At 39.0% G+C, this 144,179-nt stretch overlaps 3 protein-coding genes across 4 annotated transcripts; all 3 read left to right on the top strand.

Moving 5' to 3' along the window:
- Positions 1–40,949: 40,949 nt before the first annotated feature.
- Positions 40,950–42,160, top strand: LOC149991077 (zinc finger protein 830-like). Its single transcript, XM_090265331.1, has one exon. It carries the CDS (start codon positions 40,964–40,966, stop codon positions 42,065–42,067), a length of 1,104 nt encoding a protein of 367 aa, XP_090121457.1. The 5' UTR covers positions 40,950–40,963; the 3' UTR covers positions 42,068–42,160.
- A 3,327-nt stretch (positions 42,161–45,487) lies between these two features.
- On the top strand, positions 45,488–99,369 carry ZMAT1 (zinc finger matrin-type 1). Of its 2 annotated transcripts, XM_090265316.1 has the most exons (7): positions 45,488–45,785; positions 80,648–80,754; positions 83,280–83,381; positions 83,458–83,632; positions 85,406–85,690; positions 96,603–96,702; positions 97,920–99,369. In XM_090265316.1, the coding sequence occupies exons 1-7, from the start codon at positions 45,488–45,490 to the stop codon at positions 99,241–99,243; spliced, it is 2,391 nt and encodes a 796-aa protein (XP_090121442.1). In that variant the 3' UTR covers positions 99,244–99,369. The 2 variants fall into 2 exon arrangements, with proteins under 2 accessions (XP_090121442.1, XP_090121443.1); XM_090265317.1 differs by lacking the exon at positions 85,406–85,690.
- Positions 99,370–124,445: 25,076 nt separating this feature from the next.
- On the top strand, positions 124,446–132,771 carry LOC149991079 (nuclear RNA export factor 2-like). The gene is given in 18 exon segments (XM_090264071.1): positions 124,446–124,542; positions 125,541–125,721; positions 125,926–126,079; positions 126,683–126,766; positions 126,875–126,979; positions 127,094–127,174; positions 127,289–127,358; positions 127,505–127,618; positions 127,710–127,816; positions 127,990–128,099; positions 129,934–129,970; positions 130,580–130,635; positions 130,777–130,877; positions 131,010–131,075; positions 131,173–131,296; positions 131,388–131,422; positions 132,004–132,076; positions 132,600–132,771. Coding segments are annotated over 18 exon segments (1,767 nt in total).
- Positions 132,772–144,179: the final 11,408 nt, after the last annotated feature.

The raw sequence follows: 144,179 nt of genomic DNA on the forward strand, positions 1-144,179 counted from the left end.
TTTTCTAATAAGGAAATATATTTTAGCTGCATTGACTAAAGATTTTCTTAGTTTTATTTTTATTGTTTATGCTGTTACATTTGTTTCTTTTTTTTCCCCACCTTTACTCAACCTCACCTTCTCCCCACCCTAAGCCAAACCCCATATTGTTGTCCACGTCCATGGGTTGTGCATAAATGTTCTTTGGTTAATCCCTTCACCATCTTTCATCCCATCCCCTTTACAGAATTAGTTAGGGGTAAATTCACATTTGAGTCTTCCTACCCAAGAAGGCTTGTTGATGACTACTCATACCTCACTTATGAAACTCAGTACAGATTTATGTTTATTTTAATATATTTCATACACATTTTTCATTAACTTCATTCCTGTTATTGTTAAAGGATAATTTCCAGAAAAAAGTAAAATTATAATTCTCATACACATAGAATGAACTCATATTAAGTATTTTGTCTTACAGTTTAAAAAATTGAGTAGATGTTATAACTTGTTCAAAGAAGAATCCAAAACACATATTTATGTATTAAGAGTATTGAAATAAATGTTTAAATGAGAAAGAAACAGCTTTTCTGCTGGATAGGAAGGTTGTTTTTCCCAAGCCAAAATTCATTTGCATGTCTATAGAGAAAACATACTGTATTTCCTTGCTTTATATTTACAGGGTTGTAAAATAACTCCCAACAAATCAGAATGAGCTAATGCAGAAGCTGTACTGCAGACAACACATAGTTTTCCTTCAAAACATATTTTTATTTTATTTTGAAATTTTTTTATTTTTTATTTTTTAACAAGGTTGCTTTATTTTTATTTTGTTATTTTTGTCTTTATTTTATTTTATTTATCTGTTTCTAGAGAGAGGGGAAAGGAGAAAGAGAGGGAGAGAACATCAATGTGCGGTTGCCTCTCACGGACCCCCAACTGGGGACCTGGCATGCAACCTAGTCATGTGCCCTGACTGGATATCGAACCAACAACACTTGGTTTGCAGGCCGATGCTTAATCCACTCAAGACATATTTTTAAAAATTTCCCCTTGTTGATAAAATTAATCTCAAAGGGAGATTATTCTTGATCACAAAATAAGACTAGCATCATTAGAATTGGTTTGATTATGTACATAACTGGAACAAGAAATTTAATTTACCAGATAGGTCTCATTTAATTTGCTTTGTGGGAGCTTCATAAGGATTCTCAGAATGCACTTTAAAAAATCTTTCATTATTTGCTTATCGAGGCTAGGAATCACAGCCAAGAACTTCTCTCTACCAGATTTACCTGAAGTACCAATAAATTGAGTGACTTCTTTTTTGAGCACACCAAAATATCCCAAGGTAAGGCTTTGGTTACATAAACAATTATTCCAATTATTTCCCAACAAAAGGAGGCGAGAGCCTTTCAGTGAGCCATTGTTATGTCCTCATTTTAAGCTGATTACCTCAGTAAAGTCCTTATTTCCAAATAAGGTCACATTCTAAGGTCCTGGGGGTTAGGACTCCACCACATATCTGAAGAGAGTACAAAACTCAACCCATAACAAAAATTGAGCATAAGATCTTAGATCATAAAATGTGAATGGGTAAAATAACCTGATGACACAAGCCATCTCCCTGATTTTTACATATGAGGAAAACAAAGCTCAGTAAAGGGAAAAAAATAACATAGACTTAGGTCTCTAGCAGCGGCTCTCAACCTGTGGGTCGCGACCCCTTTGGGGGTCGAATGACCCTTTCACAGGGTCGCCTAAGACCATCTGAAAACATATATATAATTACATATTGTTTTTGTGATTAATACCTATGCTTTAGTTATGTTTGGGGATAACCACAACATGAGAAACTGTATTAAAGGGTCGCGGCATTAGGAAGGTTGAGAACCACTGCTAGAGCTTAAAATGAATATTCAGGTGACATCATGCCATAGAATAATAGAATAACATCTCTCCTCCCTCTCCTAGACTTGTAATGGACAGCTAATGGGCCAAGCAGTGGAGACAAGGGCAGGGGATTTGGGATGGCAACCTTGGTACCAATCCCAGGTTTTCCACTGAAGGATCTTAGATAAGAGTTTCACAGCTTTGACTCTCAGAGAATGGAAATGATGCTTCTACATTCCAGATGACTGTGGTGAAGTATTCAAAGAAACCTACATCAGGCACACACTCAGAATTCCTAGGTTTCTGACAAGGTAGAAAGCTGGTAACCAGCCCCTGTTTTGAAGACATGCGTCAATGAACTTTTATTTAAGTAGTTGTGATAATAATATTGATTATGTTTTTTTATTATGGTGATTATTTAGCTAAAGTTTAACTTAACTTGTGTGATTAAAACTTTTAAACAATAATATCAGTATCAATAAGTAGTCATTCTCAATTTGCCAAAAGCAAGACCATAAAGATTTACCCTTATGTTTTTTCCTGATGGTTTTATAGTTTTAGCTCTTATATTTAGGTTGTTGATCCATTTTGAGCTAATATTCACATATGGTGCGAGATAAGGATCTGACTTCAGTAGTTTACATGTGGATATTCAGTGGTTCCAGTGCCATTTGTTGAAGAAAATACTCTTTCTTCATTGAATGATCTTAGCACGCTTACTGAAAATCAACTGGTCATAGGTATATGGATTTACTTCTGAAATTTCAATTCTATTCCATTGGTCTATATGTCTTTCCTTATGTTAATACCACATGGATTTGATTACTATACCTGTATAGTAAATATTGAAATTGGCAAGTGTGTGTCCTCCAACTTTATGCTTTTTCAAGACTGTTGCAATATCATATGAATTTCAGGATTAGCTCTTCCATTTCTACAAGTAAAGATAATTAGAATTTTGATAAGGATTTCATTGAATTTGCAGATTGCTTTGGTATTTTTATCTTAACAATATTGCTTCTTACCAATTAACATGGATGTCTATTCATTTATTTAGAGCTTTAATTTCATTTAACAATGTTTTATTAGTTTTTTCAGTGTACAAGTCTTTCACCTCTTTGGTTAAATTTATTCCTAAGTATTTTATTCTTTTGGATGTTATTATAAATAAGATTTTATTAATTTCCTTTTCAGATTGCTCATTATTGGTGTATAGAAACACAATGGATTTTTGAGTGTTGATTTTGTACCTTGAAATTTGATGGATTTCTTTATTAGCTCTAGGAAAATTTTTGTGGAGTCTTTTCAATTTTTTACAAATAAGATAATATCACCTGTGCATATTGATAATTTTATTTTTCCTTCCTAATTTGGATGTCTTTTATTTCTTTTTCTTATATAATTACTGTGTCTAGAACTTCTACTACAATATCAAATAGCAGTGGTGAAAGCAAGCATCCTTTCTTTTTCCTGATCTTAAGGGGAAAGCTTTCAGTATTATGATGTTAGCTATGTTATAAAATGTATTTAAATGTTATGAATGGTGTAAAGGAAGTATAGTCTTTCCCACACTGTTAGTGAGAATGTAAATTGATATAAATATTTAATGTTATTTACTGGCAAAATATCTTGAAATGTAAATAAATGCATATGCTTTGCCTTTAAAAATTAACTTTTAAGAGTGTGTCTTCAGGAAAAGGTGAAAATGAGTGCAAAGAATGTACTCATGATAATTTCCATAATGCTATATTTTTTCTTTCTTTGCAGATGTTAATGTGGTAGGATTATGAACCTTTTCCATTTTTACTATTATAAAATGCTGTTTTTAAATGAGCTTTTCAATATTGAAAGAAAAACACTACATAATAATAGTTCCTTCTTCCACAGGAGCTAAGTTTAATTTCACAAAGTCCCAAGGAATACAGAATTTATCCTTCTCAAAGCATGACTCTGATAAGCAGAAATCTTTGTTATCAACACACCATCCAGGCAGAGAAGTGCTATTTCAAGGACTTGCATTTTGCCTGGAAGGAAGAATCAATAACTCTTGGGCTGCCATCTCAGCAAGTTTTTCCTAATGCATTATTTAAACTAAGCAGTGGGTGTGAGGGATCATCTCTGGACAGGGAGTGAAGTGATGGTTTGCAAGTGTTGCTTAGGTCTCTGACTTGATATATAACATATCACTTTTCTCATCTGTGAAAAGCTTAGGTCTAAAATGGCTTTGGAAGGAATATAGAAAAGTAAAGATGGAAACAGGGACTTCCATATACTGCTGTACAAAATTGTACAGCCAATTGGGAAAACCGTTTGGCAGTTTCTTACAAAATTAAACATACTTTTACTATACAATTCAGCAATTATGCTCTTTGGCACTTACCCAGAGGAGCTTAAAACTTATATCCACACAAATAACTTCACAAGTATGCTTATAGAAGCTTTATTTATAATTGCCAAAATGTTAAAGCAACCAATGTGTCCTTTAGGAGGTAAATGGATGAATTGTGGTTTATTTATATCCAGGGAGTAGAGTACTGTTCAGCACTACAAGGAAATGAACTATTAGGCCAGGAAAAGACATGGAGGAACGTTAAATGCATATTACTAAGTGAAACAAAGACAATTTGAAAAGGCTACATACCACATTATTCCAACTATATGGAAAAGGAAGAACTGTGGAGATAATATAAAGTTCAGTAGTTGCCAGAGATGTGTGTGTGTGTGTGTGTGTGTGTGTGTGTGTGTGTGTGTGTGTGTGTGTGTGGCAGGGGGTAGCTGAATAGGTGGAAAACAGAGGAGTTTTAGGACAGTGTAAATACTCAGTATGATATTATTATGATAGATATATGTCATTATACATTTGTTCAAACCCATAGAATATACAACACCAAAAGTGAATTTTAAGGTAAGCTATTGACTTTGGGTAATTATGATGTGCCGATGTAGGTTCACACTTAGTAAAAATATATCATTCTGGTGAGTAATGTTGAAAATGGAAAAGACTATACATGCATGAGGATAAGGGGCACATGGGAAATCTTTATACCTCTCTAATAATTTTGTTGTAAAGTTAAAACTACTCCAAAAATTCTTTAAAAGAAGACAGATGTGGTCTGCAGTCATGCCTAAGAACCAATCTGTTCTGTTGGTTCAAATCAGAAGACACTGTTCTTGGTCCCTGTGGGGCACACTTGGGAAGTACCTATAATCATAATGAAAGCCTCTCTACTGCATTGTTTCCAACAGAATGTGCATGGCAGAATTGGAGGGGTTCTCAATCCTGTATAGCTTATTAAAATCATATTCCTCGGCCTCATTGCATACTCATTCTGACTCACTGAGGATTCTTCATAGAATTATGAATCATACCAAAGATTCCAAATGATTCTGATGTGGCAAGACTTTAAAAATCTGAGAACTATTTAAAACCACATATGTAGCTTGATTTTTTTCTTTTCCTCTTACCTTGCTCCAGAATTGAGTTCCAGGCCCTAGGCAAGACTAAAGAAGGAGAGAAAGCTGACAGTATATTATATCAATATCTTCAATGTCAGTTAAAAAGCAGTACTCAGAGGACTCTACATGTGAGCATTATCAGAAAGGACAACTTCCTGGGCATGAAAGATAACTCAAAGGTACACATACCCCTAGTACCTGTTCTTTTAAGCTATCATTTCTAGAAACAAGCCAATGGTGGATTTTACAGCTAACAATTTCTTCCATAATAATGCATTTCCAAAATAATCATTCTTTAATTCTTGGGGTAGTAGTATGGGATGATGGTCAGAGTCTCCAACCAGAGTTATTATTATTATTATTATTATTATTATTATTATTATTTTGCTCCAGAAAGACTCATGCTGTAGTTCTGAAGTTACTCAGTGTTATCACATATAAAATGGGAAATATGACATCTACTACACAGGATTGTTATGAGGATTAAACAAGATGATTTAGGTAAAGGTATTGGCACTTAGAAGACACACCAAAGATTAGTTTCCTTCCTCATATTGGCTCTTTACAGGTTAAAATAATGCTGAGAATTTCAGATATGATGGCTGGATATGGCAAATAAATTTGTCTACTTATCATAAAGTTACTACTGCTCATATGAAGATAGAACATATAGAGACTTGGCAATATTAAATGAGTTAATGTCATTAATAGTTCATTCAGTAGGTATTCACTGGTTGATGGTGAGATTATTTAGTAGTCTAGCTCCAAATATAAGGCTAACTGAACATTTCTATGTAACTGACAATCTTTACATGCCTACACTTAAGATACAAATATACTTTGTGACACACACAAGTATGCTTAGAAATTAACAATTTTTGTACACCATGTGTAAGTTAAGGCACCTTTTGTTGAAGATACTGTCTTTCCTCCATTGTATTGCCTTTAATCTTTTGTCAAAGATCAGTTGGCTATATTCATGTAAGTCTATTTCTGGGCTCTCTATTCTGTTCCACTGATCTATTTGTCTATTCTTTCACCAATACCACACTGTCTTGACAACTAGAGATTTATAGTAAGTCTTCAGAGAAGGAAAACTCTGACTCCAAAAAACCTCCGCTGCCTTGCGGCATACCTCTTCAGGGGAAAGGCTAAGGGAGTAAACCCCGACAGAAAATCCGGAGCCGGAGTCCCTAAGGCGGTTTGACGTTGTAGTCAACACCGGCAACTCCTGCGGCGCACCTGAAGCCAAGCTGTATTGACTCCGTCTTTCCCTTGGACCCTTCAGCTGCGAAGAGAGGGGGGGTCTGCTGCATGGGCAACAGCAGACCCTCCATATCACCCTGCCCAGGCTCTGTAGCTTCAGCTTCACTGGAGAGGACACTCCAGCGTCATCGCAAGATGTCGATTCAACACGGGAGGAGACAGATACCGTGTCACTCCCGAGTCGGACTGCACAGCCATTCTCGGCGGTGCAGATAGACTCTTAAGAAGCTACACCATCGTCTCTCGAGACGGACGGCTGCCGACGACGGATAGTAAGTCTTGAATTCAGGTAACATCAGTTCTCCAAATTTGTTCCCTTCTTTTAACGTTATTTTGACTATTCTGGTTTTTTTTGCTTCTCCATATAAACTTTAGAAAGTTTGTTGATATCCACGAAATAACTTGCTGGGATTTTGATTGGAATTGCACTGAATCTGTGGATCAGATTGGAAAGCACTGACATCTTCACAAGATTGAGTCTTCTTATCCAACCATGAACATACAATATCTCTTCATTTACTTAGTTCTTCTTTGATTTCATTAATCAGAATATCATAGTTTTCCTCATATAGATCTTGTACATATTTTTTTAGATTTATACTTTGAAATTTATTTTGGGGGCATTCATATAAACGATATTGTTTTTCACTTCAGATTCCACTTGTTCATTTTTCGTGTATAGGAAAACAATTGACTTTTGTATATTAACCTTGCATTCTGCAGTCTTGTTATATTTTCTTATTAGTTCTAAGAATTTTTCTTTTTCTTTTTTTCTTTCAGATTTTCTACATAGATGATTATTTCATCTTTGAACAGTTTTATGTCTTCCTTCCCAATGTGTATAACTTTTTTTTCTTGCCCTACTGTTTTAGCTATATTATTCTTTAGGTTACTCTTTCCTTTGTTTTTCCTACATAGAAGGGGTGGATCTCAACTGTTTCATTTTCAACCCCAGCTAACCTTGGTCTTTCAGTCAAGGTTTAATTTTTTCCTTCTGTTGGTATAGGAACAACATCTTTTTATAGAAACAAAGGTTATACATTCCAGAAAATATTTATAGGCATATGCCTCATGTAAGGCAGTGTAAGAATGGCAGAAAAGAATATGCTACTGAGATATCCTTACTCATACCCTTAGAGTGCACATCAGAAAACACATATGACATCTGCAGTGTAACCAGCCTTTCCTCTCCTCTCTAAGACCTGGATATTTGTTTCCACCCAGTTCTCACTGTCATCTTTTAAAAAGAGACCAGACCTCTTTTTTCTTTTCAAAATAAAGAAGAAGAAGAAAAAAAAAGAAATACAACAAACATTTAGTGGTTTCTCCAAATATTTTATTTTTTCTTTTTATTGAATTTATTGGAGGACATTGATTAACAAAATTACACAGGTTTCAGGAGCACAATTCCACAAAACATCATCTGTAAATAATATTGTGCATTCACCAACCCAAGTCTAAATATTTCCATGTTTAACTCAAAGTTTCTATTGATGAGAAGTTTATGTGTTTGCTTTAGCTTCTGTTCCTTCACTTTAAATATATCCTTAGTTGATGAGAGTATGGCCAAGTCTTTCAGTCTGAGCAACAATATGGGCATTCCTTCTGATATTAAAGATTGTTAACCTCTGCTTGAATTGTTCTATATTCAAAACCATGAAATTCTAGTCTTTTTTAAAATATAAAATGTATCGCTTTATTAAAATAGCAGAATCTGAAAATAAGCAGAAGAAATTGATAACTTTTATTTTTATTTTTAATTTTATTTTTTGGTTTTTCAATTACAGTTGTCCCATTTTTCCCTAATTGCTTCCCCCCAGCCCCCCTTCTCTCACAATCATATCCCTCCCCATTGTCCATGTCCATGAGTCATTTATACACGTTCTTTAACTAAACCCTTCCCTTACTTATCCCCCTTTTCTCCCTCCCCTCTCCTCCCTATTGACAGTTATTCTGCTCCTTGTCCTATTTAGTTCATTCGTTTATGTCGTTCTTTAGTTTCCTGTATTAGGTGATATCATATGGTATTTTTCTTTCTTTGTCTGGCTTATTTCACTAAGCATAATTCTCTCTAGTTCCATCCATGTTGTCGCAAATGGCAGGAGTTTCTTTTTTCTCTCTGCTGCATAGCATTCCATTGTGTAAATGTACCATGGTTTTTTGATCCACTCATCTACAGATGGGCACTTAGGCTGTTTTCAGCACGTAGCTATTGTAAACAGTGCTGCTATGAACATAGGGATGCATTACTTTTTTTGAATTAGGGTTTCAGGATTTTTTGGGTATAATCTTAGCAGTGGAATTGCTGGTTCAAAAGGCAGTTCCATTTTTAGTTTTTGGAGGTAATTCCATACTGTTCTCCATAGTGGCTGCACCAGTCTGCATTCCAACCAACAGTGCAGTAGGGTTCCCGTTTCTCCACATCCTCACCAGCACTTGTTGTTTGTTGATTTGTTGATGATGGCCATTCTGACTGGTGTAAAGTGGTATCTCATTGTGGTTTTTATTTGCATCTCTCTGATGGCTACTGATGTTGTGCAATTTTTCATGTGTCTATAGACCTTCTGTATGACCTCCTTGGAGAAATGTTTGTTCAGTTCCTTTGCGCATTTTTTATTGGGTTGTCGGTTTTCTTGATGTTGAGTTGTATAAGCTCTTTATGTGTTTTGAAGATCCGCTCCTGTCTGAGATATCATTGGCAAATATGTTTTCCCATATGGTTGGTTTCCTTTTCCTCTTGCTGATGATTTCTTTTGCTGAGCGGAAACTCTTTAGTTTAATGTAGTCCCATTTGTTTATTTTTTCCTTTATTTCTCTTGCCTTAGGAGATGTATCCATGAAAATATTGTTACGTGGGATATCTGAAATTTTCCTGCCTATGTTTTATTCTAAAACTTTTATGGTGTCACGGTTTACATTTAAGTCTTTGATCCATCTTGAGTTTATTCTTGTGTGTGGTGTAAGTTGGTGATCAAGTTTCATTTTTTTACATATCCCTGTCCAGTTCTCCCAGCATCATTTGTTGAAGAGGCTCTTCTCACTCCATTTTATGTTCCTTCTCCCTTTATCAAATATTAGTTGACTGTGTAGTCCTGGACTTATTTATGGACTCTCTGTTCTGTTCCATTGAGCTATATGTCTGTTCTTATGCCAGTACCAGACTGCTTTGATCACAGTGGCTTTGTAGTATTGTTTGATATCTGGTGTTGTGATTCTTCCTGCTGTGTTCTTCTGTTTCAAGATTGCTTTTGCTATTTGGGGTCTTTTTTGGTTCCATATGAATTTTTGGAGGATTTGTTCTAGGTCTGTGAAATATGTCATTGGTATTTTAATAAGGATTGCATTGAATCTGTAAATTGCTTTGGGTAGTATAGCCATTTTGATGATGTTGATTCTTCCCATCCAAGAGCATGGTATTTGCTTCCATTTATTTGTATCTTCCTTAATTTATCTCTTCAATGTTACATAATTTTCAGAGTACAGGTCTTTTATCACTTTGGTTAAGTTTATTCCTAAGTACTTTATTTTTCTTGTTGCGATAGTAAATGGCATATTTTTTTGTCTCTGTCTCTGATATATTATTGTTGGTGTACAGAAATGCCTTAGATTTCTGTATATTTATTTTGTACCCTGCTATTTTGCCAAATTCACTTATTATATCGAGTAGTCTTTTAGTGGAGTTTATAGGGTTTTCTAGGTATACTATCATGTCATATGCATATAATGATAGTTTTACTTCCTCTTTCCCTATTTGGATGCGTTTGATTTCTTTTTCTTGTCTGATTGCTGTGGCTAGGACTTCCAACACTATGTTGGATAAGAGTGGAGAGAGTGGACATCCTTGTCTTGTTCCTAATTACAGGGGGGGATGCTTTCAGTTTCTGTCCATTGAGTATGATTTTGGCTTCAGGTTTCTCATATATAGCCTTAATTATGTTAAGGTATGCTCCCTCTATTCCGATTTTGCTGAGTGTTTTCATCATAAATGGGTGTTGCACTTTATCAAATGCTTTTTCTGCATCTATTAATATGATCATGTGATTTTTGTCTTTCATTTTGTTTATTTGATGTGTTATATTTATTGACTTGAGAATATTAAACCATCCTTGCGTCCCTGGGATAAATCTTACTTGATCGTGGTGTATGATCTTTTTGATGTACTGCTGGATCCTGTTTGCCAATATTGTCTTGAGGATTTTAGCATCTATGTTCATCAGTGATATTGGCCTGTAATTGTCTTTCTTTGTTGTGTCTTGACCTGGTTTTGGAATTAGGGTAATACTGGCTTCATAGAAAGTGTTTGGGACTTTTCCCTCTTCTTGGATTTTTTGGAATAGTGTTGGAAGTGTAGGAGTTAGTTCTCCCCTAAATGTCTTGTAAAATTTGCCTGTGAAACCATCTGGTCCAGGGATTTTGTGTGCCAGGAGATTTTTGATTACCGTTTCAATTTCACTCTTTGTTATTCGTCTGTTGAGACTTTTTACTTCTTCTTGATTCAGTTTTGGAAGATTATTTGTTTCTAGAAATTTGTTCATTTCACCTAGGTTGTCAAGTTTCTTGCCATACAGTTGTTTGTAGAATATTCTTACAATCCTTTGTATTTCTGTGATATCGGTCGTGATTTCTCTTTATCATTTCTGATTTTGTTTATTTGGGTCCTCTCTCTTTTTCTTGATGAGCCTGGCTAACGGTTTGTGGATTTTGTTTATTTTTTCAAAGCACCAGCTCCTATTTTTGTTGATCTTTTGAATTGTTTGTTTAGTGTCTTTGTCACTTAATTGTTCTGTGATCTTGATTATTTTTTTCCTTCTATTTTCTTTGGGCTTTGTTGTTATTCTAGTTCTTGTAGTTGTAGGTGAGATATTTTTTATTTGAGATTCTTTTATCCTTTTCAGATAGGCCTGTATTGCTATGAACTTTCCTTTCAGGACTGCTTTTGCTGTGTCCCATTGGTTTTGGGTTGTTATATTTTCATTATTATTAGTTTCCAGAAACTTAATTTTTTCCTTGATTGTTAACCCATTCATTATTTAATATCATGTTATTCATCCTCCCTAAGTTTGGATGTCTTTGATTTTTCCCCTTGAGGTTGATTTCTAATTTCAAGGCATTGTAATCTGACAAGATGCTTGATATAATTTCAATTTTCTTGAATTTGTTGGGTCTTGTTTTGTGTCCTATCATGTGGTCTATATTGAAAATATCCCATGTGCATTAAAAATAATGTATATTTTGCCTCTTTGGTGTGAAAAATTCTATATATATCAGTTAAGTTCATTTGGTTTAGTGTGTTGTTCATTGCCTTAATATCCTTGGTGTTTCTTTGTTTCAAAGGTTTGTCTATTGTTAATAATGGGTGTTAAAGTCCCTTACAATGAGTGTGTTGCTTTTGATATCCTTCTTTTAGTCTTCTAGTAGTTTCCTTATATATTTCGGTGTTCCTAATTTGGGTGCATATGTGTTTACCAGGGTTACATCTTATTGGTGTATCGTTCCCTTAAATATTATGAAATTTCCTTCTTTGTCTCTTTTTATGGCCTTTGCTGTGAAATCTGGTTTTTCTTATATAAGTATTGCTACCCCAGCTTTTTTTTCATGTCTGTTTTCTTGGCATACGTTTTTCCACCCCCTCATTTTCAGTCTGTGTAAATCTTTTGCTTTGAGGTGTGTCTCTTGTAGACACTATATATGTGGGTCATGTTTTCATATCCATTCCACTACCCTATGTCTTTTAATTGGAGCATTAAATCAATTTACATTTTAGGTTATTCTTGACAGGTATTTATTCATTTTCCTTTGTACTTCTCTTCCTCTCCCTCTCTTTTTTTCTTATTTTTCTTAAAGCATTTCCTTTAGCATCTCTTGCAATGCTGGCTTGGCGGCGATTTATCATTTTAGTCTTCCTTTGTCTGAGGAACTCCTTACTTCAGCTTCTATTTTGAATGAGAGAGTTGCCGGTAGAGTAGTCTTGGCTGTAGGCCTTTTTTTTCATTGTTTGGAATATTTTTTGCTAGTCCCTTCTGGCTTATAGTGCTTCTGTGAGAAATCAGTTGATAGCCTTATCGGAGCTCCCTTGTATGTTATTTGCTGTTGTTCTCTTGCTGCTTTTAGGATTCTCACTTTGTCTTTGAATGTTGCCATTTTAATTATGATGTGACTTGGAGTGGGCCTTTTTGGGTTCATCTTCATTGGGACCTTCTGTACTTTCTGGAATTGTATGACCTTTTCTCTCATCAGGTTAGAAAAATTTTGTGTAATTACCTTTCTATTAGGTTTTCTATCCCTTGCTCCTCCTCTTCTCCTTCTTGTATCCTTATGATTCTAATGTTGTTTAGTCTCATGTTGTCCTGCAGTTCTCTTAAACCCTCTTCATTCATTTTCAATATTTTTAAATTTTATTGTATTATCTGGAAATTTTTTTCTAAATTGTCCTCTAACTTACTGATCTGATATCTTTCTTCATTTAGCCTGCATTTGATTGATTCTACTGTGTACTTCGGTTTGGAAATTTTAATCTTCATTTCTTCCTTGTTCTTATTGATAGTTTCTATGTTCTTTTTTATGCTGGTATAGTTCTCCTAAGTTTCTTGTAGCTTCCTTGGAGTTATTTGTAGTTCTTCTTGAGTTCATTGTAGTTTTCTTTGAGATTGTCAAGTACATTGAGCTTCTTTATAACCATTCTTTTGTATTTCATATCTGATAGTTGGCTTATGTCTATTCCCTCTATCTCTCTTTTTACGAATTCCTTCTTTCTTTTCATTGGGAGGTTTTTTCTTAGTCTCCCCACATTGGATACTCCTTCTTGTTTCTTAGATATTTTTTATTTGATTTCCCACCTTTGTGGTGTGAGATTTTGTATGGGAGACCTGAGGTATTCAGCGGTGCAGTGTCTTTATCACTTGAGCTTGATAATTTTGGGACTCCCTTTATACCGTTTGTTCAAGCTGTTTGTATTTCAGTTACTCTTTGCTGGAACCTTCCCTCTGGCTAGTTTGATGAGAGTCACTCTTCCCATCTTGTCTTGAGTTCTTTTGTGGAGATGCTGTTAAAACATAAACACACAACCCAGGCAAGAAACCCACACCCTCCAAATATCCCTCACCCACAATCACACTATCAGCAGAAAATGAGCCAGTATTAATATAGATGTAAGGAGGTTAAGACTATTATACTGTAGGAAAAACAGATAGGAGTTGTTTTAACTGAAAGAAGATGATTTTTGAGAGAGAAGATGGTAGAATAATAACAGTAGCAATTAGGGTCAAGGCTATGCAAGACAGTAAGTAATATTTACATTGTATGTTGAAAAAGGGAGGGAAGAATGCAGAATGAAGTGAGAAAATATAAGTGCATAGTATTAGGTTTATATAGCAGTTATATGTTATATATTTACTGCAAGAGGGAGGATAAACAAAACAGACAAAGTAAAAAATTGAAGAAGAAGAATAGGGGAGAGAGAAGATTAGAAACAGATTAAAGAAAGAGCTTTCCCCCAGTACAACCTTTGGGTGCTGTCTTATTTTTCTGTATCCACCCCTTGTCAAAATTCCATGGGTTTCAAATCTTCTTTTCTGGCTGTCTGTGAGGAGTTCTAGCTGGATCCTGATGTTGCTATTCTCTCACTCATGGGCCTGCTGCAGATCTCTATTGTATGCTGCGCTGAGTTGAGTCCCCCCACCGGTACTGTGGCACCCTCCAGCACTCCTCAGACTTGTCTAGCAAAGCTACTCTGCTGGTAAGCCAGTGCACATGCCCATAGTCCTTGCCCAGCCTCATGTCCTGTCTTCGTTCTTCCTCCAAAAAAATCTCTGTTGCCTCCAAGCTGCAGCACCAGCCTCCATCCCTGCCTGGCAGAGCCTTGTTGTGCACCTGCATGTAGAGAGTTGCCTGCCCGTGTCTCCACCAAGTCTGGGGTTTTCCGGCAGCTTTCCCACCTGGGCCCCTTTCTGCATTTCAGATCTGTGTTTTTGTTTGGTGGAACCTTGATGCAAGTGACCCTGGGCACAGGGTTGCCAGCCCAGGGGATCCTCACCAAGATTCAGTTCACACAGTTTCTCAAAGTCCAGGCTATTCTCTGTCTTCCCATGCCTCCAGCTGTTTCAACCAAACCTTCTCGCTAACTTCCTCTCGAACTTTGCTGGTCAGGGTGCCTATAGCAGGGGGAAGTTTCCAAGCAGACCCCAGCTAATAAGTCAGTCAGCAGCTGCCCCTTTTGGGTGTGGTGTGGCAGAAGTGCCAGGCTGGGAAGCCCAAATACTCTACTTGGAGATTGCGGGCTGAGCTTTCTGCCTTCTTTCACGTTGCTCCCACACTCCTGTCCCTGTTCACCCTATCTGAAATCTGCAATCACTCTCCACAGCTTTCTTATCCACTCATCTATTGATGGGCCATTACGCTGTTTTCTAATATTGGCTATTGTAAAAAAATGCTGTTATGGACATAATGGTGCATATATTGTTTTAAATTGGTGTTTTGTGATTCTTTGAATATTCCCAGAAGTGGAACCACTGAGTCAAGAAAGCCGTTCCATTTTTAATTTTGTGAGGAAACTCCATATTGTTTTCCAGAGTTCTTGGCCCAGTTTGCATTCCCACCAACAGTGCACTATATTTCCCTTTTCTCCACAGCCTCGCCAGCATTTGTTGTTTGTTCATTTGTTAATGATAGCCATTTTGGCAGTTGTGAGGTGGTATCTCATTGTGGTTTTAATTTGCACCTCTGTGATGGCTAGTGATGTTGAAATTTTTTCATATGTCTATGGACCATCAGTTTGTCCTCCTTGGAGAACTGTCTATTTAGGTCCTTTGCTCAGTTTTTAACTGAATTGTTTGTTTTCCTGGTGTTGAGTCATATGAGTTCTTTATATATTTTAGGGATTAAGCCTTACTCCAATGTATCATTGGCAAATATGTTTTCCATACAACGGATTCCTTTTTCATTTTGTTGATGTTTTCTTTAGCTGTACCGAAACTTTTTAATTTGATGTAGTCTCACTAGTTTCTTTTTTCCTTTGTTTCCCATGCCCTAGGAGATATATCAGCAAAAATATTGTTGTGTGATATATGTGGAATTTTATTGCCTCTGTTTTCCTCTAGAATTTTTTGTTATCATGACATATTTAAGTCTTTATCCATTTCGAGTTTATGGTGTAAGTTGGTGTTCTAGTTTAATTTTTTTTTGCAAGTACTAGTTTATTTCTCACAACACCATTTTTTAAAGAAACTGTTTTTTACTCCATTGTATGCTCTTTCCTTTTTTGTCAAATATTGGTTGACAATAGATGTATGGGTTTATTTCCAAGATCTCTATTCTGTTCCATTGATCTATGTGTCTGTTCTTATGCCAGTACTAGACTGGAGTGCTTGGTTACAGTGGCCTTATAGTATAGCTTGATATCAGGTATTGTGATCCTTCCAAATTTGTTTCTCTGTTTCAAGTTTGCTGAGGCTATGTAGGGTCTTTTTTGGTTCCATATAAAATTTTGAAGTATTTGTACTAGATCTGTGAAATATGACATTGGTATTTTAATAGGAATTGTGTTGAATCTATAGATTTCTTTGGGTAATATGGACACTTTAATGATGTTAATTCTTCCAATCCATGAACACAGTGTATTTTTCAATTAATTTGTATCTTCGTCCATTTCTTACCTCACTGTCCTATAGTTTTCTAATATAAGTCTTTTACCTCTTTGGTTAAACTTATTTCTAGGTACCTCATTTTATTGCAATAGTAAATAGGATTGGCTTCTTAGTTCCTTTTACTGATAATTCATAATTGGTGTATAGAAATGTCATCAATTTATGAACATTGATTTTATATCCTGCTACTTTGCCAAATTCATTTATTAGGTCTAGTAGTTTTTGGTGGAGCCTATAGGGTTTTCTATGTACCATGTTATGTAATCTGTGAATACTGACAGTTTTATTTCCTCCTTTCCAAAATGGATTTCTTTTTATTTCTTTTTTTTTCTGATTGCTGTGGCTAAGATTTCCAGTACTATGTTGAATAAGAATGGTGAAAGCAGATATTCCTGTCGTCTTTCTGATCTGAGAGGAAACACTTTTAGTTTTTGTCCATTGAGTATAATATTGGCTTTAGTTTTTTAAAATATACCTTTTATTATGTCAATGTATGATTCCCCTATTCCCACTTTTCTGAGAGTTTTTATCATAAATGGGTACTGGATTTTATTAAATGCATTTTCTGTATCTAACGATATGATCAAATGATTATTACCTTTAATTTTGCTTATGCAATGCCTCACATTTATTGATTTGTGAATAATGAACAAACCTTGCATCCCAGGGAAAAATACCACTTGATCATGGTATATAGTCTTTTCAATGCATTGCTGGATCCATTTTGATAATATTTTGTTGAGGATTTTAGCATCATTGTTCATCAGAGATATTGGCCTATAGTTTCCTTCATTGTGCTTTTATCTGGTTTTGGAATTAAGATAATATTGGCCTGTTAAAAAGAGCTTGGAAGCCTACTATCTTCTTGAATTTTTTGGAATAGTGTAAGGATAGGTGTTAGTTCTTTGAATGACCGATAAAATTAGCATGTGAGGCCATGTGGTCCAAGTCTTTTGTCTGCCAGTAGATTTAAAAAAAAACTTATTACTACTTCAATTTCATTAGTTGTTATCAGTCTGTTCACGTTTTCTGCTTTTTCCTGATTCAGTCTTGGGAGACTGTATGTTTCTAGAAATGTATGCATTTTGCCCATGTGGTCCAATTTGTTTGCTTATAGTTGTTAATAGAATTTTCTTTCAATCCTTCGCATTTTTGTGACATCCATTTGTCATTTTTCCTCTTTCATTTCTGATTTTATTATTTTTGGTCCTCTCTTTTTTTTCCCCTTGATGTATCTGTTTAAAGGTTCATCAATTTTGTTTATCTTTTCAAAGAACTAGCTCCTGGTTTCATTGATCTTTTGAACTGGTTTTTTTATTTTAGCCTCTTTGTCATTAATTTCTGCTCTGATCTTGATTAGATCTTGATTTGGGACTTGGTTGTTGTTGTTTTTCTAGATCTTTTCAGTATAGGGTTAGATTGTTTATTTGAGATCTATCTTGTTGAAGTATACCTGTAATGCCATAAACTTTCCTCCCAGGACTGCTCTCAATGTTTTCCATAAGTTTTGAGTTGTTGTGTGTTCATTTTTCACTTGTTTTCAACTACCTTTTGACTCATTCCTTGATTTCATTGATGGCCCATTCATTACTTAATAACATACTATTTAGTCTCCATGTATTTAAATGATTTTGAGGTTTTTTTTTTCTTTTTCTGAGGTTGATTTCTAGTTTCATGTTGGTGTGATTGGAGAAAAAACTTGATATATTTAAATTTTCTTACGCTTGTTAAGACTTCTTTTGTGTCCTACCATGTGACCTATTTTTGAGAGTGATCTATGTGCACTGGTGAATACTGTATATTCTAATGCTTTGGGGTAAAATGTTCTGTAGATATCAATTAAACCCATTTGATCTAGTGTGTAATTTAAGGTCACTGTTACCTTGTTCATTGTTTGTCTGGAAGATCTATCCAATGGTGACAATGAGATGTTAAAATCCCCTACAACTTTATTGCTATAAACTTCTCCTTAATGTCCACCAGTGTTTTCTTTATATATTTAGGTGTTCCTTATATTGGGCACATACATGTTTATAAGAGTTATATCCTCTTGAGAGAGAAGATGGTGGAGAAGTGAGAGGAGGCTGCACTTTCTGGGTCCCAAGACCCGTCTATAGTTTGGACTAATTGCAGACAGAACATCTCAGTGAGCAGCTGGACACTGGCAGGAATCGGGCCTTGGCACTGTTGGATTAGAGAAAAACATCTGGGAATGAACTGTTTGGTGAGGATAGCAGAGGAAAAAGGGACAAGACGGGATTTCTGACTGGGTTGGCTCCCCAAGCTGCGGCTGGAAGTACACAAAAACTTTTTGGTGACCACAAGCTTTCCCAGAAAGAAATCAGGAGGAGAGCAGATCTCTGCCTGCTGGCTGAGACAGGAGCGGGCCAGGTGGCATCTGGTGCTGAAAGACAAGAAACAGCATACTGCTGTGCATGTGAGAATGTGGTTTTCTTTTTATTTATCTCTTGTGTACTGTGGAGGGGGAGGAAAGGTTGGGGGTGATAGGACATTCTTGTGGAGCACAGGCGCAGAAGTGCATTGGCCCATTCCCCAATTCTGCCTTGGGTAACGCACGCATGCACAAGGAAGTGCCCTCATTTACTGGCCCAAGTGCGTGGTGTCGTGTGTCCAGGTGTCACTCGAACACACCCCAACAGACATAAGATCAGTGCCCCAATGGTTACAGGGAGGGCCCACTGGGCACACAGAAGACTGTGCACAGACACCCCTGGCCAGCCCCAGTGGGTGCCAGGCCGGAACACAGACCACTTGCGCGGGTTCTGCTCGCGCCCGCCCAGGCACATGCGGGAATGGCGGGTGGTTGTGGCATGGGAAGAGTGGGGGGCAGCAACTCACAGATGCTCACTTCCACCATGCACAAGTGTCCGGGCCCCGCCCCAAGGGGCAGGAGACTGACTCCCGGAGCCTGGCTCGGCAGGCCTGAGGCTAGCGCTAAGGCTTTCATGCACATGCATGTGCGCCCGCACACAAGCACCCTGACCAGCTCCAACAGGTGCCAAATGAACACCAGCCACCATGGGTGCACACTGCTGCTGCAAGGATCAGGAACCTCTGGCTTGCCTAATTAGACCAGCTGTGGATCCAGAAAAAGAAGACAACACACAAAAGATGAACTGAGTAAAAACTTTCCTTTTGCACTTTTTAAGTTTTTTATTTCTATTTTAGTCTTTTATTTGTATTTGTATTTTATTTTATTTTAATTTCTTATTTTTAATTTTAATTTAAATTTTTACTTTTATTTTTTTAAAATTTTTCAAAGAACTATCTCTTTAATTTGTTTCATACCATCTCTCCTTTTCATCCTTCTTCTTTAATTTTTGTTTATTTGTTTGTCTGTCTAGTTTAGCTTCACTTTCCCACTAAATAAATAGAATATAACTACTATATAAATCTAATACTATACAATTCCACTTTCCTACTATATTGTGCATTCCTCCCTCTTTTTCTTTTATGATTATTAACATACAATGTAAATATTACCTACTGTCTTGCATAGTCTCGACACTACTTGCTACTATTATTAATATATCATCCCTTTTCTCAAAAATCATATTTTTCCTCTTTAAAAACAACTCTTACCCATTCTTCTTATAGTATAAAAGCCGTAATCTCTCTACATTTATATTAATACTGGCTAATTGGCTGACGATATCGGGATAGAGGCTGGGGATTATTTTTGAGGGTGTTGGTTTCCTGCCTGGGCTGTCTGTTTATGTTTTTAACAGCATCTCCACAAAAGAACTCAAGACAAAGTGGACAGAGTGACATTCAATCAACTAGCCAGAGGGAAGATCCCACCAAAGAGCATCTGAAATATAACCAGACAGCATAAACAAACGACATAAAGGGTATCCCAAGAACATCTGGCTTAGAAGATCAAAGAGACTGCACCACTGAAACCCCCAGATCTCCTATAAAGAATCTCATACCACAAAGGTGGGATGTCAAAGAAGACAAATCCAAAGAACAAAAACAAACAAGAAGAATTCAACATGGTAAGATACAGAAACAACCTCTGAATGAAAAGAAAAGAGGAATCCCCAGAAAGAGAGGTAGATGGAACAGACATAGCCCAAATGTCAAAATGGAATTTAAAATAATGGTGGTGAAGAAGCTCAATATACTCAAAAAACTCAAAAACAACTACAACAACCTCCAAAGAAGTTACCAACAGCTCCAAGAAAATTACAGGGAACTTACTGAGAACTACACCAGCATAAAAAAAGGACATAGAAACTATTAACAAGAACCAGGAAGAAATAAAGAATACAATCTCTGAACTGAAAAACACAGTAGAATCAATAAAAGCAGGCTAAATGAAGCAGAGGATCAAATCAGTGAGTTAGAAGACAATGTAGAAAAAAATTCCCAGACAATACAACAAAACAAAAAAAGATTGAAAAAGTATGAAGAAGATGTAAGGGAATTACAGGATAGCATGAGAGAAAATAATATTCGGATCACTGGAATAAAAGAGAGAGAAGAAGGGACATGAGGAATCGAGAAGCTGATATGAGAAGTAATGATAGAAAATTTTCCCAACCTAATGGGAGAAAAAGTTATGCAAGTTCAGGAAGCACAGAGAGTCCCAATGAAGAGGAACCAAAAAAGAAAACCAACTCCAAGGCACATCATAATTAAAATGGCAACACTCAAAGACAAATACAGAATCCTAAAAGCAGCAAGAGAAAAACAGCAAATAACATACAAAGGAACTCCGATAAAACTATGGACTGATTTCTCAACAGAAACACTACATGCCAGAAGGGAATGGTCAAAAATATTTCAATCAGTGAAAAACAAAGGCCTGCAAACAAGACTACTCTACCCAGCAGGACTCTCTTTCAAAATGGAAGGTAAAATAAGGAGTTTCTCAGACAAAGGAAGACTAAAAGAATACATCTCCACCAAACCAGCATTGCAAGAGATGCTAAAGAGAATGTATTAAGAAAAAGAAGAAAAAAAGAGGAGAAGAACAAAGGTACAAAGGGAAATAAATAAATACATTTCAATAATAACTTTAAATGTAAGTGGCTTAAATTCTCCAATTAAAAGACATAGGGTAATGGAATGGATAAAAAAACAGGACCCACATATCAGCTGTCTACAAGAAACACAGATTAAAACAAAAGATTTACACAGACTAAAAGTAAATAGATATAAAAAATTATTCCAAGCAAATGGACATAAAAAAAAAAAAAAAGCTGGGGTAGCAGTACTCATATCACACAAAATAGATTTCAAAGCAAGGGCAATACAAAGACATAAAGAAGGAGATTTTATAATACTTAATAAACAATCCATCAAGAAGATATAACACTGATAAACATATATGCACCCAACATGGGAGCACCCAAATACATAACGAATATAATAGAAGGCCACAAGAAGGATACTAACAGCAACACACACCATAGTAGGGGACTTTAACACTCCATTATCAACAATAGACAGATCTTCGAAGCAAAGAAACACCAAGGATATCCAGGCATTGAACAACACACTAAATCACATGGACTTAACTGATATATATAGAACTTTTCACCCCAAAGAAGCAAAATATACATTCTTTTCAAATGCACATGGGACATTTTCAAAGATACACCACATGATAGGACACAACACAAGCCTCAACAAATTCAAGAAAATTGAAATCATATCAAGCATCTTTTCAGATCACAATGCCTTGAACTAAAAATCAACCTCAAGGGAAAAAAAATCAAAGACATCCAAACTCATGGAGAATGAATAACATGTTATTTAATAATAAATGGGTTAGCAATGAAATTAAAGAAGAAATCAAGAAATTTCTGGAACTAATGGTAATGAACAGCCCATAACCTATGGGACACAGCAAAAGCAGTCCTGAGAGGGAAGTTCATAGAAATACAGGCATGTCTGAAAAAAATAGAAGAATCTTAAATAAAAGATCTAACCCTAAAATTATAAGAACTGGAACAACAACAAACAAAGCCTAGGGCAAGACGAAGGAAGGAAATCATCAAGATCAAAGCAGAATTAAATGACATAGAGACCAAAGAAACAATTGAAAAGATCAACAAAACTAGGAGCTGGTTCTTTGAAAAAATAAACAAAATTGACAAGCCTCTAGCCAGGCTCATCAAGAAAAAAGAGAGAAGACCCCAAAAAAACAAAATCAGAAATGAAAAAGGAGAAATCACGACTGATACCACAGAAATACATATGATTGTGAGAAATTGCTACATACAGCTTTATGGCAAGATATTTGACAACTTAGATGAAATGGAAAAATTTCTAGAACATATAAACTTCCAAAACTGAATCAAGAAGAAGTAGAAAGTATCAACAGACCAATAAGAAAGAGTGAAATTGAAACAGTAATAAAAAAACTCCCAGGACACAAAAGCCCTGGACTTCATGGCTTCACAGGCAAATTTTACGAAACATTTAGGGAAGAACTAATTCCTACTCTACTCAAACTATTCCAAAAATTCCAAGAAGAAGGAAAAGTCCCAAGAAGAGGGAAATACCCCAAACTCTTTCTATGAAGCCAGTATTACCCTAATTCCAAAACCAGGTCAAGACACAACGAAGACAGAAAACTATAGGCCAATATCACTGATGAACATAGATGCTAAAATCCTCAACAGCATATTGGCAAACAGAATCCAGCAATGCATTAAAAAGATCATACACCGCGATCAAGTGGGATTCATCCCAGAGATGCAAGGATGGTTTAATATTTGCAAATCAATAAATGTAATACACCACCTAAACTAAATGAAAGACAAAAATCACATGATCATATCAATAGACACAGAAAAATCATTTGATAAAGTAGAACACTCATTTATGAGGAAAACACTCAGTAAAATAGGAATAGAGGGAGCATACCTTAACATAATTAAGACTATATATGAGAAACCTGAAGCCAACATCATACTCAATGGACAAAAACTGAAAAGATGCCGCCTGAAATCAGAAACAAGACAAGGATATCCACTATCTCCACCGCTATTCAGGATAGTGTTGGAAGTCCTAGCCACAGCAATCGGACTAGAAAAAGAAATAAAATGCATCCAAATTGGGAAAGAAGGAATAAAATTATCATTATATGCAGATGACATGATAGTATACATAGAAAACCCTATAAACTCCCCTAAAAGACTACTCAACATAATAAGCAAATTTGGGAAAACAGCACGGTACAAAATAAATGTACAGATATCTAAGGCATTTCTGTACACCAACAATAAAATATCAGAGACAGAGACAAAAAAGAAAATACCATTTACTATAGCAACAAGAAAAATAAAATACCTAGAAATAAAGTTAACCAAAGAGATAAAAGACCTGTACTCTGAAAATTACGTAACATTGAATAAAGAAATTAAGGAATATACAAATAAATGGAAGCAAATACTGTGTTCTTGCATAGAAAGAATCAACATCATCAAAATGGCCATATCACCCAAAGCAATTTACAGATTCAATGTAATCCCTATTAAAATACCAATGACATAGTTCACAGACCTAGAACAAATACTCCAAAAATTCATATGGAACCAAAAAAGACCCCGAATAGCAAAAGCAATCTTGAGACAGAAGAACACAGTAGGAGGAATCACAATATCAGACATCAAACAATACTACAAAGCCACTGTGATCAAAGCAGTTTGGTACTGGCATAATAACAGACGTATTGCTCAATGGAACAGAATAGAGAGTCCATAAATAAGTCCAGGACTACACGATCTACTAATATTTGATAAAGGAGGAAGGAACATAAAATGGAGAGAGAAGAGCCTCTTCAACAAATGGTGCTGGGAGAACGGGACAGGGATGTGCAAAAAAATGAAACTAGACCATCAACTTATACCACACACAAGAATAAACTCAAGATGGATCAAAGACTTAAACGTAAGCCGTGACACCATAAAAGTCCTAGAGGAAAACATAGGCAGAAAAATCTCAGATATTCCATGTAACAATATTTTCACGGATACATCTCCTAAGGCAAGAGAAATAAAGGAAGAAATAAACAAATGGGACTACATCAAACTAAAGAGTTTTTGCTCAGCAAAAGGAAACATCAGCAAGAAGAAAAGAAAACCAACCATATGGGGAAGCATATTTGCCAATGATATCCCAGACAGGGGACTCACCTCCAAAATATATAAAGAGCTTATATGACTCAACATCAAGAAAACAGACAACCCAATAAAAAATGGGCAAAGGACCTGAACAAATTCTTCTCCAAAGAGGACATACAGAGGGTCCATAGACACATGAAAAAATGCTCCGCATCACTAGCCATCAGAGAGATGCAAATAAAAACCACAATGAGATACCACTTTACACCAGTCAGAATGGCCATCATCAACAAATTAACAAACAACAAGTGCTGACGAGGATGTGGAGAAACAGGAACCCTACTGCACTGTTGGTGAGAATGCAGACTGGTGTATCCACTATGGAAAACAGTATGAAATTTCCTCAAAAAATGAAAAATGGAACTGCCTTTTGAACCAGCAATTCCACTGTTAGGATTATACCTGAAAAATCCTAAAACCCTAATTTAAAAGAACTTATACACCCCTATGTTCATAGCAGCACTGTTTACAATAGCTACATGCTAGAAACAGCCTAAGTGCCCATCTGTAGATGAGTGGATCAAAAAACTGTGGTACATTTACACAATGGAATACTATGCAGCAGAGAGAAAGAAGGAACTCCTGTCATTTGCGACAACATGGATGGAACTAGAGAGAATTATGCTTAGTGAAATAAGCCAGGCAAAGAAAGAAAAATACCATATGATATCACCTAATACATGAAACTAAAGAGCAACATAAACAAATTAACTAAATAGGACAAGGAGCAGAATAACAGTCAATAGGGGGCAGGGGGGATGGAGAGAAGGGAGATAAGTAAGAGAAGGGTTTAGTCAAAGAACATGTATAAATGACTCATGGACATGGACAACAGGGAGGGATATGATTGTGGGAGAAGGGTTGGGTTGAATGGGGGGAGCAATGGGTAAGAAATCAGACAACTTTAATTGAAAAAGCAAACAATAAAATTAAAAAATAAATAAATAAAAGGTGATGTTAGTTTTGAAAAAAAAAGGATATCCTGTTGTTGGATTGATTTCTTTTGTTTTATTAGTGACCTTGTTTGCTTCTTTTTATGGCCTTTGTCTTGAACTCAATTTTGTCAGATATAAGTATTGTTATCCCAGCTTTTTAAAAATCTCTATTTGCATGGAATATTTTTTTCCATCCCCTCACTTTCCACTTGTGTATATCGTTTGTTCTTAAGCATGTCTCTTGTATACAGCATATATGAGTCCTGTGTTTTTATCCATTCAGTTACCCTATGTCTCTTGATTAGAGCATTTAGTTCATTTACATTTAAGGTTATTATTTATTGGTACTTGTTCATTGTCATTTTATTCTTTTACACTTATGTTCTACCTCTATTACTTTTTATTCTTAAAGTAGTCCTTTTAATATCTCCTGCAGTTTGGTGTCAATGACTTCTTTAGCCTCCCCGTTTTTGGGGGGTATTTGGGAAGCTCTTTATTTCACCTTCAATTTTAAAGAATAGCCTTACTGGATAGAGTAGTCTTGGTTGCAGATCCTTGCTTTTTATTACTTTAAGTATTTTCTGCCAGTTCCTTCTGGCTTGAAGTGTTTCTATTGAGTAATCTATTGAGTCATTATTTCTTCAGGCAGATTTTCTATCCCTTTCTCAGATTCCTCTCCTTCTTGTATCCCTGTGATGCAGATATTGTTACATTTCATGTTGTCTCAAAGTTCCCTTAAATCATCCTCAATCTTTTTGTTCTGATTGGGTGGTTTGTTTGTTTTTTTATGTTGTCTTTCTCTGCTTCATATAACCTTTTAAATTCCTTCTAGTGTATTCTCCATTTCAGATATTGCATTTTTTATTTCCAATTGGTTCTCATTCAAAGTTTCTATTTCCTTTTTCATGCTGTTGTAGTTTCCACTAAGTTCTTTTAGTTCTCACTAAGTTCCTTGAGCATCCTTATAACCATTACTTGGAACTCTATATCTGAGAAATTTCTTGCCTCAATTTCAATTAGCTCTTTTTCTGGGTATTCCTCCTTTCCTTTCCTTTGGGGGTTGTTTCTTTGTCTTCCTATATTAGCTGATTTTTGTTTGTTTGTTTCTACATATCAAATAGATCTGATTTGACTTCCTGTCTTCATGTGGTGGCCTTATGTGGCAGGAGTCCTGTGGGACTCAGTGCTGCAGTATCCCAGTATCCTTGGTATTCTGAACTGGATGCTCTAGGAATTTCCCTTGTGTACTTTATGTGGGCTCCTATATTGTAATTTGGTCTTGATGGTTGTTGATCCCTTTGTTGATGGGTTGTCCCCCTCAGCTAGTTGACCGAGAGGCTCAACCCTCACCCCGTCTTGTATGCTATTCTATTGGGGCTGACAAAACAAAGCGAAATAACACAGAAAACAAAACTAACACAAGCAAACATCCCAACAACAGGAAAATCAACAATAAAAGAGCAAAGAATTATAATAGTGGAAAAAGAAATATAATAGTATAGGAAAAACAAGAATGTGCTAAGACCAAAAAAATGAAAAATTATTATGAGATGACAGAAGGAGGAGATATAATAAGAATAATGAATAGAAATAGGAAATCACCACCAAAGAACAAGAAAGGGAAAAAATTAAATATAAAAAGAAAGCAAAATGAAGTAATAAAAGAGAATAGTAAAATATGAGTTTTGAAAGACAAAAATGGAGAAAAATAAAGAGAAGAGAAGAAAAAAATTAAAATACTATGCAAAAGAAAAATAATGAGAAAAAATGGTGGTGGAGTAAACAGCAGTCTTGTTTGCTTGCTTCCATAGCAGAAGGACATGGAGTACAACCACTGAGCAGAGAGTGAGTGAGAGCGGCTTTCAGGTAGGGTGAACAAGGACGAGAGTGTGGGAGCAGCATAGAAGAGGGCTGAAACCACTTTCCAAATGAAGTCGCTGGGCTCCCCAACCCAGCGCCTCTGCAGCACCAGCTCATTAGCTGGGATCTGCTTGGAAACTGTGCTCCTGCCTCAGGTGCCCTGACCAGTGAAGTCCGAGAGGGAGTCAGCAAGATGGTTTGGTGAAACAGTCAGAGGTGCAGGAAGATAGAGACCAGCCCTAACTACAAGAAACTGTGTGAATTGAGATTTGGTGGGGATCCCTTGGGCTGGCAACCCTGTGCCTGCAGGCATGCACACCAAGGTTTGGCCAAACAAAAATGCAGAACTGAGCCACAGAGAGGGGCCCACATGGGGGGAAGCTGAGGGAGAACCCGAGACTTGGTGGGGAACTTGGGCAGGCAACCCTGCACCTGTGTGCACACGTGTGCATGCAGAAAAGCTCTGCTAGGCAGGAACGCTGGCCGGTGCTGCAATTTGGAGGCCACACAGACTTTTTTGGAGGAGTGAAGACAGGACCCGAGGCTGGGCAGGGACTATGGGAGTGCAAACTGGCTCACAAGCAGAGTACTGTTGCTAGACAAGTGCGAGGAGTGCTGGAGGGACCCAGCTCAATGTGGCTCACAGAGGAGAGCTGCGGCAGACCCATAATCGGAGAATAGCAGCCACAGAATCCAGCTAGATTTCCTTATAGACAGACAGCCAGAAAGAAAGATATAAAACCCATGGAACTTTGACCATGGGCAGATCCAGAAAGAGAAGAAAACAGTAAAAACCAGACATTACTGGGACAAATTCCACCATACTATTTTTCATGAGCTATTTTCTTGCCCTCCAAGTTTATGCATTTTAAGTCACTAGTAGTTATATTATAGTTTATTACAAATATCATATGTTACACTTCCCCTGTACTACGCCACCTTAACATGCAATCTCCTCTTCTTACTTTGGTCTTAAATTCTATCTTCTCTCCTACTACAACTAGTATCCATTCTTTCAGTTTAAATTAAAAAAATTTTTTTTCCTCTCTTATCCTGGTTTTCACTCCTCATTCCTAGTATAACTACCCACTTTGTCATCTCAAATTCACTTCTCTATCCTTAAGACATCTCTTAAACTTATCTTTCTTTCTTTTTTCCTCTTATTCACACCCCACCTATATCAATCATAGCCCAAACACTGTACTGGGGAAAAGCTCTTTCTTTAATCTGTTTCTTACCTTCTTTTCCTCTTCTTCAATTTTTTTGTTTTGTTTATGCTCCCTCTCGCACTAAATATATAACATATAACTTCTGTATAAACCTAATACTACATGCTTCCACTCTCTCACTTCATTCTGCTTTCTTCCCTCCCTTTTTCAGCATACAATGTAAATATTACTTACTGTCTCACATTGCCTTGTCCTCACTCGGTAGTATTATTACTCAAAAATCATCTTTCTTTCAGTTAGTCAACTTTTATTTGTTTTTCCTTTAGTATAATAGCCTTAATCTCTTTATATCTATATTAATACTGGTTCATTTGCTGCTGATAGTGTGGTTGTGGGATTGGGGATATTTTGGAGGGTGTGGGTTTCTTGCCTGGGTTGTGTGTTTATGTTTTAATAGCATCTCCACAAAAGAACTCAAGATGTGGTGGGGCGAATGACTCTCAATCAACTAGCCAGAGGGAAAGATCCACCAAACAGTAACTGAAATACAACCAGACAGCCTAAACAAAAGGGATAAAGGGCATCCCAAGAGCATCAAGTTCAGGAAATCAAAGAGACTGCACCACTGAATCCTGCAGGGCTCCTATTACAGAAAGTCACACCATGAAGGCGGGAAATCAAAGCAGACAAATCTAAGAAACAAAAACAAACAAGAAGAGGCACATAAAATGGGGAGACAAAGAAACAACACCCAAATGACAGGAAAAGAGGAATCCTCATAAAGAGTGCTAGATGAAACAGAGGCAAGTAAACTATCAGACATGGAATTCAAAATAATGGTTATAAGGAAGCTCAATGAACTCGACAAACTCATGGAAAACTATAATTAACTCCAGGGGAATTACAGATAACTCCAGGGAAACTACAGAGAACTCCAGGGGAGCTATGAAGAACTTACTGAGAACTACACTAGCATTAAAAATGACATAGAAACTATCAATAAGAGCCAGGAGGAAATGAAGAATACAATTTCTGAACTGAAGAACACAGTAGAAGGAATCCAAAGCAGGCTAGAAGCAGCAGAGGATTGGATCCACGAGCCGGAGGACAACGTAGAAAAAAATTCCCAGACAGTGCAATAAAATGAAAAAGGACTGAAAATGAAAGAAGAGAGTTTAAGAGAGCTGCAGGACAACACAAAACTTAACAATATCTGTATAAAAAAGATATCAGAGGGAGAAAAGGAGCAAGGGATAGAAAACCTGTTTAAAAAAGTAATGCCAGAGGAGAGAAAAAGTCACACAATTCCAAGAAGCACAGAGGGTCACCATGAAGATAAACCCAAAGAGGCCCACTCCAAGACACATCATAATTAAAATGGCAATAGTCAAAGACAAGGAAAAAAATCTTAAAGGTAGCAAGAGAGAAACAGCAAATAACATACAAGGGAGGCTTAATAAGACTATCAGTGGATTTCTCAATAGGAACACTACAAGCTAGAAGGGAATGGAAAAAATATTTCAAGGAATGAAAAACAAAAGCCTACAATAAAACTACTCTACCCAGCAAGGCTCTCATTCAAAATGGAAGGTGAAATAAATAATTTCTCAGACAAAAGAAAGTTAAAAGAATACATCTGCACTAAACCAGCATTGCAAGAGATGCTAAAAGGACTGCTTAATAAGAGGAAGAAAGAGAGAGAGAGAGAGAGAGAGAGAGAAGAACAGAGGTGCAAAGGGAAAAAATCACAATGAATAAGTACCTAACAATAATATCCTTAAATGTAAATGGATTAAATGCTCCAGTATAAAGTATAAGGTAGCTGAATATACACAAAAACATGACCCACATATATGCTGCTACAAGGGACCCACATCAGAATAAAAGATCTACACAGACTGAAAGTGAAGGGATGGAAAAAATTATTTCAAGCAAACATGTATGAAAAAAAGTGAGGTTTGCAACACTTATATCAGACAAAATACATTTCACAACAAAACTCACAAAAAGAGACCAAAAAGGGCACTTCATAATTTTTAAAGGAACAATCCATCAAGAAGATATAACCCTGGTAAACATATAATCACTCAACATAGGAGCACCCAAATATATAAGGAAAACCTTGGAAGACTACAGGGAGGATATCAACAGCAACACCATTAGTAGGGAAATTTAACACCCAATTATCAACAATGGACAGATCTTCAAAGCAAAGAAACACCGAGGATATTGAGGCAATGAACAATGCTCTAGGTCAAATGGACTTAATTGATATATATAGAACATTTTGCTCCAGAGCAACAAAATATACATTCTTTTCAAGTGCACATGGAATATTTTTAAAGATAGACCACATGATAGGACACAAAACAAGCCTCAACAAATTCAAGGAAATTGAAATTATATCAAGCATCTTCTCAGATCACAATGGCCTGAAACTGGAACCCAACCTCAAGGAAAAAACACAAAAAACATTCAAACTCATGGAGAATAAATAACCTGCTATTACTTAATGAATGGGTCAACAATAACCAAAAGAATGAAATAAAAATGTTTCTGGAAATAAATGATAATGAACACACAACATCCCAAAACCTAAAGGACACAGAGAAGGCAGTCCTGAAATAGAAGTTCATAGTAATACATGCCTACCTAAAAAGGATAGAAGAATCTTAAATAAAAAAATCTAATCCAATAGCTATAAGAACTAGAGGAACAACAACAAACAAAGCCCAGAACAAGAAGAAGGAAGGAAATCATCAAGATCAGAGAAGAATTAAATAACATAAAGACTAAACAAACAATTCAAAATATCAATAAAACCAGGACATGGTTCTTTGAAAAGATAAACTAAATTGACAAGCCTTTAACAAGGCTCATCAAGAAAAGAAGAGAGAAGACCCAAATACAGATAATCAGAAATAAAAGAGGAGAAATCATGACCGATACCACAAAAATACAAAGGATTGTAAGAAATTGCTACCAACAGCTATTGAGAAGACATTTGACAATCTGGATGGAATGGGCAAATTACTGGAAACATATATTCTAAAATGGAATCAAGCAGAAGCAGAAAACCTGAATAGACCAATAACCACTAGTGAAATTGAAGCAGTAATCAAAAAACTCCTGGCACACAAAAGCCCTGGACCAGATGGCTTCATAGGCAAATTTTACAAAACATTTAGGAAAGAACTAACTCCTATCCTTCTCAAAGTATTCCAAAAACTCCAATAAGAAGGAAGACTTCTAAACTCTTTTTGTTAGGCCCATATTACCCTAAACCCAAAACCAGGTTAAGACACAACAAAGAAAGAAAACTATAGGCAAACACCGCTAATGAACATAAATGTTAAAATCCTCAACAAAATATTAGCAAACCGGATCCAGCAACACATTAAAAAGATCATACACCACGATCAATTGGAATTCATCCCAGGGATGCAAGGATGGCATAATATTCACAAATCAATAAACATAATACACCACATAAACAAAACAAAAGACAAAAGGCTCATGATCATATCAAATGCAGAAAAAGCATTTGATAAAGGACAACACCCATTTATCATGAAAATGCTCAGCAAAATGGGAGTAGAGAGAGCATACCTCAACTAATAAAGACCATATATGAGAAACCTGCAGCCAACATCATACTCAATGAACAAAAAACTGAAAGTATTCCCCTTGAGATCAGAAGCAAGACAAGGATATCCACTCTCTCCACTTCTAATCCACATAGTCTTGGAAGTTCTAGCCACAGCAATTAGAAAAGAAAAAGAAATAAAAGGCAATCAAATTAGAAAAGAGGAAGTAAAACCATCATTATTTGCAGATGACATGATAGTGTACGTGGAATACCCTATAGATTCCACCAAAAAGTTATTCAACATAAGAAATGATTTGGCAAAATAACAAGGTACAAAGTCAATATCCAGAAATTGAAGGCATTTTTTTACACCAACAATAAAATATCAGAGATAGAAACTAGAAAAAAATTCCATTCACTAAGCAACAAGAAAAGTAAAGTACTTTGGAACAAACTTTTACCAAGCAGGTAAAAGACCTGTACTCGGAAAACCACATAATATTGAAAAAATTAATTAAGGAACATACAAATAAATGGAAGTATATACCATGTTCATGGATGGGAAGAATCAACATCATTAAAATGCCCATACTACCCAAAGCAATTTATAGATTTAATGCAATCTTTATTAAAATACCAATAGCATATTTCACAGACCTAGAAAAAATACTTCAAAAACTTGTATGGAACCAGAAAAGACCCTGAATAGACACAGCAATCTTGAGGAAGAAGAACACAGTAGGAAGAATCACAATACCTGATATCAAACTATACTACAAGGCTACTGTAATCAAAACAGTCTAGTATTGGCATGAGAACAGAGATATAGTTCAATGGAACAGAATAGAGAACCCTGAAATAAATCCAGGTTTATATGGACAACTAATATTTGACAAAGGGGGAAGGAGCATAAAATGGAGTGAAATGAATGGTGTAAGTTGCTGGTGTATAGTTACACCATACAATAGAATAAACTGAAGATGGCTCAAAGACTTAAATATAAGCCGTGACACCATAAAAGTCCTAGAGGAAAACATAGGCAGAAAAATCTCAGATATCCCACATAGCAATATTTTTGCTGATATATCTCCTAAGGCAAGGGAAATGAAGGAAATAATAAACAAATGGGACTACATGAAACTAAAGAGTTTCTACTCAGCAAAAGAAAACATCAGCAAGATGAAAAGGGAACCAACAGTATGGGAAAATATATTTTCCAATTATACCTCAGACAAGGGTCTGATCTCCAAAATATATAAAGAACTTATATGTCTCAGCACCAAGAAGACAGACAATCCAATTAAAGAATGAGCAAAGGACCTGAACTAACACCTCACTGAAGAAGACATACAGAGGGTCCAAAAGCATATGAAAGAATGACCAACATCACTAGCCATAAGAGAGATGCAAATTAAAGTCACAATGAGATACCACCTCACACCTGTCAGAATGGCCATCATCAACAAATCAACAAACAACAAGTGCTGGCAAGGATGTGAAGAAAAGAGATCCCTAGTGCACTGTTGGTGGGAACGCAGACTGCTGAAGCCACTATGAAAACAGTATGGAATTTCCTCAAAAAACTAAAAGTGTAACTGCCTTTTGATTCAGCAATTCTATTGCTTGGATTATACCTGAAGAATCCTGAAACACCAGTTCAAAACAACCTATGCACCCGTATGTCCTTTGCAGCACTATTCACAATGCCAAGTGTTGGAAACAGCCTAAGTGCACATGTGTAGATGAGTGGATTAAAAAACTGTAGTACATTTACACAATAGAATAGTATGCAGCAGGAAGAAAGAAGGAACTCCTAACATTTGTGACAACATGAATGGAACTGGAGAGTACAATGCTTAGCGAAATAAGCCAGGCAGCAAAAGACAAATACCATATGATACCACTTAACACAGGATACTAATGAACAACACAGACAAATGAGCAAAATTGAACCAAAGGATAGTAAACAAAGAGCAGTGTAACTATGACTGGGGGGAGGGGTTGTGGAGAAGGGGAGAAAAAAGGAGAAGGCTCTAGTCAAGGAACTAGTGTAAATGACCCATGGACATGGAAAACGGGGTAACAAGGTGGGGATGGACTGTGGGCGAAGGCGTGGATGTGGTGAGTGGGAGCAATGGGGGAAAAAGTGGGACAAACTGTAATAGAAAAAAATAAATTTAAAAAAAATAAGAAAAATAATGAAAATAATGACAAGAATGATGTTGTATTCCTCTCAGCAGAGTTTAGTGCTTGCCTGTTGGGCCCCCCCCCTCTGGATACAACTCTGATGTTGTCTAAGCCTGGTGCAAGCCAATGTCAGATGCTGTCCAGTCTAGGTCTAGGTAGCCTGTTCAAGGCTACAAGCAATCACAATTTGTGGCTGTCTCCTTTACAGTTGGATGCTTCGTGGATGGGCCTTACTGCTCTGCATGGCTGGCTTTTTATCAGCACAGGGCCTAGGGATGGGTCAACTAACAACCAAAGGCATAGCTGGTCCAGCCTCTACCTGCCTCTGGTTCTGGTCCTGACATTAGTCTTAGTCTAGCCATTGGCCCATTTGTTTCTGAGAGGGCTTCTGGTGGAATTGGCAGGATGGGACCCTTGAATCTCCTGTGGGAAGTGCTATTCAGCTTTAAAGAAATATGGTGGGTGTGTTCCCCTGTGTTTGCACCAGATGTGTGAGTCTGTCCCAGATTATTTCCTTGAACTAGTCAGGGTGAATCCCCAAGTTTGGTTGTAGGTGGGGCATCCAGAACCCAGAGTTTGCGTCTGCCAGAAACCAAGAGGGTGTTCCTAGGTTTTCCTGTGAGGGGGAAGTGTCAGTCTGGTTCCCAGGAAAGTGTATGAAATGGCCATGCCCTAAAGCCAATCTCTAACACCCCTGAGTCCACCTATGTTGCTGTCTCCTCAGCACAGGATAAGATACTGGTTGGGGGAAAGTAAAAAAGAATGGAAAAAATAAAAATATAGAGAAGGAAAAAAATGCAGGGTGGGGCAAGCAGAATTCCAGAGGGTGAGGTGAGCAGGATTCCAGAGAATGGGGTTAGAAGGCTTCTAGAGGGTGGGGGCGAGTGGTTTTCCAGAATGGGGTAATTGTTTTTCCCCTGGGTGGGGGCTTGCTCTTCTCAAGAAACATTGATGCTGCAGTATGATCTTATATCCTAGCACCAGAAATCCAGCATCCATTTCCCTACATCTCAAACCTCCCACTCAAGACTCTCTTCACACAACTGCAGACTGTGCTACCCTCCTTTCTCCTGAGCCAAAGTCAGTGGCTGAGAGTTCATAACCGTTTAATTGGACCCTTAGAACAAAAGAAAGGGAAAAAAGAAAAAGAAAAAAATTGGCTTTGTCTCCAGTGGGATCCATCTTTCCCCAATGGGCAAAAAAAACATGGTCTTTCACCACTGGATGTTGCATGGGCAGGTGATCCTGGCACTGGTGTTCTGTGCTTGGAATCCCAGTCTGTGATACAGGTTTCACTTCTTTCTGGGGGAAGCTCCCACAGCCATGTGGCAACCCTGGACAACTCCCTGTAAATGTGGTGCCAGTCCCTTTTACAGGTCCTGCCTTTTCTACAGGTCTTGAGGTAGTTTCTGCTTGTCCGTGGTTAAGTATCTCCTCCTCCGGTAGTCTTCAGTTGTTTATTTTACATGTATGTTCCCATCTTTATTTTTATTTTCAGTTTGGTTCTGGGAGACAGTGTGAGATAAATTGTCCTACTCTGCCACCATCTTGCCACTCCAATCATTTTCATTTAAAAAAATTTAAATAACAAGGTTATACATTTTTCTTCTCTGTGTGTTTCTCTTTAAGCCTTTTATGTTATAGATTCTTCATTAATGAGTATTTGTGCCTATCATTAAACTACACTGCCCACAAGTAAGGAAAACCACTGCAGATACATTCCTGAGGGTGACACACTCTGATCTCTGTCACTTCAGCCTGGTAAAAACTAAGCAATATAAACATCCTCTAGGACTATACGGTCAACTAATATTTGATAAAGGAGGAAGGAACATAAAATGGAGTGAGAAGAGCCTCTTTAATAAATGGTGCTGGGAGAACTGGAGAGGGACATGCAAAAAAATGAAACTAGACCACCAACTTACACCACACACAAGAATAAACTCAAGATGGATCAAAGACTTAAATGTAAGCTGTGACACCATAAAAGTCCTAGAGAAAAACATAGGCAGGAAAATTTCAGATATTGCACGTAACAATATTTTCATGGATACATCTCCTAAGGCAAGAGAAATAAAGGAAAAAATAAACAAATGGGACTACATCAAACTAAAGAGTTTCTGCTCAGCAAAAGAAATCATCAGCAAGAGGAAAAGGAAACCAACCATATGGGAAAACATACTTGCCAATGATATCCCAAACAGGGAACTCACCTCCAAAATATATAAAGAGCTTATATGACTCAACATCAAGAAAACAGACAACCCAATAAAAAATGGGCAAAGGACCTGAACAAATTCTTCTCCGAAGAGGACATACAGAAGGTCCATGGACACATGAAAAAATGCTCCACATCACTAGCCATCAGAGAGATGCAAATAAAAACCACAATGAGATACCACTTTACACCAGTCAGAATGGCCATCATCAACAAATCAACAAACAACAAGTGCTGGCGAGGATGTGGAGAAACGGGATCCCTACTGCACTATTGGTGGGAATACAGACTGGTGCAGCCACTATGGAAAACAGTATGGAATTACCTCCAAAAACTAAAAATGGAACTGCCTTTTGAACCAGCGATTCCACTGTTGGGATTATACCCAAAAAATCCTAAAACCCTAATTTAAAAGAACTTATACACCCCTTGCATGCAAGGGGTTCGGACTAGCCATCAGCCTGACGAAGACGAATGTTATGGCTCAAGGCACGGGGACTCCCCCATGCATCACCATCGACGGATATACCCTGGAGGTTGTCAACGACTTCACTTACCTCGGGTCCACCATCTCGAGCTCTCTGTCAGTCGATTTGGAGGTCAACCAGAGAATCGCCAGGGCAGCCACAGTTATGGCCAGACTGAACCGGCGAGCGTGGAACAATTCCAGCCTCACTGAGAAAACCAGACTGCGCATCTACCAAGCCTGCGTACTCAGCACTCTCCTCTATGGCAGCGAGACGTGGACCACCTACGCAAGGCACGAAAGGAAACTCAACAGCTTCCACATGAGGTGCCTGCGACGCATCCTGCATGTCGCCTGGCAGGATAAGGTCCCCAACACCGAGGTGCTGAAGCAAGCCAATATGAGCAGTTTGCATGCAGTTCTTAGCGAGAGACGCCTCAGGTGGCTCGGCCATGTCAAAAGAATGGATGCAGGCCGTATCCCCAAAGACCTCCTCTACGGCGAGCTAGCAGAAGGCAAGAGGATGACAGGGCGCCCAAAACTGCGGTTCAAAGACATCTGCAAAAAGGACATGACACAATGCTCCATCAATCTCAACACATGGGAAGTTCAAGCAGACGACCGCCTAGCCTGGAGGCTCGCGGTCAGGCAAGGTACGTCACGCGCGGAGGCTGCGCGCAACGAGGAGGCGGTCCAGAAAAGATCGAGGCGGAAGCAGCGTCAGCAGCAGCAACAACAGCCATCTGCCTTCACCTGTACCAAGTGCGGCAGGGATTGTCACTCCCGAGTCGGACTGCACAGCCATTTTCGGCGGTGCAGATAGACTCTCAGGAAGCTACGCCATCGTCTCTCGAGACGGACGGCTGCCGACGACGACGATATACCTCTATGTTCATAGCAGCACTGTTTACAATAGTTACATGCCGGAAACAGCCTAAGTGCCCATCTGTAGATGAGTGGATCAAAAAACTGTGGTACATTTACAGAATGGAATACTATGCAGCAGAGAGAAAGAAGGAACTCCTGTCATTTACGACAACATGGATGGAACTAGAGAGAATTATGTTTAGTGAAATAAGTCAGGCAAAGAAAGAAAAATACCATATGGCATCACCTAATACAAGAAACTAAAAACAACATAAACAAATGAACTAAATAGGACAAGGAGCAGAATAACAGTCAATAGGGAGGAGGGGGGAGGGAGAGAAGGGGGATAAGTAAGGGAAAGGTTTAGTCAAGGAATGTGTATAAATGACTCATGGACATGGAAAATGGGGAGGAATATGATTGTGGGAGAAAGGGTGGGCTGGGTGGGGAGGGAGCAATGGGGAAAAATGGGACAACTGTAACTGAAAAATCAAAAAAAAAGAAAACACAAAAAAACACCCTCCAATCAGTTCCCACAGTTTCATTAATTTTCATTCTTCTAGAAAGTAATAATGAAAGTGTTAATTTTCTAGCAGCATTCAAGCTTGCAGCATATCAATCATGATGGATGAGAAGGAAAACACAGGCTTTGCCTGGATAGAATCTTCTTTTATTCAGAAACCCCCTAAAACCCATTCAGCTTAAGCAATGGTTTTTACTGAAATATTTATCAGATTAAATAGTGTTGAAAGAATGGGTGGTCTTTTGGTTGGGCATTTTAGAAGAGATTGAAGTGTGGAGGTTATGGTTGGGAAAATACAAGTGAAGACACATTCCCTAAGAGGAGTCATTTCACTGAAGATTGGAGGCAGATCCATGGCCCCTGACTTGGGAATGAAATCTGAGGAAAGACTCCAGCAGACCCTTGACTTGCTCCTGGGCTCATTTGATCTCATCCACCTTTTTCTGCTCAGTGAGGAGTGTTGACTTCATTCACATGAAATTCTGGCAACCTGGAGTTTTTTCTCTTAAAGTTAATTGATCAGAAGTCCAACACCATGTGTTCCCTTTGGTCCAAGTTCTCCTTCATCTCCTAAGCATCCTTGTGCTGCCTTGCCAGGACCTTCTTTTTGTTGTTGAGAGAGCTTCTTTCTTCATTACTAGCATTTCACCAAGGCCACTAAGGACATTCTCCACTGGGCTAAGTGCCCCAACACAGAGAGCACCAGGTTTACAACCATGTCCAGGTCCCCAATGAACATCTTGTACTTGTCAAACTCATTGGGCTTGCAGAGCTCACTGATGAAAGCCTCCACCTCTTCTCCTAAAGTGTTATTGAGCTTGAAGTTCATTATCAGACTTCCCTTTGTAAGAGAACACCTGGGCTCTCCAATTGAAACAGAACCCACAGGCTGTTTTGTTAGGGGCCCGATTGCCCACACCAGCATTATAACTCTCAATACCAGAGTTTAGTGAAAAGAAAAAGAATTGTTTATTTAATAGTTATATAGATTTAGATTATTTGCAGATTTCTGTTGTTAAGTCTTATTTTCTTTAAAACACCCACAAACACATAATTCAACCTCCCCTTACCAAATCAGGCTAGTTTTAGAAAAGTTAAAGATACCATTTCCCTACTTCCTAGACACAGTTCAGCTTTACCGGTAGCCGCCAATCATTCGATTCTGACTGGGGAGGCCTTGTCTGTGTTATGGTGCCCACCAGCTTTTAATCCAGAACCACGTGGATTCTCCAACCTCCTTGTAAACTGCATGGAGTTATCCCTTCTCAAAACAGCATTGTGTTCCCAATTAAAATGTCTGCCATTTATTTTTAAATCCCTGACTGTGTCCTTTGACTCAGTGGGCATGGTACCCAGTTCTGATCATTCACAGAACCTCACATAGGCTCTGTGTGCTCTTTTCATACCATCCCACAGTCCAAGACCCCTCCCATCTTCTGGAGGCCTTGGAAGCATCAAAGTCATTTGTGTAACAAAGACACCAGCCACTAGCCCCAGGCATGCAAAGGCATCCTGAAAGCTGCTTCCTTTTCCCCATGCCCCAGCCTGCAGGCTCTGGGGACCCCTGGACACCCTCATTCTGTAACACTCTTCTTGGAGTGCCTCAAGGTTGTGGGTGAGGATTATCATCAACTTGGCCTTCTTTCTGTTGACATCTGCCTGCTCCTCTTCCTCCTTGACCCCTTATGCACTGGGAACAGATGTACTGTAACAGGCAGGACTGTTAACCAACATGTCCAATGCTTTCTTGTACTCACCCCACATGCCTTCCTATCCTTGGCAGCTGACAGTTCTCTGCATGGCCTTCTTCTTTACCCTGTTTTCCTGCAGCAAGTTAACATCTCGAGGAAACAAAATTTTCATCAGATCCACAGTTGTCTTCATTCTGGAATTTGTATCCAAAATATCTGCCAGAAATTTGTCTTGGTGGACAGTTTTCTTGGCCAGAGCATTTGTTATGATGTCTTCTGAGACCAAAACTGACATAGAACAAAGCTATTTTAAAATAAAAATAATTAAATTTTATTTACTTTACTTTTAGAGAGAAGGGAAGGGAAGGAGAAAAAGAGGGAGAAAAACATCAACATGTGGTTGCCTGTCATATGCCCCCAACTGGAGACCTGGCCCACAACTCAGGCATGTACCCTGGCTGGGAGTTGAACAGGCTACCCTTTGGTATTCAGGCTGGAGTTCAATCCACTAAGCAACACCAGGCAGGGCTCCATTTTGAAAAAAAATTTTTTTGAAGAAAAAGTTGTGGTGAGTGGTTATGTTCAAGAGGAGTTCAAAGACCTGGATCTGGGCTACTCAGTACACACACACACACACACACACACACACACACACACATCATTAAGCTAATAGACCCCTCTTATAGCATAATATCTTGCATTCTACAATTCTGTGCTAAGTATTTTTTTTTTAATGCCCATGTGAAATACACCCTTTAGCAATAATAAAAAATGGCTTCAGTGATATTTTTCTGGTATTATTTGCATCCAGAAAATAATTATTAGCTTGGAGATAAGATTACTTCTAACTTTTAAAAAATATTCTACTACACACTATTTATGCAATTACTTTTATTTAACTTCATTATCACTTGAATGCAGATAATAGTATCTAGCAGAACAACCTTAGACAGGACAAAGATAGCAGCTTATGTCTCTTAAAGCAAGAGCTGCATGGTCATGTAAAGAGGATGAATAACATAAAAATGCAAAACCACCAGAAGCGCCGTGGGGAAGGCGCAGAGATGGCGTCCTCCGCTTCGGCTCGGTCTTCGGCCGGGAAGCGAGTGGTGAGTCAGGACGAGCTGCGGCGGTTGATGAAGGAGAAGCAGCGTCTGAGCACCAACAGGAAACGTATAGAATCTCCACTTGCCAAGTACAACCGTTTGGGGCAGCTGAGCTGTGCCCTGTGTAACACCCCTATTAAGAGCGAGCTGCTGTGGCAGACTCACGTCCTGGGAAAGCAGCACCGAGAAAAAGTGGCCGAGCTGAAAGGCGCGAAGGAAGCCACCCCGGGGCCGTCCGCCAGCGCAGTGCCTCAACCCGCCAAGAGGAAGGCGCTGGACGCCGATAGCCAAGATGCTAAACGAGCGAAGGCCTCCGAGGTGCCTCAGGTACAGCCCTCCACGTCCGCTTTGCTCACCAGCGTTGACAAAGCAGGAAAGGAGTCCGCTAGAGCGACCCTCGGTAAGGCTTCGGGACTTGGTTTACTCCCTGATTATGAAGATGAGGAGGAAGAGGAGGGAGGAGAAAGACGAGAGGGGGACGCCGGCAAGCAGCCGCCCGAAGTACAGGGCAAGGAACACTTACTTTCCTCCCCGCGGGAGGCAACAAGTAGTGTGCTGCCAGGCGATTTCTCGAATACAAATCCTCCCAAGGCCCCTTTAATTCCTCATTCAGGGTCCATTGAGAAAGCAGAAATACATGAAAAAGTAGTGGAAAGGAAAGAAAACACTGCGGAAGCATTACCAGAAGGTTTTTTTGACGACCCTGAGATAGATGCCAGGGTACGAAAGGTTGATGCCCCAAAGGATCAGATGGACAAAGAGTGGGACGAATTTCAAAAAGCCATGCGACAGGTCAACACTATTTCCGAAGCTATAGTTGCTGAAGAGGATGAGGAGGGACGGCTGGACCGGCAGATTGGGGAGATCGATGAGCAGATAGAATGTTACCGTCGGGTGGAAAACCTGCGGAATCGCCAGGATGAATTAAAAAATAAGCTGAAAGAGGTCCTGACCATAAAAGAACTGCAGAAAAAGGACGAGGAGAATGTTGACAGCGACGATGAGGGAGAACTACAGGATTTGTTGTCTCAGGATTGGAGGGTGAAAGGGGCTTTATTATAAGTTTTCAAGTACCGTGTTTCTAACACTGCGATTGTATAACGTGCTGTCACTCCGGAAGATATCGGTTACTCCATACCTGGACTCGGTTGTTGTGGTACAGTATAAGCCTGTGAAAATAGCACTTTGGTGTAAAATATTTTTGAGGTAAAGTTATTTTGAAGTTTTGTAAAAAAAAAAAAAAAAAAAAAAAAAATGCAAAACCAGAGGTCAGATGTGCACAGGAACCAAGAGGAATTAGGGTGCTGAAATGGTTTCCTGACTCCAAACTGCATTGAGTGATTAAGTGATCAGTACTTAAATGTGTTCTTCCCTTAACCAATCATAGAGGATAACTTTAGGTTAGGGAAAGTTATTTACTATAGTTCTCAAACAATGAGAACTTTCTGGGTGTTTATGTAGCATAGGGAACATTTAAAGTGATTCTGGCAGAGATCTGGATTATAAATCACTTGGTAGGATGCCCCCTTCAGATCCTTTCTAGGCTGATAAAAAAGTTCTGTAACTGTGTGATGGGGGTGGGGAGAAGAGAACAAAAATGAGAATATACTGTGAGACAAATATGTTAGGCATACACAGATATATTTTCTGTAAAAGTTCTGTATAACCTCCTTTTCATAAAAAATATATGTATGGCAACTTTTCATATCAATAAAAATATACTTCTATAACATCAGTTTCCACACTCCTCAGAGATTCTGACTGAATATTCTTTTACAAGTGGACTGTGTTTCACATTTTGAGAATCAATGTTTTTGAAAGATCCTCCACCCCCATATTGGAAGGAATGAAATTAAGCTCCCTTTTAATGTTTACCTTGTTCTACTGGCTATTTTGCCCTGGCTGGTTTAGCTCAGTGGGTTGAGCGTCGGCCTGCGAGCTAAGTGTCGCTGGTTCGATCTTCCAGTCAGGGTACATCAGAGAAGGAAAACTCTGACTCCAAAAAACCTCCGCTGCCTTGCGGCATACCTCTTCAGGGGAAAGGCTAAGGGAGTAAACCCCGACAGAAAATCCGGAGCCAGAGTCCCTAAGGCGGTTTGACGTTGTAGTCAACACCGGCAACTCCTGCGGCGCACCTGAAGCCAAGCTGTATTGACTCCGTCTTTCCCTTGGACCCTTCAGCTGCGAAGAGAGGGGGGGTCTGCTGCATGGGCAACAGCAGACCCTCCATATCACCCTGCCCAGGCTCTGTAGCTTCAGCGTCATCACAAGATGTCGATTCAACACGGGAGGAGACAGATACCATGTCACTCCCGAGTCGAACTGCACAGCCATTCTCAGCGGTGCAGATAGACTCTTAAGAAGCTACACCATCGTCTCTCGAGACGGACGGCTGCCGACGACGACTGGCTATTTCAATGGACTAATGACTTATCCAGCAATTTCTTTGATGAGTAAATGTTGCACTAATTTACAGAAAGACATGATAGAAGATTAGAGAAACAACACTAAAGACTCAGATAATATTGGGCAAGTTACTGAACCACAAAAACAACCTAAATATATGTTCTTAAGAGCCTGTCACTCCAAGTCTCTGAATTTGCTATTCAGTTCCAGTGTACAGCCACTACTGCCAACCTACAAATGCTTTTAAGAGACTTTCTTTTTGCATGAGATGCTCCTTTCAAATGTTTATAAGGAATTAAATAAACAATTATTCAGTTAAACAAAACATATCTGTGGGCCAGATTGAGGGACTTAAGGACCTAGGCCTAAGGTCTACTCGTTTGAGAACTTTGCCCTAGGACTTCACTGTTCTGGAGAATGGTGCCTCAAAACAAACAAACAAGCAAACAAATAAACAAACAAACTATCTTTTGTCTTAAAATAGTACCAAGCTATTAAGAAGAGAGGTACACAATACAAATATGCATAAGGTATAGGTGTAGAACAGATACAGGGTGGAATTTAGTCTAAGTAGAGATAGAGAAGGTTGCCTGGAAGAAGTGATGTATTTTCTGAGTTTCAAGGGGGTAAAGGGCTTTGTTAGGCAAGGTACCTAATGTGAGGAAATGGGCATCTTAGAAAGTGAAACAAATACATTTACATTACATCGTGACAAAAACATAATCTTCATGAGGATCTACAAGATTTAATGTTGCTGAATCAAAAAGCAAAAGAGTGGTTATGGTGGGTGCAGCAGAAGATGATGAGATTAGGGATGTAATAGTAGGAAGCCATGACCTTTGGCATCCAACAAGCAGTGGGAAGCTAGTGATAAACGACAGCAATACTGAAATATATTGGAGGGATTGAGATCAGAGGGAAAAAGACCAGAAGGACAAATGTGATAATTCTTAAAAGAGATAACAAGGACTTGAAATAGGGCAATGAAAGTGAGTCTGGAAAACAGGGAATACTTAAAAAATACTTTTGCACAGATGCACCAGGACACATACCCATCAAGAGGAAATGAATGGGATATTGTACAGCATTCATAATGAATCAACTACAGCTACATGGATAAATCTTAGGAACAATATATTTAGTGAAAGAAACAAGTCCCAAAATGCTACCTACAGAAGATATAAATTTTTGTGAAATTTGAAAACAATAAAAAGTAAACAGTATTGTTTAGGTATTCATGTATGTGATAAGAATATATGTAAGCTCTGGCTGTTTTGGCTCAGTGGATTGAGCGTTGGCTTACGAGCCAAGTGTCGCTGGTTCAATTCCCAGTCAGGGCACATTACTAGGTTGCACGTCAGGTCCCCAGTTGGGGGCGTGAGTGAGAGGCAACCACACAGTGATGTTTCTCTTCCTCTCCTTCTCCTTTCCCCTCTCTCTAAAATAAAATAAATAAATAATTAAAAAAAAGAATATATGTAAAAAGAACATGGAAATAATGAATGTAAATCAGGATATTGGTTTCTCTGGGAGGGAAGTTAGGAAAAAAGGTGGTGAGGAGATTTAAATTATCAGCATTATTCTAGTTCTTCGGTTGGGTACCCGGTACACAGATTTTTTATTTAGATGGGTAGTTTGATGGACAAGCAATTGTTTATGCGGACATGATGAAAATATGGCATGATGCTTTCTGTACTCTGTACTGACAGCTATAAAGAAAGACAGGAGGTGCATTTTAGAGATATTTTGGAAGTGGAATCAATTGGTTTTTCCAGATATTTTTTTTTTCCTTTGAATTGGTTTTAGATGAGTTCCTCCAAGCGAAGAACTTCACTCTAAGGCCCATGTGCTTTTACATCTCGCGCATTTTGCCCTTTGCCATCTTCACAATCCCTCAGAAGGATGACCGGTGATGCCAAGCTGTGGGGGTAGCGGAGAGGCGGCCCACGGGAGCAAGAACGAGGCTGGAGCTGAAGCTAGAGCAAGAGGGGCAAAGGGGGCAAGGCTAAGCGGGAGGCGGAGCTATGAGATTTAACTGGAGAGGGGCGCTAGTGTAATTGTCTGTCCCTCGCTGCGATGGCGGCAGCACCGAGGACAGTCACACCGCTGGCGGCAGATTCTTCCCCTCAAGAAGCTACCGTCTTTGTCGCCCCCTCCTCCTCCTCCTCCTACACCGCCTGCGCAGCGGCGGCGGCGGTGGCTGTGGCGACGGCAGCGGCAGTGATTGAGCCTGCCTCCTCCGCCACCTCCACCCCTGCCAGCTCGCTTGCTGGTGGCTGTGGTGACGGCGGCGGCTTTGGCGGCTCCACTATGGCGGCGGCGGGGAGGGGGGACAGTAGTTTTAAAGTAGACACTCGCCCTTGCCTCAGAGAAGGTGAGTTCCCGTCCTGGGGTGTGGGGGCGGCCCTAGGTCCTTTGCTGCCTCTCTTCAGCCGGTCTGAGATCGGAATGGGCGCGGTTCGCCACCTCCCCACCCCCCACCTGCTGTGGCGCAGTAAAGGCCAATCTCACCTCGCCCCGCCCCGCAGTAGTAGCCCCGAGTGTGCAAAATGGATTGAAGTAGAGAGGGTCTTACCTACTTCTATACTCTCCCAAAAAGGATGGGGGCGCCCAGGAAAAGGAACCGCAGGTATTCTCAAGGCAGGAATTTGAAGGGGGAAAAAAAAATCTCTCCCAGCCAGGGCACCTTAGTATGGGCTAGGAATCTGAGGTGTGATTTGATAAAAGTAGGAGGCAAGGTGTTAGTGCTGTGAAACTAGAGGATCAGGGAAGGAAGAGAGACTGAGGAAGAAAGGGTACAGAGATTAAAAGAGAAAACGCCAAAGAAATCAGAGGGAGAAAACCCCCCTTTGGTGAAATTAAGCATTCTGCAGTGTAGAAACTTGTAGTAGGATATTTAAGAGAGATAAAGTTAGGAATTTGGGGATGTTAGAGTGTATACTTGAGCTTTCAAGTAGGATCTATTGGATTTTAAAATCCTAGGGTCTGGTGGAGGAGGGAATTGTATTGAGGAAAGAAGAGAGGAAGAAACTGGCAGAAGCACCGATTTCAGCAATCACTTTGGAGAGGCGTCTTTGGCTATCGGAGGGTCTAACATTGTACAGTAAGGTTTTGGGGCCCATTTTTAAGGTGGGTTTGGTTTTAATAAGTGCTGTTGTACCTACAATACATAATACTCCTAACAGAAAAATGTATTTCTTGACTATATCAGTATAAGTGGTATTTAGTTCACACAAAGTACTATATACTTGTAAACAGCCCACTAATAAGCAAACTAAAATTTGCCATTGTGCTTTAAAGCATCTTTGGGAATACTTCGTAGATGGTTGAAACTGATTGCACTGGAGATCTTTAAAGCATTTTGCCATCATAAATATTGTATTAATTTACAGTATTCACCGTGTTACCTTATGTTGCTAACTTGCCTCTAAAGTGAAAGACCATGGATTCCAAAATAGAGTAGAATAATATAAATTCTTTTTTCTTAGGAGGATACCCCATTAAAATTACCACATAAAATGATTTTTCTCTTCACATTCTTAAGTGATATATCTCTGTGTGCTATTTCATATTCTTTCACACCTTTCACTTTGGAGGAAAGTCAAAGCCATAAAAAAACAAAACCCAAAAACCAATACTTGTCATAGGCACATTGCATAAATGCTACTTACTAAATATAGAAGTTAGAAATACAGTGTAATATGATGATTTAAAAAAATCAGCTTCCTTACTGAAGGCAACCTTTGAAATCCTGTTTAATTCTTCAGTCAGCTTGGATTTGTAAAGTTGTTCTGGGATGAAAATATGAAATCTCCTGGATTTTTTGTTACTATACCAAACTTTCTGTCTATAACCAGCAAGGAGGAGAGAGCAGATGGTCAAGATCACAATTCAGTTTGGCTGCCATGGCCTTTTCACAATAAGGTTTAGAACTAGTATTTCATGGATAAAATGGCATTTTGCCTGGCTTGGCTGTAGTATCTTTTAATATATGTAGGTATTAACAACTTTAAGAGATAAAAATTCATAAATTAGCAGCAATACCCTGTCTATTCTATTGCTACCTGGAAAAATGAGGAGAGCCCTAGTGTATGAGCCTGGCACAGTAAACCTAGGTTCGTTGCTAATCTAAATTTTGTGACCCTGAACAGATCCCAAGCTTCCTGGATTTGGGTTTTGTCATTTGTGAAATAGAAACTAGCCAGATTCCGAGGTGGATTTCAGATATGAATCCATGAACCATAATTTTGCAGTTCTGCATTATTATTATTTCAATGACATTTCCATGGCTGTGCACTAGAATAGTGATTTATAATCCATAAGAAACCTTGCCCAAATGCTTATTACCTGATATTCAGTGAGTAATAAAATCTGTGTTGTTAGTGATGAAACAATATACTAGAATATGAAAAACCAAATGTAATTGCTACCTAAAACTAAAATTTCATTTTAGGTAAATATCTTTAATTAACTGCTCAGAACAAACAAAACTCTCTTACCTTTTCACTTAACAAATGATAAATATTTGATACAGTACACTGCCTAAAACACTATTACGTTTCAAAATATTTTTGTTTAGATGCGTATAAAGGCCATAAATGGTTGCTGTTTATGATAATGGGTAAAGGAGATGAGAGAAAAATGTTGCTTGGTGGTGTGCCAATATCTCTTGTTTGTTTATTTTAAGTTCTAGTTAGGAGATACTCTAAAAGGTGGTAAAGAATTGTCAGAGATTCCAATTATTACAAGTCTACTGTAAATAGGACCAGTAAAAATAGCTTGCTATAAAGCATTGGCTGATTCATTTTCAAGGATAGCTATAACATTCCTGAGGATCTCATCTGTCTTGGGATGGTAATGAGCAAATGTCAGTGGAGATTAGAAATTGCAAAGCAGGGAAGATTAGAAGCTTTCAAAGGTTACAAATTGGAAATTAGTCAATTAGCCTTAAAACAAAACAACAAGCAAAGGAAGTGCCCTGTGACCAGACATGTGAAAAGACACATACCCAGAATTCATGGTAAATGGACTATTGAGATATTTTAGAGCACTTAATATTTCATTCAGTGAAGTTTTTAAAAAATGTTCAATGGCTGGGAAATGAATTGTCTCCCAGTATTGATATCCCTGATGTAATCATAGCAAAAATCAAAACAAATATAAACAAAAAACCTTTGTTTACCTCTTTAAGAAAGATACTTTATTAAATGGCTTCTGTTTTAGAATGAAGGGCATTCTGGTTTTTATTTAATTAATAATTCATTTGCATAGCAATACCTAGCAAGGCTTTCCTTTTGTCTCCATATTATTCAGTCAAGTTTCAGATTCACCATAAGAAGTTTAGTTAATGTCCTTTCCTTTATTTATTCAGGAATCATTTATTGAACACCTGTATGTGTGTGCATGCCATACACTGTTGAGGGGTAAGAATATACATATGAATTAGACACAACTATATTAAAGAGCTCAAAGCAGTGCTTGATAGTAAAATTATAAAATGAATAAATATGATCATTGAGGAAATGCAGCTTTAACTCAAACTAGTCAAACTCCATCACTACTATTCCATTTTTTATTATAAATCTGTACTCTTCCCATGGTGGTTTATATACTATAAGCACACTGAAACACATTGTATTGTAAATCTAACAATATCTAGAAAGAATAATTAGCAGATGGTTAGAATTAATCTTTAGTTCTCTGCATTTGGCAGTGTAGGGAATGTCTGGAGAAAGGTTAATGACCATTTGTTAGTTTCTGACCCTCTGTCTTTATTAGGTGTCAATATGTGAAAATATTAACTAAGCACGCCCCTTTCTACATTCATCACCTGTCTGTTAGGATCTATTCACATTTACTAACTTGCTGCAGTGAAGGGAATGGTAGCTTTCTCATGCAAAGTAGCTATCATGGGATCAAGTAAATTAATGGATTTAAATAGGATTTGAACTCACTTTTTTTTTAACTTCCCAAGCAAGTCTTCTCAGCTAGCAAGCCACAAGTGCTTATGATTATAAAGTTCAAAGACTTAGTAAACATTAAACATATAACCAGTACTCTTAATTAATTTTGTTAATTTCATTGTATTTGTAACTGCTAATATGCCATGGGAAAACCTTTATAATTTTTCGATTGTAATATTCTGCCCCAAAATAGCCAAACTCATAAATCAGGTACTAATATTATAACCTGATAAAGTAAGGATACTAGGTAGCATTATAGCTATGAGTGTTCATAATGGGGAGGTAAAGGATGTAGGGATGGGGGTGGACAAAGCATCTGATGCCCAGTCAAGAGGAGCAGAAGAGCACTTCCCTTTAAGGAAACAGGAAAGCCTAGAGGAGATGGCATTTGTGAAGTACTTGGAAGGATGAGAACAGTTATGATGGACAGAGATTAGAAATGGCCATAGAAATGAGCAATGGTCCTGAGATAGGAAATATGAGGCTCTTAGCAAAATTATCTGAGAATGGTTTTGTTGGAGCTTAGTTTATGAGTTGAGGTAGGAAACAAGACTTTTAGGGGAAAAAGAAAGTTAAAATATCTTGGCAAGAATAGCACAGGCAGTTCCTTGGTCTCCTATAACTTAGTGTTGAGCTCTGCTCATTTTTTCCTAAGATGACAATGGTATAAAATATTGCAAAGGTCAAGTCAACTATTAAAAAAAAATCCTTTTCATCAAAAATGTTTCAGGGAGGTTATCTCTAAAGGTGTAATCAAGGAGACTATATAGCACATATGCTCCTTGCAGAATTAATATGATTATTTCTTATATTTTTAATGCCTGATTTTAAATCTGTGACTAAGAATAAGATTACGTTTATAGTATTGCAGCCAACTCTTCTGAGGTTTGCTCCATTCTTGTCACTATATTAAAATAGGATATGCAGAGTTCTTTACAATGTTAGATTTTTTTTTCTTTAAGATCATTTGGACTATGAAAGTCCAACTTCAGCAAAACTTAAAACAATTAATAGCTATTCTTGCTATAAACACCTGATAGGTTGTCTTAAGGAAGAAGTTTGGGGTTTTGTACAACTAAATCTAATTGTCATTAAACAAATGCAAGTCATATTCAATTTATTAACTATAGCCAATTATATATAGATTTACCAAATTTGAATAAGCTTAAATTTCTTAGGGTAACTGGGAGAACATTTAACTGGAATGAACAGAGAACGTACTCTTACCTAGAACTGATGAGATGTGATAATCTGGTTTCTTCTTCAGAGATCTTCTATGGTTTTTAATTCTATTTGTGAGAGTGAGCTAAATTGTAGGGGCACAGATTTACTATTTTTCTCTGACTCAAGCCATATATGTTATTCTTTTGTCACAAAATCTATTTTACATTAAATTGGTGTTATATAGCAGTATTTTTTTTTATATATTCATCTGTATTTCCTTTTTTTTTTTTTAATTTTTTTATTTTGGTTTTTCAATTACAGTTGTCCCCTTTCCCCCTAATTTCTCTCCCCCACCCAACCCACCCCCTCTCCCACAATCATATCCCTCCCCGTTGTCCATGTCCATGAGTCTTTCATACAGGCTCTTTAATTAAACCCTTCCCTTACTTATCCCCCTTCTCTCCCTCTCCCCTCCCCCCTATTGACTGCTATTCTGCTCTTTGTTCTATTTAGTTCCTTTGTTTGTGTTGTTCTTTAGTTTCCTGTATTAGGTGATATCATATGGTATTTTTCTTTCTTTGCCTGGCTTATTTCACTAAGCATAATTCTCTCTAGTTCCATCCATGTTGTTGCAAATGGCAGGAGTTCCTTATATATATATATATATATATATATAGCAGTATTAATTAGAAGAACGTTTCAATTATGTTACTCTAGATTTCACACCCAATTGCAGTTTTGGATACGAAAGTTAAAGGTATTGATATTTTACTCTAGCATAATAATAAAACTATTTGGAGTAGGCACAATCCAACAAAGGTCCCTAAAAAAGGGAGTTTCTGGCAAGTGAATCCTCTTTGCTTTTTATATCATCAAAGGCAGACATTCTGGTACAAGCTGATTTGCATATTTTTACATCAACATAGGGGATTTTAGTAATGCCCAAGTCCATAGAATGTGAATTATTAATACTTACATTTGTATTTCACTGACTTAAGAACCTCCCTCTGCTAATACTAATGTCTCCCCCAGACTACTGGAATTTTTTTTTATGGTTCAAACCCACCTGAATACAGAATCATATCTCTTAAATTTTAGCTTCCCCAGTCATTTATTTCCTCTAATCTCTCTGGGCCTTAGCTTTCTCATTTTGAAATGAGGACTTTAGGCTTAATCATTTATAAACTGGAGACATTTTTGCCTCACAAGAGACATGTGTCAATGTCTAGAGACATTTTTGGTTGTCACACCTGGGGAATGCTACCAACTTCTAGTTATTAGAGGCTGGGATATCTTACGATGCACAGAACAGCCCCTCTTAAAAACAAATTATCTGGCCCAAAATAACAGTATTACTAGCATTGAGACACCCTGGACTAGGTGATCTCTAAAGGTATTCTGATCTGAAATAAAATGATTATGTATGATATTAATTAAAAGTGCAAAGTTTCTGGATTAGCAAACAAGCATATTTTACCAAGTGCCTACCATATATTAATCATTTTTACAATTTGTATTTCATTTAATATTCACCATGTCCTAAGACAGACATTGTAGTTCTGTACTCTTTAGATGAAAAACTGGCTCAAAATTGTTAAGAAATTTGCTCAGAGTTATATAGTTATAGATAGAGATAGGTATGAATCTGTCTGACCAACTTAAAAGTTTATTTTTGTCTCTGATGCTTAGTGCTATAGGTCATAATTTTCTCCCATTTCAAATTATTATGAAAGTTTTATTTTCTCAAGTCATATAAACAATTCCTCGTAGGAAGGAAATAAAGAGACTAAATAGTTTCATTAATGCAAAATTGGTTGATTTACTTTCTTACCAAAGGCTAAAGCCACACATAAATATAATCAAATTATAGGAGCATTGATTTTATAAACTTTCTTATCATATCCCATTTATGATTTGTTACCAACCATTCTTTCATTTGCAATTTCCCTCATAACTGGTGTTCCAGAGAGGATCTTTATGTCATGGTAGTAAAACAAAGGTTTATTACTTGTTCGTGCAGTTTCCTCTGTGTGGCAGATTGTTGTGGGGCAACTGCCCTTCATGCCATGGTTCAGGGAGAAGGTGCTTTTGTCTCTTTCCCAATGTATTTTTAATTGTGGTAGAAAATACATAATAAAAATTGCCATTTTAAGCATTTTTAAGCATACAATTAAGTACATTCAATTCAGCACTAAGTACATTCATGTTATGCAACAGCCATCACCACTCTCCATCTCCAGAAATTTTTCATCATTTAAAACTGAAACTCTGTACCTATAGGTCATAGTTTTATTATATGGTCATATTCCTCCACTCTAAAGAACTGTCTGATGTGTCTAATTTCTGGAGAATAACATATTTTTAAAAATATTTTATTTATTTATTTATTTATTTTTAGAGAGAGGAGAAGAGAGGGAGAGAGAGAGAGAAAGAAACATCAATGTGTGGCTGCTTCTCATGTGCCCCTAGCTGGGGACCTGGCCTGCAACCCAGGCATGTGCCCTGATTGGGAATCGAATTGTGTGACTCTTTGGTTCGCAGGTCAGCACTCAATCCACTGAGCCACACCAGCCAGGGCTTGGAGAATAATAGATGTTTAAATGTTATAATTTGTTAATATTTGACAACCTTAGGAAGTAAAGTTTATTGTGACCACAGATCACAGCATTGCAAAGCAATTTTACCATCTTATACTTTGAGTGTAAATAGTACCATGCATTAAATACTGTTTTATCTTTTTCAGATACTATTAGTTTAAGTCCTTATTCCATAATAAGACTTAGACTTTCTTCCCATTTTGAACCTAGTTTGTTACAGTATTTTCTTGTTCCCCACTGCTATGGTTTTATGTTAAAACACGAAGTAATGGTATCAGCATCAGAAACTCCCAGTTCGTATTTGAGAGCTCAGTGTTGTGTGATTAAGATCTCACTACCAGGCTACACTAAACTGGGCTTTGACTCTGAGTATAAAATCTTGCTCCCCATCCATATCTTTTTTCCAAGTTCATGATAGCATACAAAATTCAAATATGTCAGGGAATGAAGACCAGTTGAGAAGTGCTCTGTGCTAGGAATAGTAAAACACCATTTCTGAGATTAACCAGCAGATAATTAACCTTCCCGTGTTCAAAGAAGTTTTATTTGCTGCAGATGAGTAATGAAGACACTTCACAACATTTAGCATTTTTTCATTGGATATTCCTTTTTATATTTCTTTTTTAACTTAATTCATTTTCAATTACAGTTGATATTCAATATTTTATATTAGTTTCTGGTGTACAACATAGTGGTTAGACATTTATATAACTTATGAAGGGATCCTCCAATAAGTTTACTACCTACTTGGTACCATACACAGTTATTATAACATTATTGACTACAATTCCTATGCTGTACTTTACATCTCCATAACTATTCTAATGTGTAATCTATTTATATGTTTTAACCCTGGCTCTCCTAACTTCTAACCAAATTAGACTGATAGATACAGAACCATCTGCCAGGAACTTGGTATTCATTGCCAAGGAAGAAAACTGAAGCACTTATACCTAAATTATAACCAAAATAATACTTTTTTTTTTCCTTTTTGACACTACTTATAATGACCAAAACATTGTACTTGGTAAGAGAAATGCTGTGTGTGTTTTTGCAAAGAAATATTTTGGAGAGAACCAGCTTTAGGTTTAGGACATAGATGATGAAAACAGACAATGGAGAAGTAGGGGGGCGATATTGGGATCTTTTTTATTTTAGGCCCTTCAAGTCTGTATGAACTGTATAGCTGCTTAAAACTTCAAATCATCTTTTGTGTTTTCTGATAGATTTATTATTTGGAAACAGGTAAGATATTTGTGTCCTTCTATAAAGACACCACCAAAATTTTACTTCTGTGTATGTATTTCCTATTGATGATGATCAACCTATATATAGTCAAGTACAAAAGAAACTTAAGAAATGGAAATCTGAAAGGTTGTGATATGTTCTTAGTCATACAGCTAGTTAATAACAGGGTAAAGACTATAATGTAGTCCCACTGTGCTTTTTACAACTCTTTAGTGCTTTCAGAATTAAGAATCAGTATAAACCCATATTTAACAGTCATGTAATAAAAATACATACATTTGTTTAACATTTAAGCCAGATAAAAAAAGGACATGAAGAGTGTATAAATAAAAAAAGGAAAGAGAGAAAGATACAAATCCCCAAGATTCTTCAGCTATTCCTTGGTCCCATGCCTACCAAAATGAGCTCCTAAGCCTCAGTTCTTTGCAAGAATACTTAGTATATAGTTCCTGGCATGTAGTGAGTACTCAGTAAACATTAGTTCCTATCCTAACCATCTTCCTCACAACCAATGGCATTTGCTCACCTGACTCCTAATTTAACATCTACTCCCTGAGGTTGACCTGCTCTCTAAACACCTATACTATCACCAGTTTCCTCTCCCAGTTTCAGAATTGGCTATAGTCTATTTATTTCTGGGAATCCAAACTTCATGTCTCAAATAGTGGTGATGGGGGTAGAGTAGGGTCTTATTTAGCATCTGTTGTGAAGCAGACATGTTTCTTACATATGCTAAACCTAGAGAGTAAGTTTTGCATACAAAACTTTTTCCTTTTTTAAAAAAAGAAAACATTTTATTTATTACTTAGAGGAGAAGGGAAGGAGAAAGAGAGGGAGAGAAACATTGATGTGCCAGAGAAACATAGACTTGTTGCCTCTCACATGCCCCCAGCTGGGGACCTGGCCTGAAAGCCAGACATGTGTCCTGATCAGAATGCAATAGCAACCTTTTGGTTCAGAGGCCGGTGCTTAACCCAAGAGCCACATCAACCAGGGCAACTTTCGCCTTTTTTTTTTTTTTTTTGGCTTAAACAACTGACACTTATTTCTCACATTTCTGAAGCCTTGGAAGTCCAAGACCAAGATGCTGGGCAATTCAGTTCCTGGTGCAGGCTCTCTTCTTGGCTTAACGTGGCTTCCTTCTGACTGTGTTCTCACATAGAGGAGAGATTGTGCACTTTAATGACTCTTATCTTTTTTTTTTTTTTGGTTTGTTTGTTTTTTAATATGTTTTATTGATTATGCTGTTACAGTTGTCCCAATTTCTTTTTCCTCTGCTCCCCTACACCCAGTGACACCCCACCCTTCAGTTGTCCCCCCCAGCTTAGTCCATGCCAATTGGTTGTGCATATATTTCTTCCAAACATCTTCCTGTCTTTTGTACTCCGTCCTACTATGCTTCTTAATTCCTGCATCATCTCCCTCTCGTTCACCCCTTTCCCCTCCCCACTGACCTCCCCCCTATATGTTCCCCATATCTATAATTGTTTTTCCACGCTCGTTGCCTACCTAGTTTGCATCTGTTTTGATTCCCTAGCTTCTGTTGTTGGTTGTTGTGATACAGTGTTCATTTTAATGTTCATAGTTTTGATCCCCCTTCTTCTAAACAAGTCCCTGTAACATGTCATATAACAGTGGTTTGGATCTAATGAACTCCTTCAATTTTACTTTGTCCTGGAAGCACTTTCTCTGCCCTTCTATTCTGAATGACAGCTTTGCTGGATAGAGTAATCGTGGCTGTTGGTTTTTGCTTTTCATCCCTTTGAATATTTCTTGCCAGTCCCTTTTTGCCTGCAGAGTCTCCTTTGAGAAATCAGCTGATTGTCTAATTGGGACCCCTTTGTACATAATTCTCTTCTCTCTTGCTGCTTTTAAGATGTTCTCTTTATCTTTAAATTTTGACATTTTGATTCTAATGTGTCTTGGTGTGGTTCTCCCTGGGTCCAGTTTTTGTGGAACTCTCTGTGCTTCCTGGACCTGTAAGTCTATTTCCTTCCCCAAGTTAGGGAAGTTCTGCTTCTTTAATTTTTCACATAATTTTTCAATTTCTAAGTCTTCTTCACCTTTTGGCAACCCTATAATTCGGATGTTCACTCTCTTATAGTTGTCCCATAGGTTTCTGAGCTTCTCCTCATTTTCCTCACTTTTTGTTTCCTCTTTCTGCATTGGTTGACTGTTTCCTTCCTGTGTTCTGATTTGTTGATTTGATCCCTGGTTTTCCTTCCCTCACCACTTGTTTTGTGTGTGTTTTTGTTCATTTCAGCAGGACTAGCCTTCATTCCATCCCCATCTTGATTAAGTCCTGCTGTTATATCTGTAAGCTGTCCTATAACTATAGCTCTGAACTGGGTCTCAGAAAGGTTATCTATCTGTTCATCTGTTAATTCATGTATTTGCTTTCTAGTCAGCTGTGTGTTTGGGATCTCTATCATTATTCCTGCCATTCTGGCAGTTTTTTGCTTCCTGGGCAGGGCTGTCACACCTCCTACGCTATCGGGGGCGGAGCCCCGTGCACTCGTCACTGCCGGGTGACCCTTCTCACCACACTGCGGTGCTTTGTGTGGGGGCGGGGGTCCAAGATTCCACCCCCTCCAGCCTTCCCAGTCTGAGGCAATGGGTGTCTGCTTTCCCCAGTGCTGGCCTCCAGAGCTGACGGGCTTGGTCTGTAGCTGGGGGTGCTCCCCAGGCGCTTCTCACCTCTCCGTAAATACAGGTGCCTGTGCTTACTGCTGTCCCACTGCCATCGCCACAGCTGCCACCACCAGCACAGTTTGACCTCTCCAGCCCGGCTTCACCCCTCTTACCCGTCTTGATGAGCACCACTTGTTTATAACTTCATATGTTGGACTTCCATGTAGCTTTATTTTCTGGAACTTCCGGTTATTTCTGGTTTTGCAGTAGTTGTATTCCTTCTTGGTTGTGGAGGGAGATGGCCTCCATCTTGGCCGTAAGTCTCTCCCTCTGTTGAATATTAATTGAACATAAACATGTGTGTATGTTTCTGGCTTCTGTATTCTGTTCCATTGTACTATATATCTGTTTTTATGCTAGTATCATGCTGTTTTGATTACTATGGCCTTATAGTATAGTTTGATATTAGGTAGCATTATTACTCCAAGTTTGTTCATTTTTCTCAGGATCACTGTTGCTATGCAGGGATTTTTGTGGTTCCATATAAATTTTTGAAATATTTGTTCTAATTCTGTGAAATATGTCATTGAAATCTTGATAGGAATTGTGTTGAATCTATAGATTGTTTTGGGTAGCATCAACATTTTTTAAAATTATTTATTTATTGTTTGTTTATTTATTTATAGAGAGAGGGGAAAGGAGAAAGAGAGAGAGAGAAATATCACTGTGTGGTTGTCTCTCACTCATGCTTCCAATTGGGGACCTGACATGCAACCTAGTCATGTGTGCTGACTGGGAATTGAACCAGTGACACTTGGCTCGCAGACCGATGCTCAGTCCACTGAGCCACAGAAGCCAGGGCTGCATCGACATTTTAATGATGTTAACTCTTCCTATCCATGAACACAGAATGAGCTTCCACTTATTTTTATCGTCTTCAATTTTTTTCTTCAGTCTTATCGTTTTACCAATACAGGTCTTTTACATCGTCGGTTAGATTTATTCCTAAGTATTTTATTCTTTTTTGAAGCAATCATGAATGGGATTGTTTTATTAATTTCCCTTTCTGATATTTCATTTGGCATATAAAAATGCAACTGATTTCTGGATACTAATTTTCTATCCTGCTACTTTGCTGAATTCATTTATCAGTTCTAGTCAATTCTTTGTGAATTCTTTAGGGTTCTCTATGTACAGTATCATGTCATCTGCAAATAAAGACAGTTTTATTTCTTCCTTTCCAATTTGGAGGCCTTTTTTTTTTTTTTTCATTTTCGCCCCATTGCTCTCCCCAGCCCACCCCCCTCCCACAGTCAATCCCCACCCCATTGTCTATGTCCACGGGTCATTTATACTACTTCTTTAACTAGACCCTTCCCTTTCTTTCCCCCCTTTTTGCCTCCCCACTCCCCCCTTGTCACTGTTACTCTGTTCCTTGTTTCCATGCCTCTGGTTCTATTTTACTCATTTGTTTGTTTTGTTCATCAGTTTCCTGTATTAGGTGAGATCATATGGTACTTGTCTTTCACTGCCTGGCTTACTTCACTAAGCATAATACTCTCCAGTTCCATCCATGTTCTCGTAAAATGTAGGAATTCCTTCTTTCTTTCTGCTGCATAGTATTCCATTGTGTAAATGTACCACAGTTTTTTGATCCACTCATCTACTGATGGGCTCTTATTCTGTGTCCAGTGCTTGGCTATTTTAAATAGTGCTGCTATGAACATAGGGGTGCTTAGGTTCTTTTGAATTGGTGTTTCAAGATTCTTCGGGTATAATCTTAACAATGGAATTGTTGGATCAAAAGGCAGTTCCATTTTTAGTTTTTTGAGGAAATTCCATATTGTTTTCTGTAGTGACTGCACTAGTCTGCATTTACCACCCTTTTATTTCTTCTTCTTGCCTGACTGCTATGACAAGGTCTTCTAATACTATGTTGAATGAGAGAGGTGAAAGCAGATATCCCTGTCTTGCTCTTGATCTTATGGGAATGCTTGTAGTTTTTGCACATTGAGCATGATGTTGGCTGTGAGTTTGTCATGTATGGCCTTGATTATGTTTAGGTATATTCCCTCTATTCCCACATTGCTGAGAGTTTTTATCATAAATGGGTGCTGGATTTTATCAAATACTCTCTGCATCTATTGATATGATCATGTGGTTTTTTACCTTTCATTTTGTTTATGTGGTATGTCACAGTTTTTGATTTGTGGATATTGTATCAGCCTTGCATTCACATAATACACCCAGTTGATCATGTTGTAGTATCTTTTTGATGCATTGCTATATTTGATTTGCTAATATTTTGTTGAATTTTACTATCTGATTTCATCAGGGATTTTGGCTTATAATTTTCTTTCTTTGTAGTGTCTTTATCTAGTTTTGGAATTAGGATAATGCTGGCTTCATAAAATGAGCTTGGGAATCTTCCCCCCTCCTGAATTTTTTGAAATAGTTTGAGAAGGACAGGTGTTAGTTCCTGGAATGTTTGGTAAAATTCCCCTGTGAAGCCATCCAGTCCAGCGCTTTTGTTTGTTGGGAATTTTTTCATTACTGCTTCAATTTCACTAGGTGTAATCTGTCTATTCAGATTTTCTGATTCTTCCTTATTTAGTCTGGGAAGATTGTAGATTTCTAGGAATTTATCCATTTCATCCAGGTTGTCCACTTTGTTGGCATATAGTTGTTCATAACATTTTCTTACGATCCTTTGTGTTTCATTGGTGTAAGTCATTATTTCTCTTCTTTCATTTCTGATTTTATTTATTTGGGTTCTCTCTTTTTCTTGATGAGTCTGGTTAAAGGTTTGTCCATCTTGTTTATCTTTTCAAAGAACCAGCTCTTGGATTCATTGATCTTTTGTATCATTTTTAGACTCTATTTCATTTATTTCTGCTCTGATATTTATTATTTCTTTACTTCTGCTTACTTTGGGCTTTGTTTATTGTTCTTTTTCAAGTTCACTTGTGTAATGTTAGATTGTTTATTCAAGCTTTTTCTCATTTCTTGAGATAAGCCTGTAATGCTATGGATTTCTCTCTTAGGATTGCTTTCCATGCATCACACAGATTTGGGGTTCTTGTGTGTTCTCATTTTCATTTGTTTCAAGGTATATTTGATTCTTTCTTGATTTCGTTGTTTACCCATTCAGTGTTTAATAATAAGTCATTTTGCTTCCACGTATTTGTATATTTTTCAGTTTTCTTCTTGTCATTGATATCTAGTTTCATAGCATTGTAGTCAGATATGATTTCAGTCTTCTTAAATTTATTGAGACTTGTTTTTTGTCCTAAATATTTTGCTTTTTCTTGTCTTGGAAATTCTTTATTTCTTCTTCAATTTAAAATGATTTTGAAAAGCTGTGCATGTGAATCTGATATGAAACTCTGGGTAAGAATGACGTTTATATGGAGATTTGTTCGTGAAATTTTAAATGTAAATTTAATCATATTTTAATTGATTAAGAAAGCATGCTATTTAAAGAATTTTAAGGTAAGTGGGAGAGGGCAGATGGCGGAGGAGTGAGGAGAGGCTGAGGTTTCAGGCTCCCGAGACTCTTCTGCAGTTTGGGCTAACTGCAGACAGAACATCTCAGTGAGCAGCTGGACACTGGCAGGAGTCGAGCCAAGGCACTGCTGGATTAGAGAAAAGCCATCTGGGAACAATATGTTTAGTGAGGATTGCGGAGAAAAAGGGGACGAAACGGGATTCCTGACTGGGGCGGCTGCCGGAGCTGCGGCTGGAAGGACACAAAGGATTTTGGGGGACCACAGGCTGCCCTGGGAGTTGGGAGGAGAGCAGATCTCTGCCCTCTGGCAGAGATCGGACTCGACCAAGTGGCATTGGTGCTGAGGGACAGGAGACAGCGTGCTGCTGGGCAAGTGAGAACATAATTCTCCTTTATATTTTTCTCTAGTGGAGGGTGGAGAGGGGAGGAAAGTTTGGGGATGGTAGGCCATTCTTGAGGAGCGCAGGCGCAGTTGTGCGCTCATCCACCCCCCACCCTCCCCTTGGGTCACGGGGGTGCGCATAGTGAAGTGCCCTCATTCACTGGCCCAAGTGTGCAGGGTTGCATGTCCAGGTGCCCCTCAGACACACGCCAACAGACATAAAATCAGTGACCCAACGGGCGCAGGGAGGGCCCACTGGACACGCAGAAGACTGTGTGCAAATGCCCCTGGCCAGCCCAGTGGGCGCCAGGCTGAAGTACCAGGCCGGAATCCGGAGTGCAGAGCACTTGCCCAGGCTCTGCGCGTGCGCTCTCAGGAGGTGCAGGAACGGTGGGCAGCAGGACTCACAGACACTCACTTCTACTGAGCACAAGTGTCTGCAGCCCTGCCCTAAGAGGCAAAAGACCAACGCCCAGAACAGGGCGCTGCAGGCCTGAGGCTAGCACCCCAGCCGCTTGGGTGCACACCTGCACTCGAGCCAAAAAACACCTCAAGGCTTTCCTGGAGCGCAGCGCGGCTGGCTTCCTCGGAGCGCGGCCGAAGCCAGCTTTCTAGGAGCGCGGCGCGGCAGGCCGGAGCTTAGTTCCCCGTACACCTTGGGCGCGCACTGGTGCTCTAGCAAAAAAAAAAAACAAAAAAAAAAACACCTGGAGGGCTTTCCTGGAGCTTGGTGCGGCCTGCTTTCTGGGAGCGCATGCGGCAGGCCTGAACTTAGTTCCCTGGACACCTTGGGCACGCACAGGTGCTTGAGCGAAAAAAACACCTGGAGGGCTTTCCCGGAGCTTGGTGCGGCCTGCTTTCTAGGAGCATGGCGCGGCAGGCCTGAGCTTAGATCCCCAGCTGCCTTGGGCACTAAACCGGTGTTCAAGCCAAAAAAACACCTGGAGGGCTTTCCTGGAGCTTGGCGAGGCCTGCTTTCTGGGAGCGCATAACGGCAGGCCTGAGCTTAGTCCCCCAGCTGCCTTGGGCGTGCACTGATGCCTGAGGGAAAAAAAAAACAAAACAAAACAAAACACCTTGCCAGCTTCCCCAAAGTGCGGCGTGGCCTGCTTTCCTGGAGCGCAGCGTGGCAGACCTGAAATGGGCTCTTGGCTGCCTTGCATTGTGCCTTGCCGGCCACCTCGCGCACACCACTGCTACAAGGAATAGGAATCTCTGACCCATCACATTAGACCAGCTGTGGATGCAGAAAAAGAAGACGACACAAGAAGGCTGAACTGACATCTCCACAAAAGAATTCAAGATAAAGTGGATAGAGTGACTCCCATCAACAAGCCAGAAGGAATATCCTAACAACAACAACAACAACAAAATCTGAAATATAACCAGACAGCATAAACAAACAATATAAAAGGTACCCCAAGAACATTAGGCTCAGGAGATCAAAGAGATTGCACCACTGAATCCCCCAGATCTACCATAAAAAATCTCACACCACAGAGGTTGGAAGGCAAAGCAGACAAATCTAAATAACAAAAACAAACAAGAAGAATCCAGCATGATAAGACGCAGAAACAACCTCTCAATGAAAAGAAAAGAGGAATCCCCAGAAAGAGAGGTAGATGGAATAGACATAGCCCAAATGTCAGACATGGAATTCAAAACTATGGTGGTGAAGAAGCTCAATATGCTCGAAAACCTCAAAAACAACTATGACAACCTCCAAGGAAGTTACCAACAGCTCCAAGAAAATTACAGGGAACTTGCAGAGAACTACACCAGCATAAAAAAAGACATAGAAACTATCAACAGGAACCAGGAAGAAATGAAGAATGCAATCTCTGAACTGAGAAACACAGTACAATCATTCAAAAGCAGACTAAATGAGGCAGAGGATCGGATTAGTGAGTTAGAGGATAATGTAGGTAATAATTCTCAAATGATACAGCAAAATGAAAAAAGATTGAAAAAATATGAACAAGATGTAAGAGAATTACAGGATAGCATTAGAAAAAAAATTTAAGGATCATCGGAATACGAGAGGGGGAAGAAAAGGAGCATGGAATTGAAAATCTGATAGGAGAAATAGTGACAGAAAATTTTCCGAACCTGATGAGAGAAAAAGCTATGCAAGTCCAAGAAGCACTGAGAATTCCAATCAAGAGGAACCCCGAAAAACCCACTCCAAAGCACATCATAGTTAAAATGGCAACATTCCAAGACAAAGAGAGAATCCTCAAAGCAGCAAGAGAAAAACAACAAATAACTTACAAGGGAGCTCCAATAAGGCTATCGACCGATTTCTCAACAGAAACATTACAAGCCAGAAGGGAATGGTCAAAAATATTTCAAGCAATGAAAAAAAAAGGCCTACAACCAAGAATATTCTACCCAGCAAGGCTCTCATTCAAAATAGAAGGTGAAATAAGAAGTTTCTCAGACAAAGGAAGACTAAAAGAATACATCTCCACAAAACCAGCGTTGCAAGAGATGCTAAAGGGAATATTCTAAGAAAAAAGGAGGAAGAGAAAAAACAAAAAAAGAGTAGAGGAACAGAGATACAAAAGGGAAATGAATAAATACATGTCAATAATAACCTTAAATGTAAATGGATTTAATGCTCCCATTAAAAGACATAGGGTAACGGAATGGATAAGAAAACAGGACCTACATATCAGCTGTCTACAAGAAACACACCTCAAAACAAAAGATTTACATAGACTGAAAGTAAAGGGATATAAAAAAATATTCCAAGCAAATGGACCTGAAAAAAAAGCTGGGGTAGCAGTCCTCATATCAGACAAAATGGATTTCATAGCAAGGGCAATAAAAAGAGACAAAGAAGGACATTTCATAATACTTAAAGGAACGATTCATCAAGAAGATATAACACTGATAAACATATATGCACTCAACATAGGAGCACCCAAATACATAAAGCAAATACTAGAAGACCACAAGAAGGATATTAACAACAACACACTCATAGTAGGGGACTTCAGCACTCCATTATCAACAATAGACAGATCTTCAAAGCAAAGAAACACCAAAGATATGCAGGCATTGAACAACACATTAAACCACATGGACTTAACTGATATATATAGAACTTTTCACCCCAAAGAAGCAAAATATACATTCTTTTCAAAGGCACATGGGACATTTTCAAAGATAGACCACATGATAGGACACAAAACAAGCCTCAACAAATTCAAGAAAATTGAAATCATATCAAGCATCTTTTCAGACCACAATGCCTTGAAACTAAAAATCAACCTCAGGGAAAAAAATCAAAGAAACCCAAACTAATGGAGAATGAATAACATGCTCTTAAATAACGAATGGGTTAACAATGACATCAAAGAGGAAATCAAGAAATTTCTAGAAACTAATAACAATAAACACACAACAGCCCAAAACCTATGGGACACAGCAAAAGCAGTCCTAAGAGGGAAGTTCATAGCACTACAGGCATATCTGAAAAGGCTAGAAGAATCTCAAATAAAAAACCTAACCATAAAGCTACAAGAACTAGAACAGCAACAACAAACAAAGCCTAGGGCAAAAACAAGAAAAGAAATCATCAAGATCATAGCAGAATTAAACGACATAGAAACGAAATGAACAATCCAAAAAATCAACAAAACTAGGAGCTGGTTCTTTGAAAAAATAAACAAAATTGACAAACCTCTAGCCAGGCTCATTAAGAAAAAAAGAGAGAAGACCCAAATAAACAAAATCAGAAATGAAAGAGGAGAAATCACGACTGATACCTCAGAAATACAAACAATTATAAGAAATTACTACAAAGAACTCTATGGCAAGAAATTTGACAACCTAGTAGAAATGGACAGATTTCTAGAAACATATAACCTTCCAAAACTGAATCAAGAAGAAGCAGAAAGTCTCAACAGACCAATAACAAAGAAGGAAATTGAAACAGTAATCCAAAATCACCCTGCACACAAAAGCCCTGGACCAGATGGTTTCACAGGCGAATTTTACAAAACATTTAGGGAAGAACTAACTCCTACCCTTCTCAAACTATTCCAGAAAATCCAAGAAGAGGGAAAAATCCCAAACTCTTTCTATGAAGCCAGTATTACCCTAATCCCAAAACCAGGTCAGGACACAGCAAAGAAAGAAAACTACAGGCCAATATCACTGATGAACATAGATGCAAAAATCCTCAATAAAATTTTGGCAAACAGGATCCAACAATACATCAAAAAGATCATACACCATGATCAAGTGGGATTCATCCCAGGGATGCAAAGATGGTTTAATATTCGCAAATCAATAAATATAATACATCACCTAAACAAAATGAAAGACAAAAATCACATGATCATATCAATAGATGCAGAAAAAGCATTTGATAAAGTACAACACCCATTTATGATGAAAACACTCAGCAAAATGGGAATAGAGGGAGCATACCTTAACATAATTAAGGCTATATATGAGAAGCCTGAAGCCAACATCATACTCAATGGACAAAAACTGAAAAGATGCCGCCTGAAATCAGGAACTAGACAAGGCTGTCCACTCTCCCCACTTCTATTCAACATAGTGTTGGAAGTCCTAGCCACAGCAATCAGACAAGAAAAAGAAATAAAATGCATCCAAATTGGGAAAGAAGAATTAAAACTATCACTATTTGCAGACGACATGATAGTATACCTAGAAAACCCTATAAAATCCACTAAAAGACTACTTGATATAATAAGTGGATTTGGCAAAATAGCAGGGTACAAAATAAATATACAGAAATCTAAGGCATTTCTGTACACCAACAATAAAATCTCAGAGACAGAGACAAAAAAGAAAATACCATTTACTATAGCAACAAGAAAAATAAAGTACCTAGGAATAAACTTAACCAAAGAGATAAAAGACCTGTACACTGAAAATTATGCAACATTAGAGAAAGAAATTTAAAAAGATACAAATAAATGGAAGCAAATACCATGTTCTTGGATGGGAAGAATCAACATCATCAAAATGGCCATACTACCCAAAGCAATTTACAGATTCAATGCAATCCCTATTAAAATACCAATGACATATTTCACTGACATAGAACAAATCCTCCAAAAATTCATATGGAACCAAAAAAGACCCCAAATAGCAAAAGCAATCTTGAGACAGAAGAACACAGCAGGAGGAATCACGATACCAGACATCAAACAATACTACAAAGCCACTGTGATCAAAACAGCCTGGTACTGGCATAAGAACAGACATATAGATCAGTGGAACAGAATTGAAAGCCCAGAAATAAACCCAGGCCTCTATGGTCAACTAATCTTTGATAAAGGAGGAAAGAACATAAAATGGAGTTAGAAGAGCCTCTTTAACAAATGGTGCTGGGAGAACTGGACAGGGACGTGCAAAAAAATGAAACTAGACCACCAACTTACACCACACACAAGAATAAACTCAAGATGGATTAAAGACTTAAATGTAAGCCGTGATACCATAAAAGTCCTAGAGGAAAACATAGGCAGGCAAATTTCAGATATCACACGTAACAATATCTTCACCGATACATCTCCCAAGGCAAGAGAAATAAAGGAAAAAATAAACAAATGGGATTACATCAAACTAAAAAGTTTCTGCTCAGCAAAAGAAAACATCAGCAAGATGAAAAGGAAACCAACCATATGGGAAAACATATTTGCCAATGATATCACAGACAGGGGACTGATCTCCAAAATATATAAAGAGCTTATACGACTCAACATCAAGAAAACAAATAACCCAATTAAAAAATGGGCAAAGGACCTGAACAAACACTTCTCCGAAGAGGACATACGGAAGGTCCATAGACACATGACAAAATGCTCAACATCATTGGCCATCAGAGAGATGCAAGTAAAAACCACAATGAGATACCACCTTACACCTGTCAGAATTGCCATCATCAACAAATCAACAAACAACAAATGCTGGCGAGGATGTGGAGAAACAGGAACCCTACTGCACTGTTGGTGGGAATGCAGACTGGTGTAGCCACTATGGAAAACAGTATGGAATTACCTCAAAAAACTAAAAATGGAACTGATATTTGAACCAGTGATTCCACCGCTAGGATTAAACCTGAAAAATCCTGAAACCCTAATTCAAGAGAACTTATGCACCCCTATGTTCATAGCAGCCCTGTTTACAATAGCTAAGTGCTGGAAACAGCCTAGGTGCCCGTCTGTGAATGAGTGGATCGAAAAACTGTGGTACACCTACACAATGGAATACTATGTAGCAGAAAGAAAGAAGGAACTCCTGCCGTTTGCAACAACATGGATGGAATTAGAGAGAATTATGCTTAGTGAAATAAGCCAGGCAAAGAAAGCAAAATACCATATGATATCACCCAATACAGGAAACTAAAGAGTAACACAAACAAACGAACTAAATAGGCAAAGACTAGAATAGTAGTCAGTAGGGGGGAGGGGGGAGGGAGAGAAGGGGGATAAGTAAGGGAAGGGTCAGGTCAAGGAACGTATATGAATGACTCATGGACATGGACAACGGGGAGGGATATAATTGTGGGAGAAAGGATGGGCTGGGAGGGGGGAGCAATGGGGGAAAAATGGCACAACTGTAATTGAATAACAAAAAATAAATTAAAAAAATAAAAATAAAAAAATAAAAAAAAATAAAGAATTTTAAGGTAAGTCATTTTAAAGTACATTTTAATATGAGTCATCACTCTGATATTTTCTTTCTTGATTTTAGATTTTTGTGTATTTTAATTTTTGATACACTGAAGTTGAATATCAACACGTTCATTATATTACACCCGAAAACAATTTTCCATTGACAAACTATTGTACGTGAATTTATTGTATATAAGGTTACAGCTTCACTTCTTTCATCATGAACAACACTGGTTAAGGTTAAATGTAATAGTTCTAAAAGCTTATTGTATGAATAGCAAGTTCTAGTCTCAGGCTTTAATATCATCTAGTTTTGATGGATACGCTTCTTATATTTGCTCCTTCCTTTTTGTGCCTTCAGCCCTCTTTCAGTTCAAATCTCATGACCTCTTTCCTGCAACTGATTCCTAACTCATATTCCCATTTTAAGTCATTTGTGTTTCCTGTTGAACGCAGAATTAAATCCAGATGCCCTAATGAAGCCAATTTTGGTTTGGTCTCATTTAAAGCTTTCAGTTATTGTCCTTCATACTGTTGTTTCCCCCTCAAAATAACTTTATTCTTCCACTATTTTATCTGAATTTTACACATCTTTTAAAACTTACTTCCAAACCTGTTCTACTCTAGAAAAGTTTTCCCAAACTCCTCAGCAGGAATACATGTGCTTTATGTTTTATAGAACTTAGATAATTTTGATCTTGGGATTATAGTTCTTTCTATACACATCTTCCTTACGAAATTGTAAATTCCTTGAGATTAGGAAATATTTCTTGCTTTATTATTTACAACATGTGGAACAGTAATGTACATATAATGGAAAAGTCAAGATAAACCAAGTTTAGGTTCCAGTTCCACCAAATAATACATGTGACAAATTATTTTTATTTCACTGGATCCCAATTTCCTAACTTTCACAATGTTGGAAATGCCACTGACCTTGCAGATTTGTTTTAAGAACTAAAGTTGTAACAGTTACCTTGTTTGACATAAAGAAGGCCTTCAGTAAGAGCTGATTCTTCTTTCTTATCTCTTTCCAAAATGTTTACCATAATATTATTTATTTATTTTTTTGTGGGGGAATAGAACTTATCCTTTATTTTGAACACTTTTAATTTACTTTTATTGTTCACACTCTTATGGATATCCCTATTTTATGCCCCTTTACCCACCTCCACCCAGCTGCTGTCCGCTCTCCCCCATGGCCATCGCCATACTGTTGTCTGTGTCTATGGGTTATGCATATATGTTCTTTGGCTAATTCCTTCACCTTCATTCATCCAGTTGCCACCTCCCCACTCCCCTCTTACAGATGTCTGTTTCATGTATACATTCTTTTGTTTATATTTTGTTCATCAATTATCTTGTTCAATAGATTTCATATATAAGTGAGATTATATGGTATTTGTTTTTCTCTGAATGGCTCATTTCACGTAGAATAATAATCTCCAGGTCCATCCATGCTGTCACGAAAGGTACGACTTCCTTTTTGTTTATGTCTGCATAGTATTCCATTGTGTAAATGTAGCACAACTTTTTTTATCCACTCATCTACTGCTGAGCACTTCAGCTATTTGAGAGCTCATTGATTTTAAACAATGCTGCTATGAACATGGGGGTACATATATCTTTCGAACTACTGTTTTGGCATTCTTAGGATATATTCCCAGGAATGGGATCACTGGGTCAAAAGACAGTTCCATGGGGAAAAAAAGTGAAAGAAGGGGAAGGGTCTAGTCAAGGAACTAGTATGAATGACCCATGGACATGGACAACAGGGTGGGTATTGAAGGTGGTAGGTTAGAGGGGAGCAATGGGGGGAAAATGGGACAATTGTAATAGAAAAACAATTTAAAAAAACTTTTAAAAAGTGAAATAAATGAGTGTGGTTAAGTAGTGACCAAAGGCAATTAACATTATGACAAAAGTTAATTTTTTAGTAGACTTATGTTCATTTTTTAAAAAACAAATCTTGTTGTCTGTTGTATTCTTATTTATTAAAGTGTTAGGGTAAATAAAATATGCTAATATCCTTAACAAATACAGTTCTATATATAATTTTTGAGAAACTTTCATGCTGTTTTCCGCAGTGGCTGCACCAGTCTGCATTCCCACCAAAAGTGCACGAGGGTTCCCTTTTCTACACATCCTCACCAGCACTTGTTGTTAGTTGATTTATTGATGATAGCCATTCTGACGGAAATGAGGTGATAACTCATTGTGGTTTTAACTTGCCTTTCTCTGCTGATTAGTGACATTGAACATCTTTTCATATTTCTATCAGCCTTCTGTATGTCCTCTTTGGAGAACTGTCTATGCAGGGGCTTTGCCTATTTTTTTAATTGGGTTGTTTGTCTTCTTGGTCATGAGTTGTATAAGTTCTTTATATATCTAAGAAATTAACACCTTATCAGATGTGTCATTGGCAAATATGTTCTCCCATGTAGTGGGTTGCCTTTTTATTTTGTTGATGGTTTCTTTAGCTCTGCTAAAGCTTTTTAGTTTTATGTAGTCTCATTTTTTAAATTTTTTCTTGTTTCCCTTGTCCTAGGAGACAGATATTACTATGAGAAATGTGCGATATTTTACTGCCTGTGTTTTCTTCTAGAATTTTAATAGTTCCATGACTTACATTTAGTCTTTTGTCCATTTTGTTTATTCTTCTGTATGATATAAGTTGGTGACCTAGTTTCATTTTTTTTTTTGCATGTACCTGTCCAATTTCCCAGCACCATTTATTGAAGAGATTGGCTTTAACCTATTGTATGTTCTTGCCTACTTTGTCAAATATTAATTGACCTTAAAAGTGTGGGTTTATTTCTGGGCCCTTTGTTGTCTCCCATATGCCAGTATCAGGCTGTTTTGTTTACAATTGCCTTGCAGTATAGTTGATATGAAGTATTGTGATCCCTCCAACTTTGTTCTTCTTTCTCAAGATTGCTGAGGCTATTCAGCATCTTTTTGGTTCCATATAAATTTTTTCAATATTTTTTCTAAATCTGTAAAATACACCATTGGTATTTTTTATTATTTTTTATTGTTATTCTATTACAGTTGTCCCAATTTTACCCCCTCTGCCTTCCTCCAGCCGTCCAAACCCCTGCTCCCGCAGTCAATTCCCACACTGTTGTCCATGTCCATGGGTCATTCATGTATGTTCTTTTTTCTAGTCCCTTCCCCTTCTTTCCACCATTATCCCCCTCCTCCTTCCCTTCTGGTCACTTTCAGTCTGTTCCTTGTTTCCACACTTGTGGTTCTATTTTGTTCATTACTTTATTTTGTTCATTAGATTCCTCTTATAGGTGAGATCATATGGTATTTGTCTTTACTGACTGGCTTATTTCACTTAGCATCATATTCTCCAGTTCCATCCACGCCGAGGAATTGTGTTGAATCTATAGATTGCTTTGGGTAGTGTGGACATTTTAATGATGTTAATTCTTACAATCCATGAACACAGTATATGCTTCCACTTATTTGTATCTTCTTCAATTTTTTTCTTCAGTGTCCTATAGTTTTTCAAGTACAGGTCTTTTACCTCCTTGGTTAAATTTATTTTTAAGTACCTATTATTATTTTGTTGTTGCAATAGTAAATGGGGTTGTTTTCTTAGTTTCTCTTTATGGTAGTTAATTATTAGTGTACAGAAATGCCACCAATCACTGACTGGGTTGCTCAGTTTGTTGGAGTGTCATTTTGTACACCAAAAGATTGCAGGATTGATTCCAAGTCAGGGCACATACCTAGGCTTCAGATTCAGTTCCTGGTTGGGACGTATACAGGAGGCAACTGATCAATGTTTGTGTTTCACATCTTCCCCCCTCCTCTTTCCTCTCTCTGTAAAATCAATAAACATATCCTTGGGTGAGGGTAAAAAGCAAAAAGCAATAAAGAAATTCTACTGATTTCTGGATATTAATTTCGTATCCTGAACTTCACTGAATTTCTCTATTAGATCTAGTAGATTTTTGATGGAGATTTTTGGGTTTTCTCTGTACGATAGCATGTCAACTACAGATGACAGTTTTACTTCTTCCTTTCCAATTTAGATGCCCTTTATTTCTTCTTCCTGTTGGATGCTGTGGCCAGGACTTCTAGTACTACATTGAATAAGAATAGTGAAAGCAGACATTTCTGTCTTGTCCCTAATATTAAGGAAAACGTTTTAGTTTTTGTCCATTGAGTATGATGTGTCCTGTGGGTTTCTTTTATATGGCCTCTTTATGTTGATGTATGTTCCCTCTATTCCCACTTAACTGAGAGCATTTTTTTTATCATAAATGGGTGCTGGGTTTTATCAGATGCTTTTTCTGCATCTATTGATATGACCATGTGGTTTTTATACTTTATTTTGTTTATGTGGTTTATCACATTTATTGATTTGCAGATATTGTACCAACTTTCTTCGCTGGAATAAATCCCATTTGATCATGCTGTATGATCTTTACTACTTTTAAACTTACCTCAATACATATCAATAAAGTTAAGTGATGCCCAAAGACATGGAGGGCCTGAACTAGGGTAGTGTTATGGGAAACGCAAAGGTAGGTAATGATATGAAATAACATTATACCCTGGATTTTACATAAAACTGATTTGTAGGGGAGAAGAATGGCTATGATTTTGAGCCTGGAATATTATGCAATTTAATAAAGAAAAAGAGACCAAGAACTTGTTTGAAGAAATTAGTCAAAAGCAGTAAGTCTAGGCAACTCCATTTTAAATGAAAAATTACGGGCACAACAGTAACTTCATGGGCTTCATGGAAATGACCTGTGGCATCAGTAATGAAAGGCTGGGTTAAAATATTCAGCCTTGTGACTTCCGGCCAAGATGGAGGAATAGACATACATGCTGCATCTCCCTCCACAACTAAGAAGGGATACGACTACCTCAAAACTAGAAACAACCAGAAGTTCCAGAAAATCAAACTGCACGGAAGTCCAATAAACAAAGATATAAAGGAGAAATACTCAGCCAGACAGGTAGGAGGGGCGGAGCCAGAGCAGAGAGGACATGGTGTGGTGGTGGCAGCAGTGGCAGCAGCAGCAGGCCAACAGAAAACACAGTTACACATTTAAAAAGTCAAGAGGGACACCTGGGGAGCATTTCCAGCTCCTCACCAGACCGCGCAGCTCACAGTCCCAGCACTGGGGAAAATCAAGCCTCATTGCTTTTGACTGTGCACACCAGTGGAGGTTGGGGAAGAGGTAGAAACTGCTGGTTTCTCAGCAGAGTCTGTTTATTTAAAGGGCCCCCATGGTCCTAGAACATCCACAGACCCACCCACTCTGGGAACGATGGCCAGGGCAACAGCTAGAGTGGTGCCAGTCTCATACAAAAGTGGGAGAAGTGCCTGGAAAAGTGGCAAGTGCTGAGAAAGCGTCACTGTTCCCTCTCTTACCCTTCCCCCACATACAGCACCAAAAATACAGTATTCCCTTACTAATCATGGGTATTACGTTCCAGACCCCCCACGAAGTAGGAACCTTACATTTATTCTACACTCTTAAACCAATGTAACTTTTAACAAGTTACGTATACAGTACTTCAAAATCCCATGATATAATGAAAGATCCATGATAAATAATTAAATATGATATTTTTTAAAATCCTGCAAAACAGTGAGGCTGTGATAAGTGAACTGCGATATAGTGAGGGACTACTGAAACCAGAAGTTCCAGAAAATAAATGGAAGTCCAACATATGAAGTTATAAAGAAGTGGTTCTCGTCTGGACGGGTACGAGGGGCAAAGCTGGGGCAGATAAGTCAAGCTGTGCTGGCGGCAGCAGCTGTGGCGATGGCGGCAGGATGGTGGTAAGCACAGACACCCGTATTTAAGGGGAGGTGAGAAGCACCTGGGGAGCACTCCCCAGTGCAGACCAGGCCTGTAAGCTTGCAATTTCAATGCCAGAGAAGTCAGACCCCCATTGCCTTGGACTGTTAGGCCTGGAGGGGGTGGGGATGGAGGAGGTGGATCCCAGTCTCTCAGCGGAGAGTGAACAGCAGGAATCCGTCTTTGACCCCCACCCCCACAGAAAATGCCACAGCATGGTGAGAAGAATCGCCCAGTTGTGAGGAGTGCACCGGGCTCTGCCCCCTATAGCGTAGGAGGTGTGACAGCCTTACCCAGGAAGCAAAGGTAAACACAAAACTGTCAGGATGACACAGATCGTGATAGAGATCCCGGTGACACAGCTGACCAGATAGCAACTATCTAATCTAATGAAGCAGCAGATAGGAAATCTTTCTGAGGCACAGTTCAGAGCTTTGGTTATAAAAATGTTTACAGACCTAGCAGCAGATCTTAAACAGGACGGGGAAGGAATGAAGGCTAGTCATGCCGAAATGAACAAAAACACATACGAAACTAGTGGTGAGGAAAAGAAAACTAGAGATCAAATCAACAAATCAGAACATAGGAAGGAACAAACAGTCAACCAGTGCAGAAAGAGGAAACAAAAAGGAAAATGAGGAGAAGCTCAGAAACCTATGGGACAGCTATAAGCAGGCCAATATCCAAATCATAGGGTTGCCAGAAGGTGAAGAAGAAGAGCTAGAAATTGAAAAATTATGTGAAAAGATAATGAAGCAGAACTTCCCTAACTTGGGTAAGGAAATAGACTTACAGGTCCAAGAAGCACAGAAAGTTCCACAAAAACTGGACCCAGGGAGAACCACACCAAGGCACATTATAATCAAAATGTCAAAAATTAAGAATAAAGAGAACATCTTAAAAGCAGCAAGAGAGAAGAAGAGAATTACATACAAAGGGGTCCCAATAAGACTATCAGCTGATTTCTCAAAAGAAAATCTGCAGGCAAGAAGGGACTAGCAAGAAATACTCAAATAAATTAAAGGAAAACCTACAACCACTATTACTCTATCCAGCGAAGCTACCATTCAGAATAGAAGGGCAAAGAAAGTGCTTCCAGGACAAAGTAACACCGAAGGAGTTCATCAGCTCCAAACCACTGTTATATGAAATGTTAAAGGGACTTGTTGAGGAGAAAGAGGATCAAAACTATGAACATTAAAATGAACACTGAATCACAACAACCAACAACAGAAACTAGGGAACCAAAACAAAGGCAAACTAGGCAACGAGAGTGGGAAGAGAAATATAGGTATGGGGAACATTATTGGGGGAGGTCAGCAGGGAGAGGGGAGGGGGGAAAGGAAGAGAGATGGTACAGGAATTAAGAAGCATAGTAAGAGGGAGTGGAGTAGACAGGAAGATGGTGAGAAGAACTGTATGCACAACCAGTGGGCATGGACTAAGGTGGGGGCAACAAGAGGGAGGAAGCTCACTGGGTGGAGGGAAACAAAGGGGAAAAGAAATTGGGATAACTGTAAAAGCATAATAAATAAAGCATATTAATGAATAAATAAATATATAAAAATTCAACCTTGGTATTTCCGAACTCAAGTGTCAGTTTCAAACTTTGATTATTTTAAGAGGGGGAATCTGGAATGAAATGTTGATGTATAAAAGAAATGAGTGTTAATTTTTAGGAATTCATGAACGTCTATGTTAGTAGTTTTCTTTTGTCTCCTTAAAGGAAACTGGCCTCTCTAGTAAGTTATATTGCCATCAACTGATAATATTTACTTATTATTAAAGATTTAATAGTAAGTTCATGATCTTATCACTATGTTTTGATTGCATATGGTAGATAATTCTGAAATAAGGGAAGTCCTGAAACACTGTTTAAACTCTTTACCTTGCTGATTTTTACAGAGTTAGATCAATCATTCATATATTTTTAAACAATTTAAAATGTAATTTAGAAGAGATATTGTATATTATAGGGGTAAATTTTAAACTGTTCATCAAGTTGTTTCTAACATGTTCCTAATTTTAATTATTGAACATTGAAATTTTTAAAGGCTTTTCTTAGTCCATAGGGTGGTACTGAAATTTAAGATTAGTTGATATCTAACATAACTTTTAAAATAAATATCTTTAAAGGTTTTAAAATAGAAAGTTCTACATCCTTTTTGCAAAAAATTAAAACACAATTATACAAAAAATACAATGTTAAATTTTATCCCTTATTTATGGCTCCACTTTTCAAAGTTAACTACTTTTAAATTTAATTTATGTTTTTCCATATTTTTATATGTAGTGTATATATAACTTTTAGTGTTTGGAATTGAATGTATTATATTTATTGTGCTATAACTTTTTACCTATTTAATATGTCATTGGCATTTTTCCATAAAATTGTATGTGGTATAAGCTTTCTCATTTAAATAACCGAATAGGATACAATTTTGTTGTTTTGTGATTTATACAATATAGGTAAACTAATAAACTTTGGCAGAATACATTTCAGCTGTTAAGAACTATAGATATTCCACTCCTATTTAACATAGTCTTTGAAGTTCTAGCCACAGCAATCAGACAAGAAAAAGAAATAAAAGGTATCCAAATTGGAAAAGAGGAAGTAAAACTGTCATTATTTGCAGAACATGAGAGAATACATAGAAAACCCTATAGGCTCCATGAAAAATCTACTAAACCTAATAAGTGAATATGGCAAAATAGCAGGGTACAAAATCAATATTCAGAAGTCAAAAGCATTTCTGTAAACCAACAATAAAATATCAGATAGAAACTAGAAAAAAATCCCATTTACTATACAAACAAGAAAAATAGACTTCTGGGCAAGATGGAGGCATAGAAAGACACACTGGGTCTCCCTCCACAACTAAGAAGGAATACAACTACCTCAAAACTAGAGACAACCAGAAGTTCCAGAAAGTCAAGCTGCATGGAAGTCCAACAAACAAAGATATGAAGAAGAAATACTCATCCAGAGAGGTAAGAGGGGTGGAGTCAGGGTGGAAAGGATGCAGTGTGGTGGTGGTGGCAGTGGCAGGCTGGAGGAAAGCACGTTTTGAAAAGTGGGGAGCAAACCTGGGGAATGTTTCCAGCTCCTGACCAGACCATGCAGCTTACGGTCCCTACACCAGGGAAAATCAAGCCTCATTGCTTCTGACTGTGCAAACCAGTGGAGTTTGGGGCAGAGGAAAAACTGCCAGTCTCTCAGCAGAGTCCGCTTGTTTATAGGTCCACGATGGTACTAGAATGTCCATAGATGCACGCACTCTGGGAAAGATGGCCAAGGCAACAGCTTGAGAAGCTCCAGTTCCATACAGAAGTGGGAGAAGTGCCTGGAAAAGGGGCAAGTGCTGAGCAAGAGGCATTGTTTCTTCTCTGACCCCCCCGCCACATACAGTGCCACAATGTGGTGAAACGAGTTGCCCTGTACTGACAAATACCTAAGGCTCCACCCCTTACAGCGTAACAGGAGCAACAGCTCTACCTAAGATACAGAGGCAAGCAAACACAGTAGCCTGGCAAGATGAGGAAACAGAGAAGTATAGCCAAAAGAGGGAACAGATCAAAGTTCCAGTGGGAGAACTAAGCAACAAGGTGATAGCCAACCTAACAGAGGAGGAGTTAGCCAACCTAACAGATGAAGAATTCAAAACACTGGTGAAAAAGATGCTCACAGGCTTGACAGATATGCTTGAGTATGACAAATGTATAAGGGAAGAAGTGAAATCTATGATATATGAAATGAAGGAAAATCCACACAAAACCGATGGTGAAGGGAAAGAAACCAGGGTTCAGATCAATTATTTGAAACGTAAGGAAGAAAAAAACAGTCAACCAGCACAGAATGAGGAAACAAGAATTGAAAAAAAAAATGAGGAGAGGCTTAGGAATCTCTGGGACAACTTTAAATGTGCCAACATCCAAATCATATGGGTGCCAGAAGGAGAAGAGGAGGAGCAAGAAATTGAAAGCTTATGTGAAAAAATAATGAAGGAAAACTTCCCAAATTTGGTGAAGGAAATAGACATACAAGTCCAGGAAGCACAGAGAGTCCCAAACAAGCTAGACCCAAGGAGGACCACACAAAGGCACATCATAATTAAAATACCAAAGGTGAGAGATAAAGAGAGAATCTTAAAAGCAGTGAGAGAAAAGCAGAGAGTTACCTACAAAAAGGTGCCTATAAGACTAGCAGCTTATCTCTCAAAAGAAAGATTGCAGGCAAGAAGGGACTGGCAAGAAGTATTCAATGTGATGAAAAGCAAGGACCTACAACCAAGATTACTCTATCCCAACAGCTATCATTTAAAATGGAAGGGCAGGTTAAGTGCTTCCCAGACAAGATAAAGCTAAAAGAGTTTATTATCACCAAGGCATTATTGTATGAATTTTAAAGGGACTTATTTAAGAAAAAGAAGGTCAAAACTATGAACATGAAAATGACAATAAACTCACAACTATCAACAACTGAATCTAAAAAATAGAAACAAAATCCAACTAAGCAAACCAGAATAGGAACAGAATCATACGTATGGGGACCATTTGAAGGGTTATCATCTGGGAGGGGCAATGGGGAGAAATGGGGAAATGGTGAAGGGATCAAGAAGCATAATTGATTGGTACAAAATAGACAGGGGGAAGTTAAGAATAATATAGCAAAGGGTGAAGCCAAAGAACTTACAGGCATGACCCATGGACATGAACTAAGGGGGGTGGGATTGCTGGGGAAGAAGGATACTGGCCCAAGAGAAGCAAAGAGGAAAAAATTGGTACTACTGTAAAAACATAATCAATAAAATATACTTAAAAGGAGAAAAAGAAAAAGAAAGTACCTAGGAATAAACTTAACTAAGGAGGTAAAAGACCTGCATTCAGAAAACTACATAATACTGAAGAAAGAAATTAAGGAAGATACAAATAAATGGAAGCATATACCATGTTCATGGTTGGAAATAATATCATTAAATTGTCCATACTAACCAAAGAAATTTATAGATTCAATGCAATCCCTATTAAAATACCAATGACATATTTCACAGACCTAGAACAAATACTTCAAAAATTTATATGGAAACAAAAAAGACCCTGAATAGCCACAGCAATCTTGAGGAAGAACACAGTAGGAGGAGTCACAATACCTAATATCAAACTATAGTACAAAGCCACTGTAATCAAATCAGTCTGGTACTGGCATAAGAAAAGACATATAGATCAATGGAATGGAATAGAGAGCCCAGAAATAAACCCAGGTCTATATTGTCACCTAATATTTGACAAAGGGGAAAGGAATATAAAATGGAGTGAAGGTAGCCTCTTCAACAAATTGTGTTGGGTGAACTGGACAGAGACATGTAAAGAAATGAAACTAGACTACCAACTTACACCATACAACAGAATAAACTCAAGATGCACCAAAGACTTAAATGTAATATGTGACACCATAAAAGTCCTAGGAGAAAACATAGCCATGGAAATTTCAGATATCCCCTGTAGCAATATTTTCACCAATATATCCCCGAAGGCAAGAGAAGTAAAGGAAAGAATAAACAAATGGGACTACATCAAACTAAAGATTTTCTGCTCAGCAGAAGAAAACGTCAGCAAGATGAAAAGGGAACCAACCATAAAGGAAAACATATTTATCAGTGATACCTCAGGCAAGGGATTGATCTCCAAAATATATAAAGAACTTACGTGACTCAACAGCAAGAAGACCAGCGACCCAATTAAAAAATGGGCAAAGGACCTGAACAAACACTTCTCCAAGGAAAACATCCAGAGGGTCCATAGGCATACTCAACATCACTAACCATCAGATAGATGGAAATAAATACCACAATGAGATACCTCTTCAGACCTGTCAGAATAGCCGTCATCAACAAATCGGTAAACAAGTGCTGGCAAGGATGTGGAGAAAAGACATCCCTAGTGCATTGTTGATGGAAATGAGAATGGTGCAACCACCATGGAAAGCAGTATGGAATTTCCTCAAAAAAACTAAAAATGGAACTGCCTTTTGATCCAGCAATTTTATTGCTGGGATTATGTCCAAGGAATCCTGAAACCCCAATTCAAAAGAACCTATGCACCCCTATGTTCATAGCAGCTCTATTTACAATAGCTAAGTGCTGGAAACAGTGCCCATCTGTAGATGAGTGGATCAAAAAAACTGTGGTATACTTACACAATGAAATACTATGCAGCAGAACGAGAGAAGGAACTCCTACCATTTGCAATAACATGGATGAAACTAGAGAGAATTATGCTTAGTGAAATAAGCCAAGCAATGAAAGACAAAGACTTATGATATCACCTTGTACAGGAAACCAACGAACAACACAAACAAACAAGCAAAATTGAACCAGAGATATGTAAACAAAGAGCAGAGGAACAGTGACCAGGGGGTGCAGGAGGAGGAGAAGGGACTAAGAAGGGAAAGGGTCAAGTCAGGGAACTAGTATAGATGACACATGGACATGGACATGGACAACGGGTTGCGGATTGACTGTGGGAGAAGGGTTGGACATGGTGGTGGAGGAGCAATGGGAGAAAAACTGGGACAACTGTAATAGAAAAATAATAAATAAATCAAAATTTAAAAAAAAAACTTCAGAAAAATATATGAACTTCAAGTGTAAGTTGAGCAAGTTTTGGTAGGTATTACAGTGAGAAACACAATAGCATAACATCTAGATGTTGGTAGGTGAACATTATTTTATAGCTTTGAGTGGCTGTGTGAGGCTTGTTTGACCAGATAGTTTGCTAGTGTTTGTCCACCATGGGCACAGTTTATATGTGGTTCCAGGTGATTTTTAGATAATACGGGAGCAATAAGTCCAGATAAGTGACAGTCTTAAAATAATGCCTTTCTTAGGATTGTCTGCTGTAAACACAAAATTCCAAGGCTAGGCATTTTAATCCTGCCTGTCATTATTGGTGCCCAAATCATTTTATGAAGTTCTTGAAGTCACTGGCACCCCTATAACTTTTTCTTTGGAATGGTATTGCCTAGACTTATCATACTAAATAAATAACTCTTGCCATATGAGACATTAGAGGAAGACTTAAAATGGCATATTAAATCACATACTTGATAAGCAAAAAGCTATTATCATAGCCCATAAGCACTCAGATTTGAGATGATATATGAAATAATATATAGTTGAAGGATGAAAATGGTACCTCTAAATATTCACTAAGGGATAATATAGTCTCACCTCCCTTTATTTTATTCATAGATACAACTTGGAATGAACAAGAAAAGGCTGTACTCTTTACAGATAACTTTTGTAATGTATGTGGAGTAGTGCTACAGTTTGAATCACAAAGGATTTCACATTATGAGGTAGGTTAAAAAGAATGGAAATAGAGTCTAAAGTAGGTTTTTAAATGTAGCAGGTAAACTTCCTATGTATTTTTTTTTTTTGATTCTGTGAAGCAGGTGATATTATTTCCCTTTGATGAATAAAGAGACTGGCTCAGAGAGGTACAGTAGCTTACTAGCATAAGTTTGCGGAATTAGAGTTTAAACTCAGTGTTGTTTTACTACAAAGATTTTCTTATTTTCTTCACATCATTTTTACTTATTAATTTATTTTTTAATTTCTTTTTTTATTGTTGTTCTATTACAGTTGTCCCATTTCCCCTGCTATTGCTCTCCTTGCCCCAATGATTTGAAGTGACACCTCTACATGTACTAATTTTCATATATATAATATATATGAGTGTGTGTTTTGAGTCTATTAATTCTGTTTTTGTATATCTCTGTTTGCCTGTCTCTACATTAACTTCAGATTATTAGGTTTAAAATAAGTCATGATATCTGGTAGGAAAAACTTACGACAAAAACATCATCATAGAAGTTAAGAGACAAACCACATGCTGAGTGATATTTATAACTTATATAACTAACAAAGGATTAGTGTCTAGAATACATGTGTATAAGGGACTATACATCAATTAGAACAAGAAACAACCCAATAGAAAAGTGGAAGAGGAAGAGTAATATGAACAGGTTATATATATATATATATATATTCGTATAGATTAGATCTTCAACTTCACTAGTAATCATAATATGCAAGTTAAAGTGATAATTAGCTATCTTATCAAAACCATATGCTGAAAAAATTAATATCTAATAGCACTTAACATTTAAGGAGTATATAAGAAGACAGAAACACTCATATACTCTGCGTTTGGTGTTGATATCTGCTTCAATATCTTTGGAGAGAAATTTTATACTTCTTATTGAAAGTTGAAAAATCCTTATACCATGTAAACCAAGAATTCCTCTTCTAGGTATCTACTTAGAAGGAACTCTTTGACATGTATACTAGGAGATAAATTTACATATGTTCATTGCAGAAATGCTTGCAATAACAAAATAAATAGAAACATAACTGCCTTCAGTAGCATATGGAATGGGCTGTTATGCAACATGTAACATGAATTCACTACAGCTGTATGGATTAATACGGGCAAATATTAGAAATGTAATATAAAAAACAAGCTGAAAAAGATGAATAGAATGATTCCCCATATTCATAAATATTTTAAAGTGACAGCAGTATGTAAAACTGTTTATGGGTACATGCATATGTAGTAAAAGAGTAAAAGCATGAAAGGAAATGATACAGACCAACTTTAAGATAATGGTTACCTATGGGGAGAGAGCAAGGAGGAAAGGATTATGGGCATGAGGAGATAGAACTGTATAGGTAAAATTTTACCTCTTTTAAAAAGGAGAGCTGAAAGAAATATAGCAAAATGTTAAAACTAGATGGTCGGTATGGGCTTCTGCTATATTATTTCTTGTGCTTTTCTATATGATGAATATAGTTTACAATTTAAAATTCTGTAGAGAGAGAGAGTGATTGCCTCACAGTATGTGCTCAGGAATGTTAGTTTCCCTTCTACCTACACCAATATTTTGGTGGTTTTTGTGTATTTTGTTATACATTTGTTCAGAGATTTTTCTAAAGTGCTTAACCTGCAAGAGTTAATTTCCCCCTGGCTGCTGTGGCTCAGTGGATTGAGCATCGGCCTGCGAACCAAGTGTTGCTGGTTCAATTCCCAGTCAGGGCACATAACTAGGTTGCACGTCAGGTCCCCAGTTGGGGGCACGAGTGAGAGGCAAGTGATGTTTCTCTCCCTCTCTTTCTCCTTTCCCCTCTTTCTAAAAATAAATAATAAATAAATAAGCAAATAAATAAATATATATATATATATTTTTAAAGAGTTAATTTCCTTACAAAAAGAGAATTTGAGAAGTAGGACATGCAGGGCTGATACTACAGATCCATGACATCATTAGGGACCCAGGCATTTTCTATCTTTCTGCTCTGGTGAATTAGTTTCTATCCTCAAGATCCCCCATAGTCCCAGATGACTGTTAGAACTCTGACCTTTACATCTTGATTCCAGAAATAGGAGTAAAGAAGGTTAGAAAAAGGGCTCATCCCCTAGCTTGTTAAGGAAGCTTCCCAGAAGTTCTACCCAACACTTCGTGTTACAACTTATTGGCCAGAATCTAGTCACATGGTTATATATTGCTGAAAGGGAGGCTGGAATGTGCAGTTTTTCAACTGGTTATATTGACTAAGATTTGTAATTAAGGAAGAAGAAGAAAATTGATATTAGGCAACAACTAGGAGTCCCTGTCAAAAATAAGATCCTAAATGGTATTGGCCTCTAACTTATAGCATTATTTTCACTTTCACTGAGATTTAGATTTTAAAGCATGTGAAACTCTTTCATAAAGTTGGTACCTACCAAATATATTACGACTCACTAGTGCTGCCCTCAAATTCAAAGAGGTGTAAATTTGCGGTGCCTCTGATATTGAAGAACAATCATATCTTTTTTCAGAGTGAAAAACATGCTCAAAATGTTAGGTTTTATTTTCAAATGTATGGAGAAGACAATGAAGTGCCTAGTAAAAAAGTGAAGATGGATGTTATAAATTTCCAAGTGAGTGTCCTATGTGATGTTGTAATTCTAAATTTTGAGTTACTGTATCTTTCTAACAAGATTGTGCTTATTTCAGGTGCATAAGAGTGAAGTAGGGAGCAGACACAAATTTTGTGATCTCTGCAGCATGATGTTTAGCTCTCCAGTTGTTGCTCAGTCTCACTATATGGGGAAAGTCCATGCTAAAAAATTGAAGCAATTAATGGAAAAGCATGCTCAGGTATCTCCATCAGGATTTCAGCCAGAGATGGGTAAGATTACATTTACTTCTTTTGCTTCAATATAGGGTCTTTATTACCATTTCATCCCCAATTCTGCCATCCGTTTTTTCTCAGACTTACACTCTGAGAAAGTTTATTGATTTATATTGATTCTTCTTCTTCCCAGTGAATCTCTTTCTGTGTTCTTGTCATTTACTGTGGAGATTATAATCATTAGCTGGATTTTAAGAAATGTCACAACCTCTTCTTTTCAGCTTATCAAATCCATATAAAAGCAAGTGATTCTCGCCCTGGCTGGAGTGGCTCAGTGGATTGAGCGCCAGCCTGAGAATCAAAGGGTGCCTGCTCGATTCCCATTCAGGGCACATGCCTGGGTTGTGGGCCAGGTCCCCAGTTGGGGGCGCCCCAGAGACAAGCACACATTGATGTTTCTCTCCCTTTCTTCCTTCCTCTCTCTCTAAAAATAAAAAATAAAATATTTTTTAAAAAAAGCAAATGATTATGCTGCTATAAAAAAATAAACAATAACCAGCTCAAGCTCTTTGGTTTCTAATCAAATCATAAAATCTTAGCTCCTTACTTCTTCCCCTTAACATTTATCTCATTCTTGTTTTGCTTTAGTACTTTCCAGAACATTATCTTATATGTGGGTTCAGACCCCAAAATATAGTTATGATGCAGCATTTCCTGACTATAACTGTAGGCAAAAAAATAAGTAAGTTATGAAATTTCCTTTTACCATGATGGCTCATTTCTTTCTTCCTATGAACATAAAAAAAGTATGACCAGCATCATCAGTCAGTAGTTATTGAGTACTTATTTTATACTAGATCCCAAAGATACAGTGAACTATAAAGCATTGCCTCTTTCCTCCTTCCAGTGATGTTGGGCCACAAGTACATGAGAGATTTGACCCAAAAATCTCACTTCTGCCCTGATGTGGCAGAATATACCAGGGAAACATAACTTGTACTTTGAAAAATTTGTATGATAGCACAAAAGAATAAGATAATTAATCCTCTGGAAGAAATTATTTACCACATTTTCACTAGCTTTAGCACTTTAGGAATACAGTATGTCTGGCATGGAAAATTTACCAACATTAATTTCCAACTGATAGTGTAGGCCTCATCCAAACATTAAAACATATTGTCTTAATAAATGAAACCAGAATTATTTTAAAATTTAGTTTAGTCTCTCTAATTGTTATGTTTTGTTTTTCTGCCTATTGGTCTAAAAAGGGCCAGAATCAGTGTGCCTTACAAAAGAAAGCATCTTGTAAAGCCTTATCTTCAGTCACCCAAATACATCAACTTGGGCTCAGAGAGGAGACTCAGTGAAAGAGCTCTGAAATAACTGTACCTGTGAAAATGTATACAATTGCATACATTTTATTTTGATACAGACAATAAATCTGGACTAGATAGATGACTTACTGTGCCACTCAAGGACACCAGCTTAGTATTTGGTACCATCTGTTTTACCCTCAGTAATTTCAAGAACCATCCTAAGACAGCTCTCATGCTTTCATTAATTTTCCCAATTAATATAATTAGTGAATTCCTGATGCTGAACATTCCTTCCTGTCTTTGTTGGAGAAACTTGGTGATAGATTTGCATTCAAACTTCCTTTCTCACAGAAGGCAGTTCTTTTTAACTTGAGTACCTTTATCTAACAGCTGTGTGGGAAAAGTCCAAAGATAGTGGGTTTTAAAAGAATTCTAAATTTCCCTAATACTTGATAATCAATGAAGCTCTAATAGCTGAACACATGTTAATCACTTCTCATTATGACTTTTTCAGCAGGTCTGCCTATTACTACTTCTGCAGAGTCAACTTTTCTGAAATCCCTGGCAGTCAAGCCTCCTCCAGGTGGGATTAAAGACAAGACTATGCCTTCCTCTCCCAGCACTGCTTTGGATTTGAATAATCCAAACAAGTATTGCAAGCCCTGCTCTGCTTCCTTTAATAGTCCATTAATGGCCCAACAACATTATACTGGGGAAAAACACAAAAGAAATGAAGCTAGAAAGAAGTTTGTAGACAAGATAAGAGAGAAACCTCTTCTAGCAAAATCAAATGCAAATGGTAAACAGTAAAATATCACAAAACTCTGTCATAGCAAGTTTATTTTTTGAAATACATACTTGCTTATGTATATACAATTTTACTCTTTTTGAGTAGGGTGTTCATAGTACTCATGGGATTGTAGAATTTTACATAAGTAAGGACTTATAGTCTATCTGGTTCTATCTGTTGGTTTTCTAGAGCACGAGACCCAGAAAGCTTTATATCACTCTTATTAATCACAGAATAAAATACAGATATTTCCATGGTTCCTTGTTATATCATATGTACATAAGGAAATATTTTAGATTAGTATCGTGTGGTTATACCATTCATTCATTAGGTACAGGTTATGTGTCTCTTGGGTGCTAGGATAGTCATTCTTGGGAATAAAAATGAGGATGGATACACCATTTTCCCAGAGCAAGTATATAAACTAGTTGGGTTACTAATACTTCATTGCAAGTGGCTACAGGCATGGATTCTTGTGTACATATTTATGGTACCCCGAGGAGTAAAACACCATGGTTCAAAACAATCTTCTTATAGGAAATACATGATTTGGATTGGTAGGAGTGGGAAAGAGAGGATGAACAAAGGTGCTAAGAAGGAGTGACAAGAATTCAGGCACAATAAAGATTCTTATCCTAATTGGAGTGATCCACTTCCTCTTCTAACAATTTTTTTTTCATTTTTCCCCCCACAGGCACCTTCTCACTACTAGTGTATTTTATTTCTTTTTCATGTTCTTTCTCCCACCCACTTCTTTCCCTTCATTCACTGTTATTTTTTAATTCTTTCCTTTCTATCCCTTTTCTGCTTCGTGTGAAAGTATTCATTACTTCCTTCTTCTTGAAGCTCGGTTTTGTCATATTTAACTCCTTATGCTCTGGTTCTTCTTCTGTGATTACATGTCTTATCTTTTTTCTTTGGGGGCTCTTTTTAAAGCAATTACCTAAATATAGATATTCCCATGGTTCCATTCTTGACCTTACTATACAAACATGATATAATCTACCCCTTGATTTCACCTCTCCTCTGTAAGCTTATGACCTTTCTGTCTAGCTTTAGACTCATATATCTATCCAAACAGCAGCTGTTACTTCCCCTGGATACCTCATAGCTATTTCAAATACACATAGTCACTCAATGTAGAAACCTGTAATTAACTGTGAGTCTTTCAAAACCACCTTCTTAACTTTCTATATCTAATGAAGCACCAAGCCATGACTGTTTTACCTCCAAATTATTTCTTATACCTTATCTCCAGCCTGCTCTTCTGACACTAGTTCAGGCACTCAATATCTTTCCTAGAACCTTGCTACTCAAAGTATGGTTTTTGGCCAGCATCATTAACATCACTTGATAGCTTATTAGAAAAAAGAATTTCAGGCCTCCCTGAAGACCTACTGAATCAAAATCTGCATTTTAACAAGATCCTTCAGTGATTTGTACTCAATACATTTTGAGAAGCATTGTCCTAGAATATTTCCACAACCTCCTAACTTCTTTCTGCCATCAATTTTGTCTCTACAAATCTGCCCTCAATTTAAGCACTAGAATGTTTCACCTAAAGTGCACATTTTCCCATGTCATTCCCCTCTCTTCTTAAAAACTGTTAATTATTTATCCATTTTCTAAGGATAAAATTTAAGCTAGATAGCTCTTTACCATCTTGTCTCCGCCTACCTTCTCCAGGCTTATCCTCTGCTACTTCCTGCCATGGTCGGCATAGGTCAGAACCTACAAACTCTTTATGGTTTCCAAAAATCATTACTCTGTTTTTTATCTCTGTGGCCTTGTTCATGTTGCCATGTTGCCTAGAACATCTCCATGTCCCTCTTATCTTGTCTAACATCTACTCATTCTTTAACAGGCTACTTTCTTGGAAGCCTTTTCACTTCTGTCGAGGCTTATCTTTGGTGCTTCCTTAACCTGCATTTCTAATGATCTCTCCATGTATCTTTATCTTCCATTAGAATGTATGGACTTTGGGGGAAGAAACTTCACTTACCTCTTCTCTAGTTCCAGTGCTAGGGATAGAAACTTGGAGAGCATACTTACCTCAATAAAGATTAGCCTAATACATAAATCAGTGAAGTATTAATTTCTATATACTGAGAGCCAACCTTGTGATTGTACTACTTAAGTTTCCGACTTAATGTGATTCAACATATCACCAAAAGTTACACAGAGATATGTGTTTCTATCTAGGATTTTAAAGAACATTTATTTAAGCAGTGTAGAAATAGAAGTTGTAGGGCTTCTGGAAGTAGTAGATGTTTGGAGAAATGAAAAACTTGCATTTAATAGAGGTTTTTAAAATTGTTTGGCTGAAGGTGTCTGAAATAAGTGGCTTCTAGTTTAGTGACATTAGGTAAAGTTGAAACTGAGTCAGTTATAAGAAGTGTTTGCACTCTAAACAGAAGGTCATTTTAGTAACCTGAAGTTTCAGGGTTATTAAAATAGAAGAAAGAGGATTTGGGTGATATTTTCATGTGGCTGGGGAGAAGATGCTGATCCTCAGCATAATCTAATCCAGTCAGTGAAGTCATTTTACCTGAGCCTCTGAAGCTAGAGCTCAAAGAGATTTTCAAACTTGCTTTGACTATTTCCTTTTTGAAAACAGCAACTGAGGATTAAAAAGGAGCTGGAGAATTTAAATTAGCTAATGAGAATTTCAAAGAATAGTAACAGCAGAAGCCCATATTATAAGTGAGCAAGTGGTAAGACAAAAAACAATTTAACATGTGCCACCTTGACTATTTTACACTCCAGCCATTTTCTCCCTTCTTACTGTCTCTGCCATCTTTTCCATTTGCTATTATTTATATATTTCTACTATATATGTTCTTTTTCTATCTTCATCACTCTCACTGTTTCCTCATGTCCCTCATCTAGCCCAGATCTTATTAGCACAGGAATGACTACCATAATGATATGGAACTAAAGTATGTATGTATTTTTTTATTTATTGTATTTGTTTTGCTTATCTTACTGATTTCTAGGCCTATTATCATGCTTAGAAGTCTCATCTCCACCTGTAACTCAACATATCTAAAATTGAATTAATAATCTCCTATAAAACCAGCTTAAATTTCCCAAGTTTTCTGTCTTTGCCAATAGTATTATTTGTCATCTACACTAGAATCTTTGAGGGCATTTTTTACTTCATAATTCCCTATATCCTGTCCAGAAGCTAATCTTACCGAGTTTTCTTAGAACTATTTCTTCATCCTGTACCCTTCCATTACATTCCCTTTACAATCATCTCACACTTTAATGCTGCAACAACCTTCTGAAAAGCTTTACTTATACCTCATTGTTATTTTCTTATTCTCTAATAGCAAGATTTTAACGCTGGATCAGTTTCACAGTCCAACTTTTCTACTTTTATATTCAGGATACTGAGTGATGCTATGGGAAATTATGTAAGGCAAATTGGGTACCTCTACAGAGTCTTGGTATCCAACCTCTATGGACTTTTGGTCCTACTTAATCCTTTCACTTTTCCTTTACTTTTCTTTCAGCAATGGTTTTTAACTCTACACCACTCTCTAAGACACCCTTCCATGGTTCTACTCTCCTCCTCCTCACACCTGTAAGGCAAGCTTATTCCTTATTTCATCAATCAATAAATAAATTGGCCATCAAATGTGGATTACCAAGTCTCTTACCTTAACCAAATTATCCCTTAAAGATGCTCTTTAACTGCTACACTTTACCCTTCCCTTCATAGCCAAGTGTTTGTTGTTGTTTTTTTTTTTCAAATATGTTTGTCTTCACTGTCACTCCTCAACTCACTGCCATTTGTTGACACACATTTCCCTAGCTCTCCAAGTCACTATCCCACCACTCCACTGAAACTATTCCTCACAGGGTCATGGTGACCTCTAAATTTCTAAATTCAATGGACATCTTTACTCCATTCATTAATCATTCCTTTTTAAAAATCTCTACTTCCTTATCTTCTTTGACATCACTCTCTCATGTTCATTCTTATAACTCTGCCTTTTACTATGTGACCTTTACATGGTCCCCTCCTTCTCTTTCATCTTAGTTTAAAGAGTGACACTTCCCAGAATTTTATCATTATGTTGCTATTCCAATGCCCACCCATTCATTGTCCTCAGGAAATCTCATCCACTCTGATTATGTAACTACTCCCATGCTCTGACTTCTCCAAGATCACTCTGACTTATGTTCTACCTTTCAAACTCTTATATCTAACTACCTGTTGGACACCTTTACATGGAAATATAACAGATATCTCAGATTCTGTGTATTCAAACTCAAACTCACCATTGCTTTTTCTCCCATCTTTTAAAACATTTCCTTCTGACGTTTCAATTTCAGTTAACAGGATCACCATCCACTCAAGTGCCAAACTAAGATGCTGAGAGTTATTTTAGACTCCTTAATATTTCTCCTTTCCCCTTATCTCCCACATTCAATTAGTCACTAAGTTTTGCCAATTTTAATGCTAAATATTTCATTAATCTCCCTGTTCCACTCTGCCCCGACTGTGACCTTTCTTGCCTATTCCAATCTCTTGCCTGGTCTAGTATATTTACATAACTGTGGTTTCCTTATTTCCAGGCTTGCTTCTGTCAAATTCATCTTTCATACTGCAGCTAGAGGAGATTTCTCTAAAACACACAGATAACTATGTTATTTAATGCTTAAACAACTTCAAGGTTCCCAATGCACAAAATAAAGTCTAAGCTCTTTAGCATAACATATAAGTCTCTCTTTAATCTGACTGACACCCTTTTGTCTCTCCCATCTCATTCCCTTATATTTAATTCTACAATTCTAAATTTTAAGAAGTTGCTGCAGACACTTCTGTGCTTTTGTTCTTTTTTATGAGATTTATTGTGTTGACATTGGTTTCAAGTGTACAATTCTATGATACATTATCGATGTATTGCATGTGTTTCCACCACCCAAATTCAAATCTCCTTCTGTCACCATATATTTAACCCCCTTTACCCTTTACTTCTCTCGTCTCCTCTTTCCTCTGGTAACCACCATACTGTTGTCTGTGTTTATGAGTTTTTGTTTGTCTTGTTTGTTCATTTGTTGCTTTCAGTTTTATATTCCACATATGAGTGAAATCATATGTTTTTTTAAATATATATTATTTTATTTTATTCTTCATTTTTTCTCTCTGATTTCTCTTACATGATATTCTCACAGTCCATCTATACTGTCACAAATGGCAGTATTTCATTTTTTCTTATGGCTGAGTAGTATACCATTATGTACATATATGTGTCACATCTGCTTTTTTAATGCTATTTACTCTGCCTGCAATATTCTTCTCAACTCTTTTCATCAAATTATTTTTAATCCTCCTAAGTTTAACTAAGGCATCATTTCTTCCAGTATCCCTCTCCAGACTCCCATAATGTTTTCACTGCCTTTGCTTCTTTGAGCTCCCATATACATATTAAGCACACCTCTTGTACCTTTTAGCAAACGAGATTGAAATCCCTATTCACGTATCTGTTTATCACTTGGATTTGTGAACAATCTGCCCATTTTATTCATCTTGTACCCTTAAGATCTAGCATGTTGCTTGGTGCCACACTGGTGCTCAGTGTTTGTTGAACAGATTATTTGAATTCAACACATCATGCCCATTTCTGTCTCTGCTATACCTGATATTGATTTCACCCCCTGAAATGTCCTTATCTGCTTTCCTTATAGTTCAAATCCTTCTTGTCCTCCAAGATATATCATGACTTCCCTCACTACTGTAGCTCTTGGTATCATCCCCTTCCTCTGATTTCTCATGGACTTTACTGTTGTTCATTGACACTTGTGTTACTTGTAGCTCCTTAATTGAAATAGCCTCCTTGAGACAAAGGATTATATTTTATTCTTCAATTTTCTTCTCATTGCTTTATATGGTAATGACTATATGGTTTTTTTCAAGTCATATTTGCTAATTGTTTATTGAGAGCAGTGTTGTGTAGAGGGATAAACATAGATTCAGAGGCATTTGAACTCATTTGCTTAGTTGCACCTCAGATTCTTTGGGTATAAAGTGAAAATAAGACTACTCCATGCATGGAAAAAAGATGAAATGAAGCACTATATATGGTATCCATCACAGAATAGGTCATCAACAAATGTTAATTAAAAAAATATTTTGTCCTCCTGTCATATAATTAAAAACAGGTAAATTAGATACCTTTTATTTTTCTTCATAAACTGAATCCCATATTAATTGTATTTTTTGCTTATACATTTCTCTCAATTTATTTTTCTCTATTGAAGACATTAGACATATGGTTTTCATTTTTTACTATGTATTAGAATAATGCAGGCAGCTTTTAGACATTGCAGTGCTCAGGCTATGTCTCAGATCAATTAAAGTAGAATCCCTGGGACCTGCACATTACTGTTTTGTTTTCTCTTTTTTAACTCTCTAAGTGATTCCAATATAGAGCCAGGATTGCAAACCACAATGTTAGACTATAAAGACAAACCACAGATAGCACTTCCCATATCTATGCTTTGAAAACAAAGATCTTTATCAAGGGAGTTATGAGATTGAACTGTGACTAAGAGAAATGTGGGCCCCACAAATGGTTATGAAAGATTCTGAAAGGTACAAGATGCAAAGAAGCTTGAGTTCTGGATGAAGTCAGAAACAAGGAATCCTGCCAGGGCTGAGGGCAACAAAGCTGGACAAGGTCAAGCGGCACATTCAGATGGGGGGCGGGGTTTAAGAGTTTAATTAACATATGGTTGAAAAAAAAACACATGGAGGCAGATTATAGGAGGGTTAGACCAGTAATTTTGATATTGGGACCAACAAATAGGCTTTACATCTTCACAGAAAGGTTTACACCATTTTTAAATATTTTTTTCTGATATGCTGATATCTTAGAAAAAGATGAGGTGTGTGAAAAAGACAATGGCTAAGTTAATAGTAATGAGAACTGCCTTTGGATCTTTCATGTGCAACCTACATCTCCTCTAAACTCTTGTTTTATCTATATTATAATCTTCTGATGTAATTTTTAAGAAACAAAGGAGGAACTGAGAAGAACACTATATACCATATACTTAATAAGCTCTAAACAAATATGTAAAACCTCTGAAATATAATCTGAGTTCAAAATTATAATGAACATCATTGGCTTGATAATTTAGGGCAGTGGTACTCAACAATGGCTGCACAGAAAAATCACCTGGAATGCTTTCAAAAAGTAAGAAAGCCTGGTTCCACTACTAGAGACTGTGATTTAATGGGTCTGATGTGGACTGCAACATGAAAAGTATTAAAGTTCTCCATGTGGTTTTAATGTGTAACTCACATTGAGAAACACTAATTTAGATGAAACCAGGACTTCTGCTTATCTTGCATATATTGGATGCCCTCAAAGTGTATGGTTTTGGCCAAGTGAATCTGAGCCTTAATTTTCACACCTGTTAAGTAAGTATAGTAATAATTTCTTGAAAAGTGTTGTTGTGAACATGCAGAGTCCTAAATTTAGTCCTTAGCTTTGCAAGAAGTCGAGAATCTTCAGAGTTGATCACCTTCAAATTAGAGTCTCACCAAACCACAGACAAAGTTGGAAGATGCTGATAAATAACTAAGAAACTGGAAAGTATCCCCTTAGTGCATTTCTCACACATTCACTGATAACCATAACAAGGGATATCATTAAAATACAAATTCCCTGCCCCAGAGATAGCCAGTTATGTTCTCTAGGGCAAGGGCCCCAGTAATCTGTATTTTAAACTAACACTCCAGGTTGTTCTTATCAGAGAAGCCTGGGAAACATTGTAGTATAAGTTAACACACTGTCATTCTGGTATTGATTTACAATAGGAGGACACACACACATACACACACACAGGATGGGACAAAAGTAGGTTTAGAGTTTGTATGGAAAATAATACAATAATTAATAATAATGCAAGAATAAACTCTGTTTCATGTACTCACAACTGTAAACTACTTTTGCCCCACCCTATATATTTTCAGTTCTCAGGGTTTTAAAAAAATCTATTATCTAAGGTATCCTCTTTTTGATATCAAAGAATATGGGAAATCAGACTTCCGGCCAAGATGGAGGCTTAGACGGACATGCTCGGTCTCCCTCTACAACTAGAGAGGAATACAACTACTTCAAAACAAAAGATAACTAGAAATTCCAGAAAATAAAACTACATGGAAGCCCAACGTATGAAGTTATAAACCAGCGGCGCCCTTTGGGCAGGTAGGAAGAGCGAAAGCGGGTGGTGCTGTTTGCGGTCGCACCAGGGACAGCGGCAGGGAGAACAATCTCAGCTGCAGTCGAACCCCCAGCAGCTTGCAACCCCAATGCTGGGGAAAGCAGCCACCACATTGCCTTGAATAGTGAGGCCCAGAGGGTGGGAGGACGGATCCCGGTCTCCTAGTGGAATAACTGTGTGAATCCATCTTGGACCCCTGCCCCCACACAAAGCGCCACAGGGCTGCGAAATAGGTTGTGGAACGGCGCCGGTCACTGGGTCGTGACGAGTACAGAGGCACTACACCCTATAGCCGGCCCAAGAAAACAAAACGCATCTGTCAAAATGAGGCAGACAACTATAGAAATCCTGGTGGCGCAGCTCACCAGGCAACAGATGAAGAATCTGACAGATGAACAGATAAGAAACCTGTCAGAGGCTCAGTTCAGAGCCATTGTTATCAGGTGGCTTACAGAATTAACAAAAGATCTGGAAAAAGATGAGAAAGAATCGAAAAACACTCATACTGAAAAGAACAAAACCACATACGAGACAGATGGTGAGGAAAAAAATCCAGAGTTCATATCAACAAACCAGAACATAGAGAAGGAACAAACAGTCAACCAGTGCAGAGAGAGGAAACGGGAAGCAAGGATGAGAGGATCAGAAACCTCTGGGACAGCTATAAAAGGCCCAACATAAGAATCATTGGTTTGCCAGAGGGCGAAGAAGATGAACTAGAAATTGAAAAATTAAGTGAAAATATAATAAAGCAGAACTTCCCAAACTTGGGGAAGGAAATAGACTTACAGGTCCAGGAAGCACAGAGAGTTCCAGAAAAACTGGACCCAGGGAGAACCACTCCAAGACACATTATAATCAAAATGTCAAAAATTAAAGATAAAGAGAGAATCTTAAAAGCAGCAAGAGAGAAGAAAAGAATCATGTACAAAGGGGTCCCAATTAGACTCTCAGCTGACTTCTCAAGGGAGACCCTGCAGGCAAGAAGGGACTGGCAAGAAATATTCAAAGTAATGAAAAACCAAAACCTACAACCATGAATACTCTATCCAGCAAAATTGTCATTCAGAATAGAAGGGCAGAGAAAGTGTTTCCAGGACAAAACAAAACTGAAAGAGTTCATTAGATCCAAACCACTGTTATATGAGATGTTAAAGGGACTGGTTTAGAATAAGGAGGATCAAAACTATGAAATCTAAAATGAAAACTGCATCATAAGAAACAACAACAGAAGCTAGGGAATTGAAACAAAGGGAAACTAAACAGGCAACAAGAGTGGAAAAAGAACTGTAGGTATGGGGAACATATTGGGGGGAGGTCAACAGGGAGGGGGAATGGGGAGAGGGAGGGAGATGATATAGGAATTAAGGATCATGGTAGGAGGGAATGGAATAGACAGAGGTTGAGAAGAACTATATGCACAACTAATGGACATGGTCTAAAAGGGGGGGACAACTGGAGGGAGGTGGGCCACCGGGTGGAGGGGAGCAGAGGGAAGGGAAATTGGGACAAATGTAACATTATAATCAATAAAACACATTTTAAAAAAAAGAATATGGGAAATCAAATTTATAATCAGAAAGTGACTTTGTGAGCACCAAATCAGAGCACAGGGAGAGAAGATAGTTTGGGGGAATCATTCATTAAAACTTTGGCATAACCTGATGAGTTCTCCTGGGCCTACCATACATAGAGTATATGTCAGGAGTGAGCAGAGTCTTCATGTTCTTCAAAGTCAGCATCTTTCTTCCCCCTTGACAATAATATAGTCTCCTGTTTCTATGAATAATCTTTGCTTGGGAAATGTCAATACACTTGGTAATGATCATTTGAGTATCCTTTAGAAATTAAGTTGCTGCTTGATTTCAAAGATGACCTTGCTTGGCCCAATTTATTGCCTCTTTTTTTAGGGTATTTTTTTTTTGTATTTAACCTATGAAATTTATTAATTTGCTTCTTCTGACTGAAAAGAAAGTGGAAATATGATGAGATTAAGAAAATCAAAATGAATTTATCCTGTTTCAAATTTTACCTAGGAAGCACAATGTAGCTAATGTACCTATTCTGTAGCTCTTGACTCTTTTAAAGTGGTAAACAGTAGTTTTGTTTTAGAATTTTGCTTTCAGCTTTTGTCCTGAGAATGGGTCTCACTAAACCTCTCTCCTTTCTAAAATCTGTCTGTGGGATTACTTTTGGTAAACTAATATACTGCAAGGATTTCAGGTAAGAGAATGAAAATTTGCTTTTTTGTGTCTTTAATCTTTTGGGATGTTTCAGGTTTTGATTGGATGTAAAAAGAATTAGGGTCAAACAAAAAGAGGTTGATTGAGGGGTTTAGATGCAAAAGTTCATTGGGCATCCTAAATTTAAAGTGCCTGCTACACTCCCACATAGAGACAATAAACAGGCAGATAGAAGATTCTTAGAGAAGAGGCCAAGGCTAGAGAAACAGTGTGGTATCATGTAAAGAATTCTGGGCTTTAAATTAAGAGATGTGGGCTCTGAGAGGATATCTCTATTACTGTCTCTGTGACTTTGACCAAGTCACTTGACCTCTCTGGGCCTTATCTTTAACTTGGGAAAATTCAAGTAGATGATGTCTAGTAAATTTCTGTCTAACTGTGTGATTATAAGTGTATCCATACTGACTTTCTTAACTTGAACTCTGCTTTTTCAGCATTTAGTACAAGAACCTACGCTTGTCATATTTGTAGTATCACCTTTACATCATTAGAAATGTTCCGGTCACATATGCAAGGAAGTGAACATCAAATTAAGTAAGTATTTTTTGCCAAAATGCTCCTGTGATACCAAAGGCCAGGCTTTTTCCAAGTACTCTTGCATGTATTTTACAAATTTTCTAGGCAATCATTTCCCTATGAGTTAATCCTGTGTATGTTTTGTGGTATTTGTAATATATTGCATGCTAGTAACATCCCCCAGGAAATCCTCTAACTATGATAATATACTGGCAGAGCTGGCTAACTGGTACTCCTCCTTACCAGACAGTGCTGTCCTTCTTTGGAGAGATCATTAAAGGCTCATTCACTGGTTAACCATACACATTAAAATAAACCCTGGTAGGTTGGCTTAATTTCAGGGATCAGGGATCTGATCATCATCTTTCCAGTGAAATATAGTGGTTAATAACAAAGGTCTTGTGTTGGAATTGGATTGGAATACCAGATCTATCTCTCTATCAAATATGTAACTTTGTACAGCTCTGATATAAAATGGTTATGATGAAATATAAAAACATGTGTAAGGCGCCTGGCCTGGAACATAGTAGGAGCTCAGTAAATGTTTATTCCATTCTATTATTTTAAGAAGGAGAGGATTGAGTGGACAATTGTAGGGGCTGGATAAGTCAAGTAGCAGGACAGAGGGCACTTAGTTATTGTATATTATATTGGTTTGTTGCTTTTAAAATCAAATCATAGTATTACATGATTTAACTCTAGTAGAAAAGATTTATATGACTGAGTCTGAATACTTAGGAGCTAAATTGTCTAACACACCAAATTAACCTTAATTTAGACTTCTAAAAATTTCAGGGTTCCAGAATAAATAGCTATCACATTTAAAAGATCTATGCAAAGAACTGACTAATCAAAACTTTTAAAACAATGTGACATTCAGATGAGACCATCTTCAGGGCATTAAATATTATTGGTCCTTTCCCACACATCCAACATGTCTTACATTTTAAGTACTACAACAGTATCAGGTATGTCTGTTTCTTCCCAGGCCTGAAAATGTTTTTATGTGTGAAATACTATGTGTAAAATACTGTAAAATACCTGGGAGATTTCTGACTATCCTTCCTACTTCTCTTTGACATCAAAAGTCATTATTTATAGCTTTTATATTGAGGTAGGTTTTTTAAATTTGGGCTTTTTTTGTTTTTGTTTTTTAGACTAATCTTTTTGAAAGCAAAGAAAATGCTCAGATAAGATAATTGAGTAACAACAATTTTCTAATGTCTTCTTTGCAGAGAATCCATTATAGTTAATCTAGTGAAGAACTCAAAGAAGATAAAAGACTCTTATCAAGATAAAAGTGCAGATCACATCAAAGTGCATAAAGCCAGAGAACAAAAGCCTCAGACTTGTTTCAGAAAGGTGGAAGAGAGTTCTTTGGAAACCCATGGGTACAGAAAAGTTGTTGAGTCTAGGTCCAGACATAGAATGTATGAACAAAGACACCCATGTGAGACTTTCTGGACATACCCAGAATCATATAAAATTTCACAAACAGTGGAAAACCAATTACCTCATTACTTACCTGCTTATTCAAGGAAGACATATGACTCTTTCCAAGATGAACTGGAAGATTACATCAAAGTGCAGAAAGCCAGGGGATTACATCCAAAGACTTGTTTCAGAAAGATAAGAGAGAACTCTATGGAAACACATGGGTACAGAGAAATTGATTCTGGACCCAGACAAAGAATATATGAGCAAAGATTTTCAGTTCAGACTTCCCATACCTACCAACGACAATACAATATTTCACCAGTGGAAAGCCAGTTACATCATTGGTTACCAGCTTATTCAAAGAGAACATATGATTCTTTCCAAGATGAACTTGAAGATTACATCAAAGTGCAGAAAGCCAGAGGACTACATCCAAAGACTTCTTTCAGAAAGATACATGATAGCTCTATGGAAACCCATAAGTACAGAGAAATTGTTGATTTCAGACCTAGATATAGGATGTCTGAGCAAATAACCCCATTTGAGACTTTCCATACCTTCCCAGAATCATACAATATTTCACAAGCAGTGGAAAATCAGTTACCTCATTGCTTACCAGCTCATGACAACAAACAGAAACTAGACTTTATGATCTATTGTCAACCTACCAGAGATTATTTCCCAGAAAAACCAGTACCCCTAAGCCTTAGTCAGCAAGAAAATAACTCTGCCTTACACAGTGTAGAATCTGAGGTTTACAAGCACCTCTCTACAGAAAAAAATACCAGTGACCCTCAAGCAGGTAATAAACGGAGACATCAGAAGAGAAGAAGGCACCTGGAGGAAGGTGAAGAAAAGCCAGAGAAAGAGCAGTCCAAGCATAAAAGGAAAAAGAGTGATCGGGGTATGGAGCTAAACAAGGACAAGAACATCCGACAGAAGAAAAGAGAAGGAGATAAAGTCAGTGTCAGTTCAGGAAAGCTTAAGCAGCGAAAAAAGAAAAAAAGCCGTGGTATAACATCTTTGAAAGAAGAGCGTAAGCACAGGAAAGATAAAAAGAAATCTGTTGAAGAAAAGACGGAAGAGGAAATGCTTTGGGATGAGTCCATTCTTGGATTTTGAACTTCAAGTTTTATTTACCCGAAGATGCATTGAAGACATAAGAATATGAATTTAGATAAACATTCAGTGAAGAAAAAGACGTTTATGTAATCAATGTCGGTTCAGGAAAGCTTTTTTGTGTAAGAATTGAAATTAAATTAAAAGAAGAAACAAGCAAGCCTAAACCTAGACTTTGAGAAAGAACATAACACAAGAACATAAGACAAAAAGAAACCTGTTGAAGAAAAGACAGAAAAGTAAATGCTTTGGGGCGAGTCTCTTCTAAGGTTTTGAAATTTTAATATTGATTACCCAAAGATGAATTGAAGAAGTCAGTTAAGAAAATTGACTTAGACAAAAGAGCATTAAATGAAGAAGAAGAGAGGTGGATACAGTCTATGTCAGTTCAGGAAAGCTTGTTATTATTTTTAATGGAAATAAAATAAAACAAAAGAATAAACAAGTTTAAATCTAGTCTCTAAGAAATAACATAAGAAGGTAAGAACAAAAGAGAAAAGGAAACTTGTTGAAGAAAAGACAGAAGAGTCATTCTTTGGGATGAATCTACTCTTGGATTTTGAACTTTTTAGTTTTGTTACCTTAAGGCTGAATTACAGAAATAAGTTGAAGAGTTTGGTTTCATGAAATTCATGTTACTTGCATTTCCTAAGTGAACAGTGACTGGAACCTCTAAAAAGAGCCAAGTGATGTAAAAGTATTCAATATGACTTTTTGTCAAGTTATTTTTCTCCATTTTTTTTAAAAAAAAGAAAGAGAAATCACATGTACATACAATGTAATTTCCCTTAATGAAGTTATCTTTATTTCTATCCATCAAATTTTCGTGATAGTAAATTATTTTCCCATGGTAGATAATTTCTTTTAAGTGAAAGAATTACCAGGCATTACAGAGTCCATTCTTTGTTTGGTTTTGAGTTAGTATTAGTGGTGTTTTATTGTCATTGTGTCTTTATGTTTCTTGATTTTCTCCAAGAAAAATGTATGAAAAGATTTAGACTGATTTTTTTTTGTTAAATCTAATTTGCAGTGTATTTTTGTACTTTATAGTGCTGAAAGTGGAAAATGAAACAGTCAATAATAATCTTAGATGATATATAGTTTTAAAAGTACTGATACAAAATCAGTGTATATTCTGGAAATGTTTATATTATATTAAAGTGTTTTCTACATATTGTTTTATGTAAATGATCATTTCCCAACCAAAGACTATTTTATTTTACTTTGAGAGTGAGAGGGGAAATAAACAGTTTGCACCTCTGGGGAGATCACGTTATAAAGTTGTAATAATTTTATTTCTTCCATGTCTTGCTGAGTAGAAGCTGATATTAAGACTTGAGCTCAGTTTTAAGTTAGAGAAATATGACTGACTATATATTTAAAGCTGAAGAGAGAAGAATTTATAAGTGGTAGTGAACAATGAGGGTGCATTACCTTTAAATTGTTTAATCTTGATTATTTTCTACTCTAGTGCTCCCTTTTTTATGATAAGCACCTCCTGTAAGCATTTGAGCATCACTATAGTATAGAAGGAGTGATAACCTGGGAATACAAATCTCATGATTCTGGTCTCAGTAGTACCATCGCTTCTATATGACCTTGTGGAAATACCATGAGAATTCAATATGAGATCATTAGGAATAGGAGAAAATAGGATATAGCACTCCTTTGATGTGTTTATCCTATCAAAAAGTAAGTAAATTTAGATGGTGATGTATCTGTACTTAGGCAAGTCACTTAATAGTTGGTTTTTCTCAAGATTTGAATAAAATGGTAAATATGAGCTGAAGCATATTATGATTGGTCGGATTTATACCTGGTTGAATGAATAATCCAAAAGAGATTTATATGGTCCCCAAATTAACTTTTATTCCACAGTCCCGTTGGTACAAGATTATTTGGTGCTATAATACCACTTTCCCTGTTTCTAACACATTTGGTATACTGGGGAAAAGGGGAAAGAAGAACCAGAATCAAGCAAATAAGACTGTCAGTTAGCCACAAAAATGGCCATTTCTCTTTTCTGGACATGACAAGAAGGCAAGATTTTTTCACAAAATAATGTGAGCATTTTTAGAACCGATAAATTCTTTTGCAGAAGTCCATTTTGTGTTTAAATCTGGGCATGGGAATTCAAAACTATATATCATAAGACTATTAATTAAGATACCAAATTACTGTGGTCTTTTCAAAATAACTTAAATAGATCAATAATTCATTAAAATTAGCCACACAATTTTAACCAATACTGGGTAAATCATGCAAATTTTAAACATTAAAATCATTTAAATTGGGTGGTATGGCACATTGGAGGAGGGATAAGGGTGTGGTGTTGACTACGTTATTGAGAGGGTCACCAGTGAATTGCTCTAGAGAGTGGTTTTTAGAAATTACAGGACAAAAAATGTTGACCAAAAATCAACTTTGTGTTATGCCACCATAAAATACATTTTCTGTTAACCAGAAAGTGTTGTTTTCTGTTTGAAGCTGGGGAGAAGGACCTGTCACCTGACTTTGGCACAGTTGCTTTGCTCCCAACTTCTGTATCTGAGCACTTGGAGGTAAGAGTGTAAGTCAAGAGATCTTTATATATATATATGAAATATATAAAAAAATATATATGCATGTATGCAGGATCCAAAATGAACTCCACTTCCGGAGTTATGTGCTGAATCTAGTAAGATGAAACTTAATTAATATAAATACTAAATCCTGCATTTGACTATGGAAGACAATACAAAAACATATTTGAGGAGACATAGTTTAAGATATTACATGTGGAAACAGTGTTGGGATTTTTATTACATGCTTGGTTTGAGAGAGTAGTATGCTCATCCAGACAAGATCATATATGCTCTAAAGCAAATTATAAAGTCGGTATTCAGACAAGTAAATTAATAACATATAGCTTCATAGGTATATCCTCAACTGAAAAAAAGATAGATGAAGGCAAATCTCGCTGAATTTGGAAAATGATTTTCAATAATTGGAACTATAGAAAAAAATGAATTGACTACCTTGCCATGCAAATAATAAGAAATGACTGTCAGCATTGAGCAGGAAAGAACCTAAGAAAAACGTGAGAACATAGGTTCTATTCAACAAACAGCTTACAGTCACAGAGAAAATGGACCAATAAACAGGAAATTGCAATGTGAATTTAATAAAGACTACAATAGGAGTGATGATGGGTGCTGTGGAGAGCAAGGGTAACAAGCCTAAAGGGATGGGAAGTGGGCATTCAGGAAAGGCTCCCCAAAGAAAATGACATCTAAACAGATTATTTTCTCTCAAGTCAAAGACTATTTCTTTGATATATCCACGTGGCTATCTTTTAGGTACTTCAAACTCAATATAGTCAACCAGAGTGCCTGCTTATGCCATTACTAATCATACATCTCCCAATTTTTTTCCATTTCTGTAAAATCTTCATCCAATTTCTCAAACCAAACATCATTTGAGCACCTCTTCATTCCTACATTAGACCATAAGCAATTCCCTTTGATCATCTCACCAAAATATTGCTCTTAATTCCCAATTCTTTCCATCGTCATTGCCACCACTCTAATCTGAAATATTATTACTTCTTGATCAGACTGGTTAGATAGGTTTGAAAGTAACTGAAACATTGGGCAAAGTTACCAAGTTCTGAATTATAGGTAAGTAGAAAAGCTGCATAAAATCAACAACAGATCAGAGTGCTCTGGTGAACTAAGCCCTTGGGGATTTCAGACAATCAAGCATATAGTTTCCTCCAGAACAACAACAACAACAAAATGCTAGTTTCAAAAATCAACTTGAACAAAACACATTGTGGGGAAGGGGATGGGGGAAGAATCCAGAGAAAGCTGATGCTAGGCAATATTATGACAGCAGAGTAAAATAAAGAAAAGAATAACACCTTGGAAGTCAAGACCTGTATCATGTAAACACATCAGAAAAACACAGACACAGTAAATGGAAACTCTACCCTAACTTAGTATTTGAGAAAGAGCTGAAATAAAAAACTTAGAGCTTTGAAACAGCATAAATCAGAAAAAGTACCCAGAAATATATTTTCTTCAGACTCACATGAAATAAAGTCAACACTTACCTGTACCTAAAACTTAAGTCTTTTTTCTTTGATGCAAGTTTAGGTTTAATGCTATTTCCCTTGCATAAAATATTTTTTAAAACAGAACATTTAACATAAAACACTGTGGATATTTGCTTAATCTGAATGTTAGAAACATTTACCACCCACATGTAAAGATATTCATTGACATTGAAGGTGAGTAAATTTTTAAAATTTGTGCTTAAGATGATTAATACAAATGCTTATCGTTCGTTGCCCATAGCTTAGTCTTTTGAAGTAATCCCTACAATGTGACAATGGTTATGATTTATTGTTATGTATTAATTTACATATTAAATTTAATATATCAGAAAAGACACATAAAATTTGCACACTAGAGAAGAAGTAAGGGAAGGTGAAGCCCAAGTTGTTTACTGAGGAAGGTCACCCAGAGAAATGACCATCACTAGGGAACCGAGGAATGTGGGCAATCCTAGATCGCCTGGTATCATGAAGAGAATGGTCTGTAATAGTCAGATCAAGAGAATCCTACTGTCATTGTACCCTTCTGTCTGAAGTTGACCCAGCTAGTGAGCATTGTGAGTTTCTAAAGCTGTGGTCACGTGGATGCTGCCATCATGTGGACATTATACTATGTGGAAGCCTAGAACTACTGGTCATGTCAGCATCTGAACTCACGTGATCTTTCTAGGCCTGTTGACGCTACGGTCATGAGGTAGATCTAGCTCTTCAAGTCACTAGAACATCATGGACTCCTAAAACCCCTGACCACCATTTGTATTCTTCCTGTCATATGGCCCTTACTAGCTAACGGCATGTGGGAGCCTCAGCCCTCAAAATTACATAAATGAGCGCTTCTTAGGGTTGCGTGGATACTATGGTCATGAATGCCGCTACGGTCACACGTCAGGATCAGCCATCTCGGTCACATAAAGATTGTGGGCTACGAGACTCTGCCGATGCTTAAGTCACCAGCTTCATGGCACCTACTATCACTTGACAGGCAAAGCCCCTGCAGTCATGTGACCACTGCCACTAACCAATCACTGTGGATCCTGTATATCCTATGGTCACGTAACACGCTGTGATCACGTAGCACGCTACGATCTCGTACAATGCTATAATAGCACTATGATCACACGAGATTCGGTTCTCTAAGTCTCACGAGAATTGAAGGCTCTTAAAACTGGGATCTTTCCATCTTGTGGCCCCGGTCATGAAAGGTCTTGGAAGTCAGGCAGGGCTCCACAGCTGTGTGTTACATGGGTCTTGCAGTAATATTACCCCTTAGAGTCACGTCCGCCATTTAAGTGTGTGGTAACTCCTCAAATGTAGCTCGGCTTGGCTCTCTGAGGAGTCTGACCGGTAGGTTCAGAAAACCGTTAAAACGGTGGTCCGTGCTCTGACTCAGGGAATTTTGACGAGACTGGCTCGGACCCTAACCTTTCCACCCATTTATATACTGCGTCGGTGAGTGGTGGGTGGTACTCGGTAGGAGGGGCGCCATTCGGGTAACAGTATTGGGAGTCTGTAGTACAAGTTTTCTCAGAGAATTGGCAGCAGAAGAGGGCGGTGCGGCAGGATTTTGTGGGCTTCTCTCAGTGCCCAGGCTCAAAAAAACCGGTAAGACCCCCTTGCCCTTTCTCTTCCCCCTCCCCACATCAAAGTCCTACTCTTATCACCCTGCCATATTCACTGTGCAGTGTGCTGGCCTACTCTGCACCTCTGACCGTGTGTTATTAAGGACACTAGTGACCTCTTAGGTGCCAATTTGTATACACAATTCCAAATCTGATTTTAATGTCCGTCCCTTATTTGCTTCTGTGGAGAGAGAGATGAGAGAGGAATAATTTTTAAAAGGAATCTTATTTTTTCCAATAAAAGTGAAAGGAGCATCATGTGCAGATTCATAATTAATTTATTACATTTACCTTGCTGCTCAGTAGTTTCTTTCCGTATTATTATTTTTAAATCCTCACCTGAGGATATGTTTATTGATTTTAGAGAAAGAGAAAGGGAGGACGGAGAGGACAGGGAGAGGAAACAATAGGAGAGGGAAGCATCAATCAGTTTCCTCTCCCATTGCTCCAACCAGCGATTGAACCCCACAGCCTACATATGTGCCCTGACTGGGATCAAACCCAGTCTTTTGGTGTACTGTTCCATGCTGCAGTGTATGGCAGGATGGTCCAAACAACTGAGCCACCTGGGCAGGGTTCAGCAGTTTCTTTAAAATGCTTGATGGAACCCTGGCTGCTGTGGCTCAGTGGATTGAGTGTCGGCCTGCGAACCAAGTGTCGCTGATTTGATTCCCAGTCAGGGCACATCACTAGGTTGCACGTCAGGTCCCCAGTTGGGGGCGCGAGTGAGAGACAACCACACAGTGATGTTTTTCTCCATCTCTTTCTCCTTTCCCCTCTCTCTAAAAATAAAATAAATAAACTAACAAATAAATTATTTTTTAAATTAATTAATTAATAAAATAAAAATAAAATGTGTGATGGGTGGGATGCCTCAATCTCTTTGTTCTTGGGATCCCTAAATGGTTTAAACTAGTTCAACTGAATACTCTTAGCTTTTGATTTTCTAACAATTACTTCTTAGACTCCTTGAAAACTCCCTGCTTTTTTTTCATGTGGAAAACAATAGTGAATTTATTTAAGAAAAACATGTTAAGTAAAATTATAAGGGATATGTTTCATAAAAATCATGTAGATACTATGGAGTGAGTACAATTCAGGAAATAAAGAACTGTTTACATTTATGGGTAATTTAAATATTGTTTGATGGATGGTTAAAGAATATTATTACTTTTGCTATTATCTTTTATCCACTTTTTTTCCTCTCATTTCAGCACTTCCAGGTTTGTTGAATGAGACAATATGTCCGATAGGCAGCAACAACAAAAATGCGATCTTTCATTAAAGGAATATGGGACATACAGAAATGAAGGTAAAAAGAATTTTCATATTGTAGTGTATTTTAAGATAACATGCAATATACAACTTGAATCTCAAAGAGAGGGGTAGTGTGTTAGCTGGTTCAGGCTGCTATAACAGGACACCATGGACTAGGTGGCTTATGAACAGCAGAAGGTTATTTCTAACAGTTCTGGAGGCTGAGAAGTCCTAAATCAAGGCACTGGCAGGGTCAGTGTCTGGTGAGAGCCCATTTCCTGGTTCACAAATGTCTATCTTCTTCCGTGTCCTCACATGGCAGAAAGGGCAAGGGGGCTCTCTGGGTCTCTTTTATAATGATACTAATTCCATACATAAGGACACCTCCCCTGTGACTTATCACTTCCTAAAGGCCACATCTTCAGATATCAAGTTAGGGGTTAGGTTGAAGCATAAACATTCAGTCTAAAGCAGGTCGTTTCCTCAACTTATATGGGAATGAAACATTTTTCCACAGACCATTTGTGGTACTACTGTGTTTTGGAAAACATTTTAGGACACGTTGCTCAAACTAATTCTCTTCTAACACATTAATATTTTGTACCTTATGTTTACCTAGAACAATGTAATGTATATTTATTAATATGTATAATCTATGCTTCTCATTAAGAAAGTACTTATTTCTCCTTAACTCATTTTATTTCATTAGTCAGACTCTCATGCTTAATCTTTCCACTTGTTCATTTTTTACATACCCCCAAATTGTAAGTATGTTTCTGATATCATGATGGCAAGAAATTAGTGCATAAATGCAAGTCATTAAGAATCTCTCTCTCTCTCTCTCTCTCTCTCTCTCTCTCTCTCTATATATATATATATATATATATATATATGGCAAAAAATACAGTGCCTCACTCTTAGAACAAGATACAACTGATCTGTAAAAGTAGGAAGATGCAGGATCTCTCATTTTCTAACAATTTTCCAACTTTTCAAAACCAGCTATTATTATTTAATAATTATAGCTGGCATTTTTTTAGTTTCTATTTTATGCAAAGCACTGTGGTATTAGACAATCCCAAAATATTAATGGCTTATTCTTCACTCATACTACAAGTCTATGGCAGATGTACATCTATCAGAGGATTGTGGATGTTGGGGTTCTGAGCAACTCTTATTGGAATAACTTGGAGACCCAAACTGACAGAAAATCCACCATTTAAGAAATTGTCAGTCACTGAGCCAGGAGGCCTGGAGGGATTTAAACCAAGAGCCATATGCTCTCGCACAGAAATAACACATCATTAACGAAACATTTTCCTGAACTAGTCACATAGACCACCCAACTCATAAAAAGGCAGTCAAGAAGTGCATTTCTACCAAGTGCCTGAAACTGGAAAAAATGGAAACACTTGGCAAACAGCACCACTGACAACAACATCATGGAGCTGAAGCTCAGAGATACCATATTCAATAAAGTCCATGCTCTTTCTACTCCTACTTTTTTTCTACATTTATGCTATTTTTTTACACCATAGTTCTTATATACTTACAATAGAAACTCCTTTACTTCAATGCTGCAATTCCATCTCCCTTAAGCACCTGATATTCATTCCAACACTGGGATTGAATAGACATGATGGGCTTGATTTAAATCCCCAGGACTGGTAAGCCACATGTCTTTTCCAAGTAAATGAATGCTTTGCATATTTCTATATCCATGCTATTCAAGGAGAAAAGTTTCAAGGAGAATTTGGTGGTAGGTGGAGAGATTGTTTATTTGTCATATACTTAATAAAAGTAATCTCATGTCTTTCCATATTGTCATGGAAAATAATAAAAGGAGCAAAACATAATGAAATTGATAACAGATATGAAAGAGTTGAAAAAGTGCTAGATGTTAGTGCTTTCAAAGTATAGTAAAATAAACCTCTGGCATAGTGGGTCAAGAAAATTAGAAGGCACAAACAAGCCACTTTTGAATGTTGGTGACATCATATCATGTCTGCACTTATACCAAATATGTAAAAGATAAGACAGGCTAATACTTTGAATATTTATATGGGTGAGTTCTAGGCAGAAATGACCTTCTATTGAAGATATATTCTTGACTATGCATGAGGAGACATAATTACTGTCAGTTTTAAATAGTAATTGAAATGTAAAATAAGTAGAAATAAGATAATAGCAAACTAAATGCAGCATTGGCTACAGCAGATAATACAGCATGACTAAGTTGTGTTTATCCCAAACTTGCAATGTTGGTTTAACATTAAGAGATCCATAATGTAATTTAATACATTAATTAGATAAAGGAGTAAGAATAGAGTGATTATCACAAAGATTCTGGAGAAAAAATGCATACAATAAAATTCAACAACCAATAGAGATTAAACATGAACACTAACAACTCTCTCATCTAACCAGGAATACAAAAATACTCTTTAAAACTGACAGCAGGTATTTTAAAAAATTATAATGAATGCCATACATAATAGTGAATCATCCAAAGCATTTCATTTGAAATCAAAATTGGCAAAAATGACTCATAAATAATAACTTTTGTTCAAGATTTAAACTGAGACTCCTAGGCCTTGCAGTAAAGCCAAAATAAATAAATATATACATATGTACATAAGTTAATAATTGTATAAATGTGAAAAGAAACAAAACTATAAGTATAATTGTCTTTATATAAACTCAAGAGAATCTACCAAAATATAGTAATAGCGATTTGGATATAAGGCTAATATATACAAAATAATTGCAACAGATAGAAAATAACATTTTTGTTGTCAATATACCATTTACAATAGTAAAAATTTGGTTCTGTGAAATATACTGTGAATTGGCTGACTTGGCAAGTATTCCAACACTCATGAATACTCTTACATGCTTTTCTGTACTATAAAGAATGGAAAACTTAAAACAAAAAGAGACTTGTGTGAGTCAGTGAGTGAATGTGTGTGTGCGCGTGCTAGACAGAGCCCCATGAATATAGGGTACCAAACAGATCTCTGTGTATTAAACATATCCAGCATCCTGAGACTTAGAGGTGAAACTGAATAACAGGGGAGCTACGTATGGGTCAATGATGTATGATAAAAGAGGTCTCTGTTTTTTATGGAACAGCCATAGCAGAGTTTCTAGAATTCAGTCTGTTATACATGTCAAGTAGCAGGCAAACAGCAATGCTGTTTCAGCTACATATAGAAGTTTCATAGTGTGAATGGGCTTCCCCTGGCTGTGTAGCATCTAAGCCCACTTTCCTGGCCCTCACAGAGTTTTTGTAGGCTATGTAATACATTTTATTGAAGATGTCTTATTTTTACGAAATAATTACAATGAACTCTAATGTCATAGGCAGAGTATTTGACCTCAGAATTGGTTACAATTAAAGGGCCATAAATGCAATGGGGATTTGAAATAGGTTATCTGACCTAGGTAGATGTGAAGATAGTAAAGATCCAATTGATATTAGATGAGATATTGGTGTTCCATAACATGTAAGACTAAAAGAGTTGCAAAAGTTATCACTTGCATTCATTTGAATTTAAATGCATTTAAAGCCAATGTGTTGGTAGACCAAGGAGATGCTGTTAGGGACTCAGAGGACACTCCTTTCTCCACAGCATTGAGAAACAAATCGATGAGAAGGACATCTTTATCTTTGAAGTGTTCTGAAGTGGCTGAATTGTGTAGGCTGCAGATGAAATGAGTTTGGAAATACTGCCATTGACATGGTCCCCTTATCTCAGTGGGGATGTTGGAATCTTAGAGTCAAAGGCTAAGTGAAAGCACTTAACTTCCGGGGTCATGTTGGTTTGACCTACAGCAACATTTGAAGGTAGAAACCTTGGAACTTGAAATATCTGGACATCCTCAAAAGTTGCATATGATTAGTAAAAAGTAAATGAAATATAAATATTTATTTGTAATAAAAATAGAAGGGCTTAATTTAAATGAATACAATTCTATATCTAGTGACTTCAGCCAAATTGATGGCTAATGATGAGTTCTTACTCAGTTCCCACACCTGACCTGGAACACCATGAAAGACTACTGAGAAAAGACCCTACAGTGAAACAATTAACTGTAATAAATTTTCCTGGGCTTTGCCAAAGGGACCTCCAAGCCGTTTACCAGAGATACTGTGCACTTGCTTTAAGGACACTTGCTCGAAGCCAGAGCTGAACAAACTTCTTCTGGAAAGAGCCAGATCATAAATATTTGAGGCTGTGTGGGTCGTTCGGTCTTGTCTCTATTTGTAACTATTCAACTCTGCTATTGTAAGGTGAAAGCTGCCATAGAAACAGTATGGCTGTGTTGCAGTAAAACTTTATGTATGGATGCTAATGTGTGAATTTCAAATAATTTTTATGTGTCAAGTAATATTCCGTGATTTTTCAACAATAAGAATATGTAAAAACCATTCTTATCTCACAGGGTGCACAGAAACAGGCCATGGGCCAGGTTTGGGCTATGGGCCATAGTTTACCTGTCGTTGATCTAAGCTAGTGGAATCACTAGCACCTCAAACACTGAGTAGAAAGTCAGCAAAATGAGGTGTCAGCCATTCCTAGGATCTTCTGGCATGCATAAACCAAAGACTGGTATTTTACCACAGTGGTTTTCAACATTGGTTGCACACTGCAGTCATGTGGAAAGTTCAATAAGTATGGTTGTCTGGGTCTGACCCCATTTCTGCTTTGATTGTTGTGGGTGTTACCAGATGCTAGTGAATATTCCAATCTCCTCAAGTGTCTCTAGTGTGTAGACAAGGTTGAATATTACCGAAATAATTTAAATTTTGAGAACACAAGCATTTTACAGTATTTAATTCGTAATTTTTATACTTGTTTTGGAATAATAATGAATGTCGTCGTCGGCAGCCGTCCGTCTCGAGAGACGATTGTGTAGCTTCTTAAGAGTCTATCTGCACCGCCGAGAATGGCTGTGCAGTCCAACTCGGGAGTGACACGGTATCTGTCTCCTCCCGTGTTGAATCGACATCTTGCGATGACGCTGGAGTGTCCTCTCCAGTGAAGCTGAAGCTACAGAGCCTGGGCAGGGTGATATGGAGGGTCTGCTGTTGCCCATGCAGCAGACCCCCCCTCTCTTCGCAGCTGAAGGGTCCAAGGGAAAGACGGAGTCAATACAGCTTGGTTTCAGGTGCGCCGCAGGAGTTGCCGGTGTTGACTACAACGTCAAACCGCCTTAGGGACTCCGGCTCCGGATTTTCTGTCGGGGTTTACTCCCTTAGCCTTTCCCCTGAAGAGGTATGCCGCAAGGCAGCGGAGGTTTTTTGGAGTCAGAGTTTTCCTTCTCTGATGTACCCTGACTGGAAGATCGAACCAGCGACACTTAGCTCGCAGGCCGACGCTCAATCCACTGAGCCAAACCAGCCAGGGCGTAATAATAATGAATAATATTATAATAAATACATATCATATTTTAATAATAAATAGCTGCTGTGGGGAGCATGAAATAATAAGTCTCATGTAAGAAAGAGAGAATAATCTCTTTATAAAACAGAAAGGAAATGGGAAGACACAGTGGTAAGCAGGGGCTACCAGCTAATCCACTGGTGAGGCCAGAGCAAGATATGGATTAAAACCAAGCACACCGGAAGCCTCCTCTGCAGGCAACAATCACAGCCCGGGGTAAGCATGGAAGGGAAAGAACAAACTCAACAAATCAAATGATTTCTTTGAGGGAATAGAAAAATAGATAAGGCCGATAAAGGTCTTAAGATAATGTTTCCCTAGAGAGGTAAAGGAGTGACAAAGGAAGAAATTATATCTATTATAAACAGATAGAAGACTATTCAAGAATTTGGCTGATTGAACACAAAGATCTACTTCCACTTCCTCCTGAAGCCTCATTAAAGCAACATTAAAGGTAAACAGATACATACAAGGTGATATTACTCGTAACAGAAGTCAAGAACAGGGATGGAGCTCAAAAAATTATGCTGATTTAAAGAAACTAGATGCAAAGGCGTATAAAATGCATGGTTCTATTTACATGAAATTCTTGAGCAAGCAAAAGTAATATATAGTGACAGAAAGCAGATCAAGGTTTAAATGGGCTTGGGAGATGAAGAGATTAATTGAGAACCTTTTGGAGTGTGATATATGCTTTATATCTTTATTAAGGTGGTGGTGAGCCTTAATCTGTGATTTTTATGGATAAGTAATTTGGGAACAAGTGGAGTTGGCTGAATCATCCAAAGTGAAAGGTTCTAGCTCCTTTACAATTGCCCCTGTTATTACTTTTTGTTTTGTTTTGTTTTTATTTTTTATTTTTTCCCATTAGCTTGCCTTCTATTTCACACATGCTAAATTATAATTAGACAATGATCCTACTCTTTTTTTTCTCTGCGTTTCTCCACACCTTTATCTTTTATTTTATTTTATTTCATTTTATTTTTTATTTTATTTTTTGTTTTTTCAATTACAGTTGTCCCATTTTTCCCCCATTGCTCCCCCACAGTCCACCTCTTCTCCCGCAATCATATCCCTCCCCGTTGTCCATGTCCATGAGTCATTTATACACTTTCCTTGACTAGACCCTTCCCTTACTTATCCCCCTTCTCTCTCTCCCCCCTTCCCCCTATTGACTACTATTCTACTCTTTGTCCTATTTAGTTCATTTGTTTGTGTTCTTCTTTAGTTTCCTGTATTAGGTGATATCATATGGTATTTTGCTTTCTTTGCCTGGCTTATTTCACTAAGCATAATTCTCTCTAGTTCCATCCATGTTGTCAGGCCTCTATGGTCAACTAATATTTGTTATCACTTTTGATTCTGGCAACAAGACTGTGAGACAGGGATTGTGCTGAGATGCAAACATTCAATAAGTAGATGTGTGTATGATGTTGTGGGTGTCTGTGTGTGCGTGTGTGTGGGAGTATCCCTCTGTGGCTTTTATCACATACCCACGCTACCAAGAGATTCCCAAAACAAGGCCATGGTTGAGGTTGCTTGTATCTGTAGCACCTTGATGAGGGAGGCTTCTACCCCTGTTCAGGTACTAGAATTACTTAGTTGGTCAGTTTGGGAATTGCTGTAGCTATTAGCTAACTCACTTTTATACCTTCTCCTCAGCAACATTATTGCTGAAGTAATGTCACTTCTAAAAATCACTCTAGCTCTCCTTATGAACCATATGGTGGCTCTTTACTCTTATTCCTCCTTTTAATATTTAATTTTTCTTTTTACTTCCATTGGATTTTCATGAAAATAGTTTGATTTCCTGGCATTCATCAACATTTCCAAATAAAGTGTTATTTGGTATGGTTATTTTTGTTTACTGACATTATGAACTCATGTTTTTTTAACATATTCATGGGCTTCAAATCATCGTTATACAGTTTTGAGCAGAGTGAAGTGATTTGACCTACATTCTGCTGCTGGATTGAAAACAGATGGTAAGGGGGCAGGGATGAAACCTGAGAGACTAGATGGAAGGCAGCATAATCCAGGATATAGATGTTGGTATCTTGGCCAGAGAGGGTAGTAATGTAGGTAGTGAGAAGTGGATAGATTCTGGATACATTTTGGGAGAGGGGCCTAGAGAATATCCTGATCACTGGGATGTGGAGTGTCAGAGATAGAGAGCATTCAGTGTCCTCCAGGTTTTGGGGACTGAGCAAGTGGAATATCTGGCTCAAATGCTATAATAATGTCCAATTTCATTTTTAAGTATATTTTATTGATTATGCTGTTACAGTTCCAATTTTTTCCCTTTGTACCCCTCCGCCCAATACCCAACTTCCCTTCAGCAATCCCCATCCCAATAGTTCATGTCCATGGGCTGTGCATGGAAGTTCTTTGGCTCCACCCTTTACTATACTATTCTTAACATCCCCCTGTCTATTTTGTTCCTACCAATTATGTTTCTTGATCCCTACACCATTTCCCCTTTTCTCCCTTCCTCCTCCCAGCTGAAAACCCTCTAAATGATCCCCAAACCTATGATTCTATTCCCATCCTGGTTGTTTGCTTAGTTTGATTTTGTTTTTTAGAATCAGTTGTTGATCGTTGTGAGTGGTTTTCCTTTTAATCTTCATAGTTTTGATCTTATTTTTCTTAAGTCCCTTTACATGTAATAATGACTTGGTGATGATGTGCTCCTTTAGCTTTACCTTGTCTGGGAAGGACTTTGTCTGCCCTTCCATTCTAAATGATAGCTTTGCTGGATAGAGTAGTCTTGGTTGTAGGTCCTTGCTTTTCATCACTTTGAATAGTTCTTGCCACTCCCTTCTTGACTACAAAGTATGTTTTCAGAAATCAGCTGATAGTCTTATGCAAGTTTCTTTGTAGGTAACTTTCTTCTTTTCTCTTGGTGCTTTTAAAATTCTCTCTTTATCTTCAACCTTTGGTACTTTAATTATGATGTGTCTTGGTGTAGTCCTCTTTGGGTCCAACCTGTTTGGGACTCTCTGTGCTTCCTGGACTTGTATGTTTATTTCCTTCACTAAATTAGAGAAGTTTCCATTCATTATTTTTTCAAATAAGTTTTCAATATCTGCTTCTTCTCCTTCAGACATCCCTATGCTTTGGATGTTGGTACATTTAAAGTTATCCCAGAGGTTCCTAAGCCTCTCCTCATGTTTTTCAATTATTGTTTCTTCTTTCTATCCTGGGTGAATGTTTATTTCTTCTGCTTGGTCCAAATCGTTGATTTGAGGCCCAGCCCCCTTGCCATTACTGTCAGTTTCCTGTATATTTTTCTTTCTTTCACTTTGTATAACCTCCATTTCTTTATGTTGTGGCCATACTCAATCATTTCTCTGGGCATTCTGATCTCCAGTGTTTTGAACTCTGAATCTGGTAGGATGACTATCTCTGTTTCATTTACTTCTTTTTCTGGGTTTTTGTTCTGTTCTTTCATTTGGGTGATATTTCTTTGCCTCGTCAATTTGTCAGCCTCTCTGTGTTTGCTTTTGTGTATTAGGTAGAACTGCTTTAATTCCGTGTATTGGTAGTATGATCTAATGTAGTAGGTACACCGTAGGGTCCAGTGGCACAGTCTCCCCTATTACCGAAGCTGGGTACTCAAGGCATGTACTTTTTGTGGGCTGAGTATACCCTCCTCTTGTAGTTGACCCTTGGATGCTCTTGGAAGATCAATGGGAGGGATTTACCAAGGCCAGTCAGTTGCAAGGATTGGCTGTGACCACTGGCCACCAACCTCCATTTTTTGTGGATGATCAGGTGTCCAGGAGCAGGGTGGAGGTACTCCAACATGGCCTGTAGCTGTCCACTTGGTGCACTAGCCCTGGGGTTTCCCAGGGTAGTGCAGGCCAAGGTCAGCCCCCACCTGTGTTGTGCCTGGGGCACTGTGCCTGAGCTATAAATCAGTCCGAGATGGCTGCTACTTGTGCTGGTCTTGGAGATTCCTAGGCCAAGCCAAGCTGTGAATCTAAGCTGGCTGCTTGCAGTGCCAGGCCTTGAGCTCACTGAGGCCAGCTGTTGCTTATTTGATAGGATTTATGAATTTGTGAAGCATGAAAAGCATGTTGGATGGGCCCATAAGTTGGGTGGGGTGGAGTCTCTGAGGATATCTAAGGCAGGTCAAACAGAGTTAGCCAGGTTGATGGAATCTCAGAGGTGAAACCAGCCTGCCAGCTCTATATGGGGAGGGCCCAGTAAAGAGACAAGGGCCTCTACTCACCCAGAGGCCAGACACTTCAGTTTCTCCCTATATACCACTGGTGCCCCTCAAGCTGCACCCCAGTGTCAGAGCCCAGAGGAAGCAAGTCTGAGCAAGTGAGTTCATGTGTGGGTTCTTTAAGATGAACTGCTTGGGGCTCCAGCAGTTTTTTCACTAACTCAATCCCCACAGGATTTTGCAGCCAGAAGGTGTGGGTATTTATCTTTCTGGAACTGGAACCCTGGGCTGTTGGCCCTGGTGTTGGGGCTGGGACCACTCGCTCCTGAGATATTCCTCCCAAATTTTTTCCAGTATATTTTACTTATGTTGTTATAGTAGTCCCAATTTTTTCCCTTTGCTCCCCTCCACCCGGTACCCCAGCAATCCTACCCCCTTTAGTTCATGTCCTTGGGTCGTGCATAAAAGTTCTTTGGCTTCACCCTTTCCTATATTATTCTAGCTTGTTTGGGACTCTCTGTGCTTCGTGGGCTTGTATGTCCATTTCCTTTGCCAAATTTGGGAAGTTTTCCTCCATTATTTTTTCACATAAGCTTTCAATTTCTTCCTCTTCCTCTTCTCCTTCTGGCACCCCTATTATTCTGATGTTGGCATGTTTAAAGTTGTCCCAGAACTTCCTAAGCTTCTCCTCATATTTTTCAATTATTGTTTCCTCACTCTGTACTGGTTGACTTTTTTTTCTTCCTTATGTTCCAAATCATTGATTTGAGCCCTGGTTTTCTTCCCTTCATGATTGGCTTTGTGTGGATTTTCCTTGATTTCACTTAGAATAGCCTTCACTTTTTTTCTTATGTGTTTGCCATATTCAAGCATATCTGTCAAGCCTGTGAGTATCTTTACCACCAGTGTTTTGAATCTGCGTCTGTTAGGTTGGCTATATCCTCATCTCTTCAGTTGGCTATCTCCTCATCGCTTAGTTCTTTCACTGAAACATTGATCCTCTCCCTCTTTTGAGCCACACTTCTCTGTCTGTTCATCTTGGCAGGCTCCTGTGTTTGTTTGCCTCTGCGTCTTAGGTAGAGCTGTCATACCTGTTATGTTGTAAGGGGTGGAGCCTTAGGTATTCGTCAGTACAGGGCGACCCGTTTCACCATATCGTGGTGCTATATGTGATGAAGGGGTCTGAGAGGGAACAATGCCATTTTCTCAGCACTCAGCCCCCCCTCCAGGCACTTCTCCCACTTCCGTATGGGACTGGTGTGCCTCTAGCTGTTGCCCTGGCCATTGTTCCCAGAGTGGGTGAGTCTGTGGATGTTCTAGGATTGTGGGGGCCCTTTAAACAAGCGGACTCTACTGAGAGACTGGCAGTTTCTTCTTCCACCCCAATCCCCACTGGTTTTCACAGTCAGAAGCAATGAGGCTTTATTTTCCCTGGTGCTGGAACCATGAGCTCTGTGGTCTAGTCTGGTGCTGGGAACGCTCCCCAGGTGTTCCTACTTTTTGAAGGGTGTGGCTGTGCTTTCCGAGGGCCTGCCACTGCTGCTGCTGCTGCCTCCAGCACAGGGTCCTCTCTGCCCTGGCTCAGCCCCACTTACCTGTCTAGATGAGTATTTCTTTTTTATATCTTTGTTTGTTGGACTTCCATTCAGCTCGATTTTCTGGAACTTCCGATTGTCTCTAGTTTTGAGGTAGTTTCACTCCCTCCTAGTTGTGGAGGGAGACACACGTGTCTTTCTAGGCCTCCATCTTGGCTTGGAGTCCCTCCCAAATTTTTATTCACCACACATGGATGTGGGACCAGCCCATTCCGTGTCTGCGCCCCACCTACACATCTCAATGGACGTGATGACTTTAATTCCATAGTTGTCAGAGTTCCATTCATCTCAACTTCTGATGGTTCTGGCTGATGGTTATTCTCTATTTTGTTGTAATTATTATGTGGCTGTGCAAAAAGGCAAGCCATGTCTGCCTACACGACCATCTTAAGTTTTTCTCATGTTCATTTTCACTTCCAGCACCACACATATGGACAGCCTCAAAGGCTGTGAGTTATAGGATTATCCTGATAGTAGCCATACAGTAACAGGAATGAGTCCCCAAGGCATTAATCTGAGGCCTGGTTATCATCATTACGTTGCTGATGGATCAGCAATGTTTGAAATTTTACTCAAGAGTGACCCTGAGGCAATATGGAATGATTAATGTACAAAATGTGCAACACAAGAACCTAGAGAACCTTAAATATGAGACCCCAAAGGAAGCTTGTTTCTAACAGTCTATTTCCTATAATATTCCTGTCCCCTCAAACTACTAGTGTTGTTGTCTGCTGGTGCACCATTTCAGTTGAATGTGGTAAAGATAAAATACCCTAAGTGAATCCACATATGGGAGAGAGAACTGAGACTACTTTGTTTCTCTAGATGCCAAAAAAACAAAAACAAAAACAAAAAATCCCTGCCAAATCCTTCGACAGGGAGAATTAACATATGTTGGCAGAATGTTTGCGGGGGAAGGAGTGGACAGCAACACAATTCCTAGGAGGGCAATATTACCAAGGCACTTTATGAGCATACTGTGGCTACAATCTCCACATCTACTACTAGGGTAGATGGCAGAGCAAAAAATTTAAGAGATGAGAGGCATAACATAATGATAAAAGAATTAATCAACCAGAGGGACATAATGATCCTAAGGGTGTATGCAACAAACAACACAGCCAAAAAGTACATGAAGGAAAAACTGATGGTCGTCGTCGGCAGCCGTCCGTCTCGAGAGACGATGGCGTAGCTTCTTGAGAGTCTATCTGCACCGCCGAGAATGGCTGTGCAGTCCGACTCGGGAGTGACAATCCCTGCCGCACTTGTTACAGGTGAAGGCAGATGGCTGTTGTTGCTGCTGTTGACGCTGCTTCCGCCTCGATCTTTTCTGGACCGCCTCCTCGTTGCGCGCAGCCTCTGCGCGTGACGTACCTTGCCTGACCGCGAGCCTCCAGGCTAGGCGGTCATCTGCTTGAACTTCCCATGTGTTGAGATTGATGGAGCATTGTGTCATGTCCTTTTTGCAGATGTCTTTAAACCGCAGTTTTGGGCGCCCTGTCATCCTCTGACCTTCTGCTAGCTCGCCGTAGAAGAGGTCTTTGGGGATACGGCCTGCATCCATTCTTTTGACATGGCTGAGCCACCTGAGGCGTCTCTCACTAAGAACTGCATGCAAACTGCTCATGTTAGCTCGCTTCAGCACCTCGGTGTTGGGGACCTTATCCTGCCAGGTGACATGCAGGACGCGTCGCAGGCACCTCATGTGGAAGCTGTTGAGTTTCCTTTCGTGCCTTGTGTAGGTGGTCCACGTCTCGCTGCCATAGAGGAGAGTGCTGAGTACGCAGGCTTGGTAGATACGCAGTCTGGTTTTCTCAGTGAGGCTGGAATTGTTCCACGCTCACCGGTTCAGTTTGGCCATAACTGTGGCTGCCCTGGCGATTCTCCGGTTGACCTCCAAGTCGACTGACAGAGAACTCGAGATGGTGGACCCGAGGTAAGTGAAATCGTTGACAACCTCCAGGGTGTATCCGTCGATGGTGATGCATGGGGGAGTCCCCGTGCCTTGAGCCATAACGTTCGTCTTCGTCAGGCTGATGGCTAGTCCGAACTCCTTGCATGCGTGGGAAAGGCAAGTGACTAACTGCTGGAGTCCCTCTTCAGAGTGTGATGTCAAGGCTGCGTCGTCGGCGAAGAGCACCTCACGGATGAGCACCTCTTTGACTTTGGTCTTGGCTCGTAGACGGGCCAGGTTGTGGAGCTTGCCATCGGATCTGGTGTGAATGAAGACACCCTCGCTGCAGTCCTTAAAGGCGTATTGGAGGAGCATGGAGAAGAAGATTCTGAACAGCGTAGGCGCGAGGACGCAGCCCTGCTTTACTCCGCTGCTGACTGGGAAGGCCTCAGAGGTTGCGCCGTTGTAGGACACCGTGCTGTGCATGTTGTCGTGAAAGGACATGACCACAGCAAGCAGATGTGGTGGACAGCCAATCTTCCGTAGCAAGCTGAAGAGTCCGCTTCGACTGACCAGATCAAACGCCTTCGTGAGGTCCATAAAGGCGAGGTAGAGAGGTTTATGCTGCTCGTGACACTTCTCCTGCAGCTGGCGTAGGGAGAAGATCATGTCCACTGTTGATCGGCCAGCTCTGAAGCCACACTGGGACTCTGGGTAGACGCGGGAAGCAAGGGTCTGCAGGCGGGCAAGAGCGACCCGGGCGAATACTTTGCCGACGACGCTGAGGAGAGAGATGCCCCGGTAGTTGTTGCAGTCGCTGCGGTCTCCTTTGTTCTTGTACATGGTGATAATGTTGGCGTCTCTCATATCCTGGGGGATGTAACCCTCCTTCCAGCAGAGACAGAGTAGATGGTGGAGCGGCTGTAGCAGGACTGGTTTCCCGCTCTTTAGGATTTCTGGAGGGATTCTGTCACTTCCTGGTGCTTTCCCGCAAGCGAGGCGGTCGATGGCTTTGCCGAGCTCTGCCGCAGTAGGTGGGGTGTCTAGCTCCTCCATGACTGGTAGGTCTGGGATGGAGTTAAGAGCACTGTCTGTTACGGTGTTCCTCGTTGCGTACAGCTCGAGGTAGTGCTCGGTCCACCGCCGCATTTGCTGTTCCTGGTCAGTGATGACCTCACCTGTCTTGGACTTAAGGGGGGCGATCTTGGAGGGGATTGGGCCTGTTGCCTTCTTGATACCCTCATACATTCTTCGTGCGTTGCCTATATCGGCGGCTTCCTGGATGGTTCTGCACAGGTTTAGCCAATAGGTGTTGGCACAGTGGCGGGCGGTCTTCTGGACTTTGTTCCTGGCAGCCCGTAGAGCTTGAAGTGTACTGGGAGTGGGCGTGGCCTTCTAAGCCAGTAGGGCCTTCCTCTTAGCCTCGATCACGGGTTCCATTTCTTCCCAGTGAGCCTCGTACCAGTCAGCATTCTTCCGCTCTTTCTTCCCGTAAGCAATAATGGCGGAGTTGTATATGGCGTCGCGGAGACGTGACCAATTGGATTCGATAATGTCATCTGCCACCATTCCCTCGCCGAGTGCATCTTCCATCCTGTTGATGAATTGCTGGGTCTTAACTGGGTTGCTGGCACAACTGGTGTTGATGCGTGGGCGACCCTTCATCTTGGAGTGGTGCAACCTCTTCGACGTTATGCGCACCTTGCTTACCACGAGGGCATGGTCCGTGTCGCAGTCTGCACTGTGGTAGCTGCGGGTGAGGAGGGTGCTGCCAATATCTGTTCTTCTGGTGATGACGAGGTCAAGCTGGTGCCAGTGGCGGGAGCGGGGGTGCCTCCATGACACCTGGTGGATCTCTTTGCACTTGAAGAATGTGTTTGTCATGCACAGGCCGTGGTGACACGAAAGCTCAAGCAGCCGCTGACCATTCTCATTGATCTTTCCTCTCCCAAAGTTTCCGAGGCAGGTGGGCCAGGCCATGTGGTCGGCTCCTACTCTTGCGTTGAAGTCTCCAAGGAGATAAAGAGCGTTACTTCTGGGGATCTTGGATAACGCTTCGTCCAGTGCATGGTAGAACTGTTCTTTCTCTTCGGTGGTGGCGCAGAGGGTTGGGGCGTACGCGCTAAGAATGCTGACTGGGCCGAAAGTTGTTGACAATTGGAGGGTAAGTAATCTCTCTGTGCCTCCTGTGGGTGGCTCTATGGAGTTAACAAGCGTGTTCTTCACAGCGAACCCAACACCGTGCTGTCTTGGTTGGTCCGGAGACTTCCCTTGCCAGTAGAAAGTGTAGTTGGTTTCTCTGATAGTTCCGTTGTTGGCCAACCGGGTCTCCTGTAGAGCCGCAATGTCGATGTTTAGTCGTGCCAGTTCCCTGTCGATGATGGCGGTTTTCCTGGCATCATTGATCCACGGAAGGTCTGCAGTAAGTCCGGGACACATGGTCCTGATGTTCCAGCTAGTGAGGCGAAGAGCTGGAGGCTTCTTTCTTGTTCTTTGCTTCGAATTGCCTGGTGCAAGTGTTTTGTGGCCCACTTTTTGAGAGACGCCTCTCTGATCCCCACGCACCCAGTGGGGCAGGCGAGCCATGGCGAGACGGCACCTAATTGGCTGGGGGCTGCCCAGCTTGAGGTGGGCGGTAGCTGTCCAGTGAGGTGCGATGACCTCTCCCACCGTCAGAGGAGACCCCTGGCGCTCGTTTCCTTCGCCAATCGGATGAGCTTATAACCGGTATCTGTCTCCTCCCGTGTTGAGTCGACATCTTGCGATGACGCTGGAGTGTCCTCTCCAGTGAAGCTACAAAGCCTGGGCAGGGTGATATGGAGGGCCAGCTGTTGCCCATGCAGCAGACCCCCCCTCTCTTCGCAGCTGAAGGGTCCAAGGGAAAGACGGAGTCAATACAGCTTGGCTTCAGGTGCGCCGCAGGAGTTGCCAGTGTTGACTACAACGTCAAACCGCCTTAGGGACTCCGGCTCCGGATTTTCTGTCGGGGTTTACTCCCTTAGCCTTTCCCCTGAAGAGGTATGCCGCAAGGCAGCGGAGGTTTTTTGGAATCAGAGTTTTCCTTCTCTGATGTGCCCTGACTGGAAGATCGAACCAGCGACACTTAGCTCGCAGGCCGACGCTCAATCCACTGAGCCAAACCAGCCAGGGGGAAATGATGTCTGTCTACAGCAGCAATAATTACACAGAATATATAGCAGATAACAAGATAATCATCACACTAACATAGAAAGCATGAAGTTCTAAGAATTCACCTGTCAAAAATTCCCTAACATCTTTGTGAAAAACTATCAATGACATAAAGGAAAAATTTTAAATATGGAGAGAGATACACAATATTCACGGGTGGACTGGTTTAACCTTATATCAGTTCTTTCCAATGCAATCCACAATTTCAATGCAATTCCATATAAATCTCAGCAAGACATCCAGAGACATCTGACAAGCTGATTCTAAGATATGTACACAAGAATAGAGGTTCACTAAAAGCTATGAAGATTATGAAAAAACAAGGAAAGACTAAAGGATGAAAGTCTTATCCAACCAGATCTTTAAACATATTAAAATGTCAGAAAAATTAAAAACTGTAAGATGTGTGCAATTACAGCTAACCAGAGACTAATACAGAACTGAGGGTCTGGAAACAGACCTGTCCTTGTGAGGGGGCTCAGTACCTCACGGAGGTGCCTTCAGAGACCAGTGAGAAAGTACAGATTATTCAATAGATGGACCTGGGAAAACTGACCGACGGTATGAGAATAAGAAAGCTAAATTATTCCTTACAATACAAATGTATTAAAGGCCTAAATGTGAGAGGAAAATGATCGAGGTCTGAGAAGGAAGTACAGAATATTTTTATGCCCTTAATTTGAGAAGGTATTTCTTAAGTAAGATACTAAAAGTAAAAAAGCACATGGTGACAAATGAATGGATAAAGTCACATCAAAATTAAGGGTTTCTATTCAATAAAAGATGGCACAAAGTTAAGAAGACCTTGGAGAAGACACTGACTCACCTCAAACTGTTAAAGATACAACATAAACTGGAAGAGGAACTTCTGCAAACCAAGATGAAAAAGGTGAAAGATCCAGAAGACGAACGGCCAGGACAGAAATGGGAAATTCAAAGGAGCAAGGTGGGTGGCTGAGGAGATGCTCAACACTCCCAGTGGGAAGAGAGACATAAACTAAAACCATGAGACACCAGTTAGAAACGTGGGGAGCTGACCTCACACGCTGCTGGTCAGCGCAGCTGGTGGGACTGCTGGGCACGCCCAATGGCACTGTGTGACGTTCCACTGTGCACAAGCCCTGGGGCAAGGCCTCCAATGAGCGGCCTCTATGGGACTTCAAGGCTGCCCTGGGAAGGGAGTGGGAGGAAATTCATGTTTCCATCACAAGGGAACATCATGACGTGGTTGTGACTGTGATGTATTAGTAGGCCACGGGCTGTGTATGATGGCCTCAGGGAAAGGGTACCACCAAACACGGGTGAATGAAGATGCAGAATGGGATCTGAAGCACAACACGATTTCTGTAAGCTAACAACACACACATGAACATCCCAAATGACACCACTGTGTATTTTTCAAGGACGCAGACACACACACTCACAGAAAGTATTCAGAAAGTGGACACAAAGGGCACGTCCTAAGTAAACACATCACGTAGGCGCCTGTGAGGGGTGGGAATGGGCCCCGTGTCCTCGAGGTTCGCTGAGAAGACCCATTAGAGAACGTCAAGACAAAGGCTTACAGACACCTGACAAGATGTTGCGCACGCGTGTGCCAGTTCTGGCAGTGGTTGGGAGGGTGGCAGTTGGGAGCCCATTCCCAGAGGGCCACAGAGATCTCTGAAGGGGAGGATACTTTTATTTTACAGGCCTTTCCACCACGGAACTTTTTGCTATTTGCCCACGTTGCTTTCTTCAAGGAAATGTTTGTTCAAAGGTAAAGAACTGCTGGAACTGAGGTCAGCATCTGCAGAAATGGAATTTTCTTTTTTCTTTTTTTTTTTAAAGGTTTTTTTTTTAATGAATCACTTTGATTAAATAAGTAGTTGGCCATATAGTCTTATGTTACCCCAAACTCTTCTATTTATTAAACACTAACCTTGTTGCCACTCACCATGCTAGACACAGGGAAGAGTGCAGGCATGCTCCTGCCTTCGAGGCGAGGTTGGGGCCTTCAACACCCCCTCTCAGCAAGTGACAGAATTACTAGAGGTAAAATCGATGAGGACAGAAGAGATACAAATAACACACTAAACTAAGAGGATCTACCTGAGAAATAGAACCCTCCACCCAACAGCAGCTGAGTACAATATTTCACAAGTGTATATGTAACATTCATCAAGATAAGCCATCTCCTGGGCCACTAAACAAACCTCCACAAGTTTAAAAAGAATTGAAATTACATAGAGTATGTTCTCTGACCATAAAAGGATCAAATTAGAAATCTATAATAGAAAGAGAAAAGAAGAATCTGTAGAGATTGTGAAATGGTAGTTGAAACACCATTCTAGTTTGTCATTCAGATCCATGTTATAGAAGAGCTCAGGTTAGAAAGAGTTGTCTGCTGAACTCAGAAGCATTTCAGATTGGGCAAAGAGAAAGCACACTCTGGATACTTCAAATAGAGTATTGTTTGGAGCAAGGCTGGAGGGAGGGAGTCAGTTTAGGAGGCTGTTACCTCTATTCCACCTGACATTAAAGCTTGTACTACACCATCAAAGGAAGCACAGCTTGCTGAGTATTAGTGGAATTGCTTGGTGGCTGATTGGGTTTGGGAAGCATGAGAGAGATTGCTTCCTGTGTATTGATGGGGTAGTTAGAGAGCCCTGAGAAAAGCAAGATTCACATGCCTTTATGATGTATGGCTGACATCCATTTTAACCCATGGATACTTACACCTCTGTTCTTTATAAATTCTGCTCCATGTTTTAAAAGTTTCAACAGTTTCCTCCTTCTTGTCCCCTCTTCCCTCCTTCTCTTTGTCTTGCTCCTCCTTCATCCTACACGATTTGTCTCCTGCTAACATCATCTGTCAGATAAGACTCTACTATCTGGACAGGCAGAGGAGTTTCTTTTCTGGGGTTTGAGGGACTGTCCCTTAGGGCATGTTGGCACTTTGCTTACCCTACCATGGTGATAGCCTAAGAAATGGTACATGGTAAGTGGGCACGGATGTGTCTCCAAACTTGCATTTTTGTTCCTTGTTTCAGAAGACAATGATGGTGTTAGCTCACCTCAAGGAAGACAAAAAGGTTGGAGTCATTTTCGAGGTAATTTTGGCAAGAAGAACATGCATTATCAGCATGGTGGATATGAGCTTCAGCCATCACACCTCCAGAAGGATGATGGAAATGTGCAGATGAGGGATGTCCAGAAGCACCAAGTAAGACAGTAAGTGACCAAGCAGCCTGGTTTTCATGTAGCAGCCCATGGGACCATACAACTTGTTCACTTTCCATGTTCTTTTTCTCTTCACACTGGAAAACTGAAGAGTGCTAGAGTTAAATCATGGTTCACCAACTGTAGTCCTGGTGTCAGAGAAACAAGAGTGTGTACTTTCTTAGCATTTATGGACAGTCCCCTTCTTCTCCACAGCACTCCATATACTGTGGGACATGATAAGAGGAGAGTGAAATGGCATAATGAAGACCAGAACCATGTTGCTCTGTGGAGTAATAGAAAATATCTCAAGAGAGAAATGGCGGAAGACACACAAGATGGAACCCAGTTTACTTGGTTCAAGATCACAGTGAGTGTCCTGAAAACAATGTATGGAGTAGGCAGGAGAGAAAGGTCGGTGGGCTTCCATTGGTCTCATGTAGAGACACTCAGTACTTTGCTGGGAACAGTTTACAATCTGTCCTTTTTATGACTAGTAGTTAACATTCTTACTCATCTAAAGGCAAATTCAGAGAAGCAATATAAGGAAACAGGCTGACTATGGAAAATGGAGGAGGCTTTGTAAAAGCAAAAGTGGAACTACTGCCAAGGAAATGGAGCAAGTTCACACTGGATGTCTCAGTGTGGTTCAAGCTGACTGTGGGAGATGGGGGCTCGAGTCTCTGAAAAGCATCTCAGAGGGGCAAGTGTCCTAGATAGTACCTCCTGGAACTTTATAAAAGGAGGAAAATCTAACATTTTAAGTTGATTGTGGGGAGGACAGCTTTGAATGGCAAGATAATGGATATAAGAATGCCGAATTTGGGACAAACAAGAAGTCATGCTAGTGATCCCTTCTTCAAAAGCCCTTTAAAGCTGAGTAGAAGTTTGGAAAAACACTGTGTTGGGGTCTCTTCTCCAGCCTTATTCCATGTTGTTCCTTCTGTCATTGTGCCCTTCTTTTGACCTTTAGGTTCTCTGTGGAAAAAACTATGACAAGACATGGCTATTGAATTCAATCCAGAGCCATTGCAGTGTCCCCTTCACTCCAGTGGATGTAAGAAAGGATGGTGAAACCAGATGAGGGGTACAGGGAAGGAGACAGACCTGGCTCAGCTGAGGCCATAGGTCTCTGACACTGTTGTTGTTGCTTCAATCCCTGTAGTTCTACTGTATTCAACACTGGGCCCGATTCTTTGTCCGGGATGCCAGCACTGCCTCTGCATTGATGGATGTCAGCTACAAGATTTGTGATGAGGATAACAAAAAGGTGTTTATTGAGGGCATTATATATACTTAGTCCTGAGGCAGGAGAACAGGCAGAGCTTGTCAGCTTCTTTGGAACTAGAGTTCCTGGTGCTTACCCCTCCTGTCCTTCCTGCAGATACCTATCTTTGTTGATACTTCTGCTGTACCTTACTCTGTGCGGGATAAGTAGGAGCCAGAAAAAATGGAACAGCTAAAGGTAATGCAGTCTCAAGGGTACATGTGTACCCCAGACCCACCTGTACCTCCTCCAGCCCCCAATTTCCCTGTAACCACCACAACCTCAGAACTCAGTCTCCATCTCCCTCTGCAGCTGACCATGAGCAAACAATATGATGTCTCTCAGAAAGCTCTTGATCTCCAGAGTCTATGCTATGACCCAGGTATAACTGACAATAGTAATTCTGGGGCAGGTGAGGGAATAGGGTTTTGGCTCAAGGGAGACTTAGGGATGATAACATAGGGAAGGGGTGGTTCTGGTCCTGGGCCCATCTCAACCTTCTTATTCCCTGCTCTTGACTTCCTGAAGACTTGGTGGGCCATGATATTGATATAATCCTGAATCACAGAAGCTGCATGACTGCTACCCTGGAGGTCATCAAAATGAATTTCCCTGAGGTGAGGCCTTAGGTCTAGTTCTGGTGTTATGGTTGGGGGTGGAACAGATTGGATGCAGGGCTGATTTGTCTCCTAGGTCCCACATAGTAACTGTCACTCTAACTTCTTTTCCAAAGCTTTGTCCTTGAACTTGCACAGCAACAGACTGTTTCAGTTGGATGGCCTTTCTGACATTGTTCACATAGCCCCGAAAATCAAGATCCTTAACCTGTCCAAAAATGAGGTGAGAGAGAGACAGATGAAAGTTGGGTTGAGAGTGGTGGGTGGTGGTTATCAGAGTGATGATGGTGGGCAGGCAAAGGAACCTGAGGGGAAAGGAAGTGGCAGTGGGAGCAAGGGCTTGGATGTCCTTCCTTACCTGGGACTATTTTTTAACTTCCTCCCCATATTTTTCAGATAAACTCCACCTGGGAGTTGGGGAAGATCAAAGGCCTGAAGCTCAAAGAGCTGTGGCTAGAAGGGTACCCCTTGTGTGACACTTTCCCAGACCAATCCACCTACGTAAGGTCAGTGTGAAGTCCTGTAACACTTCCTGGGGACCTTTGACCCCTGGGAGCCCAACCACAGAACATACCTCACCACAGAAGGTGGCAGCCCTGGTCCTCTGAGAGGACACAAGCCCCACCTTCTCTTTTCTGTGTCCCTCGCCTGTGCTTATAGTTCCCTATCTTTCCTCTGATATGCTCACCTGTTCTCCTGGCCTGGGGTCTGCTTCCCAACTCTGCATCTGGTTTTCTCTAGCATGCCCACCCATGAGTGTGCTCTAGGATGTGAGGCTTCCGCTTCTCACCAGGACCAGGAATTTTGAATCTCAAGGCAGATACTGTGACGTGGACTGGGAAACATCCTCCACCCAAGAGTCAGGCTGAGACAGGCCTTTCTGCTTCTGAGATGATCAGAGTATCCCTATCCTATTCTGGGAAGAACCTTCTTTCCCCTCCTTCAAAAGGGTCCACCCTCAAATCCCAGGATGACATGGGGACATTCCTACCCCATGCCAAGGGCCCATGCCTCAGGTGGCTATGATCATGACATCAGTTCCTTTAGTGCAGTGCCGGGCAATGGGACACCTTTGGGAGAATACAGAGTTCCCTGAGTTGGGGTCAGAAGTGAGCCAGGGTCAGTGAGCAGAGGGCCTCCTGAGACAGCAGTGAAAGCCAAGGGTCAGAGGGGATTGAGGAGATATAAAGACAATCCTCTCAGGGGCACTGCCCCTACCTCTACACATCACATCACCTGCCTGGTCCTTCAGAGGAGCCCTGGGTAGCCAGACACAGGAAGGATTCCTCAGGCAAGGACTCAACCAAGACCAGCACAGGTGCACAGACACCATGAAGAAAGAAGGTGGTGAACATAAAAGAGATTACAGACCCCCAGCCCTATGCTGAGCTGGGGCCTGACCTTTATTCTTTCTGGGGAAGGTCTCCTGACCCCGTGGCTGCTGTATTTCCAACTCTTAGTTCAGACTGAGCTTCCACAGTTGACAAAGGCTCAATCAGCATCCCACAGCCCTTAGGCCACCAAGTGCATGATTTCCACTTCCACGTGGAGACCCAGAGCCAGCCAGGGACAGATGAAGGAAAGGGCTGCAGCAGAAGAGTCATTTTCCCTTTCTTCTTTCTCCTTATCTGACCCTTATCCCTCACTGCCAGAGCAGAGCATCTTTCCCTTTGCTTATTTCCTCTTTCTCCTTTGCCCCTACACCTCTAAGTCTTCCCAATCTCTGCTCCCATCTTCACTCCCTTTCTGTCTTCTTCCCATGCCTTTCCCTTCCTGCCTCCTGATCCCTCCTCACTCACTCACCTCCCTGCCCCAGAATCCTGGGCCATGCCTGGGGCAGGCCCAGGTCCTGGCAGGATGCTGGACCCCTAGTGAGGCACCAGATCATTGGGCTCCCACCCCACTCCAACTTTTCTGGAGCCTTCACTGGGGACCAGAAAGAAGAAAGGGAGGCAGAGAAGGAGAAGAAGCCCTGGAGTCTGGAATCCAAATGCTATGTCTTGTGGCACTGGAGAAGGGAATCAGGGCCCATTAGATGGGAGCTAACCAGCAGAATGGAGAGGGAGAGAGAGGGGGAGGGAGGAAGCAAGGGAAGTAATATGAATGTGCAGGTATGGAGAGAGATGAGGAGACTGTCCATTTCTGAGATTCCATATGGCAGATGGTCACCACTCAGCAAGCAAGTAGACCCAGAGCCCTTGAAATCAGAGGCTGAGGAGGGCAAAGGGGGCTGCTGGGTGGGCAGAACACCTGACTCTGTTCATGCCATGAGTGTTGTAAATAAATGGAAGCATTGCAACCCAAACTATCAACCACTTTCTGTTTTTTTGATTTTGACAGTGACATCAGGAAATGTTTCCCCAAGTTGTTACGTTTGGTAAGTGCCTTCATTCTTCTTTGTCTCTCCTAACATTGACGACCTCAAACCTGCTCCCAAGCACTTTGAGTCTTGCTTAAATTACATGTTTGCCTCAGACCCTTGTCCATTTTGGGAGATTTGGACTTCTGAAAAAGACATGAATATGATCTCTGCAAAAATGCACACACACACACACACACACACACACACAGAACAGAAGGCAGGGAAGGAAGGAGGGAAGAAGAGGAAGAGAGAGAAACACACAAACATACGCACACACAAAAATATGAATATAAGAGTAGAGACTTTCAGGGCCTCATGATGCAGACCCCCATTGTAATCTTGCCCATGGAATTTTCAGGGCCCTTTCACCCCTGACCTTTGTCCTTCATTCTCTTGTGAGCAAATCCATTCCCCTAATCATTCAAGACACTACCCTGGTCTACACAGCTAACTTTCTCTTTCCTTCTCCAGGACGACTAGGATTTATTCCCACCAATTACCGCTCACATTGACAGATGCTGCTTAATAAAGCCCTACAAGGTGAGGGATAAAGATCAACATTTGGGGTATTTATTGCAAAGCAGGCTTTATCAGCCACATTGCCTCAAATGTCTTTGATTCCAGGGCAACTGTAAAGAATCTGAGGTTGTGAAGAGTCTAGTGCTGAAATTCCTGCAGCAGTAAGTAACCCTAGGACCACCAGGAATGGGGAGGACAGGGACAGACTGGGCTGCCCAAGCACAGGTCTGCTCATGAGAGTTTTCAAGTTCCATTTGAGGTCTAGACCATGGAGATACACTGTCTTCATTGTCCCCTCACAGATATTACTTGATCTATGATTCTGGGGACAGACAGCATCTCCTCAGTGCTTATCATGATGAGGCCTGCTTCTCCCTCACCATTCCCTTCAACCCCAAAGATCCAAACCCATGAGTATCACAGCTCAGACTCTGCTCCTGGGGCACATGACTCCCCAGCAGAAACAGGACTGCTCATGGGAATACCCACATTGGCCAGACCTCCACATGCTGTTTTTTCATTTTTGTTTTTTTTTCTCTTAGAAGCAGCTTGTTTGATTACTTCAAAAATAACAGGAATATGAAGAACCTCAAGGATCCCAGTGCGTGTGGGATGGTGAAAATTGGTCAGGGAAAGGGGGCATGAAGGGGTCAGTCATAAGGCCCAGGGTGTGAAGTTTGCTGTCCTCCCCTGCACAGACCTGCGCTTTCAGCTACTGAAACATACAAAACATGACATCGCGTGCGCACTCTGTGCATTGCCCAAAACTCAGCATGACCTCAGCTCCTTCATCTTGGACATGTGGTTCCAGTCGGTGAGAATTGCTTCCTCCCTCATGCTAACCCAGAAAGATGCAGGTGGGTGGGAGGTGTAGATGGTGATAGAGCACCTTCACTCTTCTCATTCGGGAAACCCTGATCTTCTGTGTCAATGGGATGTTCAGAGAAGGTGAGTGTGTGTACAGTCCCCATCCAGATGCCCCACTTGTGCCTCCTGCTGGCTGGGATGTCTCAGAACTCTCCCAACTTCCCAGATCCCTCCCCTTTTTTCCTATTCCCTCTGTGTTCTCCTGCCTCCACTCTGCCCCCAACCCATCCTGGTCTGACCTGCATCCATGCCTGTCAGCCCTGCACAGCTGGGGTGTTAAGGACACAGGTGTGGGATTTTATGGCTGTCATCCCAGATCCTTACTCTGAGAACTTAGGCTGGTTATACATAACTCTCATTTCCTCTTTTGCAAAATGGGGCTATAATACCCACCTCTTGTGTAACTGCAAAAAATGAATCAAATGATCTTGTGAAGTGGTTGTCCCAGGACATAGCAGGGTGCATGTCAGTGGGAGGCCACTGCTCCTATTGTTGGCCTCCCCATTCCTGACACCCTGACTCCCTTCAAACAGCTGTCCCCTTGGGCATGTATGGAGTCCAACCCTAACTGGGCAACATAGTGTGAGCATGTGAAGCATTGTGACTCTAAGGGGGTGTTGTTGTTGTTGTTGTTGTTTTTGTTGTTGTTATTCTTGTTGAAGTGGAAGGAAGGTCTCAGGGTTCTGTGCGTGCCTTCACCCGGACTTTCATCACTACCCATGCCAGCAGTTCCAGGTGAGTACTGTGCTCTGGGTGGGAACAGGCAGCCCAGCAGAGGCTCAGGGGTGTGGGAATGTCAGTGAAGATCCTTGGGATTTTCTCAATGTTGTGGGAAGCTAACAGGTAGATCCAAAGAACAGTCCAGCATAGGGGTTAAGAGTGTGGGATCTAGAGTTAGAACACTGGGCTCTCTTTGTGACCCCAATACTCACTATATTTATACTTTCATGAAATCATGTGACCTCTCTGTGGCACTATGTGTTCCTCTGAAAATGGGATTAGACTGTCCTCTCCCTTGGTCCATTTTACAGAGTAAATGCAATGGGGTTAAACGTACAGTCTAGTGAAGTTGGTAGGCATTTTCTCCAATGGTGAGTTCAGTGGGAGTGGCAGAGCTACCAGGCAAGGTATCTGGTGGGTAGGCATAGTCAGGCTATGGAAGAATCTGCTTACTGAGGAGCCATGGAAGCAGGATCATTGTTGAGGGTGTGGGGTGACTGTCCATCCGTCAGTTGTCTGAAGTCCCATTTTTCTCCAGTCTGTGTGTCGTGAATGAGGAGCTATTTGTGAGGGACGCCATCCCCATGAAGACTCAGAGTGCACTGTCCACCCACGTGCCCATACCCTACTGCAGTTCTAAGCCCACCCTCTCTCAGGAGCAGGAGGAAATGATGCAGGTTTCCTTCAGCCTGTCTCAGATGAGCCTCTAGTGGTCTTAGAAGTGAGTGCTGGATCTGCATGGGGATAGGAGAGAGCTGGGAGGAGCAGAGGATTGCATGGTGGGAACTTGCAGGTAATGATTTTAGATCTGTTTATTTTTTAACAAAAGTTTACATGTGAAAAATATCTTCATTTTATCCTAATACATTTAAATACATCATAAAATCCTGTTTTACCTACTGTATATACTGTTTTGAAACTGCTTTTGTTTATTAATTATTAACACCAGCACAGTTTCCTCTCAGTATTTGTTAAGCTACCTTGTTCCTACTAAGATCTGTATATTAAATGATTGAGTTCCAGTAGGCCGTAAGCTATTATTATTGATAGATATTTGCCTGTTCGCTACTTTTCCAGCATTACATGCAGTGCCACCTGGTCATTCTGGGGCATACAGCTTGGTAAATATGGAGGCTTTCTCGTATTAGCTTAGATTTAGCACTAACATTGTCTCCACTTTGGTACTAATGGAAGTCATCTTTCTTTCCCAACCCCAGTACTTAAAATTATTTACTCATGAAAAAGCAAAGTCTAAGAATTCAGTGGTAAAAGGAAACGGGTCTCCAGGGTTTCAGCAAGGCTAAGTGGAAAGAAGTCAGGTGGCCTGAGACTGAATCTCAGCATGCCTGACTCTACTGTCTTTCCAATGTTATCTTTTGACTTCCTGCAGATAAACAGCAAGATCCCAGATGAGGCCTCCTGCAGTGACCTAGGATCTTGTAAACAAAGCCCAGGAAAGGAGCCTGCAGGTGTTCGCATTTTCATCTTCATCATATTTGTTATATCTCTCCTCCAACCTGAGGCCGTATCCATGACTAAGGTTGGAGCCCAACTGACCAGGAAGCCAAAGTTTACCTTGATGCCTGCCAGTTGGTCTACATTTTCCCCACTCCAGATCCTTGTTTATTTTCATATTAAAGTTACATTGCACATTGTACGTTTTCTGTCTTGGATTGCTCTTCCTCTGTTCCAACCATGAGCCAACTGGGCCAGGACCAGAAGGTCCAGTCTCCCCCTTCATCCATGGTAGTCTCTAGCATTAATATCTGGCCTGCACAGTGCTTGAAAATTATAGACTAGGTACTCCATTCTTGGACTGCCTTAAAATCCATGCTTTGCTCCCTATATCCAGGTAACCTTCTCTTCACCACTTTACAGTAACTCACAAGCTGTGACACTCACTTCTATAAACAAACTTAACATCTTTATCAAGTAGAGTGCCATGTGTTTATTGTAGTATTTATGGATTTATTTTTCTATATTTTTTCATTATCATTTATCCCCCTTATAATCATTTAAGAACCATGCTAACCATTTAATTAGCTTCTCATCTTATTTTTAAAGTGTCACTGACAGTTTTTGAGCATTGCATACCTAACTCTATTTTTCCCACAGGTGTTATGTTGTTTTAACTTTATTTTGAAATATTGATTCACCAGAAGTTTCAAAAATTGTGCAGGGAGATCATGTATACCCCCTACTCACCTTCTGCCAGGAATAACACCTTGCATCACTATAGGACAATATCAAACGAGGAAATGGCCCTTGGCACAATCCACAGAGCTTACTGAGATTTTACCAGTTTTACATGCACTCGTTTCAATGCACTTTTATCATCTATGTAAGGTATGTAACTGTCACCACAGCAGGATACAAAACTGTTCCATCATCACAAGTTTTTCTCATGCTACTATCTATACAAAGCATAGTTTTTCCCTGGTCCCACATTCCCAACCCCTTCTAATTTTAAAAATGTCATATAAATGGAATCCTCTAGTGTGCCACATTTGGGGATGGATTTCTTTGACTCGGCATAACTCCCCAGAGAGCCATCCATGTTTAATGTATCGATAGTCTGTTCCTTTCATTAATGAGTAGTATGCCATGGAATGAATGTACCATGGTTTATTTGAAGAACTCTGGGCTGTTTTCACTTTTTAACTATTATAAATAAAACTAGAAAAGGGAACCCTAGTGCATTGTTGGTGGGAATGCAGACTGGTGCAGCCACTATGGAAAACAGTATGGAATTTCCTCAAAAAACTAAAACTGGAGTTGCCTTTTGAACAAGTGATTCCATCCCTAGGACTATACCCGAAAAATCCGGAAACCCCAATTCAAAAGAACTTATGCACCCCTATGTTCATAGCAGCACTATTTACAATAGCCAAGTGCTGGAGACAGCCTAAGTGCCCATCTGTAGATGAGTGGATCAAAGAACTGGTACATTTACACAATGAAATACTGTGCAGCAGAAAGCAAAAAGGAACTCCTACCATTTGTGATAACATGGATGGAACTAGAGAGAATTATGTTTAGCAAAATAAGCCAGGCAATGAAAGAAAAATAATATATGATATCACCTATTATAGGAAACTAATGAAAAACACACAAAAAAAATGAGCAAAATTGAATCAGAGGCATGTAAACAAGGAACAGACTGTTTATTTTTAAGTATATTTTATTGATTATATTTTTACAATAGTTCCAATTTTATCCCCTTTGCTCCTCTCTGCCCAGCATCACCCCTCCCGCAGCAATCACACACACCCTTAGTCCATGCCCATGGGTCGTACATACAAGTTCTCTGGGTTCACCCTTTTCTATATTCTCCTCCTTCTTCTTTTTTTTTAAATAAATAATTAATTATTTAATTGCTCTAACAATAAAAAATAATAATCCCCCCCCCTCTCAGACTTAAGACCCTTTATAATCTTATAAAGGACAATGGGAGAAGGTCTCAACCTCCTCTAGCTGCTTGAAGCCGGACATAGTCGTCTTCCTACCTACCCTTGGGTTCAGAAATCCCTAATAAGAGTCAGGGTGTGTAGAGGAGGGTGGCCTTCCCAAATGGGGAAGGATCGTGCAGACTCCAGATCAGTTGGCTGTCCCTGGACAACAGCATGCTTGGTTTAACAGGCTGGTATCCTTGTTGTATTCTGGGGGCAACAGATTTGGCAACAGGGTTAAAAGACATCATTCAATCCATAACCACTGGATGACAAAATGCAGGGATTAATTTTTCAATATACCACATTAGGGGGAAAAAGGGGCTTCTTTGGAAGAAGGTGAGCCAGGCACATCTTACCTGCCCAAAACTCTTTTGCCCATTATACTTAGTTTGGGCTGAAGAAAATATTTTAGGTTTCCTCCCTCTCAGAACTCGGGCCCTTTCTGTCCAAGACATTAGGATAGAAAAGAGAAACCAGTTTTAAAGTTAAGCCCACAGACCAGCCCATTCTTCACTAACACAGCCACTTAGTTCAGCCAAACCATTGAGTCTCAGGAGGCAGTGATGCAGACAGGATTAAGTGATGCCTATACGTACAATCACTCAGGAAATGTGATCATAGGTTTATGCACTTTGAAAACAGAAAACACGTGTTAATATATGCAACATAACCCACAAACCAGTCTCTAAATCTGTAAGACTGTCTTATTGGAAAGACATCCAGTTTTAAGGCATTTGACATTCTTCTTGCCTACAAATTAAACATCTTTGATGATGCCACAGACATAGTTTAACTTTCAAATGAAAACAAACTTTAAATAAAAAGAAACTTTAAAGACTGTTATCTGCACTACTTTATAGTCTTCCACTGAGCATTGTGATTTTCCTTGAATCGTGGTTTTTCTCCTTAAGATTACCTTCCTTGTCATTAAAGGGACTGCATTAGGTCCATTTTTAATTTATCCTGTTCATTTGCATAAACACAACTAAAGCAGCAAATGATCACTTCTGATCTTTAGTTCTGCTTTGCTGGAACTTACACAAGGAACCTTTATGGTGACCTTCAGTCTGCCCTTCAGGGCACAGAAGCTGAGCCACATACTTGGCATTCAGCCTTGCCTGTACACACTTGTCTTTTCCAAGTCCTTCAGGTTTCCCATTGTGCCTTAAAGTCCCTTCTAGCCATCTTTCAGGAAAACAACCTTCGTTCCTTCCCTGGAAAGATTGCTGTGGACCGCACAACCAACCAAGGTACCAGGCTTTTTTTCTTGTGGGATTTTATTACATTCGAAAGTCAATCCTAGTTCCTCAGGGATTTTTGGTAACAACTAGAGCCCAAGCATGTCTCCTTTAGGCATGATATTCCAGTCAAAGTCTTGGTCAACAGAACCTCTATTAACAACTGGTCTTATTAGTTTTATGCAAAGAACCTTATGTCTTTACTTACTTCTTCAGAATGCCAAATTCTGTAGGGATCAGGTAAGGAGAAAAATATACAGTGTGAAGGAAAATCCTTGTCCTTCTAATATTCACTAAAACTGCATTTCCATTCTCTATATTTACTTTTTTCCCCCACTAAAATTTTTTTTGTTTGTTTTTCCATTACAGTTGTCCCATTTTTTTCCCTATTGCTTCCCCGCACCCTGCCCACGCCTTCTCCCACAGTCTGTCCCCACTCAGTTTTCCATGCCTGTGGGTCAGTTACACATGTTCTTTGGCTAGACCCTTCCCCTCCTTACCCCCTTCTCTTGCTCCCCCCTCCGCCTTGCTACTGTTAGTCTATTCCTTGTTTACATACCTCTGGTTCAATTTTGCTCATTTGTTTGGGCTGTTCACTAGTCTCCTGTAATAGGTGATAGGATAAGGTATTTTTCTTTCATTGCCTGGCTTATTTTGCTAAGCGTAATTCACTCTAGTTCTATTCATGTTGTTACAAATGGTAGAAGTTCTTTCTTTCTTTCTGCTACATAGTACTCCATTGTGTAAGTGTACCACAGTTATTTGATCCACTCATCTACAAATGTGCACTTATATTGTTTCCAGCACTTGGCTATTGTGCTGCTATGAACATAAGGGTGCATAGGTTCTTTTGAATTAGTGTTTCAGGATTTTTTGGATATACTCCTAACAATGAAATTGCTGGTTCAAAAGGCAGTTTCATTTTTAGTTTTTTGAGGAAATTCCAAACTGTTTTCCATAGTGGCTTCAGCAGTCTGCATTTGCACTAACAGTCCACCAGGGTTCCCATTTCTCTGCATCCTCGCCAGCAATTGTTGTTTGTTGATTTGTTGATGATGGCCATTTGACTGGTATAAAATGGTATCTCATTGTGGTTTTTATTTGCATCTCTCTGATGGCTAGTGATGTTAAGCATTCTTTCATATGTCTATGGACCCTCTGCATGTCTTCTTTGGAGAAGTTTGGTTTAGGACCTTTCTCATTTTTTAATTGGGTTGTCTGTCTTCTTGATGTTGAGTCATATAAGTTCTTTATATATTTTGGAGACCAATCCCTTGTCTGAAGTATCATTGGCAAATATAGTTTCCTATACAGTTGTTTCCCTTTTCATCTTGCTGATGTTTTCTTTTGCTGAGCAGAAACTCTTTAGTTTCATATAGTCCCATTTGTTTATTCTTTCCTGTATTTCCCTTGACCAAGGAGATATGTCAGTCAAAATGTTGCTATGTGGGATATCTGAAATTTTCCTATGTTTTCCTCTAGGACTTTTATGGTGCCACAGCTTACATTTAAGTCTTTTATCCATCTTGAGTTTATTCTGGTTTATGGTGTAAGTTGGTGGTCTAGTTTCATTTTTTGCATGTCCCCGTTCAGTTCTCGCAACACCATCTGTTGAAGAGGCACTTTTCACTCAATTTTATATTCCTGCTCCTTTTGCCAAATATTAATTGAACATATAGTCCTGGGTTTATTTCTGGGCTCTCTATTCTGTTTCATTGATCTATATATCTGTTCTAATGCTAGTACCAGACTGTTTTGATTACACTGGTTTTGTAGTATACTTTGATATCAGGTGTTGTAATTCCTTCTACTTCGTTATTCTTTCTGAAGACTGCTGAGGCTCTTTGGGGTCCTTTTTGGTTTTATATAACATTTTAAATAAGGCTCCACCCCTTACATAGTAACAGGAGCAAAGGCTCTACCTAAGACACAGAGGCAAACACATGCAGGCGACTTCCAGCCAACACGATGGCCTAGAGTGACATGCTCCTTCTCCCTCCACAAATAAGAGGGAATACAACTACCACAAAACCAGAAATAACCACAAGTTTCAGAAAATAAATGGAAGTCCTATGTATGAAGTTATAAAGAAGTGGTGCTTGTCCAGACGGGTAGGAGGGGCAAAGCTGGGGGGTGGGGAGGTCAAGCTGTGCTGGCGGCGGCAGGAGTGGTGATGGCGGTGGGACGGCAGTAAGCACAGATACCCATATTTAAGGGGAGTTGAGAAGCACCTGGGAAGCACCCATGGCTGCAAATGAGACCCATCAGCTTGTGACTCCAACACTGGGGAAGGACTCTGAGACCTGGAGGAGGTGGGTACAGAGGAGGAAGCTCCCGGTCTCTCAGCAGAGAGTGAATGGCAAGAATCCATCTTGGACCCCCAACCCCATCAAAAATGCCACAGTGTGGTGAAAGGGTCTCCTGGTTGTGATGAGTGCATGGGGCTCCACCCCCTATAGCATAGTAGGTGTGACAGTCCTGCCAAGGAAGCAAATGTAAACAAAAAACTGTCAGGATGATGTCAGGATGACACAGATAATGATAGAGATCCTGGTGATGCTGCTGACTGGACAGCAAATATATAATCTAACAAAACAGCAGATAGGAAGTCTTTCTGAGGCACAGTTCAGAGCTTTGGTTATAAAAATGCTTACAGACATAACAGCAGATCTTAAACAAGACAGGGAAAAAATGAAGGCTAGTCATGCTGAAGTGAACAAAAACACATATGAAACTAGTGGTGAGGAAAAGAAAACCAGGGATCAAATCAACAAATTGGAACATAGAGAAGGAACAAACAGTCAACCAGTGCAGAAAAAAGAAATGAAAAATGAGGAAAATGAGGAGAGCCTCAGACACCTATGGGACAAATACATGAATAATAAGGCTGCCAAAAGGTGAAGAAGAACTAGAAATGGAAAAATTATGTGAAAAAATAATGAAACAGAACTTCCTTAATTTGGGGAAGAAAATAGACATACAGGTCCAGGAAGCAAAGAGAGTTCCAAATATACTGGACCCAGGGAGAACCACACCAAGGCACATTAGAATCAAAATGTCAAAAATTAAGACTAAAGAGAGAATGTTAAAAGCAGCAAGAGAGAAGAAGAGAATTATGTACAAAGGAGTCCGAACAAGACTAGCAGCTGATTTCTCAAAAGAAACTCTCCAGGCAAGAAGGGACTGGCAAGAAATATTCAAAGGAATGAAAAGCAAAAACCTACAACCACAATTACTCTAGCCAGCAAACTTGTCAGTCAGAATAGAAAGACAGAGAAAGTGTTTGCAGGACAAAGTAAAATTGAAAGAGTTCATCAGATTTAAACTACTGTTATATGAAATGTTAAAGAGACTTGTGTAGAAAAAAGAGGATCAAAACCATGAACATTAAAATGAAAACTGTATCACAACAACCAACAACAGGAGCTAGGGAATCGAAACAAAAGCAACCTAAGTAGTCAACAAGAGTGGGAAAAGAATTATATTTATGGAGAACATTATAGGGGAAAGCCAGCAGGGAGGGGGAAAGAGGGAAAGGGAGGGGGATGATGCAGGAATTCAGAAGCATAGTAGAAGGGAGTGGAGTAGACAGGAAGATGTTGAGAAGAACTATATGCACAAGCAATGGGCATGGACTAAGGGGGGGACAACTAGAGGGGATGTGTCACTGGGTGGAGGGGAACAAAGGGAAAAGAAATTGGGACAACTATAACAGCATAATCAATAAAGCATATTTAAAATTTTTTAAAAATTTTTAAGTGTTTGTTCTAGGTCTGTGAAGTATGTCTGATATTTTAATAGGGATTGCATTGGATCTATAAATTGCTTTGGTTAGTATGGACGTTTTAATGCTGTTGATTCTTTCCATCCATGAACATGCTACGTGCTTCCGTTTATTTGTATCTTTCTTAATTTCTTTCTTTAGTGTTACATAGTTTTCTGAGTACAGGTCTTTTACCCCCTTGGTTAAGCTTATTCCTAGGTACTTTATTTTTCTTGTTGCTATAGTAAGTGGGATTTTTTTTCTAGTTTCCATGTCTGATATTTTATTGTTGGTGTAGAAAAATGCCTTTGATTTCTGAATATTGACTTTGTACCCTGCTATTTTGCCAAATTCACTTATTAGGTCAAGTAGTTTTTTGGTGTAATCTCTAGGGTTTTCCATGAACACTATCATGTCATCTGCAAATAATGGATCTTACTTCCTCCTTTCTAATTTGTATGACTTTCATTTTTTTTTCTTGTCTGATTGTTGTGGCTAGAACTTCCAAAACTCTGCTGAATAGAAGTGGAGAGAGTGGACATCCTTGTCTTGTTCCTGATCTTAGGGGGCAAGATTTTAGTTTTTGCTCATTGATTATGATGCTGACTGCAGCTTGCTCCTATATGGCCTTTATTATGTTGGGGTATGCTCCATCAATTCCCACTTTGCTGAAAATTTCTATCATACATGGATGCTGTACTTTATCAAATGGGTTTTCAGAATCTATTCATATGATCATATAATATTTGTCTTTCATTTTGTTTATGGGAGTATTAAGTTTATTGATTCCTGAGTATTATACCATCCTTGCATTCCTAGGATGAATCCCACTTGATTGTGGTGTATGATTTTTTAAATGTATTGCTGGATCCAGTTTGCCAGTATTTTTTTAAGGATTTTAGCATCTATATTCATCAGTGGCATTGGCCTGTAGTTTTTTTTTCTTTGCTGCGTCTTCACCTGGTTTTAAAATTAGGGTAATACTGGCTTTATAGAAAGACTTAAAGAGTCTTCCCTCTTCTTGAATTTTTGGAATAGTTTGAGAAGAATGGGAGTTTGTTCTTGCCTAAGTGTTCGGTGAAATTCTCCTGTGAAGCCATCCAGTCCAGAGCTTTTGTGTGCTGGAAGGTTTTTCATTAATGCTTCAATTTCATTATTTGTTATCAGTCTATTCAGGCTTTCTGCTCTTTTCTTGATTCAGTTATGGAAGGTTATGTTTCCAAAAATTTGTCGACTTCCCCCAGCTCTTCAAATTTCTTGTCACACAGCTGTTCATAATAATTTCATACAATCCTTTGTATTTCTCTGGTATCAGTTGTGATTTTTCTGATTTTATTGATTTGGGTCCTCTCTTATTTTCTTGATGAGTATGGTTAAAGTCTGTTAATTTTGTTTATTTTTTCAAAGACACAGCTCCTGATGATATTGATCTTTTGAATTGCTTGTTTAGATTCGACATCATTTAATTCTGCTCTGATCTTGATGATTTCCTTTCTTCTACTCACTCTGGGTTTTGTTTCTAGTTGTTCCTCTAGTTCTTGTAGATGTATGGTTAGGTTGTTTATTTGAAATTATTTTATTCTTTTTAGATAGGCCTGTATTTCAATGAACTTCCGTCTAAAACTGTCTTCACTGTGTCCCATAGGGGTTGGGCTGTGTGTGTTCGTTATCAATTGTTTCCGGAAACTTTTTGACTTCTTCCTTGATGTCATTGTTAACCCATCCATTATTTAATAGCATGTTTATTCATTCTCCATAAATTTGAATGATTTGAGTTTTTCCCTCGAGGTTGGTTTCCTGTTTTAAGCCATTGTGATCTGAGAAGATGCTTGATGTAATTTCAGTTTTCTTGAATGTGTTGAGGCTTGTTTTGTGTCTTATCATGTGGTCTATTTTTGAAAATGTTCCATGTGCATTTGACAAAAATGTATAGTTTGCTTCTTTGGGCTGAAAGTTTCTGTATATATCAATTAGGTCTATTTGATCTAAAGTGTTGTTCAATGCCTCAATATCCTTGTTGTTTCCTTGCTTGGAAGATCTGACCATTGTTGACAATGGGGTGTTGACGTCCCCTACTATGAGTGTGTTGCTGTCAATATCCTTCTTGAAGTCCTCCAAGATTTTCCTTATATATTTGGGTGCTCCTATGTTGGGTGCATATATGTTTACAAGGGTTATATATTCTTGATGGATTGTTCCCTTAAAATTTTGAAATGTCCTTCTTTCTATCATTTTATGGCCTTTGTTGTGGAATCTATTTTGTCTGATATAAGTATTGCTACTCGAGTTTTTTTTTATGTCCATTTTCATGAAATAATTTTTTCCATCCCTTCACTTTCAGTCTGTGTAGATCATTTCCTCAGAGGTGTTTTGTAAAAGGCATATATGTGGCTCATGTTTTCTTATCCATTCAGCCACCCTGTGTATTTTTATGGGTGGATTTAATCCATTTACATTCAAGGTTATTATTGATAGGTACTTATTCATTGACATTTTTCTCTGTTCCTGTGTTCCTCTCTCTTTCTCTCTCTCTGTGCCTCTCTCTCTCTTTCAACCTCTTACAATAGTTCCTCTTGCAGTGCTGATTTAGTAGAGATATATTCCTTTACCCATCTTTCGTTGGTAGACTCCTTATTTCACCTTCCATTTTGAAAGACAGTCTTGCTAGGTAGAGTATTTTTATTTGTAGTTCTTTGCTTTTTTTAAAAATGTATATTTTTTTATTATGTTGTTACAGTAGTCCCAATTTCTTTCCCCTTTGCTCCCCTCTGCCCAGTACCCCCTTTCCCTTTGGAAATCCCACTCCCCTTAGTTCATGTCCATGGGTCATACATATAAGTTTTTTTGCTTCACCCTTTCCTATATTATTCTTAACTTCCACTGTCTGTTTTGTACCAACTGAATATGCTTCTTAATCCCTGCACCATTTCCCCATTTCTCCCGCTACTCCTTCCCAGCTGATAACCCTCCAAATGATCCCCATACTTATGATTCTATTCCTATTCTAGTTTGCTTATTTGGATTTCATTATTATTTTTTTAGATTCCGTTTTTGATATTTGTGAGTTTTTTATTTTAATATTCATACTTTTGACCTTCTTTTTCTTAAATAAATCCCTTTAACATGTCATATAATAATGGCTTGGTGATGATCAACTCCTTTAGCTTTACCTTGTCTGAGAAACACTTCATCTGCCCTTCCATTCTAAATGATAGCTTTGCTGGACAGAGTAATCTTGGTTGTAAATACTTGCTTTTCATCACATTGAATACTTCTTGCCAGTTCCTTCTTGCCTGCAAAGTTTCTTTGAGAAATCAGCTCATAGTCTTATAGGCATTCCTTTACAGGTAACTGTCTGCTCCTCTCTTGCTGCTTTTAAGATTTTCTCTTTATTTTTCTGAGAGAGACTCTGTGTCTCTCAGAATGGATAAAGAAACTACTCAGACACTCACCATCTGATGAAAGAAGTGAGGAGTTCTTTTCTGAGGAAAATGGCCCCCGTTTCTTTATTAGTTAGGGTTTTTATCTACTTTCTACATGCAGAAAGGCATAAGAAAAACATTCAGCCCTTCTCCAAATGGTTGGGAGTAATAACAAAGGGAAATGCAAATCAATACAGGGTTGAAACGCCCAGGTATTTTACACAAGTTCAAAAACATTTCCTC

The sequence above is a fragment of the Furipterus horrens genome, unplaced genomic scaffold (assembly GCF_987537825.1).
Source record: "Furipterus horrens unplaced genomic scaffold, mFurHor1.1.pri manual_scaffold_17, whole genome shotgun sequence".
Lineage (NCBI taxonomy): Eukaryota > Metazoa > Chordata > Mammalia > Chiroptera > Furipteridae > Furipterus > Furipterus horrens.

Bases quoted from the DNA above. Each gene is read 5' to 3' on its own strand.
- LOC149991077 (XM_090265331.1), top strand. From the start codon at position 40,964: ATGGCGTCCTCCGCTTCGGCTCGGTCTTCGGCCGGGAAGCGAGTGGTG.
- ZMAT1 (XM_090265316.1), top strand. From the start codon at position 45,488: ATGGCGGCAGCACCGAGGACAGTCACACCGCTGGCGGCAGATTCTTCC. The intron at 80,755-83,279 runs GTAGGTTAAAAA...ATCTTTTTTCAG, and splicing joins AAAGGATTTCACATTATGAG to AGTGAAAAACATGCTCAAAA. The intron at 96,703-97,919 runs GTAAGTATTTTT...TCTTCTTTGCAG, and splicing joins GGAAGTGAACATCAAATTAA to AGAATCCATTATAGTTAATC.